The sequence below is a fragment of the Carya illinoinensis genome, chromosome 7, assembly GCF_018687715.1.
Source record: "Carya illinoinensis cultivar Pawnee chromosome 7, C.illinoinensisPawnee_v1, whole genome shotgun sequence".
Taxonomy (NCBI): Eukaryota; Viridiplantae; Streptophyta; class Magnoliopsida; order Fagales; family Juglandaceae; genus Carya; species Carya illinoinensis.
The window spans coordinates 10,641,236-10,785,414 of record NC_056758.1 but is presented as its reverse complement, the minus strand read 5'-3'; the positions used below and the strand labels follow the sequence as shown (position 1 = coordinate 10,785,414).

Below are 144,179 nucleotides of genomic sequence, written 5' to 3'. Positions count from 1 at the left end.
CATGTCTGTTTGGCTCAGGTCCGTTCGAATGAATATAAATTCCATTCGAATTAGAGTCAAGTCCATTCAAATTAAATTTAGGTTCATTCGAATGGAATATAATTTTATTCGAATGGAGTTATCTAAGGTCATTCGAATTAATTTTATGTTCATTCTAATGAATTTAAATTTCATTCGAATGAATATAATTTAATTCGAATGGAATTAAAGGCCATTCAAATAAGCAGTTGTCAAACATGACAACACAACATCATCATTCCTCTAATTCACTTTAATTAGATCACATATATATTTTATACATCAACAGTATACTAATGGCAAGCAGCAGCGGAAGAAAACGTTCTAGACCCCAGACAGTCGAAAGTACCTCCGCAGATCCTTCTCAGCCAGCCGTCGGGCCTATACTAGTTGAGCGGGAGATCATTCTAGGTGACTTCCTTGACCTCACTTAGGAGGGGCGAAGCATACATGACATCATCACTGATCGTGGATGGACCCCGATCTGTTGACAGAGGGGCACAACATATCCTGAGATGGTCGGTGAGTTTTACCGTGCCATGGGTGAGCAGTCTGATGATGCTCTATGCTATAACTTAGTAGTCCGAGGAGTGAGTATTATATTCTCTCCCCGCATTATTGCTGAGTTTCTAGATTTGCGGCGAGAGCTCGATGCCTATCCTGCAGCAGCAGCAGCGAGAGCAGCGACTGCACCATCTGGAAAGGACACAACAGTCGCATTCTCATTGCTAGCGCCGGATGTACAGACCACAGAGCTGGATGCTAGCTCGGATGATAGTGAGAGCGATGATGAGGTACCTAATGATGGTCTCACAGACGATCAGGTTCGTGACCTAGTGCGAGACCCTAAGGCTCCTCCATATGATGGCAGTAAAGTGATCCGACAGGCCGACTGTATAGCATTTTTTCAGAATGCTTAATTTGATTGTCGGGTATAACATTGATCCGAAAAAACATAAGACTGATTTCGAGATCGAGCGGGCCAGATTTTTGTTACGGTTAGCACAGGGGGAGCCGATTGATCTGGCATTATATTTCTTCCTCCGCATTCGCACAGAGTCACACTATTCGGGTGGAGGTAGTCTACCATTTGCGCTTTTGATATCTAACCTCTTACTCCATTCAGGGGTTACAGTAACTTTGACTGAGCGGAGGTCGCCACAGATAGGGCCCGTTAGCAAGATCACATTCAATAAGAGCAAGGGTCACTTGTTAAAGACTCGTGCAATCCTACAAGATCAGCCTCCGCCTACTGATCCAGCTTCTACTGCTGCTGCCCCTATTGAGAGACACCCTGCTGGGGCTACTCCAGATGAGGTACGAGCTATATTGGCAGAGCATCGCGATATTTTATTGAGAGACTTCATTCAGCCCATGATGGAGAAACTTAAGGACCTAGACGGACGCTTGCAAACTTTACAGGAGGATTTTGATTTATATAATAAATAAATATTGTTAGTAATTTTTTTACTTTTTTATGTTGTATAGAACGTCTAACTCATTTTGGAATGTAATTAATGCAGGATAGTTTTTATTTTTAGTATTTGCTAGCCTCTTTATTATTAATTATATTTTGTTCTCACTATACTTAGTGTTCACGATAATTGAAAAAATGACACTATCTTTAAATTAATATTTAGTTAACTAAAATATTTTTAAATTAATTACATAAAATTAATTTATGAATTTGTAAATATTTTAATTCATTGTAAATCATAATATATAATATATAAAACTTTTTATTTACTTTGGAAATGATAAAAAATTAATAGAAAAAATATGTATTCTTACAATTTTAACAATATATCTTTTGAATTAAATAATACCGTTCGAACATGTTAATACTCATTCGAACAAATAATATCGCATTCGTATTAATTAATTTTCTGTTCGAATTAAATTTAATTAGTTCGAACAGTATAGATTTTTGGAGACGACCTAATTCGTCTCAGAATCTCCAGTTCGAACTACTATGTTTTAGATCGAACGGATTTATAAGATTTTCCATGTTTTGAGATGAAATTAAAATTTTGTCTCAGAAAAGTACTTTTAGGGACGAAATTAATTTCGTCCCTAAGAAATTTCGTCCCTAAAAATTAAATTTCTTGTAGTGTGTGCAAGCTCAGCATACTCATGTTAAGAAAAGTAAATAAATTTATAATTCACATAAAAAAAAATTATTTTATTTTTAAATTATACATGCCTTACACACTCTAAAATTGTATTTATTATTATTCTTTTTAAATAGATTTAAAAGAATGCGATAATATACGAATTTTAATAAGTAATTAATGATGGGTTGACTCCAATAATATTAATGGTATTATTGATCAAAATCATGTCATTATTATGGGTTTAAAGGACAAGTAAAATAATTTGAAAAGTAAATAGTTAGAGCAGCATTCACAAAAAATAAAATAATATTAAGAAAAAAGGAAATAGCTAGGTAACTCTTTAACAAGAAATACAACATCCCCTTAGTTAAAAGTTGAATGCTCAAGTTCCAGGCCCAGTTGCATCACTTAAGAGTTTTACTATTCCCTTTCATTATTTTAAATTGGAATCTGCAGGACCGACCAATAGGGACAGCAAAGAATATCGAGTATCATCGATGCAGAAAATGCATTAGGAGATTATCCCAAAGCGAACATTTCGGCAAAACATCAAAACTTGTTATTCTTTATATTGTAATCAAAACTTGTCACTCTTTATATTGTAATCCCCTCTACGCTAGCTCGAAGTTTCCTGATAAGATTCTTCCTCTCCTTTTGTTGTGCCTCTGGTCTATCCAAAAATCACACAAGATGATAGAGAGACAATATTTAAGTAGTTCGACAACTTGCTTACGTCCACTGAAGCGGAATATCAATATTTTCAATATGTTTGTACAATTTTACAAACACCCATAAACAACTATCTATCTCTCTCAAATGGCCTTTGTTCTGGGTTTCTCCAGAACCTATTTTCGCCCTTAGCTCTGCCTTGATCACTCACTGCAGTGAGGATGATCTTAATCTTCAACAAATGACCTCTTTTTATAGGAGGAGCCATGGGGGACAAACTCCCACACTTCTTGACCAAGAGGGAGTCTCATTTCGGTGTAGAAATTAGTGACTTTGCTGCAGAGAAATTATAGGTGCCTAATACAACGAAAAATAAAATGGCGGGTGGGTGCAATTGGTGCCTAACAAAACAAAACACCGAACGATGCAATTGGCATTCACACTTGGGTTGATTTAACAATCACCCCCTCCACCCAAGTGTGCCATACTAGGATGCTACAAATGGTTGCGTCCTTCAAACGATTGCACTCCCTCATTGGAGCTTGTTAGCCATGAGAGATTTTCGCTATCACATGCATCTGCAGGTACGCCTTTAAATGAATGTCCAAATGCCTCTCCAAATGCATCTTCAAATGCATTCGCATCGTCTACATCCACGAAACTTGCAAGGAATTTTCTTCAGAGGAGATTTACAAGTGCTTAACTGTACAATCTCAACTCCTTAGGATTCTTCTTTCGCTCGAGTCCATAAGTCTGTACTTATGTGCATCTTGAGCAAACTGAGCTTCGCTCAAGCCACAACCGAGCGAACAATCTACCTAGTGCCTTGACAGCTTTCAAAACCAGGTTCCATAATCCTACAATCAAACCAATCTCCAACTTGGAGACTGGTTCTCAACATGCTAGCCTCTATCTCCAGCATGATCCCTTATCATTTATACAATTTTACAGCTCATGTTTTCAAGTTAGAAGATTAACTAAAGTGATACATAACTTTAGTTCATCACGTACGGGCAAGTTCATCACGTACAGTGCCCTTAATCAACACATCTATACAGGGCAACACATCTCCCACTGCACTGGGAATCAATGGTCTAGCACGGACCTTTACACATATCAGAGAACCTGTTGCTGAGGTCTCCATCTCTGACCTGGGTGACTAACTCTTCATCCTGCTGCTAACATATCCTGTCTTCAGTCGATGTGCCCATCTTGTGTGCAGTCTCTACTAACTTCGACTTGCATAATCTCCACTCTTGCAAGATTTTCTTCATATTGTAGTTCACTACCTTGATTCAGTAGGATATAGTTTAAGGTAGTAACCACCATGGAGGTCTGATTGTCTTGGCAGTCATGCGATCATCAACTTTAGGTGTAGATATCCCTGGAACATCTGACGTTTTGTTCCCATCTCCCACACCTGTACTTCATGTCGTGGTCTAGGGAGATTTCTTCAGGTTTAGATGAGGAAAAGTAAAACTGAGTTCCTTTTACTTCGTAATCTAATTCACACGACTATTACCACGAGCCAAGACCAATGAATTATTCCTGACCTTCTATGTCTTTTGAGAAAACACTACTGAATGACTGTTGTCTTCAAGTTGTCTTTAAAAGCATTGTGTACTGCAAGAAATACGACGACATATATTTCTTCAGTCACCATATTCACAACATCATTCTCAGTTTTCTCATGATTTTAACAATATATTGTGGACTGTCTTGCCACAATTCCTAGCAAGTCATCTGTTGTCTAGATCTTGACTTGCCTCTGGCCTTACTATCAACATTCAGGACCAACAACTTGAAATCTTGCCAGAATCTCTTCTGCGCACCTCCTCATCTAGGATAAGATCTCTTACATTGTGAAACTTCAACTTCGACTACTTTATAGAATTACTCATAGCCATTCTCATTACCTCCCAACTTTTTGACCACAACGTCAAATACTATTAGGCAACAATAGTACCTTCTACCTTTTCTGAAGTTGAACTGTTTCTTCATCTGTACTTTGTTATTTGCAATTGGCTTTTCAAAGAAAGCCACAATGAGATTCGTTGCGGTTCTCCTCTTAATAACATTATACTCCATGAGTTGTGTGACTACAAAAAACCTGTTGATATAACAAGTTAATCAGCATCATTCAATGATCTGAAATTTGCTCCTCAAACTTCACGATCCCAAGTGGCTTAAATCAAGCCCAAACGAACTGAGTCTGGCAACATTGGACTCTAACTGGCTGAGATCAAGTCCAAAACAAATGAGTATGGCACGACTCCAACTGGCTGCGATCAAACCCAAAACAAATGAGTCTGGCACGACTCCAACTGGCTACGATCAAGCCCAAAACAAATGAGTCTGTGACGACTCCAACTGGCTGCGATCAAGCCCTAAACAAATGAGTCCATCATGACTCCAACTGGCTGCAATCAAGCCCAAAACAAATGAGTTCGTCACAACTCCGACTGGCTACGATCAAGCTCATAACTGATCTGCAACTATGAACAGTTCAGATCAAAAGTACCGATGGCAAATCTCAACATTCCCACCGTATCGATGAGTCTGAAATGATCCAAATAGTTTGTCAGTACTATTTGATCATAGCAATGGAACTTCAACTGGCGTAGATCTAGCCGAAAATGATCTGCAACTAGTGGACGGTTCAGATCGAAAGTACCAATGGTGAATCTCAACATTCCCACCATACCGATGAGTCCGGAATGATCCAAATAGTTTGTCATCACTATTTGATCATCACAATGGAACTCTAACTGGCATAGATCTAGCCCAAAATGATCTGCAACTCGTGGACGGTTCAAATCGAAAGTACCAATGGTGAATCTCAACATTCCCACCGTATCGATGAGTCTGAAATCATCCAAATAGTTTTTCATCACTATTTGATCATCGCAATGGAACTCCAACTGATGTAGATCTAGCCCAAGATGATCTGCAACAGGTGGACGATTCAGATCGAATGTACCAATGGTGAATCTCAACATTCCCACCATACGGATGAGTCGGGAATGATCCAAATAGTTTGTCAGGACTATTTGATCATCACAATTGAACTCCAACTAGCGTAGATCTAGCCCAAAATGATCTGCAACACGTGGACAATTCAGATCGAATGTACCGATGGCAAATCTCAACATTCCCACCGTACCAATGAGTCCGAAATGATCCAAATAGTTTATCAGCACTATTTGATCATCACAATTGAACTCCAACTAGCGTAGATCTAGCCCAAATTGATCTGCAACTTGTGGACGATTCAGATCGAATGTACCGATGGAGAATCTCAACATTCCCACCGTACGGATGAGTCCAGAATGATCCAAATAGTTTGTCAGCTCTATTTGATCATCACAAGTGAACTCCAACTGGCGTAGATCTAGCCCAAATTGATTTGCAATTCGTGGACAGTTTAGATTGAATGTACCGATGGAGAATCTCAATATTCCCACTGTACGGATGAGTTCGGAATGATCCAAATAGTTAGAAAGCACTATTTGATCGTTGAAATCGGACTCCGAATGGCTTAGATCTAGCCTAAAATCGATCTGTGACTTTCAGACGGTTCAGATCAGCCTTTTGCTACAGTAGAGAATGCCTGAGCGTGGGGGCACGTGGGAGAGTGTATCCCACGCGTCTTCTTCCTCCAGACGCAAGTGGAGGCGCGTGGGCGCATGTTTCCCACTCGTCTTCTTCCTCTGACACGATTTAGGCGCCTCTGTGCACTCTCCAACTTCTAGAGGCGCGTACGGGCTCCTCCGACATCCATTTTTTATGCCGTTTGTGGCAACAGATTTATCTTGATGCGAGAAACATTACTGTATAGTCAAAAGTTGATTTTGATCAACTTGATTTTTCTAGACAGTACGAAACCAAAGCTCTGATACCAATTATTACACCTCCGGCCTGTCCAAAAATTACACAAGACAATAGAGAGACAATATTTAAGTGGTTCGGCAACTTGCCTACGTCCACTAAAGCGGAATATCAATATTTTCAATATGTTTGTACAATTTTACAAATACCCATAAACAACTATCTATCTCTCTCAAATGGCCTCTGTTCTGGGTTTCTCCAGAACCTATTTTCGCCCTTAACTCTGTCTTGATCACTCACCGCAGTGAGGATGATCTTAACTTTCAACAAATGACCTCCTTTTATAGGAGGAGCCATGGGGGACAAACTCCCACACTTCTTGACCAAGAGGGAGCCTCATTTCGATGCAGAAATTAGTGACTTTGCTGCAGAGAAATTGTAGGTGCCTAATACAACAAAAAACAAAATGGTGGGTGGGTGCAATTAGTGCCTAACAAAACAAAATACCGAATGGTGCAATTTGTATTCACACTTGGGTTGATTTAACACCTTTCTCTTTTTCCTAATCTTTAATGGATTATAACAATTCCTTGTTTATTAATGGTCTGCCTCTGGGACTACTTCCTGACCAGTCTTCTCCACCATGGAACAACAAAGGAGATAGTGCTTGGCAGGTCACAGCAGCAACTTTGGTGTGCTTGCAAAGCTTTCCTGGGCTGGTTATCCTTTATGGGGGTATGGTGAAGAAGAAATGGGCTGTGAATTCTGCATTCATGGTGCTTTATGCATTTGCTGCAGTTCTCCTCTGCTGGGTTTTGTGGGCACATCAAATGTCCTTTGGCACCAAGCTCTGCTCAATCGTGGGAGTGCCCGATTTCGCACTGGCACAGAACTTTCTCTTAATCCAATCTAAACATGGGCATATGCCAATGGCTATCTATGTCTATTATCAATTTGGTTTTGCTGTCATTACTGTCATATTGCTTGCTGGGTCTCTGCTAGGGAGGATGAACTTCTTCGCATGGATGATGTTTGTTCCTTTGTGGCTCACCTTGTGTTACACAATTGGAGCTTTCACTATTTGGGGTGATGGGTTTCTTGAATCATTCATCATTGACTATGCAGGCGATTTCGTTATTCATCTTTCTTCTGGGGTGGCTGGTTTCACTACTGCTTACTGGGTAATCGACATGAAAACCTAATCTTTTTTATACAATAATGCATGCTTTCAAATAGAAGAAACCTTTAGCGTTGAGAAAAATAAAAACAAAAAACATTACACTTCGACAATTTCATTGAAGAATATTTTATTTTAGAATCAAAAGAATCATGTGGCACAAATTTTGCTTTCTTGGCAATCAAGCTTACTTTCTTTAGCATGATAGTAAGCAGGACATTCAAAAATTTGTAAAGAGTCATAATCAGTAGCATGTGTACCTTTCCACATTTTAGTGGGTGTCTTCTCGTCATTGGCAGCTATGGGTAGTCGGTTGATGAGGTGGCAGGCATATGTCACACCTTCAGCACTAAATTGTTTACTGAATCCAACATCTAGTAACATACATCGCACTTTCTCTAGTAAAGTACGATTCATCCGTTCTGCCACACCGTTCTGTTGTGGTGTACCTTGTACCATGAAGTGTCTAACAATTCCATCTCTTCAGCATACTTCCATGAAGGAATCTGAAGTGTACTTACCTCCATTATCAAATTTAAGCCGCTTGATTTTTCTGCCGATTTGAGTCTCAATCATTTTCTTCTAATCAAGAAATATTTTCATCACTTCATCATTATTCTTTATCGTATACACCCATACACGACGAGAATAATCATCTACAAAAGTTACAAAACCAATACTTACCTCCCAAAGATGCATTTTGGGTAGGTCCCCAAACATTGGAGTGTACATAGTCAAGTATCTCCAGTGTATTGTGTACAGTGGTTCCAAACTTGATCCGCCATTACTTCCCCAATACACAGTGCTCACAGAAAGACAATTTTTCAGTCTTGGCACCTTTGAGTAAGCCTTGCCTCACTAGTGTCCCATACGCATATGCCAAAGACTGGGTGGTATTAGCATCAGTCTCATCTAGCTTTTCACAGTATGTGGAAGCTCTTTCATCAACAGTACTTCCTTGCAAGAAGTACAAGTTTTCTCATCTCAAACCCTTCATTGCCACCTGAACTCCCATTACTACTTTGAGAGTTCCATCTTTAATGGTGATTTTGAATCCCTTTGAATTCAGAGATCCCAGTGAGATGAGATTCTTTCACAAGTCTGAAATGTACCGAACTTCTATCAGAGTTTTGTCGCTGCCATCATGCAGCTTTAACCGATTGCTACCTATTTCCTAAGTCTTACAGGCACTGTCATTGCCCATAATTACTGCTCCACCCTTAATCTTTGTGAAGTCAGTAAACCAGTCCCGATTGGGACACATGTGATAAGTCATCCAGAATCCATAATCCATTCATCGGAATGAGAAATGGATGATGAACTTGTCAAGACAAAATCTGAATCATCATCTACATCCAAGACATTGGCTGTGTTGGGTTGATTCAGCTATTGTCCATTCAGCTTTGGACAATCCTTCTTCCAGTGTTCTTTGTTGCGACAAAAGGAACACTCGTCTCTTGTGAGTTTTCTTCCGACTGATGAACCGCATGACGTGGCCCGGGTTTTCGATTGAAAACCTTTCTTCTTTCCAGGATACCTCGACTATGGTTTCCCTCTTGCTGTTAACGTTTCACTTGATGTATCTAGTTGTACATGCTTATTTTTTCTAAAATACTCATTGCTAATTAAAGAACTATATACATCGTCAAAACTGATTTTTTCATTCCCATACAGTAAAGTAGTAATTAAATGCTCATATGTATCAGGCAAGTAATTTAACAAAAGTAAAGCCTTATCTTCATCTTAAATTTCAACATCCAACTTTAATAAATCAGTAAAAATTTGATTATAACTATTCAGATATTTAGACATAGAAATACCTTCATGAAATTAGAATTTAGAGAGCTTTTTCTCCAAGTGCAAATGGCTCTCAATGCTCTTCTTCATGAACTTATCCTCCAATTTCTGCCAAAGTTCCCTAGCATTTGTTTCTCTCATGAAAAAATATTTCTATTCTTTGGCAAGGCATAACCAGATTGTACTACAAGCTTGGGTGTTAAGCTTCCTCCAATCCTTTTCAGTCATATCATCTAGTCTTTCTTCCAAAGTAATATCCAACTCTTGTTGGATCAAAACGTCCATGACTTCACACTGCCACATGCCAAAGTTGCTAGTTCCATTGAACTTTTCAACTTCAAATTTGGCATTTAACACTGTGGACTGACGTCCAGAGTTACTGGCATTTCCAAAGTTTTTATCTCTTTTAGATCCTTCCATTTGAATTTAGAAGATTTGGATAGAAAATTTCAAAATTCTAATCATACGGATGAGTCCAGAATGATCCAAATAGTTGGAAAGCACTATTTGATCGTTGAAATCAGACTCCAAATGACTTAGATCATGCTTAAAATGGATCTAGAAAATTAACGGTCGTGATCGTCTGGCACGTGAGATGCATGCACTGTAGCAGTGCAACTGGGGGCACGTGGAGGACATGTATAGATACCTTCTAGGGCACATGGGGAGCATGGCTGTCACGCGTCTTCTACCTCCTGGCGCGTGGGAGAGTGTGGTGGCATGTGGGAGCGTGAAACTCCTTCGTCTTCAACCTCCAGCTATGAGTGAGGCACGTAGACTCACTCTCCTATTTCTCGGGGCACGTGTGAGCTCCTCCAACCTCTGTTTTCTATTCTGTTTGTGGCAATAGATTCATCTTGACGCGGAGAACACCCTGGAGTTTTCAAAAGTTGATTTCAATCAACTTGATTTCTAGACAATGCAAACCAAAACTCTAATACCAATTGTTACGCCTCTGGCCTGTCCAAAATCACACAACACAATATTTAAGTGGTTCAGCAAATTGCCTACATCTATTAGAGTCTCTTTTACTAGCAAATTGCCTACGTCTATTAGAGTCTCTTTTACTAGCAAATTGCCTACGTCTATTAGAGCCTCTTTTACTGAGTTTATATGAGATTATAACACTCAACAATTTCTCTCTCTCATGTCTTCTCTTCCTCTGATTTTTGCCCACAGATTTACACAACTGAGCTCTCCTTTTATAGGAGAGGGCACCTACAATTACTGATTAAAGAAAATTTGATGCATCAATTTATGGCCATAAATTGCTGCAGAAGACTTTGGGTTTCCTAATACAACTAATAACAAATGGTGCTGAGCAAACTAAATGGACTTGTTTCACACTTAGGGTGGTTTTCAACATATTTGTCCTTACTTGAATATGTATATATGCACTGTGAAAATTGTTGTATGATGGAAAGGAAATGAAATACAAAAGAGAAGGTTGAGAATCTGTTTTGCTTTCAGACTTTGTGTCGAGCACCTAGAGTGCATTTCTTCTTCATTTATTTTTCTTGTTTTATCAGACATATAATATATATCAAACACCAACACTTTATACAAGTTTAGACAGAAGCATAATACATGCCAAACACGTAAAAAAATGTTGAGGATAATTTGTAGTTTTGGGTTTCTAGCTTACATGGTGGAGGCACACCTACATACATACTGTGATGGGATAAAAATCAAAATGCAAGTAATGAAACACTTGAGAACATAAATGCATAGATATATGAGAAAATGAGCTAGGCATGTGGGAGATCACACTGTACAAAAAGTGAATTACTGATATTTTTAGTTGGGTCAAGTATTTACTTAAGTACTTGAATCTCACTCGTGTACCATCTCAAAGTAGAATGACTGTAACATAAACACCGGGTTCAACTTGTTCAATAACTTCTTTTTCTTCATTCCTCATTGTTAAAGAAAGCATGAATCTCACCCAAAATTAGCAACCATTTAAAGATAAAAAGACAAAGACCAACAAACACAAAGCCACAGATTCAAGAAACACAAAAACACATAATATACGGGATGGTGGGAAATGGAAATGAAATGGGGAGAAAAATAAAAACCCTTTCGTCAGAATAGACCAATGTTGACAGCCCCAAACAACGCCGTTCAGAAGATGAAAGCAACACCACGGCTTGTGTGATGAATCTGTACGAAAGAGAATGCTGGGGAGAGGGGGGACAATGGTGGGGAGGGAACCTGCGGGTGGTGGGACGCTAGGGGGTTGACATTGGTGGGAGGAGAGAGATGCTGGGGTAGGGGGACGCGGGGGGATGGGGAACAATGGGGGGAAATGTAAAAATTAAGAGAGTTTAAACCCACTTTTTGTTTTATTAAAAAAATAAAAAAAAAATAAACTCCATGTAGGCAGTGTGTGGCGGTTGCATGTGAAGGGGAGGTTGCATAGTAGGACTCTTTTTTTATTTTGTTTAGAAGTTTGAAAAAGTAATGATTATGTAATGACTAGATGAAAAAGTTGAAGATTTAAAATTGAAAAATATTTTGTGTTTAAGTGATTTTGTTTAGAGGAAAAGTAGTAGTATTATTGAGAAAAATCTCTATAAGAGATATTGAATACAATTGGGAGTTTCCTCCATGTCAATGATGACATCAGAAATATTTAGAGTACTATTGTCTAGAGCATGAACTACATTATTTCCATCCCTTTCAACATGGTTTATAGACCATTTAACAAATTTACAGTGCAAACTTTTAACATCTGCAATTATCATCCCTTTGTTGTCCCAACTTTGATCTGAATATTTGATGCCCTTGACAACAAGTAATGAATCACCTTCTAGAATGATCTATTGTAATTCTGACTCAATCCCAAAAATAATAGCCTGAAGTGCACCAAAGGATTCAACAAGCATAGGATCTAAAAATAATGGTCTGTTAATCCTCATAGTTGCTAGAACTTTTCCTTCTCAGTCTCTTGCAATTACACCAATACCTACTCTGCATAGTTTTTTGTTCATTGATGCATCCCAATTAATCTTAACAATATCCCTTGAAGGTACCACCCAAACACTACTAATTAGTGGAGAATTTGCACACTGAGAAAGATCTTTCTAGTTAATAAGTTTGAGGTCTTGCAATTTTTGAGATGTTTGTTTTAATCAGTGTATTAGGATGGGTGAAGACCTTATGAAAAATCAAGTTGTTTCTTCTTTTCCATATTCTCTATGCCACTACTGCAAGTCCTCCATCACCTCACTATCCATAGATGCTAAGATTGAAAGCATGGTATCTTTAAAACTCTGATGACCAAAATTGCTTTTCTAAAGTTTCCTAGAATATTGTCTCCAAACATCATTTGTTGAGTCACATGTCAAGAGTGCATGCCCAATGGTCTCTTGTTCTTGATCACATGTGGGGCACATTAGATTTTCCATTACTTTCTTTTTAAAAAGCTTAAATTTTGTATATACACCATCTTGGCAAGCTTTCCACAAGAAAAGTTTCTCAGTATTAGGAACTGACCACCCCCACACCTTATGACGTTTATCCTCTTGGTGTTGATTACTGGATGATTGGCCCTTGTTCCTCTCTCGTAAACATCATTGTAAGTGATAGGCACTTTTAACCCATATCAGTTTATCAGCACTGCCATAATGATAGAGAAGAATTTGGCTTATTATTTCAGATTCTTTACTCGAAAATATCTCATTGATTAGCTACATATTTCAATTTTCTAGAGTATTGGATTATTAGCATAGCCATTTTGTCCTTTGCTAGAGTTCTGTGGGAACCACTTTGTATCTTAAAGGATGTGAGCAGAGAGATCCATTTATTAGAGCTGATCTTGATGGATTCTCCATTGCCCACTATCCAAAATAATCCTTCTTCAAAGATTGATTTTGCTACCACGAAGCTACTTCAAATGAATGAAGGATTCCTGCCCATTTTTTCCTATTAAAAGTCCCCTGCTGGATAATATTTCTGATACATAACCTGAGCTACAAGTGAATGAGGTGTCTGTACTACCCTCCAGCATTATTTTGCTAGCATAACCAAATTGAAATTATCCAAGTCTCTGAATCTTAGCCCTCCAATAGATTTTGATTTCCTCATTTGGTTCCAATCGATCCAATGTATCCTTTTATCCTTATCTTTTTACCCCACCAGTGGCCTTGCATTATTCTATTAATCTCCCTTAATATTGATTTTGGAATCTTGAATACACCCATGCAGTAAGTGGGAATTACTTGAATCATAAACTTTAAAAAGAGGTTTCCTTTCTAGCTTGAGATAAGAATTTTGACTTCCAATTGTTGATTCTTACTCTAACTTTATTCATAATACTATTGAAAGATCCTACTCAAGATCTTTCAACTAAAGCTGGAAGTCCAAGATATTTCTCATAGGTTTGAGTAGATCTATTTCCTGCAATGCAAGTGATAATACTCTTTGTACGTTTATTAGTATTCCTATTGAAGAATATAGATGTCTTCTTGTTAAGCCTCTATCTTGATGCATTTTTATAGATCTCTAATAACCTTAGTAGTCTACTCCACTCTAATGAGTTTGCTTTACAGAAGAGGAGGCTATCATTTGCAAAAAAATATGTGATTAATATAGATCTGGCCACTAGCCAATGGCACACTAGTGATTTGTCCTTCAACTTCTGCTTTGTTTAGGAGTTGACTTAGGGCTTCAAAACAAAGTATGAAAATCTAAGTTGAGAGAGGATAATCTTGTCGAATGCCTCTTGAAGGTTTAAACTTTTTTTAATGGGGCTCCATTAATGAGCAAGGTGTATCAAACTATGGTAACACACCTCATTATGAGCCCTATCAATCAGCCAGAAAAAACCCAAATTCCTCATTACAACTTCCAAAAAATGCCATTCAATCTTGTCATATCCCTTGCTCATGTCCAACTTTAAATCCATAAATCCTTCCTTAACATGCAATTCGCACTTATAGTATGCATGGATTCAAAGGCTACCATGATATTGTCTATAATTAGTCTTCCAGGAACAAAAGCACTTTGTGTTTGAGAAATTAGAAAGGGAAGAATTGTTTTCAATTTGTTTCTAGTACCTTGGCTAGGATCTTGTACATCACATTGCAAAAGCTAATAGGCCTAAATTCAGTGACTTTGGCTGGTTTTGTAACCTTGGGGATTAGAGCTATAAATGTGTCATTAAGGTCATTGGCCCAAGAATTAGAGTTGAAAGCTATTGTAACTGCATTGCAAACTCCTTTGCCAACAATTTTCCAATGTCTTTGAAAGAAAGCATCTGGAAATCCATCTAATCCAAGGGAGCTAAGAGTATTCATCTAGATTTTGGCATCCTCAATCTTTGAAAATGAAATTTCTTAAAGCAATCTAGTGTTCATTTCCTTTGATACATTTGGCCTTAGAGATTGAGTACATTCGTCTATTCTTGTAGGATTGGAGGTATTAAACAGGCCATGAAAGAAAGCTTGGAAAATAGAGCAGATACCCTTATGTGTATTTGTTGTTTTTCCTTCTCAATCAGATATGCCTTTGATAAAATTGGAGTTACTTCTTTGGTTAGCACACATTTGAAATAATTTAGTGTTCATGTCACCATCCTTTAGCCATCTTTGCTTTGCTCTTTGCTTCCATTTTAAGTCCTCCTCTTCAAGGATTCCATCAACTTTCTTCTTTAGGTTACTAATATGTATTGAGAGATCTCTATCTTTTGCTTCCTTTAATACTTTGAGTTGAGAGAGCTTAGTGTTAATAACTGCTTTTTTGTTTCATGAAGGCTACTTTACTCCATTGCCTAAGAGCTTCCTTCCACCTTGTCAATCCTTTTGCGGTGCCTGTAATATTGATTAAAAGATAAAATTCATGATTTCAGGCTTTCCTGACAATGTCATTACACTCTTCCCTTCTTGCCCAATTAGCTTCATATCTGAAAGGACTTATTCTCCTTACTTTATTCTCCATAGTCCCTTATTCATGGAGTCATGGACATTGATATGAAGTTTGTGCAGCCAATGTGGCAACTTTGGTTTCAAAAATAAGTTGTGCCATTCAGAGTTTGAGAGAGCTTGATCTAGTCTTTTGTAAAATTCTTCCCTTCTCTATTATTGCTCCATGTAAACAAAGATCCTTGATAGCCAAGATCAATAAGGCCAAATTCTTCAGTCACTCCTCAAAATTCCTTCATTTTCTTATAGGGTCTTAGTGCCGCTCCAAAATTTTCATTTTGGTGGATAATTTCATTAAAGTCGGAGTTAAGACTGATGGTTTGGTGATTGACCCGTCGTACTCCCTTTAACTGCTCTTGAGAAATAGTGGAAACATTTTGTTATGGTGGAGAGAGGGGAGTGAAAACACCAATGTAGCAGGAGAGTCACCCAAAACCTTTCACTTAAAACAAGACCTGAGCGCCTGTCTTAATGAGTTATCAGTTCTTTCATGTTGTTGCTAAAAATAATGATAGAAGACACATGATCAACGATCTGAAGGGGGAGGGGGGGGAGGTGCATGATGAACACCTCCATAAGGAAATAAGAGCTCATCAAAGACCACATGACGGGACAAAAGGATTCTGCCTATTTGTGGATCAAATCAAGGCATTTGTAGTACCATGCAAGTCCAAGCCAAGTTCTCATTAGGTTTCAATTCTTTCAATAGCTTACAAGTGTTGGTCCTTTTTTATGTTGAAGGATTCCTATAAAAGCTTGTTAGGAGCCAAATGCTTCCTATGTCTAGTTGTGACATTTTGAGAGATATGTGCCTTTGAGTAAAAGATACTAACTCTACTTCCGAATGGTCTTTTGAGTAAAAACCTAGTCATTCACTCCATCCTAAGCTTTCCAAAATAAAGCTCCTATTAAAGCCCAATTGGTTTCTAGTTGTTTCTGCCTTCCATCTATTACACTTCATTTCAATACGGGAAACAAAGTGTGGGGACTTTGCATATTCACCAAGTGGTGAAGTCCTCGAACTGTATGAGCGTGACACCTCATATTTACGTATCTTTTAAGTAAATAAATTATTTTATTTATTAAGATTATGGCGTTTTTGTTTTAAATTTTATATTATTTTAGTGGTATTATTTTATTATTTCTAATTGTGGAATTTAATTCAAAGTGTTTTATTATTATTAATTATTTTTCATCATTTAAAATGCTCTTTCTTTTAAATTAGTTTATTGTTGAATTTTATTATTTTATTTTACTAAGTCACTGCATTTAAATTATTTTTTTTAAATTTGCCGTTTTGAAAGCCTTTTCGTTGGATCCGTTTTGATACCCAAGATGAAAGGATGGATCTCATTTCTTTCATTTCTTTTTTCTTTTTCCTTTTTTTCTTTTTCCCTTTTCTCTTTTTCTTCTTCTTTCATTTCTTCTTTCTTTTTCTCCTCCCCTGCTCCCTTCCCGTGCATGACCTCTCCCCTTCCTCTCATGTCGTGTGCTTCCTTCTCCCCCAACCTAAAGCCACCGCCCAACCCATCCTCTTCCCTACCGGCCAACGACCACTCCCTTCCAATCACAGCCCTTGCCTCGCTGCCACCTTTCCCCATGCCCACCTCAAAGCTACAGCCCCTTTTTACTTCAACGTCGTCATCTGCGATTTTTAGGCCACCGCACCACTGCTAACCATATACTCCCTTGTCGGTGACCCACCCCCATCAATCTCAGTGCTGACGCCACCCTCTACCTCCCTCATGCTGCTCAACCCGAGTGGGTTTCCACCCACTCCATTCCACCACCACCACCAGCTGCCACCATCGACTAACCAGACCACCCTCTTCCTCCCCCAGCTTCCCTACATCTTTCCCTTCCTCTCTATCCCAAATCTAGCCCCTCCCTCTCTCACATGATTCCGGCCCCTCCCCTAGCTTCCCTACATCTTTCCCTTCTTCTCTATCCCAAATCTAGCCCCTCCGCCGTGCACCACCACCTGCCTCTCAGCACCTCCCTTAGCTCCTCCATACCCCTGTATAGCCAGCCAAGCTCCCCCTTCGAAATTCTCAATTTTGAGACCCACAGCCACTCCTTGTAAAACACTACTTCACCACTGCTCTGCCTCTTTTGGCGCCACCTTGATCTTCCAAAGTTGACTTTCATCATTGTAAGTAATTTTTTTCAAGAACTTTTGAGATTTAAATATATTTTTGCTTTAACATATTTTCTACAATTTGGTTGGTTGGTTGTGCCGGACTTAGAGTCTTAGGAGCATAGGGATTAGGTTGGATTTGAGGATAGGTTTATTATTTGAGATGAATTATGCTTGCGTGTATTATGTTGTGTTTTGGTGTCATAATTTTTATTGCATTATAGCATGCATATTCATGTGTCTTAAATGAAAATTAGGTTTTCATGTGAAAGAGAAAAAATAGACTGTAGGGATGGTGGTAATCAGGGACAGTGATAGAGTCCCGCCCGTGATTCCCACCTACAGTGCGCTGTGTATGGAAAGGAACTATAGGGATAGTGGTAGTCCCACCTATAATTCCCGCCTACAAAGCACGCTGTAGGGTTGGTGGTAGAGTCTTGCCTGTGATTCCCGCCAACAGTGAGTTGATAATTGGTTAATGGGCCATTTTATGGGAAAATGGCAAGTAGTTATTTTAATAGATTTGTTTTTTGGCCAAATGAGATTTTGGCGTGCCTTGGAAAATAATCTTTTTCAAGGAGACAATGGTTTTGGGTCTCATACATGTTTCACCTGGTGCATGCATACATGTTGATTGCATGAATGTATTTTTATCTCTTAGGTTGTTTGGTTGATTACTTACTGAGAATTATAATCTCATGGTATTCGATATCATACGGTTCTGTTTTATGGGATCGTAGATTTTAATATAGAGGAAGATGTCAAGCCTAAGGGATCGGCTCCGTTGGAGGAGTGACATGTGGTCACTTGGGATCATGGGCTATGTCTCATTTTTTGACTATGTAAATATCGGTTTTTACTTTATTTTTGATGTATAACTTTCTATAATACTTTTATTTGGTAGTTTTGTATTTAAATTTCTAGTACTTAGATGACTTCTTTATTTATGTGCTGCGATTTTATTGTACATGTTTGAAGGTTGCATACATCTTGAGCACTTATCATTGGGGATGTGTGACCCATATTGTCATCATACCAACGTCACGATTTCCGCATTTTCATACATGAGAGTCAGGGCATCACAATGAGGGTTCCCAAGCTCTGTTAACCTAAAAAGGCATTTTTCTCCAACACTGAGTTATCCTGTCATCCATGATTTTGGGAAGCTAGTTTGATGTAGTACAATTGAAAATAGACCACATTCATCACATGTTTAGTGTAAATGATCAATCCCATCCATTTTACAGTGCAGACTTGACACATGCGAAAGGTTGCATAGGATCAAGAAGGAAGAAAATGAAGTTAATTAGATGAGATCAGGAAAAAATAAACACCTGTAATGTTTTTTCATTGAAACTAATTATCAATTGCTTTGCATTAAGAAGAAAATACAAACCACTACTCATATTGAACAATTACAAAACTTTCTATGCTGTGTTATTCTTTCAGATTTTACCACATCTTCCACCCACACCATTTTTAACCATTTTAGAGAAGTCAGCAATTCAAGATCATTTTGCTTTTGTTAAATGACCTTATAGCCTGATTAAATTTGGCCCTCTTCTCTCGTGAAGAATGTTTGAAGATGGAGAGATCCTATATTCTGAAACCCTTATCAAACCAAAATTTTCTTGTAATGTAAACAATTTACATCCATGCTTGTAGGAAAATAGACTATTTGACAGATAGGGAAACAAGAATAGGCAGCTTTTTTATTTTTTATTTTTTTTATTTTTTATTTCAATTTGGAATCATTAAGAGAATTTTATTTTTCCTTTCATAATGGGCAAGATAGCAATTGACATATTCAATAACAAATTTCCTTAAAAAAAATAAAAAAATAAAAAATAAAATCCCTATTTTCTATAACAGCCAGAGAACCAAACATACTGACTAAGAAAATGTGATCATAGTGTCCTCTCCAAGTGAGAAGATAGAGAACACGCACTTGTGCATCAACAATATTCATCAACCTTCTCATGGTGTGGAATTCAGCATCTGGACAGCATGGCAGACAATGAAGGAGACACAGCACAAATCGTGATACTTTCAATTTAACATAAATAATAAATATCCTGGGAACATGTCACGACAATTCTTCCTCAACAATCACGCATGAACAAGACGATGGGAGGTGATTATGTAGTTAGGGTGTCAGGAAGGGTAGTGGAATGAGATCCAAGCACTCGTCCACCTACATCAGGGAAATTCTCATATCCGGGTAGAGGGACAACCATCCCGTTAGCATCTACAAGCATAGGATACTGGAGAAGGTGGCCCTGCAATGGTTTGAATTCTGCAGCTGAAAATCTGCTCCAGTTATCTTCAGCAATTTCATTCACTGTCTTCACACATTGCAAACTCTCTGGCTCCTCAAAGCATGCATCCTTCATGGCAAGATGCTCAGACCACAGTGACAATCTGTATCCATAGACCTGCATGTGTGCATAGTCTTAAACCATATTCTGAATACAGGGACAATGGAGTTCTTGTTAATAGTTAGAGAACCTAAGCAACAAACCTAATATGAAAACACAAGTCAAATCTTAGAAAAGATTAATCACCATCATCACTCTTCCTCACTCTCACCAGCCCCAACAAATTGGCTGCTAGCCACCCAAACGAAGAAACACATCTAATGTGAAACACATAATTTAACTGTCTCATTGTTTCCAGTAACACCCTCCTCCAAGCCCCAAGAAAGAAGCTGAAATGAAAATGTTGGAATAAATTAATAAATGTCAAGCCAGACAAACTCAGACCTGACCACGTGGCTGCTTCTTCCTTCCAGCCCAAGTATGATGGGGTTGATATGCAGCCATAGCTAACTCAGTGTCCTTTGTACCAGCCATGGATCTCTGGTTAATATTGGCAGATCCCACTATTACGTATTCATCATCAACAATCATTCCCTTGGCATGTACATAAATCATAAACCGCTTGGACTTTTGTGATTCCGAGACCTGAGAAAAGTTTAATTATGGTCAAATAAAAATGATTTTCTTGCAAGATATAAAACAAAACAGTATTTCAATGACAAGTTAATAACACAACATATCAAGAAGCATAATAAAATTTTAAAATTTTGTGAACCCCCATTGTATCATAGAGAGAAAAAATAAACAAAATTTAAATAAAAAACATTTGAGGAAGAACAGTAAAATGGAAAATCACATGACAAACAATTCTGAATAGGATTTTTTATTACATGCAGTTTGCAGTATATGGCAAGTCGTCCTATTTAATAAAGAAAAGGGCACAATTCCTCTAGCTAAGAGAAGTCAAAATTATAGACCAACAAGATCATTCCATTGTCAAAATACTACCACAAATAACAAATAATTCTGAGATCATTTAGTCTTCTAGTAATAAAATAGAGCAAGCCCCATTCAAAAACTTGCAGAGACACGTTAAAAAGGCTAAGGTTCTTTGAGAAAGAATCAAAATAATTGCAGCACCCTACGCAACTAGGCAGGATTGGCTCAAGAATTTGTAGGGCTGGAGGCCTGGACAACCAGAAAACCCAAAGAGGTCCATTATTTCCTGTGCTTTTTAGACAAAAGAATTCAATAATTGATACATGTAAATAAAAAAACAAGCAAGGGAAGCTATTTGATGACTATTCCTTCGGACAACAGATTGAACATGTATGCTGGTATCATTCAGCTGAGAATAGAATTTCATATTCTGTTAATTTAAACAGGCACTGCTAGTATCCTTATAACTTTTTTTTATGGCATGGAATCCTGGAGACTGCAAATGCAACATGTCTTTTTACCCAATTGAACCCTAGATTTGTGTATTGCGTACCCCATCATAAAAATCAGGGAAATCATCTTTTCACAGATGAGAATGCCCCTAGAAATTGTTTGCACCCAAGGGTTTGAACCTTAGACTTGAGCCAATCACAAGGAATTACACCTTACTAACATAACAACAGCACAGTCTTCAATGATACTGGATTATCTCATAGATAGAAGTATTAAAATTCATCTTACTGGTGGGTTGATTTGAGCAAAAAAGCTCAAGTCTTTAAATTTTAGGGACACTATATTTGAGTGCATAATTAGTGTGAATTGTATCTGAAGGCAGCATACGTCAGAAATGAAATAATTTCTTGGCATTAGAAATTACAGACCAACTACTTCCAATAATCATGACAATTTAGAGCAAAAGAAAAATAGAATTCCTATGGACTATTACCTTAACACCATTATCACTTGACCTTTCCTCGGGAATGTGTTCCCGATTACCAAGGCAATAGAAATTGAGAAAATCTCGAGGATGCGATTCCACACGCCCCATGGCTTTCAGTTCCATTGCAACTATATTGTACATCATTTGCATTGTTTGGCTCTGCAAGAACAGTGTGCAAAAGCTAGGATGTAAATCTCATTGCTTCTCTTGTTATTATCTATATTAAATGCTTTTTGTACTTTCCATGTAACATCTTCATATAAAAAACTAAAACCAAGAAGAAAAATAAAGGATAACATGCAGCCTATCCAGATGAGTCTGACAAAACTTGGGGAATTGCAATCAGACAAAACCAGGTTACCAAGAATACAGCCTACTGATTGGCGGCAATGTAAGAGAAGACTACTCTTAAGGGCTAGAGAAACAGGTGAATAGTGCAAAAGAAAAAATATATTTAGTTTTTTTTTTTTTTTTATTGTCAGAATGTACCAACTATCCGTAGCTATCTTGTTTGTCTCAAAATATGTAGCAATATTCCCAGTATGTACAGTTTAGAAATTAGATAAAAAATTACCTGCCAAAAGAGAATTTCTTGCATGGTTAATGATTTTGGATCACCCTCAGGCCACATTGGTATGACAATATACACTGCGAATCTCTCATTTGCTCTAACTTTACTTGCAATCTTTAATGCCAACTCCATTGGGATTAGATTATCAGCTCCTGCTCACACGATGAGAGTCAAAAACTTGAGAAAATATTCTATTCAACAAATATGGAAGATATTTGGTGTTCAGGACATGATTTTTATCCAAATATATATATTTATATATACAAGAAATAAGAATCACAGAATGCAAAAGCCACAAATAATCTTAAGGCAGAATTGAGAGAACTAGCAAGTCTTTCCAGGCGTTGGTGAAAATTAAGTGCAAATGTAGCAATGACTAGTGTCAAACCTTGACAATCTTAATCAATTTTTGTGGATGAATTAGCATGTGGCAGCATTTAATACACATAGATAATGTGTAAACTAGTCCACTAGGAAAAAAGATAGAAAACATAAATATAGAAACTACTTCTCAACATAAACTGCTTGGATTCTGAGATCTCAAGAACATTAGTCTTATACTCCACTAAAAGAGAATTTTGATCCAAGGTTGGAAACAAGACTATATAGACAACTAAGTAAAACACCAAGGAGTAACAAAAGTTTATAATCCCGACCTGCATTTTTATATGATGGCCATGCATACGATGATCCAAGAAAATATTGATTTTCAATATATATGAAATGTTTAGCAGATCTGATCGCCTGGATGTATCCTGTTTGAATGCTTTTATCTATAACCAAATGTTTGGACCAAATAAGGTTCTGCAGTAGAAGAAGGTTAATCTGAAATTAGGGAAGTATAGAATAACGTACAACCAATATAATGGAAGTATAGGTCTAAGTCCCAACAAAGAGGTGATGAAAATCTTACCAATACAAATTGTATTTTTGGAATAAAGTGAACAATGTAGAAAAATATAAATAAGAAAGGGAATGAAAGGGGAAAAAGCAAGAAGAAGATCATACACCATCCCGTTCCTTGACAACATCATGGATTTTGGGAAATCCTTTCACTGATCCGGAATCAATGGACCGAAGAACCTGCAAAGTCAAAATAAATGCCCTGATATTGAATGGAATAATTGGATCGAGAAAGGAATTTTTCATCCTTTTGGCATAGCACCATTCCCACCCCCGGGGCGCGGGGGAGGGGCCAAAAAAGAGGTAACTTTTACTCGAAAGAAACTTGCAAATCAAACCTGAACATGCCAGCATTCAGGATCATATTCACTGGAAACCCACAAGTTAGGATCATCTTTCGGAACAGATGCAGTACCATTCTTTAAATTAGATACATCAGGACTTTGTATCCAAGAGATCCGTTCAATTTTTATTAAGGAGTCATCTTGCCATTGGGTGGCAACCTTTTTTAGTAGTCCAAACTCTTTCCATCTTGTTGCTTTCCTCCAACGCTGCTCAAAGTTTATAAGAACATCGTATGCAGCAGGCCCTTCAACTCTGCTGTGCAGGTCATGCCGTGGTTGCCTAGGAGCCTTAGTTCCAGGCTATTTGTAGAAAACATGGGGGGAAAGCACAAGGATATAAAAAAGAAACAATTGTTACAGCATTAGTGCTAGTTGAGCAAGTGACCCATATAAATACACGAGTAGACTGATCAAATCATTAAATCAAGGAAAATTCAATTTCACACTTGATAAATTTTAAAGAATGATAAGAAACAAAATTCTCAGTTGCATACTGGTATGTGGTACAAAGATAGTTGACAACAAATAATAGAGAAATAGCAGCACTGGAGCTAGAACGAACCTGAGTTAATAATTAATCTACATAAATTTATTCACCTAAAACTTGTACCCACAGAATCATAGCTACGATATATTTTTTTTTATAAGTTTATTAATAGAGATAGGCATACCCCGTGTACACAAGATGGTATAGAGTCACAGCTACGATATATATTGTTGAAATGCCACAGTGCTTTTAATTGGAAGAACAATATGAATATAACTTTTTAGTGCATTAGAGAAAATTGATAAATAGTGCCAAGTATTCTTCTCTTTTTCAGGATAAGACAAAATCCCATGAATAGAAATTTTACTTTTGTAGCATCTGTGTATAAATGATAATGGACGACACAAGGAAGCTAATTAATATCTTCATAATCCTACAGAAAAATACCTAGCCAGAAGCCTCAAATTCGAAAGAAGATGCTAAGTCCATCATATGATATTCTAGAAATTCCCCAGGCCTATGGTCATAGGACCATGAGGGAATCCCATAGCAACATGATTTCTACCCTGAATTAAGACGGACTCAAATGAAGCAATATGGTAGAATGCCCTAGCCAAAAATAAGAGGAAGTGCGCCCATGTGGAGGGAGGGGGATGAGAGAATATGGCTATGGTGCTTTGCCACAGAAGGCGGAGGCCTTACACCATGCAGTGGTCGAAGTCAAGTATGACAATATGCAGGGAGAGTGGTGCTTTGATATTAAGGAAACCCTTTCCAAAACTGATGACGGCAAACTCAAGTCAACAGATGACAGCCAGCTAGCCTCCATTCCATGATCTGAGGAATTTTTTTCATTCATGTCTTTCCTTGTATGTAAAGATTGTAATACGCTAGTCTCTCCTATAATTATGTCAATTCCTGTAATTACTCTAGGACACAAGTTTAGTAATTCTTTCAACATCTGTAAGCTGCTATATATATACAACTTCTCTCGACAACAAAGTTACGAGAGTCTTTCCCATTCTGTGAGTATTGTTTTATGGTATCAAGAGCCACACTGTGACCTCTGTTTTTTTTCCCTCCAAACTCGATCCCATGCCTTCTCCTACTAACCCTGCAAGCATCCATAGTCTCATCACAGTCAAGCTCACCAAAGACAACTATCTCCTTGGAAAACACAAATGGTCCCCTACTTGCGTGGCCAACGTTTGTTTGTATATGTCGATGGAACCGTAACTGCCCCAAAACCAACCATACCCAACCCCGCTATAGCTACCTCCAACTCTGCCCCCCCAGAAATTCCCAACGCCAAATTCCACTCCTGGTATGAACAAGACCAGGTTGTTCTTAGCGCCTTGGTCTCCTCTCTATCCGAGGGCATCTTGGCTCAGATGGTTGGTCTCTCAACTTCCAGAGAAGTATGGGTTTCCCTTGAGAAAATGTTCTATTCCATCTCTTTGGCTAGAGCAATTCAGACTCGCCAATTATTGGCTCTCACCAAGAAAGGAAATATGTCCATCTCTTATTATTTCCAGAAAATGAAATCATACTCAGACACTCTTGCTGCCATTGGACAGCCCCTACAAAGTCATGAGTTCACTGCATACCTTCTTGGAGGCCTCGACACATCCTATGATGCCATTGTGACTTCCATTTCAACTCAAGTTGACGAGATGACTTATGAAGAAATGTTCAACCACCTTCTCAGCTTTGAGTTGCGCCTAGAGCAACAACAATCTGCTCTTGACGCCACAGTCGGTTGGGTAAATGTGGCCACCCGGAATGATTCACGAAATCGTGGTGGAAAATCCCAACAAAACCACCGTTCATCATAGCCTCAACATTCTTCCAACAATCCCAACTCCAGAGGCCAAGGTCGTGGTGAACGTGGGAGAGGAAGCTCCCATTCGAGTTACTCCTCCAATCCGAGACCCTCTTGCCAAGTGTGTGGCAAAACTGGACACACTGCCATACAATGTTACCATCGATTCGATCATGCGTACCAAGGTGCCCCTCCAACCATGACAGCATATATGACCTCACCCTCATCAACTCCGGACACAAACTGGTATCCTGATACTGGCTCAACCAATCATCTCACCAATGAATTGCAGAACCTCAACTTAAACTTGGAACCATACAATAGAGGTGATCAAATCCACGTCAGCGATGCGGCAGGTTTGCCTATCAAGAATATTGGCTTTGCCACTATATCAACTCCAACTCACTCTTTCACTTTATCTCAATTACTACATGTTCCGCAGATTTAAAAAAAAAAAAAATCGATCTCTGTAAGTCAATTTACAAGTGAAAATAATGTATTTATTGAATTTCACCCATCTTTCTTTTTGGTGAAGGACAGAGCCACGAGGAGAATTCTAATGCGCGGCAAAACTAAAGACGAACTCTACTCTTTCCTTCAACCACCTACACCAACATCATCTCCTCAATCCTTCCTCTCCCAACGTGCTCCTCTTGACATCTGGCATTGTCGACTAGGCCATCCATCTTATCAAGTCGTTCGGCAACTCATCTCCAAGTTTTCTCTACCAGTCTCCCCAGATAAAATAGCAGGTGTGTGTTCCGCTTCTCAACAAGGAAAGAGTCATCGCCTTCCATTTTTTTATTCAAAGTCTATCTCTCATTCTCCTCTTGATTTAATTTTCTTTGATGTTTGGGGTCCATCACCTATTATGTCACCCAATGGAAATAAGTATTATGTCTCCTTTGTTGATCATCTTAGTAAATTCACATGGCTTTTTCCCATACCCAATAAGTCGGATGTGATGCAAATTTTTCACTCCTTCCAAAAGTTTGTTGAATGTCAATTTGAATGCAAAATAAAAGATGTACAAATGGATTGGAGAGGAGAATATCGCTCCCTCCACAAATAATTTGATAAAATTGGCATTTAATATCGTGTAACTTGTCCTCACACATCACAACAAAATGGGTCTGTGGAGAGGAAACACCATCGAAACGGGACTTTCTCTCCTCTTTCACGGTATTGTTCCCCATTTCTATTGGGATCATGCTTTTTTAATGGCAACGTACCTCATCAATCGTCTCTCGACGACCTCACTCAGTTTTTCACCATTTGAAAAACTCTATCACCATGCACCTCGATTTTTCACTCCTTAAAATTTTAGGGTGTGCTTGTTTTCCTTACTTGCGTCCCTTCAATCAATCTAAACTTGATTTTTGCTCTAAGCGATGTGTTTTCCTTGGTCTCAGTAACATGCATCGTGCATACAAGTGCTTAGATATTTCCAATGGTAAAATCTTCATCTCTCAGCACGTTATCTTCGATGAAACCATCTTTCCATTTGCCAACACCTCACCCACGTATCCAACAACCCAGCCAGTATACAACCCAACTAGACTCTCCCATTTCCTCTAAATATCAACAACACCCAACCTTCTCCTCATGAGTCCTCTCCTTATGCCAACGACATGTCCCCTCCTACCTCTCCTATTAATGCAACGGTGTCATCTCATTCCACTCCTAACAATCCAATATCGTCTCCCACTTCACGTACCTCCCCTATTTCTAGTTTGTCAACACCTTCCCCTGTCGTTCACCTTAACACGACCACCACCCAGCCGTCAATGGAGCTTGCCACTACTGCAGAACCCCCAGTACTCCATTCCCATCATGAAGCCGAAGACCTTCACTGATGGGACTGTTCGCTACTTGCTTCTGCAGTCTTTCTTTGTTGCAGGTGGTGTTCCTAACTCCCCCATGACGTATACAGAAGCCAACAAATTTAGTGAATGGCGAGCTATAATGGCTGAGGAATTTACAGCTCTTATGAAGAATGGCACGTGGTCTCTAGCGCCATCACAACCACGTGGTCTCTGGCGCCATTACAGCCATTTGTCGGCTCCAAATGGATTTTCAAATCCAAACACAAAGCCGATGGCACCCCCGAACACCATAAAGTACAGCTGGTTGCCAAGGGCTATCACCAAGCCGATATTGACTTCGACGACACTTTTAGTCCAGTGGTCAAGCCCATAATGTCCGACTTGTTCTCAGCATTGCAGTTCCCAACCTTTGGCCAATCTATCAAATTGACATACAAAATGCATTTCTTCATGGGAATCTTGTTGGGAGCTTTTCAGACACAGAGATGATTCTAAATAAAGGAGAGACGAAACTTAACGTGGTTTGGCAATTGCCTACGTCCACAGCTGCTGTAATTTCACTATGAAATAATTTTTACAAAAAACCTCTCTTGTAAACTCTCTCTGCTCACCCACTCTCTTTCTATCTTCTCTGCACAGCGCTACATGCAGCACACACTCTCTGTTTTCTCTCTACACTTGTCTGCACACACACCCCCTCACCTCATCACAACACTTATATTTATAATACTGATAGGGAGTCGTCGATGAGAAGGTGCAATTGAGAGAAGGTGCAGCCGCACCTTTTGAATTCGGAGCATTCGTGCCTTTCGGTGCATTAAACAAGCACATGCAATGCATGACCCACCACTCTTGTCTCCATTCGCAACAATCTCCCACTTAGAGACAAATGAGTCTACATATCTTCATAGCAACCATCACAGCAACTTCAAGTCATGCTTTTAAGTACGGAGGCCAACTGAAGCTACACACAGCTTCAGTTTGTCAGCAGTAACTACTTTTGTGAACACGTCTGCTAGGTTCTCTATTCCTTGAATCTTCTCAAGTATCAACTGTCCACTATCGAGAAGCGATCGGATAAAATGGTATCGCAATTGTATGTGTTTTGTTCTGGAATGAAAGGCTGGATTATTTGCAAGAAAAATAGCACTCTGACTATCACTGTGCAGAATACATTTTTCATTCTTCTTTCCCAATTCCTCCAAGAATGACTGCAACCAAACCATTTCCTTCCCTGCTTCAGTTATAGCAACGTATTCTGCTTCTATAGTTGAGAGAGCAACAAGCTTCTGTAACTTAGAAGCCCACGATATAGCTGTACCACCCAGCGTATACACAAATCCAGTAGTACTTTTTCTGCTGTCAACGTCACCTGCTAAATCAGCATCTACATATCCCTGTAGTTTTAAACCTGCTTTTGTAAAGTATAGTGATGTATCTGAAGAGCCTTGTAGATATCTTAAAATCCACTTGACTGCTTCCCAATGCTGCTTTCCTGGATTACTCATGTACCTACTCACAGCTCCCACTGCTTGTGCAATATCTGGACTTGTACAGACCATGGCGTACATAAGACTACTAATAGCAGATGCATAGGGTATTCTGTTCATGCATTCTTGCTCTTCCTCTGTCTTTGGCGACTGATCCTTAGTTAGTCGAAAGTGACTAGCTAAGGGTGTGCTCACTAGTTTCGCCTTGTCAATGTTAAACCTTCTGAGCACTTTCTTTACATACTCCTCCTGCGAGAGCTTGAGAGTATCATTAAACATGTCTCTAATAATTCTCATACCAAGGATTTGTTTTGCAGCACCCAAATCCTTCATCTCAAACCGCTTTGACAAATGCTTCTTCAGTTTATTGATCTCCTCGATGCTTGACCCTGCAACGAGCATATCATCCACATACAACAGTAGGATAATATAAGAGTTGTCAAAGTTCTTCATATAGCAACAATGGTCAGCCTGCAGTCTTGTAAATCCATTACTGCACATGAAGTTGCCAAACTTTCGGTACCATTGTCATGGAGCTTGTTTTAGGTCATACAAGCTCTTCTTCAGTTTGCAAACTAAATTCTCTTTTCCCTTCACTGAGAATCCTTGTGGCTGGTGCATATAGATGTCTTCCTCTAAATCACCATGGAGGAATACAGTCTTCACATCTAACTGCTCAAGATATAGATTCTCTGCAGCCACAATTGCCAACACTAGCCTGATCGTGGTCAATTTTACAACTGGGGAGAAAATGTCTGTGTAGTCGACACCTTCCTTTTGTTGAAACCCCTTCATGACCATTATGGCTTTGTAGCGCTTGCTACCATTGTGTTCTTCCTTAATTCTAGACACCCATTTATTGTGCAAAGCCTTCTTGCCTTTTAGAAGCTTAGTTAGCTCCCATGTCTAATTTGACATCAGTGACTCCATCTCATCTTGCATGACTTTCTCCCACTTGATCGAATCTTCAATTCGTAGAGTTTCATCATAACTTTCCGGTTCACCACTATCTGTTAGCAAGATGTAGTGTAGAGATGGTGAGAACTGCTGTGGTGGCCTAATTGTCCTTGAAGATCTTTGAATAACAGTGAGTGGTGTACGTTGTTCGATCTGTGTATCATCATTTTCTTTATCCTCGTTCTGATCAGTGTTGACTCGAGTAACATCAAAGTCAACAACCTCAGGTTTCTTTGGCTGCTCCTCAGGTTCAACTTGTGACTTAGTTTTGTACAGAATCTGCTCATTAAATATCACATTTCTACTTCTGATGATTTTGCGATTTTTATCATCTCAAAATCGATAGCCAAATTCTTCATCACCATAACCGATGAAAAAACATTTTCTAGATTTGGCTTCTAACTTGTTGCGATCAGTAGAATCTATGTGAACATATGATAAACAGCCAAAAACTTTCAAATGGGAAAGATTTACCTTCTTTCCGCTCCAGACTTCCTCTAGTAGATTGAATTTTAAGGAAACTGAAGGTCCCCGGTTAATCAAATAGGCTGCAGTGTTAACTGCATCAGCCCAAAAACATTCAGGCAATCCTGAATTCAGCCTCATGCTTCTGGCACGTTCGTTGAGAGTTCTGTTCATGCGTTTAGCTACGCCATTCTGCTGCGGTGTCCCGAGAATAGTATTCTGAAATCTAATCTCATTTGCAGCACAGAATTCTTTGAACCCTCCGTCGATGTACTCTCTTCCATTGTCTGACCTCAGACATTTTAACTTCAAGCCTGTTTCATTTTCAACCATGGCTCTCCACTTCTTGAAAGTATCAAATGTGTCAGATTTATTTTTCAAAAAATAAACCCATACTTTCCTGCTTGAGTCATCAATAAAGGAAACATAGTACCGCGATCCTCCAAGAGAAGCAACTGGAGATGGCCCCCACAAATCTGTGTGCACCAACTCCAACTTTGTAGATTTTGGAGTTCTACTATTTTTCAGGAAACTAACCTTTTTCTGTTTCCCAAAAATGCAACCTTCACACATGTCAAAATCAGTTGATTCCAACTTTGGTAACTTCCCCTTGGATAATAGTATTTTCATTCTTTTCTCACTCATATGACCAAGCCTTTGATGTCATAGGTTAGCATTTGCCTCAACAATTGCAACAGTATCTCTAATACTTGAAGTCATGTATAGAGTACCTATTTTTGTGCCTTGAGCTACTACCATAGCTCCTCTTGTTATCTTCCACGTGCCACCGGTAAATAGTACCGAATGCCCATCAGCATCAAGTTGTCCTACAGAAATTAGGTTCCTCATGAGCTTGGGAACATGTCGCACCTTCTGTAGCAACCATGCACTTCCATTGGGCAGATTGATTGGTACATCTCCCATGCCTTCGATTTCCAACGCTTCACCATCTGCTAAGTACACCTTCTCGAAATCACTAGTGACATAATTCTGCATGATTTCTCGGTGTGCTATACGGTGGAATGAGGCTCCTGAATCTAACACCCAAAATTCAATTTGGTTGTCGACTGAAAGGAGTAAGGCATCTTGGAGATCTTCTATTGTGGCATTAGCAGAGTCATGCTCATTCTTCTTCTTTGCTTCCTTGCAATTATTTTTGAAGTGGCCAATCTTGCCATAATTCCAGTATTGTACTTGTTTTCTGGACCTAGATTTACTTCTGCCTCTTCGGGACTTTGACCTGCCCCGATTTGAACTTCTACTAGCTCCTCTACCTCTCGTCTTGAGGTTTAAGGCAGAACTGGAAGTTGATGCTTCTCCTATATCTCTTCTGCGAACTTCCTCGCTAAGAATATAGTCCCGGATATCTTGATACTTCATCTTTGTTTTGCCATAAGAATTGCTAACAGTTGTTCTCATGGCCTCCTAACTTTTTGGCAATTGAGCCAGAGCAATCAGTGCACGTACTTTATCATCAAATTCAATCCCCACTAAAACTAATTGATTGATGATGGTGTTGAACTCATTCAGATGCTGAATAACTGGAGTTCCTTCTGCCATTCTCAAGTAGAATAGCTTGTACATCAAATGCACTTTGTTATTGGCTGATGGCTGCTCGTACATGTTTGATAGAGCTTTTATCAAATCCGCTATGGTCTTTTCCTTTCCCACGTTGTGTACAAATGATCTTGACAGTGTTAGTCGAATGACTCCTAACACTTGTCTATCAAGGAAACTCCAATTTTCATTGCTCATGTCATCTAGCTTTCTTCCTAGCAGTGGAAGATGTAGTTTCTTCCCATAGAGATAATCCTCTATCTGCATTCTCCAGTAGGCAAAGTCTGTACCGTCAAATTTCTCGATACCAACACCTTTAGCTTCTTCTCTAGCCATAACTTTACAAATGAGTTCAAATTTAAACAAACAAATATCACCGTTACGTCCGAAACACTCGAATTAGCTGGAAACGAGTCCGGAATGATCCAAATAGTTTGTCAGCACTATTTGATCATCGCGATGGAACTCCAACTGGCGTGATCTAGCCCAAAATGATCTGCAACACGTGGATGGTTCAGATCGAATGTACTAATGGAGAATCTCAAAATTTCCACCGTACGGATAAGTCCGGAATGATCCAAATAGTTGGAAAGCACTATTTGATCGTTAAAATCGGACTCCGAATGGCTTAGATCTAGCCCAAAAAAGATCTGAAAAATGGACGGTTCTGATCTGTCTGGCTCGTGGGATGCACGCGCCGAGTAGGGCATCTGGGCAGCACGTGGGCGCGTGTATCACATGCGCTATAATCTGTGTGCGCGTGAGGCGTGTGTATAACACGCGCTGACACACATCTTCCTCCTCTGGAGCGCATGGGGGTGTGTGGCCGCGTGTGGATCACTCGTCTTCAACCTCCGATGCGCATGGGGGCGCGTGGGTTGTAGCAGATGCACGCACCAATCTTCTAGGTGGGCGTGTGGGCTCGTCCGACCTCCGTTTTCGATTCCGTTTGTGGCAACGGATTCATCTCGACGTGAGGAACACCCTGGAGTTGTCAAAAATTGATTTTGAGCAACTTGAATTTTCGGATAGCTCGAACCAGAGCTCTGATACCAGTTGTTGGGAGCTTTTCAGACACAAAGATGATTCTAAATAAAGGAGAGATGAAATTTAACGTGGTTCGGCTATTGCCTACATCCACAGCTGCTGTAATTTCACTATGAAATAATTTTTACAAAAAACCTCTCTTGTAAACTCTTTCTGCTCACCCACTCTCTTTCTATCTTCTCTGCACAGCGCTACACGCAGCACACACTCTCTGTTTTCTGTCTACACTTGTCTGCACACACACCCCCTCACCTCATCACAACACTTATATTTATAATACTAATGGGGAGTCGTCGATGAGAAGGTGCAATTGAGAGAAGGTGCAGCCGCACCTTTTGAATTCGGTGCATTCGGTGCCTTTCGGTGTATTAAACAAGCACATGCAATGCATGACCCACCACTCTTGTCTCCATTCGCAACAAATCTATCGAAGGATGTATATATGCATCAACCTCTTGGATATGTTCATCCCAATTTTCCCAATCATGAATGTCGACTGCATAGAGCCCTCTACAGCTTGAAACAAGCCCCACGGGCTTGGTAACACCACTTGCATGAGCACCTTCTATCACTTGGCTTTGTCAACTCAAGCTCCAGTACATCACTCTTCATCTTTAGACAAGCTTCGGTTACACTCTATGTTGGTATACGTTGATGATATAATCATCACTTGCTCCAACTCACAAGCTATATCTAAATTGATCTCTGCTCTAGCCAGTGAATTTGCTGTCAAGGACCTAGGTGTTCTAAGTTTCTTCTTGGTTGTTGCTGCTCATCACATGAAAGAGGGGCTATTCTTGTCTCAAAGTCAATACATATATAATTTACTCAGTCGCACAAATATGCATGATGCCAAGCCTATCTCTTCACCCATGTCTTATTCCCAAAAGCTATCTCTGTTTTCAGGTGCTCCATATCCTAATCCTTCTACCTACCGAAGCATAGTCAGCGCCTTGCAGTACCTATCTTTGACACGGCCTGATATCTCCTTTGTTGTAAATAAGGTCTACTAATTCATGCACAAACCCACTGATGAACATTGGACAGCAGTGAAACGGATCCTACGTTACCTCAAGTTTTCCATTAATTTTGGATTACTCATACGGCCTAGCATGTCTACACAGCTCTCAATTTATTCTGATGCCAATTGGGCTGGCTACCCTGACGACCGGAAATCAACTTCAAGTTTTTGCATATTTTTTTGTGACAATTTAATCTCATGAAGTTCTAAACAGCAGCCGACGGTGGCTTGCTCAAGCACCAAAGCTGAGTACAGAGCAGTTGATCATGCCACGACTGATTCTATCTGGCTCCAATCTCTACTACGTGAGCTCGGCATTTTCTTTCTCAGTGCCCCGTCCAGTGGTGTCATAACATAGGGGCGACCTATTTGACGGCAAATCCAGTGTTCCATGCATGTACAAAACACATGGAAATCGACTACCACTTCATTCGTGAAAGAGTACAGTAGAAATCTCTGGAAGTTCGCTTTATATCAAGCAAGGACCAATTAGTTGATAGCCTAACAAAAGCCTTAGTCTCTACACGGTTTTCTCATCTTAGGTCCAAGCTCAACATACAGTCTTCCCCGATGAGCTTGTAGGGCCATATTAAGGAAACCCTTTCCAAAACTGATGAAAGCAAACTTAAGTCAACAGATGACAGCCAGCTAGCCTCCATTCCATGATCTGAGGAATTGTTTTCATTCATGTCTTTCCTTGTATGTAAAGATTGTAATACGCTAGTCTCACCTATAATTATATCAATTGCTGTAATTACTCTAGGACACAAGTTTAGTAATTCTTTTAACATCTATAAGCTGCTATATATATACAACTTCTCTCGACAGCAAAGGTACGAGAGTTTTTCCCATTCTGTGAGTATTGTTTTATCTGATGATAAAGGCAGATCTTATGGAGTTGGAGTGTGGAAAAACATAAGAAGAGGGTGAGATATTTTCTCTAACTTTATCATATCCTAGGTGGTGATAGGGCTATAATCAAATTCTACCATGATGTTTGGTGTTATGATCAGCCCTCGAAGGTAGTTTTTCTTGAGTTGTCCAAAACTTGTCGAGGAAAGTCTCCAAGGTAGATTCTAGGTTGTTATCCAACAACATTAGACAATTAAACTTCACTTTCATTCAATCAGCACGAGATTGGGAAGGGGAGTCGTTTTCTTCATTCTTTAACCACATGTACCCTATAAGGATGGGAGGAGGTGATGAGTAAAGATCTTGTGGGTTTCATCTAAAAAGAGGAAGTTCAAGGTCAAAAATTCTTTTTAAAATGATTTATTCTTACTCTTAAAAAAAATCTTTCAAATTGTGGTCAGCGGGTACTTATTTACCTTGGGCATTTGGTGGAAGAAAGCTCATTCGCTGGTGGTGTTCTTGGTGTGGACAACTACCTTAAGGAAGATTCTAACTACTGACAATTTGAGAAGAAGCCTAGTGATGAACTGGAGCTACATGTTCAAGAAGAATAGGGAGACAATTGATCACCTTCTGCTGCACTGTAATGTAGCTAGAAGAATATGGGGCCATAGTCTTCCATCCTTTTGGAGTTGAGTGGATGATGCCCCAAACAGAAGTAGTTGGGTTGCTAAAGAAGACAAAATGCATGTCAATGCAACATCCATATTGCATTGACATGCATTTTGAGGATTGTAAGAAGAAAGCAAATGAGCGCGAATGAGCTTAGATAAGTCAGATCCATATTGCTATAAACTCTTTTATATCTGGTGGTCATCTAATATGTTTTCTAGTTATCTAGATTTTATGTATTTTGTTTTCATTCCTCCCCTAGTCTTGTGTTCTCTTTTCTATACAACCCCGTGTTGTGCCACTTTGCACTTTTAATGAATCTGACTTGCTAATAGAAAACAAGGTCCAAAGACTAATAGATGCTACAATACCTTGATTACATTCAAATGATTTCGTGCTGCAAATATAGTAGTTAAAATGTTCTATAAACAGACTATTTTGCTAGAAACTTACAGCAAATGTAGGATTGTGGAAGTCATCACGAAATATAGTGTCAAGATCACGAAATAGTCGGTGCTCAGGTGTATCATAGCGACCATTACAAAGATCAATCCCTCCCAAAAATGCAATTATCTTACGATTAGTACCCTGCGCTGGTGTGTCAACAAGGACACATTTCTGATGATGAGTAAAAAGGGTTCCGACAACCTGTATAGAACCATCACATAGGCAACTTCAACAAGTTATTCTGATTAAAAGAAGGCAAATGGCATTATAAAGATGAAAGATACCAAAATATAGAGTATTAAAGAATTTTTATTAGTAAAAATGAGATACCAAAATGTTCACCTAAAGAAAGGAAAATGCCATGTACCATTCTTTCAGCTTAATCTAATCTCGCAATGCTGACATGATGACATCATATTGCCCATCAACCATTGAGTTTTTCTCTTTTTCTAAGAAAAGAAAGTTATGATGCGATGGCTGATGGGCAGTGCCACATAAGAACAATATTGGAATATGAGTAGTGGCACATAAGCATAATGGAATAGGAGAAGGGTGGATGTGTAGTATATATAGATTAACCGTACTTCCGAAAGAATGCATTCTATGCGAAGTTATTACATAAACAAGGATTCAAGAACCAATACAAATAAAATTATGACTAAGCCAGACAACGAGACTAGTAATATTAAATGTTGAAAATGGACAAATACCACAACAAATTAAATAATTTAAAAAAGAGAAAGTCACAATGAAAGAGAGGAAAAAAAATATAGACAATCTCCGAAAAATAATGGGAAAGTTTTTTTTTTTTTTTATTGTTTTTTGATAAGTAAGAAAAAATAACGGGAAAGTTTTACTAGATAATGAAATAAAGCTTGCCTGCTGCTTGATAATGCCCATCTTACTGCTGGCGTAGCGAGGCGACAGCACACACGAGACCGATGAATTCTTGAAGAACTTCTTGGTCTCTTCATCATGCGTCGCCATCACTCCTGGCTGCAATCAATGCCAATTTCACATTACAACTCAAGCATCTTCGAAATTTCTCAATGCAAAAAGATTGACGGTAACATCAATGGCCCTCGTGATCATCTTTAGGATTGATGTTTCAACCGCTCAATACAAATACGCAAATTGTACTAGTATCATCAAATACAGAAACCCATTAACCCATTACCATGAATTGGACAATTCATGGAACACTTCACTTTTCTGCTCATCCAGAGATGAGAAAAGAACAATATCTATCTGAACCATTAACAATAAGAACTAAGGCTTTCAGAACACTGCCTGAAAAATTATCCAAAAATTGGAGACGATGTGATCGTATCAGAGTCAAATTACGAAATGCACATCTTACGCACCGTTCGGATGAAGAGCTTGTCGTGGGAGGTCTTATCATCCCAAACCAACAACAAAACCCGCACGCCCTCTTCGGACTTGTACTTGAGCAGTTCACCGAGTGTTAAATCCCCACCACGCGGCAACGGGCGGGTCGGCTCCCGAATCAGCTTCACCTTGTGGTAAATGGACCAGCCAACGATGTAAATCAAATGGTGAGCCTCCACGATAGCATGGCAAATATCCTCCCAGCATGTCTCTTGCTTGAAAGGCTTCCCTTTCTCCAATTCTATCTCCGGCAACAAGTTTTCCGGCATGTGCGCGTCCTGGTACAATGTCACGTGGCATCCTTTCCTCAGCGGGAAGTATGTGTGCCTCACGCCCTTGTGTTCGGGATCGCCCGCGATGCCATGTTGGTACAACGGGTTTTTCTCGGACGGGGTGAACTTCAACTCGAGTTTGAGAGCAGTTGCCGGCTTAGGCGGCTCCCCGGAGGCACCCCTTATTGGGAACCAGCCGGAGATGAGCTCGCCGGACTGGATCTTCAGAGCGGGGATCTTGACGGTGCCGATGATCTCTGCACCGAACATATCGTCATCCTTGACCTGGAACTCTAGGTTGACTACTTGGTGCGCCAGTGGAATGTGGAAACGCTCGTTCCACTGGGGGTCCTGGGCGTTCTTGATGACCCGCGTGCGGGCCAAGGTGACTTGTGGAACCATCACCTTGACGTAAGGGTCGCTGGTAATGATCTTGCGGTGGTGGTGGATCTTGTCGCCGTCACCACCACTGCCATCGGGATTTTTGGCGGTCTTTTCAGGGATTTTAATAGTGTCACAGATGGTTAAGAAGCGGCGGAGATGCTGTACCACGACGTCCATGTTAGGCAAGCGCCGGGCCTCGATGATTGTCAGGTCGAGGTCACCGTGGAGCCACGTCATCAACTCCTGGTCTGAACGGCGCTCCGCCATGGAGATGCAGACGTAACAACAACGACGGCGATCACGGTACCAACTGCCGTACTTTATCCAACTGTTAAAGCATGAGAAACAGAGGGAAAGCTAAGCTAAGCCAAGCCAGGCAGGGAAGAGGGAAATTAAAGCTAAGGGGAAAGAATTACAAGGAAGGAATATAAAGAACACGGACAAAGGAAAAAGGATCTGGTCTCTTGCTTGCTGCAGAGAGTTCCGGTCTCGTGGGGATGCGGGGATCAGTTACAAAATTCAATCCTTAATTTAAAAAAATTAGTAAAAATGGAGGGTTTTAAAGCTGAAGAAGATTCTTCGGATTGGATATTGCATGTGTGGGGGAGAGGGGAGATTAATGGCGGGGAAAAGCTTCAAACGTCGGGGTGTCCCTCACTTGCACCATCCAGTGAAATTTCGACACGTAATAGTCTTATGAGAATTACCGTTGGTTCGAGTCCAGCCTCCCCTTTCCCATTCTCAGACCCCTCACTTCCTTGCTTTCTTCTTCTCCGAAAATCTCCACCTTCTCTCGTCTCTATTCGAACCTATAGTCTACGTCGAAAACCTGTCTCCGTCAAAAACCCATCCCATTCCTTCTCGGTTGAAAACCTCGTTGGAGCTCTGTCGAACCCATCTCATCTCCCTCTCCCCCCTCCATCGAACCCATTCCATCGCCACTCGTTGGTGCACTACGAACCCACTCCCCACTTGAACCCAATAAACCCCACCGAACCACTCGATCCATAAGATTTTTTCTATTTCATTCTTCGTATAGAGATTATTCCGTCATGAGAAATGCTAGTCTGCCGCTTCCATATGCCCGCTCCAACTGACCGCTTGACATGGTTGATGACGTGTAGCGCTTGATGTGGCATTGTGAAGACAAAAAAGAAATCAATTCTCGCGTGATCAACTTCTCCTCCGTGCAAGGAACCGAACCCTAGCCTCTCACATCCACCTGCCCCGCTCCCTCATGGCATCGACCACCATTCTCGACCCCATCTCCGACGAGTTTTTCATCTACATAGAAACTCCCCGCGATGTCCCCCGATTTGACTCCATAAACTCGACGCCCCCTGATTGGGATTCACCCCCTCGATTCGATTCCATTCCACAGTAGTTCATCCTCACCACCATTCAATGCCTCCACGAGTCACTCCACAACTAAGCTCCCTCACAAGTCACTCCCTGACAAGTCATCCCACACCGGACTCCCAAGGTAAAAATTATAGGTATTCTTGAAAAAAAAAAAAAATTCTTCATCTCTGCTAGGTAGTTGTTAATGAATTGGTGTTGAGCTTACCTTGTTAGTGAATTGGTTTTGAGCTTGCATGGACTCACCTCATCGACAGAATCTTTGTTGCTTGTGTCGTGTGTTTTGTAGCTTGGATCCAATCATTTTCAGCTCGAAGTTTGTTACAGTCAACTAGTAATTTGTAATGAAATTAATGGATTAGAAACTGAAATTGTATTGATTTATGAAATAAGCTCTCTTCAAGGGGAGCACCTCCAAGTTCAGATGAACAATACAATAGAATTTCTAGATGCTTCCCTCACGACGTACAGGGAGAATTTATGCTAAACAGGGAAAATAAAGAAATTACTAAACTGCCCTTATCTATGGGCCGAATTAACCAGAGTTTCTTTTATTCATTCAGCTACCAAAAGCCCATAAGGAGACTTGTCCAAGCCCCACTCCGTTACGGAGCTTCAAGCCCATCACAGTATGTATCTCTTCAGACTTAGGTTTCATTCTTTCTCTGCCGACAGCCTCGTACAGCTTTGTCACTTGAACTCTGCACTTTAGCCACTTCATACTTCTCCATCTACTTGCCTCCATAGATGTAATATAACAAATAGCCTCCCCTCTAAAACACCTTGCCCACAAGGTGAGGATATTCCGTACAGAGAGAATGGTAAGGCTCCCACGATGCATCCTCAGCTGGCTGTCCCTGCCAACGCACCAAAAGTTCAAACAGTGGTCGATTCTTCACGTTTCTCATCCGCCGGGTAAGTACCTCTTCAGGTTCCAGTTTAAAAATTCCCTTTTTGTCCACTGGTGGTTAGCGTGGGAGGGTTATTTGATGCTGACCCAATTTCGGTTTTAACTGTGAAACATGAAAAACATCATGAATCTAGGAAGAATCTGGTAACTTGATGCGGTAGGCCACTTCTCCCACTCGCTGCATGACTCGAAAAGGACCATAAAAACGTGGAGACAGCTTGAGGTTTTTACGGTGGCTCACGGAGGATTGTCGGTAGGGCTGTAAATCAGGTAAACCCACTCTCCCTCTGAAAAAATTTGCTCCTTGCATCCTTTATCTGCATATTTCTTCATCCTGTCCTGTGCTTTAATGAGGTTTTGTTTGAGTAGCACCCATAGTTGATCACAGTTTAGCAAAGTCTCCTCTACTTCTTGCACTTTTGCTGTACCCGTAGTGTAACTCAGCCACTTAGGAGGCTTGTACTCGTACAGGGCCTCAAAAGGTGTAACCTTTGTAGAGGCATGGACACTAGAATTATAACACCATTCAGCTAGAGCCACCCATTGCGACCATTCTTTTGGTCTGTCCCCCACGTAGCTGCGCAGGTAATTTTCCACCCATTTATTCACAGCCTCTGTTTGTCCATCCGTTTGAGGATGATAAGCAGTGCTAAAGGCTAGCTGCACCCATTGTAAGGTGAACAATTCTTTCCAAAATTTGCTGGTAAAGGTCGAGTCACGATCTGAGACAATTGTCTGGGGTAGGCCATGTAGCTTGAAGATATGTTTGACAAAGAGGTGGGCCACAATCTTAGTAGTGTATGAGTGCGATAAAGGGATGAAATTGGCATATTTAGTGAACCTGTCTACAACCACCCATATAGCATTAAACCCACCAGAAGTTGGTAGCCCATCAATGAAATCCATGATAATATCAAACCATGGTATAGAGGGTATGGGTAGAGGCTGAAGGAGGCCACTAGGTAACATATTATCGACCTTTATAGTCTGACAGATTTCACAGTTCTATAAAAATTCCTTGACATCGTTTTTCTGCCCTGGCCAATAGAAATCTCGTCTCAAGCAATGCATGGTTTTGTCAAATCCCATGTGCCCTCCCATTGGGCTGCTGTGTACCAGCTCTAAGAGCTTATGGAGGAGAGGCTTATGCGCAGGGATATAAACCCTGTTCTTGTAAAACCATGATCCATCTCGCACTGAATATGGTGCTGGTAACAAGCCATCTTGGTGCTTCTGTAAGAAGTGTTGGACTTGCTGGTTAGAAAAGTAATGAGATTTGATTTCATCCATCCAATCCCATGTTGGAAGAGACAACATAGAGACCGTAATCTCCTTTTCAACCCCTTGACGCGAAAGAGCATCAGCTACTAAGTTTTCCTTCCCTTTTTTGTATTCCACTATAAAGTCATAGCCCATTAGTTTAGAAACTCATTTCTGTTGCATCACGGTTCCCGCTCGCTGGTCTAGAAGGAATTTCAGACTTTGATGGTCGATTTTGACCTGGTTGCCCCATGAGGTAATGCGTCCAATTTTGCACGGATGAGACCAGTGCTAGTAACTCCTTATCATAAGTAGAGAGTGCTAAAGCCCTGCCTTTGAGTGCTTGGCTAAAGAAAGCCAAGGGCTTGCCCCCTTGCATTAAGACCGCTCCAATGGCAGCGCCTGAAGTGTCACATTCAATGACAAAATGGGACTAAAAATCTGGGAGAGCTAGTACAGGAGGTTCTGTCATGGCTCTTTTTAAGCTATCAATGGCTATTTGAGCTTCATCATCCCACTGAAAACTGTCTTTCTTCAGTAAACTGCTCAGTTTCTCAGCAATAGATCCATATCCTCGTATAAATCTTTTGTAATAGCCTGTGAGGCCTAGAAACCCTCTCAAGACCTTTAAATTTTTAGGGGCTGGCCAGTCAATCATGGCCTTTATCTTGGCTGGGTCTGCTCTCACCCCACTTCCTGAAATCAAGTGTCCCAATTAGGAAATTTCGATACAGCCAAAGCTACACTTGCTTAGCTTAGCAAATAATTGATTCTCCCATAGAATGTCAAAGGTCACTTGTAGATGCCTCACATGATCAACAATGTTTTTGCTGTAAATTAAAATGTCATCAAAGAAAACTAAAATAAATTTCCTGAGATGAGGTCTAAAAACCTGGTTCATGAGACTTTGGAAGGTTGATTGGGCATTGGTCAACCCAAATGGCATCACCAAAAATTCGTAGTGGCCTTCGTGTGTTCAGAAAGCCGTCTTGGTGCTGTCCTCAGAACGCACCCTGATTTGATGATACCCAGATCTGAGATCCAGTTTTGAAAAGACTTGAGCTCTATGTAACTCATCCATGAGTTCCTCCACCACTGGAATAGAGAATTTGTCCTTAATAGTAACGCTGTTCAAGGCCCTATAATCCACACACAAGCGCCAAGAGCCATCAGCTTTCCTCACCAGCAGCACAGGTGAGGAGTAGGGGCTTTGACTGGGTCGTATGACCCCTGTTTCCAGCAACTCTTTGACTATCTTCTCAATTTCATCCTTCTGAAAATATGGGTAACGGTATGGTCTGACTGAAATAGGATTGGTGTTTGGTTGAAGGTTGATGCTATGGTCATGTGATCTTGTTGGGGGTAGGCTAGTAGGGGTAGCAAATATGTCAGGATAGAGGTTGAGAAGTGATTGGATAGAGTCGGAATAGGGGTTTGTTGTGGAACTGAATGCTCTTCAATGAATTGTAAGAGCAATCCTTTTTGTTCTAAACTGTTAGCCTTAGGCAGCTTTCCTTCCTCAATTAAATTTGTACTACTGAGCCCTTTTAAAATTATTGATGCGAACTTGTGAGTGAACTGCATAGTAAGCTATTGAAAATTCCAAAGAATTGATCCAAGGCCTTGCAACCATTGGATGCCAAGAACAACATCACACCCAGCGAGTACTAAGACATACAAGTCCATGGTAAAAAAATGGCCTTGCATATTAACATTAACTCCCACTACCTTGCCTTCACTTTTGAGCTGATCACCATTAGCAACCTTCACATTCACTCTTTCTTCTTCATGGACAGTTAAGGGGACTCGGTTTAATATTGCTGGGTCAAGAAAATTATGCGTACTACCCGAGTCTATTAAAATAGTCACTGACTGATTACCAATTTTTCCTCAGATCCGCATAGTTCTAGGATTACGTGACCCCAAAATAGCATGTAATGAAATTTCTGGATATTTTCCTTTATCCAGAATTTCCACCACTTCCTCCTTTGATACTTGGCCAGTATCATGGTCTAAAGGAGGGTTATCCTCTTCCAATTCCTTAATCAAATATAGTTTGGGGCTGTTACATCGGTGGCCAGGATTCCATTTGGAATCACAGTGATAACAAAGGCCCTTCTCTCTCCGGTCTTTCATTTGATTTTAAGAAATTTTATGAACTGGAACGATGGCGTTGGGATAGGTGGTGTTTGAGGATTTGGGATGTATTTGGTTTAATGGCTGGGGTGTCTGGTAGGTAGGCCTGGATTTGATGGTAGCTGGGTCGGTGTATGTAGTGGTTACGGGTCGGGGGTTGGATTTCTTATAAAGTAAAACCTTCTCTTCCTGTATTTTAGCAAGCCCATAAGCAGCCATCAAACTAGTTGGCTTAAACATTCTCACAGTCAAGCGAATTTCATCCTTAAGACCATTAAGGAAGCAGCTCAATTTAAAGGGTTCAGAAACGCCTCTTAGCCTGTTTGATAACTCCTCAAAGTTTGATTTATATTCCTCCACCGTGCCTACTTGTCTCAACCTAGTGAGTTGTTCAACAGGATCATCATAACTACTAGGGCCAAATCTGAGTAATAAGGCCTTCACAAAGGCCTCCCAGCTGAACAAAACTCCAAATTCATCCAAATTTTGGAACCATACAAGAGCCTTGCCCTCCACATGGAATGAAACTAGCCTCAAACGATGTTGTGGCAAAGTGTTGTGGAAGGAAAAAAATTGATTGACCTTATAAAGCCAACCTAGGGGATTTTCTCCTGTAAAAAGAGGAAAATCCAACCGTATTGTGCGTGGAAAAATCTCACCAGCATGAGGTGTGCTTTGATGTGAATTGTTGTTTTCCCCACTGTGAGTTGCACCTGCTGATAAAAGCTTGTTCACATTGTGCAGGTCAGTGACAACTCCCAAAAATTGCTGCATCATAGAGTCCATCTGCCGTCGCATTGCCAACATTTCCACCTCAATGGTAGTAAATTGTGAATCTGCCTGTTGAATATAAGCTTCGGTGGTTTTCCAGAATGTCAAAAAACTTTCCTGCAGCTCCTTTGAACGAGTACCTTCAGCCATTTCTTGTGCAGAATTGGAGGCTCTGGATACCACTTTGTTACAGTCAACTAGTAATTTGTAATGAAATTAATGGATTAGAAACTGAAGTTGTATTGATTTATGAAATAAGCTCTCTTCGAGGGGAGCACCTCCAAGTTCAGATGAACAATACAATAGAAATTCTAGATGCTTCCCTCACGACATACAGGGAGAATTTATGCTAAACAGGGAAAATAAAGAAATTACTAAACTGCCCTTATCTATGGGCCGAATTAACCAGAGTTTCTTTTATTCATTCAGCTACCAAAAGCCCATAAGGAGACTTGTCCAAGCCCCACTCCGTTACGGCCCTTCAAGCCCATCACAGCATGTATCTCTTCAAACTTAGGTTTCATTCTTTCTCTGCCGACAGCCTCATACAGCTTTGTTACTTGAACTCTGCACTTCAGCCACTTCATACTTCTCCATCTACTTGCCTCCATAGATGTCGTATAACAAAGTTCTTCTTTGACCTAGCAGCGTCTCCCGTTGTGGTGTCCATAACATAAGGGACTTTTTCAAATATGATCTCTATCGAGTGTATTAGGTTCCGGCATGGTTTGCGCTGGACTATTATAGAAGCGACAAACTAGCATTTCTCTTGTTGCTTTTAATGAATTGATTTTAGTCATACAAGAGATGAAGACAGAATATTTGTGAGAATTTTAAGCTTATGTTTGCATTAATTTAATTTGATGCATTTATGTTTTGAACCCTTGTTGTTGACTCATTTAATTAAGTTGTAAAAAATAGTTATGTTTTGAGAAGTTTGCCGCTGGTGTGTCCATGGTCGCTAAATTGTCATTGGCTCTCTCGTACCCAATGCTAGAAGCTGCAGGACATATGGTCAAGAATGCCTACAAGAATGTAGCAAATTTTTAAATCCCATTTTTTTCTCTTACTCTTCAGTAGATTTTTAAATCCCATTTTTTCCTTGTAAAAGTAAATGTTTTGGTTATTAATGCAGGACCCAAGCAAATTTGCTTTTGTTGTTGCCCCTACTGCTGCTAATTTGAGAGCTGCCCCTGTTGCTGTTGCTGCCCCTGATTTAGGTGCTGCCCCTACTGCTGCTAAGGAGTAAGAGAATTTAATAAAGCCAACTGAAGAGTCCGATGATGACATGGGTTTTAGTTTGTTCGATTAAGTTCATGTAGGTTATGTTTTTACTATGGGACAGTGATCCTTGTGTTTACTTTCTTTTGGATTTTCACTGGAGTTCCTTGTTGTTGACTTATTTAATTATGTTGTAAAAAATAGTTATGTTTTGAACCCTTTCTGTTGACTCGTTTAATTTAAGTTGTATTTTTGTTCCTCTAGATGCCTGAGTTTATTCTTAATTCCTGGGATCTTGTGCACTGTTGCATCCCCTTTTAACCAAGTATAGCATAACTATCATATACATATCACTTTCTAGTAACGAGTCTTTTTGCTTATTAGTCCCCAGTTTTCATTTTTTGCCACTAGCCTAATAAACTCACCCTCTCTCAAAACTGTTGAGGGAGAGTTTTCATTCCAAATTGATGGAGCAGCAATATTCTAGCTTAGTGGCTGGTACCCAAATAAATAACGAGTTTTTAATACCTGGTGGCATCCATCTTTCATACAATCAAATTTCTAAAGTAAAAAAAGGTTAGTCTTTTTTCTCTTTTACTAAAAACAAACACTTAAAATACAAGTTTTGTATTCAAAGTCTCAACAAATACAAAGAGTTTCCACAAAATACAAAGACCTCCACATACATGAGAATATTCAAAGTCTCAACAAATACAAAGAGCTTCCACAAAATACAAAGAGATTCCACATGCAAATAGACTTTCCAAGTTGTTGACTTCTATTACAACAATGTTTGCATGAATCAATTACCTCAAACTCTGCTTCATCAACCTCTATAATCAAATGATTAATTGCAATGACCCTCACAGAAGTGCCCAATATGCATACGTACAATCACAAATGTGTTTCTCGATTTCCATTGCCTTTAAAAGGTGTCTTCCCATGTAACAACTCGTACAGGAAAATACCAAATGTCCACCAATCAGCAACACTACCATGACCATATCCTCTTATTATGTCAGGAGCTAAATACCCGTGTGTCCCAACAAATGACATAGAGTGGGAGTTTGTTAGTTCTGCAATTAGTACAGGAAGTGAATCTGCACTAACCATTTTTTCACTCCGAACCTTAGTTGTTTTGGAATTGAGACAATGAGGCCTAAAGCAAGACGGTTGCAAGCAAAAAGGCTCCATAAAAAGGGGTAATCTGCAGGCTAGATCAATGCACGATGGTTGAACACAGTGGGCAGATATCTGGCATGATGGCTCTATACTGGACTAAACAAGGGTGGGACTCACACAGTATATTAATGACACATCAAAATCAAAGAGCATGATGCGGCCATCCTCCCTCACCAATACATTTTCAAGCTTTAAGTCTCTGTACACCACTCCTATCATGTGTAGATACTCGAGCACAAGAAGCACAAGAAGCACTTCAGAAGCATAAAATCTGGAAAGCAAAACAAAAATTCAAACATCTTTTTAAGATAAGTAACAAAGAAGTCATCATAAATTTGATAATAGATAAACTAAAGTCCATTTGGATGGCCCAAAGGAGCTAACAAAAATGATATTAAAAAGTACAGTTCGTCAATCTAAGTTAATATTACAAGAGTGAACCAAAACCAAGACAAAACCAATCGCATCATCCTTACTAATATAAGCTGCAGAAGACCATAATGAGATGCAAACTAAAAGTGCAATAAAATAAAAAATAGAACAGATTCAGATTACAATACAATAAAAAAGACAAAACAGTGCTTGCATGAATCAATTGCCTCAAACTTTGTTGCATCTGCCTCTATAATCAAATGATTAATTGCAATGACCCTGACAGAAGCATTCAATATGCATACGTACAATCACAAAAGTCCATCCAGCTGCTAAGGATGTTATATTCAGCTAGCAACAATACCTCTCAATTACCTTAAAATTGGTCAGATGCTTGTCTTCCAATGTAGGGCCACATCTAAGGTAATTCCAATGATTCAAGGAATGAAGATTACTCTTATCAGTTGGAAAATCAAGACTTTTGAAAACTAATTCTATGATCTAAATGATTATCACATGAAACTGCAGGATTAAGTTTTCATGCAAATAAATTAACTCTTTTTGCTTGACCTTTAATAAAAGGATTATGCTATGCTAAGCTCAAAGCCATCCAACAAGAGGGAAAAAATAATCATGTTTACTATTTGAATCCAAAGAGACTAAAACAGATGAAAAAAATGATTTTGGGGAAAATGTGATTTATGATGGTAACCAAGGGAGAAGGGAACCAGGGAAAAAATTTGTGTTAGTGGCTATCACAGGCAACAAAATTAGTTTATAATTTCTTATTCAGGAAAGGATTTTGGTATGTTAGTTCTTTCAACCTCGGAAAACTTTCTTGCCAACCTTAAATCATCCAAGAGAATTTACCAAGCTTTTATAGATGTTAACCAGTGAGTGTAAATGGACAAGTGTAATGATGTTCACAGATCATTTTTTCTAACATTACTGAGGCTTTAAACCAAATGTTAAATTATGTATCCATGTAACACGCCATTGTCATATGGATCAAGTAAATTAAGACTTCTTACCAAACCTTCTGGAAGTGAAAATGAGCAATATCCCAGACCTCCAAAATTAGTTATATTGAGGAAAAAATAAAACAAAAAGTAGAAATCATATACTACAGATAATCAGCTTTGAAGAACAAAGATAATCAGCTTTGAAGAACAATGGCACCCATTGAAGCAACCCAAAGACCTAAAAAGGAAGTACATAGAAATCTCACACAAAATATTACAACTAACAGTCATTCGAGCTAATTCTAGACTAAAAAAGAGAGAACAAACCAAACCCCCTAAGAAGCAAGTCAAAAGCTTTGAGAGAAAAAACTTGCGGAAGATGCTAGAAGCTCCGTGCTACGAGATGGTTCTTGTAGAGGAGGGAGCCAATGTTCGGCGATGGAAGGACTCATGATGGTGTACAGTGACAGGATGGCAACGGGCATGATGAGGGATGACGGGGGAGGGGACGGCGACAGGGGGCAATGGGAGGGTGAAGATGAATTTTCTAAGGAAAAATCTAGTTGCAAGCACAATTGTGCACTAATATGTGCACCAATCTATTGTGATTGGTTAAAAAGTAGATTTTATTAAAAGCAGTGATAATTTAAATTTTGAATATGAAGGAATCAGTATTGATACGCAAATTAGTATGCAACTTTACTTGTACGTAGCAAAACTCATTTTCTAAATGCATTTGAAGTTTGAAATGGGATTTTAGCTCCTTTCGATCGTTGGTTATTTTTTAAAAAAAAAAATATGCCACGTGGTGGTGCCATGTCAGGCGAACATCTACAGCGGTAATAAGAAGCAGCACAGTAGCACAGCCCTTCCGTTATTTATCTTTTGAGTTGATTGTCTGATTAGTCTGTTATCTTGGAGAGTGAGTTGGTTCTGGTTGTGTCTTTTTTTTTTTTTTTTTAGTCTCTGTTGGTCGATCTTGCACAAATGGATCGAAATTATTTGCATTGGAATGAGATTTTTCCTCCCTAATAATTTATTATAAATTTACACTGGACTAAAATAAGAAAAAGAAAAACTCCATTGAAGGATGTCTGCAAGGGCCCGGAAAGGTGTTTAAATTTTGAATATGAAGGAATCAGTATTGATACGCAAATTAGTATGCAACTTTACTTGTACGTAGCAAAAATCATTTTCTAAATGCATTTGAAGTTTGAAATGGGATTTCAGCTCCTTTCGATCGTTGGTTATTTTTTAAAAAAAAAAATATGCCACGTGGTGGTGCCATGTCAGGCGAACATCTACAGCGGTAATAAGAAGTAGCACAGTAGCACAGCCCTTCCGTTATTTATCTTTTGAGTTGATTGTCTGATTAGTCTGTTATCTTGGAGAGTGAGTTGGTTTTGGTTGTGTCTTTTTTTTTTTTTTTTTTAGTCTCTGTTGGTCGATCTTGCACAAATGGATCGAAATTATTTGCATTGGAATGAGATTTTTCCTCCCTAATAATTTATTATAAATTTACACTGGACTAAAATAAGAAAAAGAAAAACTCCATTGAAGGATGTCTGCAAGGGCCCGGAAAGGTGTTTAAAAAGGAAAAAAAAAAGTGATAAATGAAGTAATATAAGCTAATAAAAAACAATACTTCTGGGTGAACCCTCTTTTCACTTTTATGGTGGAAGGATTATCAAAGTTAAAAATGAGATAAGATAAAATATTTTGTTAAAATTTAAATAAAATATTATCATAATATAATTTTTTAATATTAATTTTATTTTAAAGTTTGAAAATTTTGAATTATTTATTATATTTTGTGTAGGAATTTGTGAAATTTATAATGATTATATGAGATGGGATAGTTTGGATTAGGATATCCAAACTAATAAGTTGTTCCTTGGTTTTTAGTGATATTCTTCGTCCAACTTAAATGTTTATGTTTGTGCTTCTATATTTTTTTAAGATAGCTTCACTCTTTTGTTATCTTTGATTTTACGATATACAACAAATAGTATCTTAGTGAGATTGACGGTGGAGAGAGAGGCGAACATACTTTGATTTTTGGGAGGGGGGGAGATCAGTTTTTTTTTTGGGGCGGGGGGCACCGGGGGAGGGCATAGTGAATTAGGGTTATTTAGGGGGTGTTAAATATTTTAATATAAACATTAATGATTGGATCTTAGATTTTTTATGCTCTACAATAATATAATAACAACAATTAAATAACGTACATTTCTTCATCTCAGTTTGATGAAGAATTTGATCTGACTATGAGAGAATGATCACCCTAACAACTTTACATCTAAGTGTCTCACGATTGCTAGAGGCACAATAATGTTGTAGGTGAGAACTTTTTATCCCCTCAATGCTATTTATAGACTTCTAGTCATCATAAAATTTAGAGACTTTGTGTCTCATTGCAATTAGGTTTAAATGTACTCTAGTCCCACTATGACTCATTTAAAATAAGCAATAAGATTAAGCTTATCTAAACTCATTAGATATGGGTGTGAGGGACATAGAATTTAAATTAAATTCTTACGTTCTCTCATTTGGCTCATACGCCCATAAAATAACATTTTTTGTTCATGGGTTTATTATAGGAAATTAACCATACTGTGCAAATTAATTTTCAAAAACTTTCATAACTCAAAAATACATTACATGAGTTCCGTAATATCAATATCAAATCAGCTACCAATGCGAGTCATGAAGGTCTTCTATTATATAACTAACAAATTCCCTTCTATGTACCATAATATCATTAACTAATTTAACACGATCTTTAATTTTCATGTCTATTACAGACATTTTCTTGTCGTCAATGGCTATTCAACCAAATCGACCCGATTCAAAAATCATCATTCCAAGCTGGCCTGGAAAAGTGCTGGCTTCCGATTAGATTGTTCCGAACCGTATATATTACTGAATTTCAATTCCGCATATTATTCCATAAAAAAGGGGTTTTCCGATTCCAATTTTGGAAGTTATATTTGCACTCAAAAATCTCTCTCATTATAAATTTTAATCGCTGAAGCTTGTTTCTCTTTGCGTCTCTGGCCAGTCTCTGATGTCTGTCTGCCCCTCCGGCCAATCCCATCCGCCATTGCAAAATTTTGTAAGCGGTACTTCTTCCATGTATGCACATTTCTGAACTCATTTCTCCTCCAATTAACTTGCCTGGATACATTTTCTACAAGAATATCAGCAGTGATCTAATTACTTCACTTCAAGCATGGCTTCTATTAGCACATTGGTAAATGTGATATCTCCATTATTGCCTTGTAGTGGATTGTTGCCAAAAGAGAGAGTATCCCAAAAATAAAAATGAAACTGGTGACCAAGGTGTTGGTTTTTATATTATAAAAGAATTGATATCTTGTCAAATCTCCATACTCAGCAAGTAACTTTTATATATTTATATATATATATATATATATATCTATATATATATATTCATTTTACACATAATTATAATCACCGTAGGTACCACTCCGCAAAGAAAATGTGAGTAACTACTTAACTAAAATGGCCAACTGACTCAAACTAAGTAACTAAATAAGCCACTGCCAAGGAGCAATCTGCACATTTATAAGTTTTAGTTTCATCTCTATTTTTTTTTTTTTAACGTAATATGGCCTTCTGCCACCGAATACTGTAAGGGCGTGCTAGCTAGTAGCTATGGAGCCACTGCTTTTGAATTGATTCTGACAATCAAAAAAAAGAAAGACATGTCCACATGCTAACATGCATGCCTTGCTATTCCCATAAATACTTAAAATCCTCACCGTTTAACCACTTCTTCATTCTAATCCTACAGGTTGGAGCAAGACCCATAATTTATGTAAGATAAAAAGGTGATATACGGTATATATGTTTGGAGTAGCATATAAAGACATTCTTGAAACCAAAAACATTGCAGCTCTGAGCTGCTAGATCTGTCGGGAATAGAGCCTAGTTAAGGTCTATGACAATCCCTATTAAGATAGATTAGCAATAGCCGATGACCACGTGACAGCATTTCAAATAAATCCTGCTTAACCATGCCTCAGCACACCAAGCAGCACTGCTCCAGCTCAGCAGCACTGGCACACGAGGACATCAAGCCATTTCAGCTACAAGAACTTTTTGGAAATACATCCTTGTGATTCTGTTGGAATATTGTTTCTATTTTTGTATCGCAAGGCATCCTTTCCATTATTAGCACCATTGGACAGCTAGTTGTAGACAACCTGCACACCATTTGTTTGTTAAAAAACCAAACTACTGTAGACGTGCTCTTCTCTATAAATAGAGCACTGTGTAAACATTTTCAGCAATGAGAAATGAATATATCAATTCCTGTATCTTAACATGGTATCACAGCCGGTATAGAAAAACGTCTCCCATGGAGGAAAATATATCCCCACCGAAAAATCCAAATCCGAACCCACCCTCTCTCACCCTGTCTCCGTTAAGCTCACAAATGAAAATTTTCTGCTATGGCGAACTCAGATGGTTCCCTATATCAAAGGCCAAAGCTTGTTTCACTTCATCGATGGGTCAATCTCTCATTCTCAGTTTCTTCCAGGAACCACCACCCTCAACCCAAAATACCTCACCTGGACGCAAACAAATCAACTCATCTTAAGTGCCATAATTTCCCCCCTTTTATACAATCTTATTGCCCAAGTTGTTGGCTACCCCTGTGCCCGAGCCATCTGGTCTACCCTCGAAAAACTCTTTGCTTCTCAATCCCATGCTCGAGTCACCCAACTTCGTTACCAGCTTGCCACAGGTTCAAAAGGTTCCACTACCATCTCTGAATATTTTTGAAAAGTTAAGCATCTCTCAGCACCATGAGTGTAGCTGGCACTCCCCTAGACTCTGCCGAATTTGTATCCTATTTACTTACAGGTCTCAACAGTGATTATGATAATTTTTTCACCTCCGTTACCACTCGCATTGAACCTCTCTCCCCTAAAGAACTCTACAGCCTACTACTCAAACATGAAAGCAGGTTGTCTCATTCTAATCATCTTCCTACTTCTACAACTTCTCAACCAATTTTACTTCCAATTCTCCTTCCCGTGGCCATGGTTTCTATCGTGGCAATTACCATGGTAGTAATCATGGTCGAGGCAGAGGTCACACCAACTCCTTTTCTCCTCATCCTTCCTCCTATAATCCCTCACCTTAATCCTCTTCCCTTCCCCACTCCAAACCCACCTGTCAACTCTGTGGGAAAGTTGGTCATCTAGTCATAAGCTACTATCACAGATTCGACCATGCTTACCAAAAAGATCCACCTAAAAACCTTACAGCTAACTATACGACCTCTGCTTCATCTCCTAACCAATCTTGGTACCCTAACACCGCTGCCACAAACCATCTCACCTCTGATTTAGCCAACCTCAACATACACTCCTCCCCTTATGGTGGTAATGAACGGATACGGGTTGGCGATGGCTCTACACTACCGATCTCCAACATTGGTGACTCTGTCTTCTCATTCCTTCCTTCTTAAAAATCTGTTACATGTGCCTAATATTACAAAAATTTAGTCTCGGTTAAACAGTTTTTCCATAACAATTCTATGTTTTTTGATTTTCATAGTTCTCGTTTCGTTGTGAAGGATTCCAAGACAAGGACACCTCTTCTCCATGGTCCCATGCATGACGGCCTTTACACATTTCCAGCTCATCCTTCTTCTCCTCAAGAACTTGTTGGCGAGCGCACTACCTCAACTCAGTGGCACTCATGACTTGGGCATCCCTCTCTATAGCTAGTCCACAGAATCATTTCTCACAACTCTCTTCCTGCCTCTACTCATGACCCTCAATCACCTTGCTCAGCTTGCTATCAAGCCAAGAGTTCTCAACAGCCTTTTCAAGATTCTCATCAGCACTCTACAAAACTTTTGCAACTTATTTACACTGATGTATGGGGGTCCTGCCCCGGTTCTTTCAAGAGATGGTTTTCAATATTATGTTGCTTTCCTAGATGACTTTACTCGTTACACGTGGTGGTTTTCTTTAATACAAAAATCTGATGTTCTTCAAGTCTTTACTATTCCAAAAGCATGATGAATTATTTTTTAATTCAAAAATTTTGTCACTACAAAGTGATTGGGGTGGTGAATACCGATCACTTCACACTCTTCTTAAATTAAAAGGAATTTCACATTGACTATCATGTCCACATACACACAAAAAAAATGGTGTTGTGGAAAGGAAACACCGACAAATCATTGAAACCAGACTCGCACTCATGGCTCATGCATCTTTACCTTAACACTTCTAGGCTGATGCCTTTCACACTATCGTTCATCTAATAAATCGTCTCCCCACTCCAATTCTTCATCATCAATCACCCTTTCAAAAACTTTTTTCCAAACCACCTGATTACAAAGTGCTCAGAGTCTTTGGCAGTGTTTGTTGGTCTCATCTCAAGCCATATAATCATCACAAACTATACCTTCGCTCCACACAATGTTTATTCCTTGGATACAATGACTCCCACAAGGGCTATCACTGTCTTCATATTCCTTCTGGAAGACTATAAGTTTCTAGGGACGTCATCTTTGATGAAAATATTTTTCCACTTGCCAACAAATCCATTAATTCACAACATAATCCCATGCCTGTATTCACTCAACTCCCTTCTATTCTCGGACCACCCCCTAACCCACATTTAAAATCACTCAAGCTCCGTAACTCCATCCACCACACCAAGTAGGCCCATTTCAGCAAGCCCATCTACTTCATAAAACACAACCTCTACCTCATCTTCTTTAGTGCCTCAACCCATAACCTCACAAAGTTTACTTCCCTCTTCATCCTCTCCAGACTCATCCCCTGCTTCGTCGTCGTCCTCACAACCTCTGTTCTCAGACCAAGCACAAATTCCAGCATCCATTATCACTAGATCATGAACAAATTCTCTTCGTCCTCGCAGATTTACCGACAAAACAGTGCTATGGCCATCTCCTCCTAGCTATCTTACCATCACTAGCCCTATTCCCGAATCCCCCACTTCATATACAGAGGCGGCTAAATATCAACCATGGCGACAAGCCATGTCTAATGAATTTCAAGCTCTTTTGTAGACAAACACCTGGTCTCCATTTCCCTCATCCGAAATCACAAATCTAGTTGGCTGTAAGTGGATCTTTCGCACCAAAAGACACTCAGATGGCTCTCTCAAGCGACACAAGGCCCGATTGGTAGCAAAGGGATTTCATCAATAGGAAGGTATTGATTTCTTTGAAACTTTTAGTCCAGTTGTTAAACCCACTACCATTCAAACCATCCTCTCCATTGTTGTGTCTGAAAGGTGGTCCCTTTGGCAATTAGATATTAACAATGCTTTCCTTCATGGGGACCTCCAAGAACAAGTTCATATGTGTCAGCCAATTGGTTTCATCAACCCAGATTATCCCAATCATGTGTGTCGCTTGAATAAGGCCATCTATGGCTTGAAACAAGCACCACGAGCTTGGTTCTCAAAGTTGAGTACCCAACTCCTTGAACTTGGTTTTCCACCATCTCTTGCTGACCCCTCTTTGTTTATTTACAAACACGACTCTATTACAATTTTTGTTTCAGTGTGCGTAGACAATATCATCCTCACTAGCTCCAATTTGGATGCCATCTCATCTGTCCTCACATCTCTAAATATATCATTCCCAGTCAAAGACTTAGGCCCACTAAGATTCTTCCTTGGTCTTGAAATAAATTCATTGCCCACTTGCCTCCATTTATCTCATAAAAAATATATATGTGATCTTCTAAAGAAAACCAATATGGACTTGGCCAAACCCATAAAATCCCCAACGGCATCCTCTACTCATCTTTCCCTTACTGATGGTCCAGCCTTTTTCGACCCCACTCTCTATAGAAGCACTGTTGGCAGTTTCCAATACTTGTCCCTTACATGACCTGACGTTGCCTTCGTTGTAAGCAAAGTTTTTCAGTTCATGCATGCCCCAAAACTTCCTCACTGGCAGGCTGTGAAGAGAATATTGAGGTATCTCAAACACACAATCCATAATGGCTTGCACATTTGGCAATCTCCTTACCATCTACATGCATTTTTTGATGCAGATTGGGCTGGATTTCCAAATGACTGCCGCTCCACAGGGGGTTATTATGTCTTCTTTGGATCAAACCTCATCTCTTGGGGATCCAAGAAGCAACAAACAGTAGATCAAGTACTAAAGCCGAATACAAGGCCCTTGCCAATACCACTACTGATTTACTTTGGTTGCAGTCACTATTCAAAGAACTTGGATTGTTTCTCTCCAACCCCCCGACCCTTTGGTGTGACAACTTGGGGCCTACATACCTCTCAGCCAATCCAATTCTCCACTCAAGAACAAAACACATGGAAATCGGCTTCCATTTTGTACGTGTCCGAGTTGCATAAAAAACATTACATGTAGCTTTCATTTCTTCCCATGATTAGATTACTGATGTGTTCACAAAACCCCTACTCTCATCTTGGTTTCTCACACTAAGATCGAGCCTCACCATGGTTCCCATGATGCACTCACGGGAGGGTGATAGCATTTCAAATAAATCTTGCTCGGCCATGCCTTAGCACACCAAGCAGCAATGCTCCAACTCAGCAGCACACGAGGACATCAAGCCATTTCAGCTACAAGAATCTTCTGGAAATACATCCTTGTGATTCTATTAGAATATTATTTCTGTTTTTGTATCGCAAGGCATCCTTTTCGTTACCAACACAATTGGACAGCTGGCTGTAGGCAACCTGCACACCATTTATTTGTTAGAAAACCAAACTGCTATAGATGTGCTCCTCTACAAATAGAGCACTGTGTAAACATTTTCAGCAATGAGAAATGAATAGATCAATTCCTGTATCTTAACACCATGTGATTCGGGGAGTTGTGATGATGGAAGAATATCAGAAGACAACCATTTCACATCTTTTGCCCTCAAACTCTGCAACACTTCATCATTGTCCTCACATTCCAGTTTCCAACTCTAGTTTCCTTTTCTCCTTTTTGTTCTCTCTGGATAAAGCAAAACCCATTTCGGTTAACGTTTAAGAGATAATGGAGAAGAAGCTTTTGAGCAAATTTAAAGTAAAATCCATTTCAGTTTACGTTAAAATGAAATGGAGAAAAAGCTTTTGAGTGAGTTTTTTTGTCATCTATTGCTTGCTGCTATTGTAGCCGCTTATGAACCATGGTAATGTCGTCACATCATTTTCTTCTTCCCATTTGGTGAAACGATGTGGTTCATGGACATATATGTGGGTAAAATGATACAGCTTCTGACTCTGGTAAGACGATATAGTTGGGTCAAAAGATACAGTAGTTTGGGCAAACATTGGGTACCGATTTGAACCGATTAAATTCTGAACATTTTTGGAAATATCCGAATCCGAGCCGCACTTAAATAGGCTGGGTATTTTGATTTAGGTCGGGTCAAAAAATCGGTTCAAGCCGAGCGAGCGCCTTACATGTACAGCCCTAGTCATCATTCATCCACACCATTTAATATACATATAAAGTAGAAAGACAAGAAAACAAAAACAACCATAATAGATATCTTTCAATGTCCAGTAACTAAAAACTCGACATATCAATGATCTCTGTAACATGTTTACATTATGGGTATAAGCATAGAACCCATCTTTTCAATATGTTATTTAAAAATTATAATCATTAACACACTATCGATATGGACATATTTATTTATGTACTTTCTCCTTAACATTTAAATATTTAAAATTTTATTAAATACTCATCATTTGAAGAAAATTACTCTGAGGAATTTTTTCCATACATTCTTAGCGGCTTGGCTATAAGTAAATAATTTCAAGTCCTAAGATAAATTTCCTCAGTTAGATACCATACACTATGGCTTCAAAGCATACCACAAACTCAGTCCCTATTGCACATGAAGCAGTAAGAGATTTGCTTAACACTTTTCCACAAAATAACTCCACTAGATAGCTAAATACACAACCATAATTGTATTTTCCATCATTAGAGTAATCTCAAAAATTAGGGTCTGAATATCCAGTTATCTTAAGAGTATTAGGATTTCTTTAACAACCTAATCAATTTTAAGACATTATAAAATACTGAGCATATCACATTTTATTTTTAAAGTATCTATTGACCAATAACTTTTTATGCAAAATCTTTTAAAACTTTATACAACTATACTGAGACAATTCTAACAGTCATCGTCTTGGTATTAAATTCAATCCTAATTATGAATGATGCATCATTCATAAATTTCATTTTTAAAGTTCTTTAGAGACATAACTTTAATGTCATACTACTAACCATGAGTCATACTTGCCAAAAATTCATATATATGCATGACCATAAATACAAATATACTCCCACTAACCTACGGGTATATACATTAACAATAATTTTCTTTTTTTAATCCAAAACAATATTGATATTATCAAATTTCATATACTAATTTTCAAAAAATCAGTTACATTTTCTTAGTAACCATTTTATTCATTTCTTGTAGACTTTAGACTTTCACTCTACAATTATTTTCACACCCATTTAATGTAACTCTAGACCATAATGAGCTACTAATATCATGGTGATTCTTAATGAGTTCTTTCAGGTTAAATAAAAAACCTCTCCAATCAATGCTCATTTCTGAGTAAAACCCATGATTATAAATCTGACTTTATATCGTTCAACATTGCATTTAAAGTTAGGATTTTGTTTCCAAGACCCAATTACATTAAACATTTTATAATTTTTAGACAATTAGACAAAATTACAGATATTACATTTATTCATAGATTTCAATCACTCTTTTATGCATCGATTTTTTATAGAATCACTTATTTCTAAAACTTGTGAAAACATATGTGAACTTTTATTTGTTTCTATTTCAAATTCAAGTTTTGAAGATACACCATGTAATGTAGCCTAACCAAATAGCAAATCAATAAGATTATAGGAGGTTATCAGTTCTGATGTCTCCATGGCCAATTCTTCAGCAATGTTTCTTTGATGAGATATATGATCATTTGCTTGTTGTTCCACATTATCATTGAGATAATCATAAAAAGAAAGTAGAAGAATTTTTGAAGTAGAATGCACTTCACGATAATCACATCTCTAGTTTCTATGCTTCTACTAATTTTGCCAACCTTAAGGAATTTACATTTCAATTTCCTCAAAATTTAAACTATAAATAAAAACAATACAGTTTAAATCATTTGAATCTCCCAACTAACCAATAATGATAATGTACTCAATAACTATTATAGGACTCAAATTTCTTTTATTTGGGTTAAAGTATTGCTTTAACTTGACTATCCATACATGTATATGCCTTAAATCAATCAATAAGTCAAAAATAAGTCATTAAGACTATATTACTAAGAACACAATATAAGTTATAAACCATTATTTTTAACAGTTTTACTACATTTTTTCAAGAAATTAACAAAATGGGTCAGGATTATGTCTCATCTCTTAATATTTTTCATGACACTACTTCAATCCAATTCGATGATTTGCACATTTCTATCTAGTTGCATTTCCTCTCTGTAAGAAATACTTCAAGAAATACCAATGGCTTGAGACTTCTCATGTAGTAGACAAATCCATTCATACCGTGAAAATCATCTATGAAAGTAATAAAATATTTATATCCACCAAACATTATAGAGAAAAATGTTTACATGCGTTGATATGTATTATCTCAAGAAATTTTCTATTTCTTGTGGCATCTTTTATTGATATGTTTGATTTGCTTTTTTTTAATACAAATCAACTCACATTCTAAGATTAGAAAATCTAAAAGTGGAAAATATTTTATTTACTAATCTCTACAACTTTTCTTGGAGATATTCTCCAAACTTTCATATCACAAATTATGTTTCAAATTCTATGCCTTAAATTGTAAAAGTTTTTCATAAATCATTTTTTTTCCTTTAGTTCAAATACATACCTTATGAGTGAAAAAACATTTAACAAAAAAATTATTATGAAGGCATAACAAATAAAACTTTATTGGAAGGAAAAATGGAACCAAAATAAATGGCATTTTGGAACAAATTGAAATTTTGACATTTGTGCTCAAGTTCAACAACTAAAATAAGTATCAACATTTATAGAGTTTAATTTGAAACTTGTACATACAAAATAAATATGAACATTTGTACTCAAGTTTAATCTAAAAGGGGTTAATTGCATCGTGGACCCACTTACTTTCAAAACTTACCAATCTCCCCTTCCATCTACTAGTAGAATTAAATGTAATCGAAATGTCCTCCATGTGCTGCTAGCATGCATCTCCTTTACTGCACAGATAAAACCACCCATCACTTCATCGACTTCATGGCCTTTGTGCTCCTCATTGCAGTCAAAATTCCTCAAATTTACTACACTTTGCATCTGGGCATTTGAGATTCTAGGGCTTGTGTCTCGTGGAGAAGTAAAGCAGGGGCTTTGCATCCATTTGTTGTCTTGCTTGTTGGTATGGGAATAAAGGGTTTCTATGATTGGTCTCTTTACTCTATTGCAATTGCTGAGAAATAAAGGTGAAATTACCTTCTTCTTCTTTTGTTTACATTCAAACTGACTTGGTTCTTTATATCCAAATGATTAGTCTGCAGAAGTAATTTTTGTTGAAATTGAAATGAATTCATGCTTCTTGTTGTTGTAGCAGCCGCACATGCCCAAGAGCTACATACTGTGTTATATGTAAAATTGGAATATAGCATAAGTGATGCAAGTATTCCAATTGTGCCATGATATTATCTTAATGTTAATGTTATCATGATTTGACAATGTTTCAGTTTATTTGCCATGATATATTGCCTAAATCCAATTTTGCCATAACTTGGACTCATATACAGACTAGCACGTATATTTCAGCAAGTTGTGAAAGATTTTTACTTCTAGCACAAGATGGGTTGGTAAGAACCACCGAATGACCCATTTTTCCCTTGCAATCTGCAAGCACTTCTAAAAGTGACAACTACAAATGATAACTACAAAAAGAAGTTCTGGAGGTGCCCATATTGGACTCCTAGTTGTCAAAATGGGGGTGGAGACAGGTATTGTACATTTTTTTATTGAGTAGATGATGATTTTTACCCCACGTATGGAGGTGTCGTTGGCCAGAAATAAGATAGACTCCAAATACGAAGTCGTGAGTTAAAGATTGAGAAATCAAAATTAGAGGCTAACTTGGTGATGGAGAGGCAGCGCAGGGAGCATATCCAAGAGTTATTGTATAAGGAGAAGGAAAAATCTAAGGACTTGTGCAAGAAATACAATAACTGCATATAGTGTAGTGTCACTGTAATTGTTCTGGTTGTTGCTGTTATCTGCACAAAAATGTCCCATGATGGTGATGAAGGTCGCAAGAACTTGATGATAGCGTAGGATTGATTAATGTAATTTTTTGAATGTGTATTGACTGTGATTGTTTTGAATTTGATTGTTGTATTGGACATCACTTGTTGTGTTGACTTTGGTTGTTGTATATAATTTGGTTATGTATTGAATTTTGTGGCAACTTATTGTGTGCTATTGGTAACTATTTTATCAGACTATTACAAAGTATTTATTTCATATCTTTATCATATAGCATAAATATGACAAATTAAAAATCACACATAGCATGAGTAGGTTGTTGCCTATCCAAAAAATCTCAGAACATAGTAGTCAATTGGTAGTAATAATGATTAATAATAATGTCACCATACGTATCAAAATCCATCAATTGGAATGTCACCATAGCACCATAAAACTAAAAATGCACTAGTTTTGGACCATTGCAACAAAAGTTTTCTAATACCAGTAACACCATAAAACCCTAAGTACACCATTACAATAATAGTCAATATTGCCAATTTGGTTTCTTATGTTTCCCCTTTTAATTATGGTTCATCCTCTCCACACATGAAGATGACTCTACACCCTTCCATTTCTGCACTGATGCATTAGTCTTGGCAGGAGGCACTTAGGTGTTGGGTAGCAATTGACTAACTCTGATTTGCATGTCTCCCCTTCTAAGATTACCCCAAGAACATAGTCTTCCTTGTATTGGATTGCTTGTATCGACGTCTAAGTCCACAAACACAAGTGGCCATGTACTAGTTTGTGAGTGGGGGCCCTCAAGTCTTGCATACCACCTTCTGGGTGCTCGTTTGGCAATCAACTTTGGCACATGACCCACATTGGCTTGCGATTGATTAGTTTGGCCTACTGGACTTGTTTGAAATGCTGCTTACGAAGGCTCTGATAGGGGAGTCTGTGTTGGCTGTGAAGGCTTTGACAGTGGAGATTATGAAATGACCTAGTATCACATTTAAATGTAAATGAACATCCTTAACATATATGTAAATGAATACTGTATAGTAAATAAGGAATAATTAACCACTAATCAGTTCATTTGGAAATGAAGTAGCTTGAAATTCTGCTTCAGAAGTGAAGGAGGGTGTGTCTACATTCCTATGCAGACATTTTCTTCTGTTGTAACCAACTTGCTTACACCTGAAATAGGTCCTATACACACCAGTTTTCCTCAATTTTTTTGCTCCTTATTGATCATCCTCATTTCTTTTTTGATGTTTCATTGGCCTCCTGGATTGTTTCCTAACCTCAGGGGCATTGGGCTTCTCGTATGTGTTAGTGGGCCACTGATCCTCAATAGGGATAAGGTAAATTAAAGGCTCGTGTGCTGCTCTCCACATCTCTACACTATAGTAATGGTGCACATATTCCTTGGGGTCTTGGTCAGAATACACAATACATGTGTATGCATGAGGACATGGAATACCTGTCATGTCTCATCTCAAACAAGAGCAAGTCCTCTTGCCCAAATCAACCACATATTGCCTACTAGCATTATTAACCTCAAAATGATGACCTCTTGCATACGTTGAGCTGTTGGAGTAAAATAGATGGACAAGTCATGCATAAGTTGAAGCTTCACGACTATTCGAGGTGTTACTGTATTCTCCTATTTACCAATAATTTTCCTTTTCAACTAATACTGTCTTATCAATTTTTTCCATATAATCTCCACCATAGTCACAATTAGCTTATATCCTGCTTGTAAAACATATGCGTTGAAATATTCACTAAGATTATTTACTACTAGGCCAGACTTACAAAATGTGTTAAACCATGATCTAGACCATTGTGATGGGTCTATGACTTTTAGGTAATCATATGCAGGCTCACTGAGGGTTTTCAGTTCCTCCATAGTTCTCTCAAAGTCCCTCTTGGTGTATGTTGTGGCTACCTGTCACAATTTCTCCTTCAATGCCACATCTCAAAAATTGGCATATAAATGCCTCAAACAAATATAGCTATCATTATAAGGCACCAACACCTCCATTTCTGGCTTTAAACCCTTTTGTCTGTTACTGATAAATGTCCACCTGCCTTACAATAGGTTGACTTAATAGAATATATTGAAAGATTTATAAAATTACCTTTTGTCTGTCACCGATAAATGTCAACCTGCCTTCAGGTTATTGTCCAAGATATGATATAAGTGTTTTAATAAACCATCCCAACTATCCTTTAACTCTGCCTCCACAATGGCCATGGCAATAAGGTATATGTTATCATTTGCAGCCCTACTAACAATACATAGGAGCTGCCCCTTAAATGATCCTTTGAGGAAATAACCGTCCAAAGCAATCAATGGTTAACCAGCCTTAAAACCCGATCTACAGGCTGCCAATCCTACATACATCCTCTGAAAAGTAGGTGATAACTCAAGAGCTATTTGTTCCACCCTAACTAACAAACATCTACCTTGATTCCTTTGTTTCAGGGTCTCACAATAGTCTCATACCTTGGCATGTTGTTCTCTATGGCTGCCAAATATCTTAAATTGGGCCTTTGCTCGAGCACAATAGAACTTCATTTTAGGAGCTTCTACTCCCCACTTTCTCTTAATCTCATCAACAAGTGCATGAATAGGCACATTAGGTTGGCTCATAAACAGTGGCATCAGCTTATATCCAGGATGACGTGACAATGGAGTTCTTATAACTCCTTCTACACTCATGTCTTGGATTCATAGACTTTATCTGGAAAGTCTATTACCCACTAATCCAAGACCCATAAACTCAAGTAAGGGCATTTAGGGAAATTGTAGTCAATAGTAATCCTATCCCCATCATTATTTGCAAATTTTATAAACTTACCAATATTTAGGTTCAACCTACTTACTATCTCTCTTGATTGTATTGTAGATCCAAATTTCATTCCAACAAATATTTTTGGATTCTCAAAGTCAACATGTTGAAACTCAAGGTGTGACAGCCTGCTAAAAATTCAATAGTAAAATTTCTATAAGTTTTAGGAAACTACGAAAATCCCATAAGGTTTAGTCTGTCAACATAATCAGTGTTATCACTCACTATAGTGCCAAGAATGTGATTTTAATTATGTTCTACACCATTGGACTCGGTTGATTATTTAGGATTTTATGGCGCAATAACTCATTTTCATATTTTCGGACGAAACGTTTGTTCGAAATTGTGAAATTATTTTTAGGGGGACTTTAGGGTTAAATTTTGATAAACGATTTTCACTGTAGGTTAATATGGATATTTAGGATTTTTCAGCACTAAGTTTATTATGTACTTTTTCAAAATCAATAGTAACCTCGATAAATGCAATGTTTTCAAAATCACAGTGTGTAATGTCCAAATTAGGTTAGAAAAGTTTATTTGGATACTAGGCAAGATCTTAACCACACATGAGGAATAGTATTAAACACTTGACACCATGAGGAACATTGATGTATTTGAAAGAATCAATATGTTCATGCCACCTAAGCAAAAACCTTATTCCATCCGACCAATCATATTATGCCAAACCAAAGAGGATTTATGCCGTAGTAAAACCCTATATGATTGAAATACAACTAAGAACCCAAAAGCACAGATAAAACCGAAATCCTAAATGGTTTTTTGCAAATCCCAAAGTTGACCTTAAAATCCTAATTGAATTGGCTTCTAGCATTTTGTTTAATTGCTTGATTAAATTACTTCTACATGCTATTAATCCTTCAAATTTATGTTAGAACATTATTATCCAACCTTTTTAACCTTGGATATTTGATTAAACTAAGAGAAATTGGATTTGAACTTGATCGCAATCTGTGATAATCCGCTCCTTCTTCTTTCTTTAAGTATGAGTCTCATTTTATATGCTGAGTTTCGATCTACGTGCCATACTCGATAGCGTATTTTAAAAGATATCCAGTGGATTTTAAAATAAGATAGATATTTTAAAACTTACAAATATTTTAAATATTTTGGAAATAATTATATATGATATTTTCAGTATTATTAGATAAACTTGTTTTTAAAGTAATACAGTTATAATATTTTGATGAGCTCTAAAAATATTATAATTGTGGATAATTATTTAAATTAAATATTTTAAGTCATTTTAAAATATTAAGAGATTTAACTTTACGTTAAAAACTCTAAATTAATTTAAATAATTTTATTCTCTTTGAGTAATTAACGATACTTCATCATTTTAAATAATGATGAAGGAATATTATTTTATAAATTTTAGTTTATAAAATAATATTATATCTTAATTCCTTTCAATTTAAAATAAAACACTTACACGTTTTTAAATCAGTGTTTAAACTCATCGTTATATCGTTTTGAAAATCTCGAAACGAAAGACTTGGATTAAATACCCAAGCCCTCTCTTTTTCTCCTCACTTTTCTCTTTTCCCTCTCTCTCTCCTCTCTCTCTCTCTCTTCTAGCCAGATACACGTCCCTCTCTTCCTCACCGTGCAACTCCTTCCTCCTCCCAGACGCCGTGCCTCACCTCCACCACCAGTGTTTTCCTCTCTCACCAACGACCTGAAGCCCACAAGTGGTGAGTTACACCGACAGCTCTTTGTCTCCCTTTCTCCCTCCAATCGAATGGGTCTTAAAGCCTATTCCTTCTCCTAGCACCACCATACACGGCTGTGCACCACCAACGACTTCACCACATCATGGGCTTCCACCCTATGTTCTCCTTTTCCTCTACCTCTCACTTTCTCCGATGGGTCTCCACAACCACACACGTTCAATTGCACAATCGTGCACCTCCGTGCACGGCTGCCCACAGTGTCTCACCACCAACATCATGTTCCTCTCACCACCACAACCTTCCCCAACCATTTTCATGCCCAACCGAGCTACACACAGCCCTCACTCTTCCCCAATCTCTCACAACTCATCCTCCAGTTTGAGGCCCGATACGCAGCCTTGAGCCACCGCCTAGCCACCGCCTTGTCATCACAGCTCCACCACGCCTCCCTCTACCTCTCCCTAGCTTCCCACGAAGTTCCATAGCCTTCCTCCACCTCAAGCACCTTCACTTTCTCTAGGATGCATTGTTCACAGCGTGAAGTCGTTGTGCTTTGCCACCTTAGACCACCACAAGGCCACCTTGAGCCTTTCCAAGACCACACCTAGCTTTTCTCAAGCCCAAACCGCCACTTTATGTGGTGAACAGCCACCGTACGCAGTGTTAACCGCCATGTACAACTCCTCCAACGCCTTGGTCGTATTGGACAACGAGTGACGCACGGGTTATCCCGTCAATGGTATAACCCTCTATCTCTCGTTATTTATGTTTATATTAGTTGATTGGTTGGATGGTAGAATGTATAGTTAGTAATTGTAGAGTTCACTGTGTAGTTATGAAGTGTTGGGCTTGATTGTATAGTGTTGTAAATTGCGCTATGAAATATGGGCGTGAGGTGTATGCCGTAGTTGTGATGTGGCATACTATTGTGAAGGGAGTATGCGTGGAGTTGGGGTGTCAAATCATGTTAACGGGTCGTGTTTGTGTTGTGTCAAAACATGTATATTATATTATATAGGTCAACCCTAACCCGACCTATTAAGTTTATCGTGTCAAAATCTCAAATCCTAATACAACTGATTAACATAATGAGTCGTGTCGTGTCAACCTATTTTGACCCATTAGTAAATATTATGAAATAGGTTAATACAACACAATATGACCCATTTCAAACTGTTTATATAAATGAGTTGAATAGGCCTGAAATCAATTCGTTTGACTTGATTAAAGTTAGCAGAATTTTATATGAATATTAAAATCACAATATCTATAAAAAAAAATAAAACTAACTACAAGTCTAAAATTACAATCTAAATAATAAAAATATCGAAATTAAAATTCTAACAATTTTACTTTTAGGTATAAGGGTATAATTGTAACTTTAGCTTTCTTAACGTATCATAATGGGTCAAAATTGGTTGACCCGTTATCAATCCGTTAAGCAATCGTGTCTTAACGGGTTAACCTGTTTTGACCTGAACCCATTAAGACTAAACCCTAACCCGCTATTATCGTGTTGTGTTCGTGTTGAGTTAACTGGTCGTATAACATATTGCCACCACTAGCGTGGAGCGTACTCCATGTAGTGCAGCGACGTACTATGTGACGTGTACTGTAGTAACATGTGACGTAGAGTGAATAGAGTACATGTGTCATGTGCATTGTGTTGTATGGCGATGCGCCGTGTAATGTACGTCGTGATAATAAGTGATGTAGCAAAGGAAGTATGCATGGTGCGTACTCTATGTTGTGCAGAGATACACCATGAGGTGTGCATCGTAGTGATGTATGTTATAGTGTGGTTGGAGAAGAGTTCACGTGAGTGTACTCTATGCTATGTCGTGATACACCGGGCGGCGTGTCACGAAGGGCTAGATGACGTGGCTGAGAAGCATAAAGTGTGTGAGCAGTGTCGGGAACTATGTAATAGTGTCCCAAAATAGCTTAGACATGGCCTAAAGTTCGAGGTAACGGGTGTTGCCTTATGGTTGACTTATGGCTAAAAGTGTATGGAAGTGTTGAAAAAGTATCAGAGAGTGTAGCAGAAGCATGATGGGCGTCATGACGTGATTCAAGATTTGTCTCAAGTTACGTGAAGTGACAGAGTTGCATTTACGGATGCAGTCTTCTCATCAAGTGTCGGGATGAACTTGTACATGGTCAAGAAGTAGAAAGAGTCCTATCAACTGCGTCTGAGCAAGTTGGTATCAAAGTATGAAACTTGTTTGTACAAGCGGGCATTTATTAGACTATAAGTTGGTCTTAGGTGATAAAAGGGATAAGATACATATGCCTGTAGCGAGACACGTGTACCAGATAGGTTTACCATATATAATGGGTAATCTGTCCTTAGCATGGTTACATGGTTTTTTAGCCCCAGGGTTGGTTTGAAGTCATGTAGCCTGTCTGGATGGGAATGAGAATTGAGTATGTACTAGGATACGTGAAGATAGTAATGGGCAAGTTGTATAGGATTGGGATGAATGACTTAGTCAGTTTGAGTCATGCGTCGGAACGTAGAAATAGAAGAATGAGACAGAGGTCTTAGTGTCTTAACGCTAAGATGAATCACAGAGGTTCACTTTAAAGAATAAGACTCCAAAGGTTTTAGCATAGTAAATGGCACGTAAAAACTCAGGGATGGATAAAGAATGTTCCAAGTGAGGCATAGTTCTATTTTTAGTATAGTTGCTTATGCATTAGATACATGATGACGTAAGGTTATGTGTATGCATGTAGGTTCCCATCTGACACGCACACGAATGGACTGCATAGATTGAGTATAGCATGAAATCCAGGTAAGTGTTGCATTCATACACTTCTAAAGTATTTTTGTTAAAAGAACGAAGACGAAAATGGCAGCTTTTTCTCAAAAATACTTTACGAACTGACGCTTTTATCCACGAGACACATTTTATGAAAAAGAAAACAAAGTATAAGTTTTCAAGTATAACTATGTAACGGCCCTCCTTGGCAGCCCCTTTTCACGCACCAAAAGTACGTACGCGTATGCATATGGATAGATGCAATAAGTGCTACGTATTGTATGTATGTTCACAAAAGAAAAATGAAAAGAAGCTTTAAAAGATACAAGAACTCACGTTTTCAAACGAAAAGAAAGAAAATTGCTTTTAAAACGACTTTTATAAAAAGAAAGAAAACTATTTTTTTAAATGACTTTATGAATTGTAAGAACCGTAAAGAACTATAAGAAACGATTGTAAGAACTGTAAAGGACTAAAGGGCTGTAAAGGAAAGGAAATGACTGTAAAGGAATGAATGGACTGAATGGATGATGTATGAAAATATGTAACGGCCACATGAACTGAAAAGAAAAAAGTATCGAATGAATGGACTAGATAGATTGCAATATCGTGTAAGTAATACTGGTAGTGCATCCAATACTGCACCTTGATGGAAATGGATTCCCAACCCTTAAACATTGGCGGAATCTAGGTCCAAAAAACCGCTAACCCCAACACACAGGGCATAACAGTGTGTTACGGCCAATGAAAGTGATAAGAAAATAATGTATGCATATTAAGAAATAATGCATATATGTATGAAAAGACGTATGCATGAATGTAAGTAAGAAAGGATGAATGCATGAATGTATGTAAGAAAAGATATATGCATGAAAATACTCTTTAAGAAATAAAGGCAGCAAAGCGTGGGGAACGTTTTAAGAAAAGAAAGCACATTTTTAAAGAAAAACCCCACCTCGCAACATTTTTAAAATGAACTGCAAGTCCATGCATGATAAGTACGATATATATGTATGGAGTGATGAATGCATGACTGAAAACCTATGTTGTTATATTTTAACTGTATGAAGTAATGCTTACGAGTCATCGACTCATTTTAGTTTTTATGTGTGCCCTCCCAGGGACAAGATGACATCACAGGTCAGGATGGACATAGACCAAGGGAAAGAGCATAAAGGCCTAGGCAAGATATTTTGTACAAGAAACTTTAATTATAAAATTTAATGTTTTCCGCTGTAATCTTTTAATTAAGAAAATAAATTTTATTTATAATATGGAGTCTCTTGTATCCTGTGTGAAAGGAAAAGAAATTTTAAAAGGAACCGTAATTCCCATCGATTTTATTAAAATTATTTTGAAAAAGACTCACCACAAGGACTGGCGTTACACAACCCAAACCCTCTTAAAACCTCAAATTGAGACTCATTCGGTTTAGGCCCATTAAGGCCCACGAATTTGGTCGAATTAGCATTGCTTCTTGGCTAAGTTTGCACCCCCGCTTGGCTGACCAAATCTTTCAAAAAGGGGCATAGAAGGTTCTAGAATGGATAAGCTAAATGGGACACCTCACTATTTCAACTCAACACTCCACCATGAGAAAAAAATCTTGGGATATTCTCATCCATTTTTTTTATGGGTTGTCAAGAGCAACACTCAAGCTCACTCTCAGCCCTCTCTTCATCCCTCACTTATCCAAGAACTTGTCCAGTCTATTTCACAATCATCACACCTCTTTTTTCCACATTCCTTAGAAAGAAAACTAAAGACTCTCCCATATAGCTTTTCAGAGTTCTTTTGCAAGCTCATTTCGAATTTTTTTAAGTATTTTCTCACAACTTTTTCTTCATAAAAGTTGTTTCTTTTTTAGTATAGTTTATGGATATCTTATTTTTTCTATTTGAAGATCGTTTGATTAGTAAAATGCTATTTAAACGTAAGAGAGGTCATTCTGGGTGATAAACTGGAGGGTATGTTATATTTTGGAGTTTTTGACCAAGTTAATGGATAAGTCTTGGTCCAAAAGTTTTATAGAGTATTTTTAACATGTGTATATGATTATTGGTTGAGGATATGTTTCATGATTAAAGGTTTTGATGAAATATTTTCTTAGATCTAGAAACTAAGAAACTAAAAGACGAAAAACAGTTTCTATTTTAATAAAGTTTAAATCTTTTGTGATTTAAACATATTCCATTGGCTTTGATAATTTTATTGGAGGATTTTAAGCCTCTTATATACATTTTAGAATATTATTTTGAATATATTTGACGTTAGACTCAAAGATATAAATTTTTATGCAAGGAGATATTCACATAGGCAAAAGTATTGATGCTCTTGGTTAAATTTATGTTTTGGTTAATTTTTAATCATGTGATCTTGAAAGTTAAGTTTAGATCTATTTTAAGACACCTTTTTAAACCATGTGATATTTTAGTTTGAAGATCACATCTTTATAAGTCATTGATCAAAAGGTTGATCAAAACAAGTTAGGAACAAACATCTATTTTTGAAGTTAGAGAGAAACTAAAAAGTTCAAGTATGGTTTGAGTGATTTTGATAACTTTTGTTCATGATTTAAAACATGGTTTTTCTTAAAAATATTTTATGAATATTTTAGAAGTAAGAGTTGAATTTTTTGAAGTTCTTGGAGATGTTTTGAAATAGATCAAATCATTTGATTCAAGGGTTAGCATTTTTAGTTAAAAAGTTTAAATCATTTTTCTAAAATGTTTGGTGCTGATAATTAGCATATCTTTTAGTTGGTATTTTGAGTATGTTTTTAAATTTAGGAGAGGAAGATTTTTATTGCAAAAACTTGGTTTAATCATGAGTTTTAAAATTTGAAGAATTGTAACAAAAGCCAAGGAAGAAGCCCATGCAAGTTTCATCCTCTATAGAGTTTTTATGGTTGTGTTTAGTTTTAAATTTTTTTGATTTGATATTTGAGTTTAGGACAAAATTAGCATAAGGTATGTAAGTTTTTGTGATCTTTGGAGTTAGGATACAAAATCCTTAAGTTAGGGGGTCATTTTCCCACATGTAAATGGTAAAATTGTCATTTTTCTCTAAGTTAGTATTTTTACATATTTCCAATTGTTAACGATTAAGTTCTAACTTTTAGAAATAACTACTTTCAGTTTCTCGTGATCGCGCTTGAAATTGCTTAGAAAAAGTACAGACTGAGGTAAATTAGCTTTTGACTTACTACCAGTTTACTGTGTATGGGTGATAAGTAAAGAAACTACAGTGTATGTATGTATGTTATCATAAATGTCATGTCTTGCGAACTAATCATATATTTTTTTGTTATATTAAATTTATTCTGTCACGAGTTATTCATCTGTTACACAAGATATTCTATCACATATTACTATACATTGCAAATACATCACGTTAAGTATTTCATCTATTATATGTATGTCATGTCATGTTCATTGTTCCAAATATGTCATGTTAAGTATGTTGTCTGTTACATGTGATATCATGTTATGAAATATTGATGTTACATGTTTATGTCATGTTATGAAATTTTTCTATCTCAAGTTAGTCATGTATTTCAAGTTATTTTCAAGTCATGTTATATTATGTTAGTTTATTCATGCTGGAGTGTTTAAATATGTTTGAAATTCCTTAAGTTGACGAAATACTATCAATAGGTAACGAGTGGGAACCTAACTAGTTGGTCACTGGAGCACGCCATGCACTAACGCCAATGAGCCATATTTCATTTCAGCAATTCATACGGCCACAATAACTGTGAAGTTTGAAGTATGGGATCACAGCAATTATGGCGCATACACTATGAAAGACACAACAATTATGACACATAAAATACATAGGGCCACACTGACTGTGGAGTATATATTAACACACTCACAACTAGTCCAAATACCTGTGTTCTGATGCTGTAATCAGTAGGTATACATGGCTTTAGGGGGCCCATGTAGAACCCAAGAAGTTGAGTTTAAGCAATTAAAGAAATAAGATTCCAAATTCATGTTAAGTTTCAGATCAAGTTCATTTTAAGTCAAGTTTTAGATCAAGTTCATGTCAAGTCAACTCTAAGTTTAAGTCCAGTTCAGTTTAAGTCAAATTTAGTTCACATTTGAGTTTAAGTTATGTCAGTTATGTTATGTTGTATGTTAAGTTATGCTATGATTGCTTATGAATTCGATTATGCATTCATTTTTTTACTGTCATGCATGCATCATTAATCTGTATAAAAGTTTTTTGTTAACTTGCTAAAATTTGTAATCAAATCTCGCTATGGTAATCTCAACTACCATTTTCCCTGAATAATAGATCTTGTTACAAGACCCAAAGGAGAATCGAGATCTGACTAACTGGACATAATCGACTGAACAACGGTGCAACATCAATGTTAATATTGTAGTTAACTTAAATTACTACTTGTACTATAGAGTTGCATCTCCAATTAAACATTTGAGATATTTTCAGCTTGGTGCATAGTATTGTTAAAAAAAAAAAAGTATTCGCTGCAAATATTGCATAATGTTATATGCATATTAGGAATATTGTATCTTATATATTATGAACGAGGGCAGGTAATCTTGCATTGCATGTCTTGATGTTTTAAATATTCATTAAATTCCAAGCAGAATTTGGGAGTGTCACAACAAGAAACCTAAAATCACCATATCATTCATAGCCACTATGGACAAGAGATTGAAAGACATCACTTGGTACTATATCAGATAAGTTACTTGCTAATTGTGAAACCAAGAACTGTTTAGAAACTTTGGAAAAATGAACACTAAAATAATAAATAAGAAAATAAAAGAGTATTTTATATCATTGTCATCCTCCTCTGGCCACTTTGGACCACTTCCGTACTAGCTTGTTCTAGGTGGCAGATGACTCCTTTCATCCTTGTCATCCTCAGTATCTGAGGGAGATTGTGGCTCTTTATTATCAAGTGGCACTTGACCATCAACATAGTAAACACCATCGATGTTCCTACTGTGCTGACATCAATGTCATACAACTCATCCCCACTACTGAACACTGCTTCCCAAAATGGATCATTAAGTCTAAGGCGACATGCTTCTACTTCCTCCTCATTCTCACTCAAATCCTCCTCGATGTGATGATTATGCAAATAAAACTGGTGCACTGAAATTCAAGAATGAGATACAAGATACAAATTAACTACTTGTTGACACTAAATCGCAGTCACCATAGACAACACATCGTTGTTAGATGTAAGTAATTTAATACTATTGTGCATCTCAAGCCAGGCTGTCTATAGTAGACTAGGGCACCTGGATTGTAACTATACTTGATCGCAATCTTCTATATCTCAATCCATGACAACTGATCTTCATCATATGGTTCATGGTACACATCAATCCTAGCTCCAACATATTCCCCATTTTGCTGCCTATCAATTACCCCACCATGATGAACTTGAAATAGTAAATTTCTCGTAGCCATCCTACAAAATATTGTCAATTAAATTAGTCATGGACCATGGAGTCAATTAAAAGTAGTCAATTATTAGACCAAACATAAAGTAAACAAAAGTAAAACTATTGGACCAAACAAATAAATTTGTGCCTTTTCCTATACAAGGGACTACCTCTATCACAACCTAACAACAGAAAACACCTCCATGTTGTTGTGCTAGGACCACTAAAGCCACTAAGCAATACACTAGCGTCATATTAGGAAGTATACAAGATTGGACCCACCCACGTATAACATTGGACACAGACATCCTCAAAATCAAAACATTTGTCATGCCAAATTACTCATTTTCACACGAAGAACATACAAATTTGATGAAAACAGAGATGGACTCATTTCGAGATGGACTCACCTCTGTGACACCCACTGCACAAAGAAGACACAGTGTAACTTGATGAAGACAAATGAAAATGTTTGAAGCCACTGAGATTGGTGCTTTTATCACGAAACACCAATTAGTATAGCAATCGAGAGTCTAGTCTAGAGAAAGTCAATGGTTTTCGACTTAATGTTTTTGAATTTCTCCTTCAGTTTGGGGACAATGAAGTCAATGAAGTGAGAGGTGGTTTTGTCTTTGCAGTGAAGGAGATGCATATGAGCAGCATGTGGATGACGTTTCCGTTTAATTTAAAGTTCCTAGCAGATGGAAGAGGGGGGGATTGATAAGTTTTGAAAGTAAGCATGTCCACTTTGATGCAATTATTGGTTTTGGGGGCACATTGTGAATGGAGTGAAAGTTCAAGAGGGCAAAGTGTAATTAACCCATCTAAAAGGTATATATAAACATATATAAGATCTTATTCGAAACTTATACAGAAAAAAGTTTACATTTCCCTCCAAATCATGTCTTATGCTTAGGGCACTTAAACCTTCATGCGTCATTATTTCTTTCAAACTTTAATTGACACAATTTTTTATATTTTTGTCACAATCACCTTTCCCAAAAAATACAAATGATTTTTCATACAGATTAGCAAAATAAATTAGTATCTAGCTAATAACCATGCTACTAATTTGTCATATCTCATTACTTTAATAAAATAATAATGCCTCTAACGTAAACCAATATGTACAAAACTAAAAAATTCATATAGTTTAATATGTAATAATTAATTCAATCTTCTTAAGCATTGTACTTTTTTTACCCTTATTACTATTCTCAATAATAATTGATGTTAAACATAAAATGGATAAACCACGGTCTAGTAACTCTTAGTGTAAATTTGACATACTCATGTTCTCTATACTAGAGTCCATTCTATACATTAAACTTGTAATAATATTCATATACTTACTGCAAGAAAAGCATTTTGATCACATTTAATGTCTTGAGTTCAACAATTATAAAAAATAACAGAATTTAAATAATTATGAATGAACTAATAGTGTTATCAAGATCCTTCCTTTGGGAGTGAATCCCAACGCACTAAATATTTCATCCAGTTTTAAGTTTAAAATTTAAACCATGCATTATCAAAAATTTAAACAATTATGAATGAACTAATAGTATCATCGAGGTACCTCCTTTGGGAATAAACCCCAACAAACAAAATGTTCCCTCCAATTTTAAATTCTGTAGATGAACTAGTTGTATCATCATAGCTCTCCTTTGAGACTAAACTCTGACACACAAAGTGTTCCTTCCAATTTTAAATTCTATGGATGAACTAGCTGTATTATCATAATTCTCCTTTGGGAGTAAACTCTAACACATAAAGTGTTCCCTCTAACTTTATTTTGATAAATGAACTAATAGTGTCATCAAGATCCTTGAGTAGATCTTAATACACAAAGTGTTTTTACTAGTATTAAATTTTATTAATAAACTAACTGTATCATCAGAATTCTCCTTGTGAGTAAATCTGACATACAAATTGTTCCCTCCAATCTTTTTTTTTCTTTTTTATAGATAAACTAGTAATATCATCAAGACCCTTCTTTGGGAGTAGATATTGACACACAAGGTGTTCACTTTAACCTTAATTTGATGGATGAACTAGTAGTGTCATCAAGACCATCCTTTGGGAGTAGATCTTAACACATAAAATTATTTACTCCATCATATTCACCTTACTATGGAGTTTAATAATTTTTTACCAAAATTTAAGAAAATCTTATACCTTTGGGCAACCAAGTTTTTCTTTAATTATGATGTAAATCATTTGTCCATATTGGATACACAATTATATAATAGCAATAATTTAAATAAAAGCCAAAATAAATATCATATAAACAATACATGTATTTAACAGTAACAACATGCATATATTAAAAAATAAAATTTTAAGATTTTTTTAATAATTAAATAAATAATATTAAAAAAATAATAGAATATTATTATATATTCTGACCAGTCCGGTTCAATAACCCAGGCCGAAAACCCGGTTCAAAACATACAAAGATCGGGTCGGGCCTGAATAGGGATGGGTTATATCAAGCTGGCCACATCACTCTCGGGCTAGGCCAAAGCCCACTGCCTTAAGCTCTTTAACCTGTTAGAAGAAAGCCATATGGTTTTCTCTCTGGTTGGGCCAAAGCCCAAGGCCCGGTTCAAAGCCCAATCACTCAGTCACTTTACACATCAGAAGGAAGAAAACAAAACTTAGGCAAAATGGTTGCACTGGCCACAAGTGTTGTTCCTACGTACCGTCTCCAAAACCAAAGTTGCTGTCTTTCAATCCTTAACCATCTTTAAATATTAATAAAACGGCTCTTTGTCACACAGATCAGAAGGATTGTTTGGTTTCTCTTTCCTTTGTTGGGGGTGAGTTTTGATTTGGTGCACATCAAGAGTTACTATTTCGGTGCTCTCCGGTCGTACGCTAAACCGACGAGCTTGTATAGATGGCAATATTTTTTTTAATTTAATAATATATTTCATAAAAAAATAAAAATAAAAATAAAAAACACAATGCCAATATTAAGACATGATGTCTGGAAGTTGTAATCAGATTCAGCACATACATAGTTCTTCAATTTATCCATATCTCTAAGTTGCGGTTTGAATAATGAGACAAGATATGGTTTTAAATCAAAGTTAAAAGTTAAATAAAATATTATTTTTTAATATTATTATTATTTTAAAATTTAAAAAAGTTAAATTACTTATTATATTTAGTATAAGAATTTGAATATATTATAATGATAAGATGAAACACCTTCACTATCCAAACATCTCAAATCGAAAAGTTTACAGAAGACTTATCTATTCTAACTTCTAAATAATGTGTTGGATTCGGATTATATTGAGACAGAATAAGACATGAATGAGATGCTCGTAATCTAGCTTATTTAGTTGAAATTATCAAAACTCTCAACCACCTTATATTAATATTAATTTCACGTTGAGTTGAGGTGTCAAAAAAAATTGCCATATGCACATAAGTCGAGAAATAAAACAGAAAGTGGTTGAGCTAATAATGAGAGATATTTTGACTAAATGCTTTAATTGTATTACTATGTCAAAAATGTTTTATGTTTTAAGCATTGGATATATCTCAAGAAGACTACATTGAGATCTCTTTTTTTACTGTCCTTTAGCTTACTAGATTAAATGTGTTTTGAGTGATGTTTGGAAAGAAGACTATGAATCTCATCTCATCTGAGTACCTAAACATTAGCCTAAAACTGCATTTTTCTCTAACAATGAGTGATCCTGACATCCATGATTTAGGTAAGCCAATTTGATGTAGTACAGTTGAAAGTGGACCACATTCATCACATGTTTAGTGTGGAGGATGAGTCTCGTCCATTTTAGAGTGCAGACTAGACACATTCGAAGGATTACATAGTATCAAGAAGGAAGAAAATGAAGATAATTCGTTGAGATCAGGAAAAGACAAACACCTGTAATGTTTTAGCATTAAAACTAATTATCAATGGCTTTGCATTAAGAAGAAAAAACAAAAAAGACTACTCATATTGAACTACAAGTACAGAACTTCCCATGTTGTGTTATTCTTTCAGATTTTACAACATCTTCCACCCACACCATTTTCAACCATTTTAGAGCAGTCAGCAATTCAAGATCATTTTGCTTTTGTTAAATGACCTTGCAGCCTGGTTAAATTTGGCCCTCTTCTCTCGTGAAGAATGTTTGAAGATGGAGAAACCCTATATCTTGAATCCCTTATCAAACAAAAATATTCTTGTAATGTAAACAATTTACATCCATGCTTGTAGGAAAATAGAATATTTGACAGATAGGGAAACAAGAATAGGTAGTATTTCTTTTTTTCTTTTTTCTTTTTTTTCAATTTGAAATCATTAAGAGAATTTTACTTTTTCCATTAACAATGATAGCAATTGACATATTGAATAACAAATTTCATTAAGAAAAAAAATCCCTAATTTCTGTAACAGCCTGAGAATCGAACAAGCTAACTAACAAGTTATGATCGTGGTGTCCTCTCCAAGTGAGAAGATAGAGAACACGCACTTGTGCATCAACAAATATTCACAACATTTCAACCTTCTCGCGGTGGCATTCAGCATCTTGACAGCATGACAGACGGAAGGAGGCACAGAGAGCACAAATCATGATAATCTCAATTTAACATAAACAATAACCTTGTTTGATTACACAATTCAGATGAGATATTTTGTTGAAAATTGAATAAAATATTATTATAATATAATTTTTTAGTATTAATTTTATTTTGAGATTTGAAAAAGTTAAACTGTTTATTAAATTTTGTGTATGAATTTACGAAAGTTGTAATGATTATATGAGGTGATTACGTAGTTAGGGTGTCAGGAAGGGTACTAGAATGAGATCCAAGTACTCGTCCACCTACATCAGGGAAATTCTCAAATCCAGGCAGGGGGCCAACCGTCCCATCAGCATCTACAATTATAGGATACTGGAGAAGGTGGCCCTTCAATGGTGTGAATTCTGCAGTTGAAAATCTGCTCCAGTTATCTCCAGCAATCTCATTCACTATCTTCACACATTTCAAACTCTCTGGCTCCTCGAAGCATGTATCCTTCACGGCAAGATGCTCAGACCATAGTGACATTCTGTATCCATAGACCTGCATGTGTGCATAGTCTTAAAACATATTCTGAATACAGGGGCAGTGGAGTTCTTATTATTTGTTAGAGAACCTAAGCAACAAACCTAATGTGAAAACACAGGTCAAATCTTAGAAAAGATTAAGCACCATCATCACTCTTCCTCACTCTCACCAGCCCCACCAAATTGGATGCCAGCCACCCAAAGGAAGAAGAAACACATCTAACGTGAAACACATAATTTAACTGTCCCATTGTTTCCAGTAACACCCTCCCCTCCAAGCCCCAAGAAAGAAGCTGAAACGAAAACTTTGGAATAAATTATTAAATATCAAGCAAGACAAACTTTACAGACCTGACCTCGTGGCTGCTTCTTCCTTCCAGCCCAAGTGTGATGGGGTTGATATGCGGCCACAGCTAACTCTGTGTCCTTTGTACCAGCCATGGATCTCTGGTTAATATTGGCAGATCCCACCATTACGTATTCATCATCAACAATCATTCCCTTGGCATGTACATAAATCATAAACCGCTTGGACTTTTGTGCATCCGAGACCTGAGATATAAACGATTTTTTACATCGTATCATGGACAAATAAAAACGATTTTCTTGCAAGATATAAAACAAAACTATATTTCAATGACAAGTTAATAACACAACACATCAGGATGCATAAAATTTAAAATTCTGTGAACCCCCATTGTATCATAGAGAGAATAAATAAAAAAAATTTAAATAAAACACATGAGGAAAAACAGCAAAATGGAAAATCACATGACAAACAATTTTGAATAGAATTTTTTATTACAAGCAATTTGCAATATATGGCAAGATAAAGTGTCGTCCTGTTTAATAAAGAAAAGGTCACAATTCCTACAACTAAGAGAAGTCAAAATTATAGACCAAAAGGAATCAAGATCATTCCATTGTCAAAATACTACCAAAAATAACAAATAATTCTGAGATTATTTTAGTCTTCTAGTAATAAAATAGAGCAAGCCCCATTAAAATACTAGCAGAGACAAGTTAAAAGGGCGAAGGTTCTTCAAGAAAGAATCAAAATAACTGCAACACCCTACACAACCAGGCAAGATTGGCTCAAGAATTTGTAGGGCTGGAGGCCTGGACAACCAAAAAACCCAAAGACGTCCATTATTTCCTGTGCTTTTTAGACAAAAGAATTCCATAATTGATACATGTAAATAAAAAAACAAGCAAGGGAAGCTATTTGATAACTATTCCTTAGGATAACAGATTGAACATGTATGCTGGCATCATTCAGTTGAGAATAGAATTTCATATTCTGTTTCAGGCCTTAATTTAAACAGACATTGATGTTTCACAGGCACTGCTAGTATCCTTACAACTTCTTTTTTTTTTTTTTTTTATGACAAGGAATCCTGGAGACTGCAAATGCAACATGTCTTTTTACCCAATTGAACCCTGGATCTGTGCAGTGCGTCCCCATCATAAAAATCAGGGAAATCATCAGCTTTTCACAGATGAGAACGGCCCCTAAAAATTGTTTGCACCCAAGGGTTTGAACCATAGACTTGAGCCAATCACAAGGAGTTACACCTTACTAACATAATGACAGCACAGTCTTCAATGATACAAGATTATCTCATAGATGAAATTATTAAAATTCATCTTACTGCTGGGTTGATTTGAGCAAAAATGCTGAAGTCTTTAAATTTTAGGGGCACTATATTTGAGTGCATAATTACTGTGAATTGTATCTGAAGGCAGTGGATGTCAGAAATGAAATAATTTCTTAGCATTAGAAATTACAAACCAACTACTTCCAATAATCATGACAATTTAGAGCAACAGAAAAATAGAATTCCTATGGACTATTACCTCAACACCATTACCACTCGACCTTTCCTCGGGAATGTGTTCCCGATTACCAAGGCAATAGAAATTGAGAAAATCTCGAGGATGTGAGTCCACGTGCCCCGTGGCCTTCAGTTCCATTGCAACGACATTGTACATCATTTGCATTGTTTGGCTCTGCAAGAACAAGTGTGCAAAAGCTAGAACGTAAATTGCATTGCTTCTCTTGTTATTATCTATATATTAAATGCTTTTTGTACTTTCCATGTAACATCTTCATATCAAAAACTAAAACCAAGAAGAAAAATAAAGGATAACATGCACCCTATCCAGATGAGTCTAATAAAACTTGGGGAATTGAAATCAGACACAACCAGGTTGTCAAGAATACAGCCTATTGATTGGCGGCAATGTAAGAGAAGACTTCTTAAGGGCTAGAGAAACAGGTGGACAGTGCAAAAGAAAAAAATATCTAGTTTTTTTTTTTTTTTTTTTTTTTTGATTGTAAGAATGTACCAACTATCTGTAGATATCTAGTCTGTCTCAAAACATGTAGCAATATTTCCAGTGTGTACAGTTCAGAAATTAGATTAAAAAAAGTTACCTGCCAATAGAGAATTTCTTGCACGGCTGAAGATTTTGGATCACCCTCAGGCCACATTGGTATGACAATATACACTGCGAATCTCTCATTTGCTCTAATTTTACTTGCAATCTTTAATGCCAACTCCATTGGGATAAGATTATCAGCTCCTGTCACACAACCAAAGTCAAAAACTTGAGAAAATATTCTATTCAACAAATAAGGAAGATATTTGGTGTTCAGGACATGATTTTTATCCAAATAATCTTAAGGAAGAATTGAGAGAACGAGCAAGCATGTCCTTGCATTGGCGAAAATTAAGTGCAAATGTAGGAATGACTAGTATCGAACCTCGACAATCTTAATCAATTTTTGTGGATGAATTAGCATGTGGCAGCATTTAATACAGATAGATAATGTGTAACTAGTCCACTAAGAAAACAGATAGAAAACGTAAATATAGAAAAACTACTTCTCAACATACACTGCTTGGATTTTGAGATCTCAAGAGCATTAGTCTTATAGTAAATACTCACTAAAAAAGAATTTTGCTCCTAGGATGGAAACAAGACTGTATAGACAACTAGGTAAAACACCAAGGAGTAACAGAAGTTTTTAATCCTGACCTGCATTTTCATATGATGGCCATGCATATGATGATCCAATGAAATACTGATTTTCAATATATATGAAATGTTTAGCAGATCTGATCGCCTGGATGTATCCTGTTTGAATGCTTTTATCTATAACCAAATTTTTGGAGCAAATAAGGTTCTGCAATAGAAGAAGGTTAATCTGAAATTAGGGAAGTATAGAATAACTTACAACCAATATAATGGAAGAATAGGTCTCAGTCACAAAAAAGAGGTGATGAAAATCGTACCAGTACAAATTGTATTTTCGAAATAAAGCAAACAAGGTACAAAAATATAAAAAGAAAAGGAATCAAAGGGGAAGACAAAAGAAGAAGAAGATCATACACCATCCCATGCCTTGACAGCATCAATGGTTTTGGGAAGTCCTTTCACTGATCCTGAATCAATGGACCGAAGAATCTGCAAAGTCAAAATAAATGCACTGATATTGAATGTAATAATTGGATCAAAAAAGGAATTCCCCCCCCCCCCCCCCCCCCCCCCCCCCAGGGGCAAAAAAAAAGGGAACCTTTACTCAAAGAAACTTGCAAATCAAACCTGAACATGCCAACGTTCAGGATCATGTTCACTGAAAACCCACAAGCTAGGATCATCTTTTGGAATAGATGTAGGACCATTCTGTTTTTTTTTATAAGTCGATGTAGTACCATTCTTTAAAGCAGATACATCAGGACTTTGTATCCAAGAGATGCGTTCAATTTTTATTAAGGCGTCATCCTTCCATTGGGTGGCAACCTTTTTCAGTAGTCCAAACTCTTTCCATCTTGTTGCTTTCCTCCAACGCTGCTCAAAGTTTATAAGAACATCATATGCAGCAGGCCCTTCAACTCTGCTGTGCAGGTCATGCCATGGTTGCCTAGGAGCCTTAGTTCCAGGCTACTCGTAGAAAACATGGGGGGAAAGCACAAGGACATAAAAAAGAAACAATTGTTACCGGATTAGTGCTAGTTGAGCAAGTGATCCATATAAAATACACAAGTAGACTGTAGAATGCAGCCTAAGAAATCATTAAATCAAGGAAAATTCGATTTCACACTTGATAAACTTTAAAGAATATGATAAGAAACAAAATTCTCAATTGCATACTGGTGTGTAGTACAAAGATAGTTGACAACAGATAATAAAGAAATAGCAGCACTGGAGCTAGGACGGACCTGAGTTAAAAATTAATCTATATAAACTTTATTCACCTAAAACTTGTACCCACAGAATCACAGCTACAATATATATTGTTGAAATGTCACAGTGCCGTCAATTGGAAGAACAAAATGACTAACTTTTAAGTGCACTAGAGAAAATTGATAAATAGATTTTATGTATTTTGTTATCATTCCTCCCCTAGTGTCCTCTCTTCAAAACACCCCATGTTGAGCCACTTCGCGCTTTTAATCAAATTGACTTGCTAATAGAAAAGCAAGGTACAAAGACTAATAGATGCTACAAAACCTTGATTACATTCAAATGATATCGTGATGCAAATACAGTAGTTAGAACGTTCTATAAATAGACTGTTTTGCTAGAAACTTACAGCAAATGTAGGATTGTGGAAGTCATCATGAAATATAGTGTCAAGATCACGAAATAGTCTGTGCTCAGGTGTATCATAGCGACCATCACAAAGATCAATCCCTCCCAAAAATGCAGTTATCTTACGATTAGTACCGAGTGCTTGTGCGTCAACAAGGACACATTTCTGATGGTGTGTAAAAAGGGTTCCGACAACCTGTATATAACCATCACATAAGCAACTTCAACAAGTTATTCAGATTAAAAAAAGGCAAATGGCATTATAAAGATCAAAGGTACCCAAATATAGAGTATTAATGAATTTTTATTAGAAAAAATGAGATACCTCGAATACACAATTATAAAAAAAATGTTCACCTATAGAACGGAAAATGCTACATACTATACTTGCAGCTGAATCTAATCTCGCCATGCTGACATCATATTGCCCACCAACCATTGAGTTTTTTCCCTTTTCTTAAAAAAGAAAGTTATGATGCGATGGCTGATGAGCAGTGCCGCACAAGCACAATGGAATAGGAGTAGCGCCACATAAGCAGAATGGAATAGGAGTAGGGTGAATGTGTACTATATATAGATTAACTTCCTCAAGAATACATTCTATACGAAGTTATTACATAAACAAGGATTCAAGAACTTCTACGAAAAATAAAATCAGGAATAAGCCAGACAACGAGACTAGTAATACATGTTCAAAATGGACAAATACCACAACAAATTAAATAATTTAAAAAAAGACAAAGTCACAATAAAAGAGAGGACAAAAAAATAGACAATCTCCGAAAAATAACGGGAAAGTTTTTTTTTTTTTTTTTTTTTTGATAAGTAAGAAAAAATAACGGGAAAGTTTTACTAGATAATGATATAAAACTCGCCTGCTGCTTGATAATGCCCATCTTACTGCTGGCGTAGCGAGGTGACAGCACACACGTGACCGATGAATTCTTGAAGAACTTCTTGGTCTCTTCATCATGCGTCGTCATCACTCCTGGCTACAATCAATGCCAATTCCACATTACAACTCAAGAATCGCCTAGATTTCTCAATGCAAAAAGATTGACGGTAACATCAATGCCCCTCGTGATCATCTTTAGGATTGATGGTTCAACCGCTCAATACAAATACGCAAATTGTACTAATATCAGCAAATACAGAAACCCATTAACCCATTACCATGAATTGGACAATTTATGGAGCACTTCACTTGTCTGCTCATCCAGAGATGATAAAAGAACAATATATATCTGAACCAATAACACTAAGAACTAAGGTTTTCAAAACACTGCCTGAAAAATTATCCAAAAAATGGAGAGGATGGGATCGTATCAGAGTCAAATTACGAAATGCACGACATCATACGCACCGTTCGGATGACGAGCTTGTCGCGGGAGGTCTTATCGTCCCAAACCAACAACAAAACCCGCACGCCCTCTTCGGACTTGTACTTGAGCAGTTCACCGAGTGTTAAATCCCCACCGCGCGGCAACGGGCGGGTCGGTTCCCGAATCAGCTTCACCTTGTGGTAAATGGACCAGCCAACGATGTAAATCAAATGGTGAGCCTCCGTGATAGCATGGCAAATATCCTCCCAGCATGTCTCTTGCTTGAAAGGCTTCCCTTGCTCCAATTCTATCTTCGGCAACAAGTTTTCCGGCATGTGCGCGTCTTGGTACAATGTCACGTGGCATCCTTTCCTCAACGGGAAGTATGTGTGCCTCACGCCCTTGTGTTCGGGATCGCCCGCGATGCCATGTTGGTACAACGGGTTTTTCTCGGACGGGGTGAACTTCAACTCGAGTTTGAGAGCAGTTTCCGGCTTCGGCGGCTCCCCGGAGGCACCCCTTATTGGGAACCAGCCGGAGATGAGCTCGCCGGACTGGATCTTCAGAGCCGGGATCTTGACGGTGCCGATGATTTCCGCACCGAAGATATCGTCATCCTTGACCTGGAATTCCAGGTTGACTACTTGGTGCGCCAGTGGAATGTAGAAACGCTCGTTCCACTGGGGGTCCTGGGCGTTCTTGAGGACACGCGTGCGGGCCAAGGTGACTTGTGGAACCGTCACCTTGACGTAAGGGTCGCTGGCAATGATCTTGCGGTGGCGGTGGATCTTGTCGCCGTCACCACCACTGCCATCGGGATTTATGGCGGTCTCTTCAGGGATTTTAATAGTGTCACAGACGGTTAAGCAGCGGCGGAGATTCTGTACCACGACGTCCATGTTCGGCAAGCTCCGGGCCTCCATGATTGTCAGGTCGAGGTCACCGTGGAGCCACGTCATCAACTCCTGGTCTGAACGGCGCTCCGCCATGGAAATGCAGAGGTTAGAACAACGACGGCGATCACGGTACCATCTGCCGTACTTTATCCAACTGTTAAAGCATGAGAAACAGAGGGAAAGCTAAGCTAAGCCAAGCCAGGCAGAGTAGAGAGAAATTAAAGTGAAGGGGAAAGAATTCCAAGGAAGTAATAGTGTAATACAAAGTACACTGACAAAGGAAAAAGGATCTGATCTCTTGCTTGCTGGAGAGAGTTCCGGTCTCGTGGGGATGCGGGGATCAGTTACAAAATTCAAATATCCTTAATTAAAAAAAAGTAGTAAAATTGGACGGTTTTAAAGCTGAAGAAGATTCGGAATGGATGTTGTTTGTGTGGGGTAGAGAGGGGAGATTTAAGAAGTGAAAAGTGCGTGAAAACTCAAAGCAAACTTGAAAGGATCCCATGACCTTTCCATTCCACTCTGGTTTGTACCCGTTGGTGAACGGGGGAATGGGTGGTAGCTTGGATAATAATGATGCAGAAGCCCATAGCTTAGGTGTTGTTCTAACCGTCTTCAAAACCAAAGTTGCTGTCTTTCAATCCTTAACCTTATTTAAATAAATATAAATAAAACGGCTCTTTGTCACATCAATCAGAGGATCGTATGGTTTCTCTTTCCTTTTTGGGTTGTGAGTTTTGATTTGGTGTACGTTAAGAATTACCATTTCGGTACTCTCCAGTCCTGCCGAGACTTTAAAATAAAATATATTAAATAATTTAAATTTTAAAATAAAAATAATATTAAATTTTTATATTTTAATAATATTTTTTCAATTTTTTAATCTTCTTCTCATATCATATTATTTTATCTTAACTTAATATTTAAATATCTCCTAAATAATGTGTTAGGTTCAAAATATACCTCGTCAATAAAAATGTATGAGATACTTATAATCTTGCTTATTTAATATCTTTGAATAAATTCAATTTTTATTTTTAAATATACATCAAACAAATTGCTAATGATTAAAGGTGTAACTAATCTGGTCAGTTGGATTTTGAAAAAAATTTATAATCGAATCGTTACCTCTTGTTACACAACCATTATTGTCCTAATTTGGTATGGAAAAATATAATTGTAAGCATAATTGTGCACTAATCTGTATATCAATATGATGTGATTGGTCAAAAAGTAGATTTTATTGAAAACAGTATTGATTTAAATTTTAAGTATGAATAAATCAGTATTATTATACAGATTAGTGCACGACTGTGCTTGTATGTAACAAAACTCATTTGGTACTTCCGGTTTTACTAGTTTGAGATATGATTTTTTGATTTTAATTAAATATAAATTTATCATAAAAAATCTGTTTATAAATTTAAAAAAAAAAACTACTTTAAAAAAATCTATTTTATTAAAAATATGTTACTATTTATAAAAATCTTATTTATAAAAAAAATCTCTATGAAAGAATTTTACTATAAAAAATCTGCTTCATAAAAAAAATTTACTATGTAAAAGAAATTTTGCTATAAAAAAATTTTTACAAAACAAAATTATATAATATATTATTATAATTTATAATAAACACAACAATAATGGGTTGATAAGGAAAATATATATTAATAAATGACTTTTATCGTAGCACATGATAAGAGGTTTATCTCAAAGAGTCAAAATTTTCCTGTAGAAGATGCTTCAGTGTGTATCAAGATGGAGTAAAAATTTGATCTATACAGATTATGACATGCCTTAGTGGCATGTATAGAGTATTTAAAAATAACTGAGATTTTTTATATAACAAAGAGAAGATAAAAAATTAGAGGCATTGCACAATTGCTTAGATTCCCAACTAGAAAAACTGCGATAATGTAAAACAAAAATTTATTTATATTATTATATATAATATTAATTTATATTATTATATATAAAATTATATATAATATAAAAAATATTATATTTAATATTTAAAAAATTAATTTAAATATATAGTATAGGTCGAGTCTTAAAAATTATGGAATCGAAACCAGACTAGTTTTGACCCAGTTTTTTAGTTTTCTAGTTAAAATTTACACCCCTACTAATTATCTTGAAATATCAGCTTACATAAGAAAAAATTGATACTCAATTTTTTGTGAATGTAATACGTCACGTGATAAGCAGTGTCTTACACATCAAATTTTTAAATATCCTAATTAATTGGCTAGATGAAAACGGATAATTAATTTTAAGCAACAAAGATCCATTAAATTCTATCTAAAAATCCAAATACTACAATTAACCTTATAAAGCAAATAAGTTGAAGGGTGGTGGATAGTTTATTGTTTTGGTGTTACAATCACAAAGAAATTCTATAAAAATAAACCCATAAAAATTCATATGATACCTTATATTTATGGGTTAATTACATTTTGTCTCCTCGAACTTTCAGTCAATTCACAATGTGCATCCAAAACTAATAATTGCATCAAAACGAGCCTGCTTAATTTCAAAACTTCCCAATCCCCCCATTTCGTATACCATCAGCGTTAAATCGGATAGAAATTGAGCACGTATTGCTCACGTGCAGCTTCTTCCCCTACAAATACAAAAATACCTCTAAGAAAAAATTTCACTTTGCCCTCTCGAACTTTCACGCGATTCTTAATTTGGCCCAAATGTCGCATTAAATTAGATTTTTATAATAAATTAAATTAAAATTTTATAATAAATTTGAATTTATAAATCTGGAATAAAAGACTAGTAAAAAAATAAATCTTTGAACTTAGTAAAATACTAGGATATAATTTTCTGATTTTTTTTAATAGATCTGAATAACTCTATATAAATTACACTAAATATATATTTAACTAAATATGTAATATTAATAAAAATAAAGCTTTATTCCTCTACCTCATGAAGTTCTTCATCAATATGCAACTGGCAATCTGTTTAGCCATAGGGATCCTACTGCTTTGACCCTCTACAGAGTTTTGTGAATATTTTGGTGAACAAAGTTTTGTGAATATTTTGTTGGTTTGTTCACCCCCCCCCCCCCCCTTCTCCTTTTCTCTCTTATCACCAATTCCCATTAAGTTAAAAGTAGTAGCTCTCAACCATTGACCATATTGAGAAGGACTTGAATCCTTGTTCATCAGTCTATTTTTTTTTTCCACTAAGCATCCTTTATGAACATGATTTATAGCTCCACACTGAAAGCAAAATAAAGGAAGCCTCTCATACTTGAAATCAACCCAGGTTTGCTTACCATCCACTCGAATCAGCTTTCTTCTTGGAAAAGGTTGGGTTATGTTCATGTTTATACTAATACGAAAATATTTTCATCCTAATCCCTCCTCATCTACATCCACATCAAGAATTTCCCCTAGTGATTCTCCAATTCCCCCCCCCCCCCCCTCTCTTCTACTATCATAGTTGCATAAGGTAGTCCATATGATTATATCCAAAATGGAAAATGGTTCATGTGTAAACATATCTTAAACATAGTGAGGAGAGACTTCGATCACCGAATAAATGGAGATATCAAAAAAAAAAAAAAAATCAAACAATTTTCTCTTTTCTGTTGGAGTGAGATTTTTGGGTTTCTCAACACGGTGTCTGAAGTCTAGAAGGCTCAAGTATTTTAAATGAAAATAAATAAAGGGAAATAGATATCGGGTCAGAAAGCGTGTATATTGTCGGGGAGAGAGAAGGTACAGAGGGATGGGTTTCAACGGTTTCACCAGAGTGGGATGAGTCTCGGGAGAGAGGGAACAGGAATGGGTTTCAAGATTGAAATACGATGCAAAGAATAGGGATTTCAGCGCCAAAGTCTCCTCGGGAAGGCCTCTGTCATGGTGGGTAGGGATGGATATCGTGATGGGGAGGGCCTCCATCGATGGCTGTGTTAGGGGGTTGCTTGGGGTAGAGATGGCGTTGAACAGGGGAAATGTATGAATGAGCAAATTAGTTCAATGGTTTAGTGAACCGATCGACACCTCATGTGTGCAATGGATGCAGCCAAATAGTGGTTGCTGCCATGCTTTTTTCTTCATATATAGATATACAAATGGAAAGCCTTAGATTAAGGCAAAGGATCCTCAGCAAGATCCTCAACACACCCCCCCTCCCGGGAAAGCTGAGTGTCAGATTTGAACAGACATAGAGCTTGGATTGGAAGAATTCAAAAAGAGGTCTTGACACTCTTTTGGTGAAAATGTCGGTAACTTGCAAATGAGAAGGCACATACTGAGTGCGAAGCTGCCAGTGAGAACAAGTTCACGAAAGACGTGGTAGTCAAGCTCAACATGCTTTGCCTGCTTGTGAGAAACAGGATTGGAGCTCAAGAAGATTGCAATTTTGTTGTCACATAGTAGGAGAGGCCACTATGAAAGAGAAACTTTGATGTCACGAATGAGATGCATGAGCCAAAGGAGTTTGGTAGCAGTGAGAGCCAAGACACGAAACTCAGATTCACAACTGGAGCGAGAAACAATAGGTTGTTTCTTGGCACTCCAAGAAATCAAATTGTCACCAAGTTAAATAGAATAACCAGATGTAGAACGACGATGATCAAGGCATCCTGCCTAGTCTACATCCGAATAAGCAACTAAAGCACCAGCAGTGGCAAATGGGTGAAAAGTGAGACCAAAATACAATGTGCCCTTAACATAGCAAAGAATGCATTTGACAGCAAGAAAGTTGTCTTCAGTTGGGGAATATAAAAATTGACTGACAAAGTTAACAGCATGAGCAATATCAGAACGTGTGATAGTCAAATATTGGAGAGCACCTACGAGAGATCTGTAAAGAGTGGGATATGAAAATAAAGGACCATCAGCAGACAGGTGCTGGGAAACAACCATGGGGGTGTGGACTGGTTTGCTATCAAGTAACTAAGCTTGTGTGAGAATGTCTCGTGCATATTTCAACTGCCTAATACAAAGATCATCAGTGATAGATGTAGCTTCAAGACCAAGAAAGTAGCTGAGAGAATCTCAATCCTTAGTAACAAACTCAGAATTGAGCTTGCAAGTAAAGCTGTCAAAAAGAGAGGAGTTGTTGCCTATAATAATGATGTCATCAACATAGAGAAGCAAATAAATCATGTTAGAATGCTTATGAAAAACAAAGAGTGATGTGTCTGCACGACTACAATAAAAGCCAAGTTGAATGAGGAAAGAGCTGAAACGCTGAAACCAGGCGTGAGGATCTTGCTTTAGGCCATAGAGATCTTTCTTTAACTGACAAACATGATTGGGAAAGCAAGGGTAAATATACCCAGGGGCTGTTCCATATAAACATGTTGAGTGAGATAACTGTTAAGGAACATATTTTTTACATCAAGTTGGCGAAGAGGCCACTTGTTGGTCACAATAAGAGAGAGTACAACACGGATAGTGGTAGCCTTAATGACAGGACTAAAGGTGTCAGCTTAGTCAATACCAGGTACTTGTGTGTAGCCCTTGGCAACAAGACGGGTTTTGAGGCGCTTGATAAATCCATCGGACAAATATTTGGTGCGAAACACTCATTTGGAACCCACAATGTTGGTGTTGACACATCAAGGAACCAAAATCCAGGTACGATTATTTTGCAGGACTTGAACTTTTTCATCCATGGCAGCAAGTCAAGCAGAATTCTTAACAGCAGATTTGAATCTTTTAGGCTTAGTGGATGCAAGAAGAGCAGAAAGAAGTCCAGAGGATCCCACAAGGCTGAGATGCGTCGGGTGGTAAGTTTTGAAAATACCGGCTTTGGCTCATGTGAGCATAGGGTGGGCCAACAGAGCAATTGAAATAGGAGTTCAAGAAATGATAGGCAACTTAGTGATGGGATCATGAGAAGCTGGGCTGGGTTCTAAGCGTGGTAGAGAGAGACCTACATGAGAGTTAGTTGTCTGCAAAGCCTCATCCATTGGATTAGTACAAATAATACACAGGGTGGATCCAGATTGAGGAATGTATTGAGAATGTGGTGCAGGAGAAGGTAGGGACATGTTTGTATGGAGAAGACTAGGTTCCAGAAAATTTGACATTTTGAGGAAGGATATGGGTTGGGCCTGGGAAGTATGTTGGAAAGGAAAGTGGTTCTCATCAAATTGAGCATGGTGGGTGATATAAAGTCTAGAGGTGGTGGGGTCAAGAAAATGAAAACCTTTATAAGAGGAATTATAATCCATAAAAATGCAAGAAATACTACGAGGGAAAAATTTGTTAGTCATGTAATCACATAAACAAAGATAAGCACGACAATCAAAAAGATGAAAATTTTCATAATTTGGAGATGAACCATACAAAAGCTCAAGATGAGTCTTACCTCAGAGAAGCGGTGTGGGCAAACGGTTGATGATGTAAACTGCAGTGCTAAAAGAGTCAACTCAAAAGTGAGTAGGAATGTGAGAATGAAAGAGGAGTGCCAAACCGCACTCAGTCACTTGACAGTGTTTCCTTTCGATGCAATCATTTTGGGCTGGTGTATATAGATAAGAGAGTTGATGATGAATGCCAGAGGTACAAAGATGTGCTTTAAAGCAGTTGCTAGTGAATTCTGTCCCACCGTCTGAAAAAAATTTATACGAGCAAAATGTTGATTTTCCACAAATTTTTGAAATTGAATAAAAGTATTATAGAATTTAGATTTCAATTTCAATGGGTAAAGCCAAGTGAAACGGGAATAGTCGCCAAAAATAAAACATAGTATGCAAAATTTGAATTTGACTTGACATGTGAGGGGCCTCACATATCGCAATGAATAAGATCTAACACCTTTGACGATCAATGTTCATTACGAGTATAAGGCAAATGGCGATTATTCGCAATTTGACATGTACTACATAACACAGGAGATGGCAATAAAGAGGTAAGATGAAGTTGTCCTTGTTTATTCAAAAAAGAGATAATAGAATTATTCACACATCCAAGGCGAGCATGCCATAAATCATACGAAGCATGAAGATATTTATTTTTGAGAACAAAAACAAAAGCAAAATTTCTGCATTCTAGCACATATAAGCAGTCATCTCGTTTATCGGTTGCTACCGCCTTTCCCTCTTGGCAATTCTGAACAGTGAAAAAATTATTAGTAAATATAACGGATAACAAAAAATCATTCGTTAATTTACCAATGAACAAAAGAATTTTAGTGATGTGAGGGACAACCAAAACATCTAATAGTTGAAAACCAAGGGAAGGTGAAATTGTACCAATGTGAGTAATGGGTAGGGACGCACTATTCCCGACAATAACACAATCTTTAACCATATAAGAAGTGGGCTGGTCCAAGTTGGATAGGGCTGAAGTCATGTGGGCCGAAGCTCCTATGTCTAAATACCAATCCGAGGCCTCATGGCCAAATATGGAACACGATGAGGTGAGGGTTTCAGCAAGTTGAGCTTTAGGGGCATGACCATGATGATCATACCTTTACCTGCATCAATCCGCATAGTGACCCTCCACTCAGCATATCCGGCAACGTGGGGGGCGTCTTCTAAAGGAGCAGCCCTGTCCTCTTCCAGGCCACCAGTTTGGTCTTGATGATTATGAGAGGAATGGTTCCTCTAGTTCGGCTTCGTGGAGTTGCAATTAACAATAGTGAATGCCGCTGCGGATGGGACAGCAGGCTCCAACAACTTTTGAAAGAGTTCAAAGCTCTTTACTTTAGGCACCAAATCTACAAAATAGGGTAAAGGGGTGAGGGCCATTTGTGCTGTGGTGAAGCTAGAGAATTCCAAACCGAGACCATGGAGGAACCGGTGCACCTTGTCGGTGCCATCAACAGGCTGTCCAATAGTATCTAGTTGATCATAGAGGGCCTTGAAGGCTCGAGCATACTCTGAAACAGACTTGGTGTCGCGTTTCATTAGCTGCAAATCATCCTTGAGACGAATTTCACAGGCCTTAGAGCATTGGTTGAAGATGTTCTCTAAGGCAACCCAAACCTCGCATGAGGTGGAGAATCCCACGACTTCAGCCATGGACTCCTCGGTGAGGGAGAACAACAGAAGGCTAAGGAGATGTTGGTCTGTATTTTTCCATTCCATATGTTTGATGTTTAGTGTCTGAGAATCCGTAGGGTTAAAACGGGGTGGGGGCTCAAGAGTTCCATCCACATGACCGATTCGGGCTTGGCTCTCTAAGAGGGGAAGCAATTGGATCTTCCATAGGAGATAGTTGGAAGAGGAAAGTTTGATTGTAACCATGTGGATGAGAGTATTGAAAGGGAGAAGAGTGGAGGAGGGTTAGGCAAACCTGGGAAGGGAGGTGGGATTGTGGGAGGTTAATCCACAAGGGCTCTTGATACCATAAGAGTGTTTGGAAAGCACCACACAATTGAGTGGTGAGTCAATTTCATATATAGACATAATTACATATTCATATATGGCAATTGCATGTATGGAAGGATTACAATGAATAGAAAGAATTAAGTTACTACAATTATGAGTCAATAGATATACAAATGGAAAGCCTTAGATTAAGGCAGAGGATCCTCAACATGATCCTCAACATATATTACCTTCTAAATTCCATACCTTAGTCATGGTTGCTTTGAAAGCCTCTGTATTGAGGTTCTTTTCCATTAGGATGAATATCAGTAGACATTTGAGAGTTTTCATGTCTGCTCTTTTAGTTTCCTCCGCTGCAAAAGCTACCTCATCTTTCTTAGTCTCTGTTAGATTGAAGTTTGCCCACAAGCTCGCTAACTCTTTTGCCATGTTTGCTAGGCTGTTGGTTCATAATCAAATCTGATATCAGCCTTAATTCAGCTCCACCACCTTACCCTTCAACAGGGAAGGACACGCACCTTACCCATTAGGGAAAGGACTCCTAGTGGGAGCTACCATTAGTATAGAAGTGTGTACTATATTTTTTTAACTTTTTTATATATATTTTTTTTCTAATACTTTTAAATATATATATATATATATTTAAAATCACAACATTATTTTAAAATATTTCTTTAATCACGAAATTTAAAAAAGAAAATTAAAAAATTAGTAACTGTAGCTCCCAGCGGAGCGGTGTGCTTTATGAATAGGAGTGGGACAAATCACTCAAGTGGGAATTCGGGTAACAGTTGCAGAAGAAGACAGAGATTATAGACATTCACTATGCATTAATGAATAAGTGAAAAGTGCGTGAAAAGCAAACTTTGAAAGGATGCCATGACCTTCCCTTTCGACTCTAGTTTGGACCCGTTGGTGAAGGGGAGTGGGTGGTAGCTTGGATAATAATATGCAGAAGCCCATAGCCATAGGTGTTGTTTCTATGTCTCCAAAACCAAAGTTGCTGTCTTTCAATCCTTAACCTTATCTAATTAACTATAAATGAAATGGCTCTTTGTCACACCAATCAGAGGGGTTGTTTGGTTTCTCTTTCCCTTTTTTGTTTGTGAGTTTTGATTTGGTGCACGTCAAGAGTTACCATTTCGGTTCTCTCCGGTCCTACCCAAACGACGTGCATGGCAATATTCTTTTTTCTTTTCTTTTTTTTAATCAAATAAAATATTTCCTAAAAAAACACAATGCCAATATTATGGCATGATGTTTGAAAGCTGTAATCAGATTCAGCACATGCATGGTTCTTCAATTTATCGATATCTCTTAATCTCAATTCAAGAATTTTAGAGAAAATTTGTCTGTTCTATGGTAGGTTTGGATACAAAAAATCTCTTTGACTAGTATCATTTCATTTTATTATTATAATTTTATTAAATTTCAAAATAAAATATAATAAAAAATTCAATTTTTTTAAATATCAAAATAAAAATAATATTAAAAATTTATATTTTAATAATATTTTATTCAACTTTCAATTTTCATTACATATGATATCATATTTTCTTAACTTAATATCCAAACCTCTCCTTAATAATGTGTTAGGTTCGGAATATATCGAGTCAGTGAAAATGTATGAGATGCTCATAATCTAGCTTATTTAGTTGAAAGTATCAAAACTCACAACCACCTTGTGTTAATATTAATTTCACGTTGAATTGAGGTGGTAAAAAAATTTATGTCATATGCAAATAAGTCAATGACGAAAAGAAAAAAAAAAAAAAAAAAGTGGTTGATCTAATAATGAGAGATATTTTGACTAAATGCTTTAATTGTATTACTATGTCAAAAATGTTTTATGTTTTAAGTTTTGTAATAGTTGTGAGTGTGCTAAAAATATGTTTGGATCAATTAACTTTGTGAATTAAGAATTTATAGAAGCACTCGACATATCTCAAGAGTATGTTTGAGTATATTCAAAAAGAAAAAGTTCTATTTGAATTTGTTTTTTTTTTTTTTTTTTTGAATATACACCAAGCAAATTGCTAATGATCTTGAAATATCAGATTACATAAGAAAACATCGATATTCATTTTTTGTGAATGTACTGAGTCACACAATAAGCAGTGTCTTACGCATCAAACTTTTAAATATCATAATTAATTGGCGAGATGAAAATGGATAATTAATTTTAAGCTACAAAGATCCATTAAATTCTATCAAAAAACCCAAAGGAGTTGAAGGGTGGTGGATCGTATAATGATTTGGTATTACAATCACAAAAAGATTCCATAAAAGTAGACTCACAAAATTTCATATGATACCTTATATTTATTTTATAATAAAAGTAGATTTACAATCTAACGTACTACATCAGTTTATGTTTTCACTCATTTGAGATCTCTTTTTTTACTGTCCTCTAGCTTACTCAGATTAAGTGAGTGTTTGATTATGTTTGGAAAGAAAACTATGAATCTCATCTCATCTAAGTGTGCAAACATTAGCCTAAAGAGGCATTTTTCTCCAACGAGTTATCCTAACATCCATGATTTAGGGAAGCCAGTTTGATGTAGTACAGTTGAAAGTGGACCACATTCATCACATGTTCAGTGTAGAGGATGAGTCTCATCGATTTTACAGTGCAGGCTTGACACATTCAAAGAATTACGTAGGATCAAGAAGGAAGAAAATGAATATAAGTCGATGAGATCAGGAAAATATAAACACCTGTAATGTTTTAACATTGAAACTAATTATCAATGGCTTTGCATTAAGAAGAAAAAACTAAAAGACCACTCATATTGAACTACAAGTACAGAACTTTCTATGCTGTGTTATTCTTTCAGATTTTACCAAATCTTCCACCCACAAACCATTTTCAATCATTTTAGAGAAGCCAGCAATTCGAGATCATTTTGCTTTGTTAAATGACCTTGCAGCCTGATTAAATTTGGCTCCCTTCCCTCGTGAGGAATGTTTGAAGATGGAGAAACCCTATAAATCCTTTTATCAAACAAAAAAATTCCTGTAATGTAAACAATTTACATCCATGCTTGTAGGAAAATAGAATATTTGACAGATAGGGAAACAAGAATAGGGGGCATTTTTTTTTTTTTCAATTTATAATCAGTAAGAGAATTTTATTTTTCCATTCATAACAAATTTCATTAAAAAAAAAAAAAAATCCCTATCTTCTGTAACAGCCAGAGAACCATACATGCTGACTAGTGAGAAGATACAGAACACGCCCTTGTGCATCAACAAATATTCACAACATTTCAACCTTCTCGCGATACTTTAATTTAACAAAAACAATAAATATCCTAGGAACATGTCACGCCAATTCTTCCTTAACAATCACACGCATGAACATGGCGATGGGAGGTGATTATGTGGTTAGAGTGTCAGGAAGGGTATTGGAATGAGATCCAAGCACTTGTCCACCCACATCAGGGAAATTCTCATATCCGGGCAGAGGGCCAACCGTCCCATCAGCATCTACATGCAAAGGATACTGGAGAAGGTGGCCCTTCAATGGTGTGAATTCTGCAGTTGAAAATCTGCTCCAGTTATCTTTAGCAATCTCATTCACTGTCTTCACACATTTCAAACTCTCTGGCTCCTCGAAGCATGCATCTTTCACGGCAAGATGCTCAGACCACAATGACATTCTGTATCCATAAACCTGCATGTGTGCATAGGCTTAAACCATATTCTGAATACAGGGACAGTGGAGTTCTTGTTACTTGTTAGAGAACCTAAGCAAAAAAAACCTAAAGTGAAAGCACAAATCTTAGAAAAGATTTAGCACCATCATCACTCTTTCTCACTCTCACCAGCCCCACCAAATTGGATGCCAGCCACCCAAAGGAAGAAGAAACACATCTAATGTGAAACACATAATTTAACTGTCCCATTGTTTCCAGTAACACCCTCCTCCAAGCCCCAAGAAAGACGCTGAAATGAAAACTTTGGAATAAATTAATAAATGTCAAGCAAGACAAACTTTACAGACCTGACCGCGTGGCTGCTTCTTCCTTCCAGCCCAAGTGTGATGGGGTTGATATGCAGCCACAGCTAACTCTGTGTCCTTTGTACCAGCCATGGATCTCTGGTTAATATTGGCAGATCCCACTATTACGTATTCATCATCAACAATCATTCCCTTGGCATGTACATAAATCATAAACCGCTTGGACTTTTGTGCATCCGAGACCTGAGAAAAGTTTAATTATGGACAAATAAAAACGATTTTCTTGCAAGATATAAAACAAAACTATATTTCAATGACAAGTTAATAACACAACAGGATGCATAAAATTTTAAAATTCTGTGAAACCCCATTGTATCATAGAGAGAGAAAAATAAACAAAATTTAAATAGAACACACCTGAGGAAAAACAGGAAAATGGAAAATCACATGACGGACAATTTTGAATATGATTTTTTATTACATGCAATTTGCAATATATATGGCAAGATAAAGTGTTGTCCTATTTAATAAAGAAAAGGGCACAATTCCTATAGCTAAGATAAGTCAAAATTAGAGACCAACAAGATCATTCCATTGTCAAAATACTACAAAAAATAACAGATAATTCTGAGATTATTTATTCTTCTAGTAATAAAATAGAGCAAGCCCCATTAAAAAACTAGCAGAGACACGTTAAAAGGGCTAAGGTTCTTCAAGAAAAAATCAAAATAACTGCAGCAACCTACGCAACTAGGCAGGATTGGCTCAAGAATTTGTAGAGCTGGAGGCCTGGACAACCAGAAAACCCAATGAGTTCCATTCTTTCCTGTGCTTTTTAGACAAAAGAATTCAATAATTGATACATGTAAATGAAAAAACAAGCAAGGCAAGCCATTTGATAACTATTCCTTAGGACAACAGATTGAACATGTATGCTGGCATCATTCAGCTGAGAATAGAATTTCATATTCTGTTTCAGGCCTTAATTTAAATAGACATTGATGTTTTGCAGGCACTGCTAATATCCTTATAACCTTTTTTTTATGGCATGGAATCCCAGAGACTGCGAATGCAACATGTCTTTTTACCCAGTTGAGCCCTGGATCTGTGTGGTGCGTCCCCATCATAAAAATCAGGTAACTCATCAGCTTTTCACAGATGAAAATGGCCCCCAGAAATTGTTTGCACACAAGGGTTCAAACCTTAGACTTGAGCCAATCACAAGGAGTTACACCTTACTAACATAAAGACAGCGGTCTTCAATGATACTGGATTATCTCATAGATGAAAATATTAAAATTCATCTTACTGGTGGGTTGATTTGAGCAAAAAAGCTCGAGACTTAAAATTTTAGGGACAGTATATTTGAGTGCATAATTACTGTGAATTGCATCTGAAGGCAGTGGATGTTAGAAATGAAATAATTTCTTAGCATTAGAAAATACAGACCAACTACTTCCAATAATCATGACAGTTTAGAGCAACAGAAAAATAGAATTCCTATGGACTATTACCTTAACACCATTATCACTCGACTTTTCCTCAGGAATGTTTTCCCGATTACCAAGGCAATAGAAATTGAGAAAATCTTGAGGATGCGAGTCCACGCGCCCTGTGGCTTTCAGTTCCGTTGCAACTACATTGTACATCATTTGCATTGTTTGGCTCTGCAAGAACAAGTGTGTAAAAGCTTGGACGTAAATTGCATTGCTTCTCCTGTTATTATCTATATTAAATGCTTTTTGTACTTTCCATGTGATATCTTCGTATCAAAAACTAAAACCAAGAAGAAAAATAAAGGATAACATGCAGCCTATCCAGGTGAGTCTAATAAAACTTGGGGAATTGCAATCAGACACAACCAGGTTGCCAAGAATACAGCCAATAGATTGGTGGCAATGTAAGGGAAGACTACTCTTAAGGGCTAGCGAAACAGGTGAACGGTGCAAAAGAAAAAAAAAATTATTTAGTTTTTTTTTTTCCGGTTTTTATTGTCAGAATGTACCAACTATTTGTAGCTATTTTGTCTGTCTCAAAACATGTATCAATACTTCCAGTGTGTACAGTTCAGAAATTAGATAAAAAATTACCTGCCAAAAGAGAATTTCTTGCACGGTTAAAGATTTTGGATCACCCTCGGGCCACATTGGTATGACAATATACACTGCGAATCTCTCGTTTGCTCTAATTTTACTTGCAATCTTTAATGCCAACTCCATTGGTATTAGATTATCAGCTCCTGCTCACACAATGAAAGTAAAATACTTGAGAATATTCTATTCAACAAATAAGGAGGATAATTGGTGTTCAGGACATGATTTTTATCCAAATATATATATATATACAGGAAATAAGAATCACAGAATGCAAAAGCCACAAATAATCTGAGGGAAGAATAGAGAGAACGAGCAAACCTGTCCTTGCGTTGGTGAAAATTAAGTGCAATAGTAGCAATGACTAGTGTCAAACCTTGACAATCTTAATCAATTTTTGTGGATGAATTAGCATGTGGCAGCATTTAATACACATAGATAATGTGTAAACTAGTCCACTAGGAAAACAGATAGAAAACATAAATATAGAAACTACTTCTCAACATAAACTGCTTGGATTCTGAGATCTCAAGAACATTAGTCTTATACTCCACTAAAAGAGAATTTTGATCCAAGGTTTGAAACAAGACTGTATGGACAACTAAGTAAAACACCAAGGAGTAACAGAAGTTTATAATCCCGACCTGCATTTTTATATGATGGCCATGCATACGATGATCCAAGAAAATACTGATTTTCAATATATATGAAATGTTTAGCAGATCTGATCGCCTGGATGTATCCTGTTTGAATGCTTTTATCTATAACCAAATTTTTGGAGTAAATAAGGTTCTGCAGTAAAAGAAGGTTAATCTGAAATTAGGGAAGTATAGAATAATGTACAACCAATATAATGGAAGTAAAGAGTCACAACAAAGAGGTGATGAAAATCTTACCAATACAAATTGTATTTTCGAAATAAATTGAACAAGGTAGAAAATATAAATAATAAAGGGAATGAAAGGGGAGAAAACAAGAAAAGAAGATCATACACCATCCCGTGCCTTGACAGCATCAACGATTTTGGGAAATCCTTTCACTGATCCTGAATCAATGGACCGAAGAATCTGCAAAAGTCAAAATAAAGGCCCTGATATTGAATGGAATAATTGGATCAAAAAAGGAATTTTTCATCCTTCTGCCATAGCACCATTCCACCCCCCCCCCCCCCCCCCCCCCCCCAAAAAAAAACAGCCCGGGGGAAGGGGCCAAAAAAGAAAGGAACTTTTACTCGAAAGAAACTCGCAAATCAAACCTGAACATGCCAGCATTCAGGATCATCTTCACTGGAAACCCACAAGCTAGGATCATCTTTCGGAGCAGATGCAGTACCATTCTTTAAATCAGATATGTCAGGACTTTGTATCCAAGAGATGCGTTCAATTTTTATTAAGGAGTCATCTTGCCATTGGGTGGCAACCTTTTTTAGTAGTCCAAACTCTTTCCATCTCGTTGCTTTCCTCCAACGCTGCTCAAAGTTTATAAGAACATCGTATGCAGCAGGCCCTTCAACTCTGCTGTGCAGGTCATGCCATGGTTGCCTAGGAGCCTTAGTTCCAGGCTATTCATAGAAAACATGGGGGCAAAGCACAAGGACATAAAAAAGAAACAATTGTTACAGCATTAGTGCTAGTTGAGCAAGTGATCCATATAAAATACACAAGTAGACTGTAGAATGCAGACTAAGAAATCATTAAATCAAGGAAAATTCAATTTCACAATTGATAAAATTTAAAGAATATAATAAGAAACAAAATTCTCAGTTGTACATTGGTATGTAGTACAAAGATAGTTGACAACAGACAATAGAGAAATAGCAGCACTGGAGCTAGAACAGACCTGAGTTAATAATTAATCTACATAAACTTTATTCACCTAAAACTTGTACCCACAGAATCACAGCTATGATATATATTGTTCAAACGTCACTGTCCTGTCAATTGGAAGAACATTCTGAATATAACTTTTAAGCACACTAGAGAAAATTGATAAATAGTGCCAAGTATTCTCTTTTTTCAGATAAGACAAACTCATGAATAGAAATTCTGCTCTTATAGCATCTCTGTATAAATGATAATGGACAACACAAGGAAGCTAATTAATACCTTCCTAATCCTGCAGAAAGCTACCTAGCCAGAAGCCTAAAATTCCAAAGAAGATGCTAAGTCCATCATATTATATTCCAGGAATTCCCCAGGCCTATGGTTATAGGACCACGAGGGAATCCCATAGCAACATTATTTCTACCCTGAATTAAGACAAGTGAAGCAAAATGGTAGAATGCCTACCCCCCGGGCCGCGCCGGGGGGGGGGGGGGGGGGGGGGGGGGGGTGGTGGTGTGAGAACGTTATATGTCAACAACTGTCACAAAGAAACTATAGACGCCTTCTCTTGCCTGAAAGAAATGATGAAAAGGAAAATATACAATCTTATTAGAAGGTACACAAGATTCTGCAGGATCTCTTGTGGAACTGAATCAGATATGAGTTTAAGCTTTATCTAGTCAGCTGGCCAAAGATCTGTACTCCAGTTTCCTCGAGAGGATTGTGAGTTAAACTTGATGGCATTCAACTGGACCATGCTAGGAAAATGGCCATGGTGCTTTGCCACAGAAGGCAGATGCCTTACACCAGTCAGTGGTCGAAGTCAAGCATGAGAATATATAGGGAGGGTGGTGCTCTGACAATAAAGGCAGATCTTATGGAGTTGGAGTGTGGAAAAACATAAGAAAAGGGTGAGATATTTTCTCTAACTTTATCATATCCGAGGTGGTCCAAAATCAAATTATAGTATGATGTTTGGTGTTATGATCAGCCCTCGAAAGTAGGTTTTTTTGAGTTGTCCAAAACTTGTTGGGGAAAACATCACTTTCATTCAATCAGCATGAGATGAGATGAGAAAGTTTGGTTTTGTGTAACCAAACCAGCCCTTATTCTTACTCTTCCAAAAAAAAAAAAAAAATCTTTGAAATTGTGGCCAGCGGGTACTCCTTTTCCTTGGGCATTTGGTGGAAGAAAGCTCCTTTGCAGGTGGTGTTCTTGGTGTGGACAACTACCTTAAGAAAGATTCTAACTACTGACAATTTGAGAAGAAGCCTAGTGATGAACTGGAGCTACATGTGCAAGAAGAATAGGGAGACAATTGATCAGCTTCTGCTGCACTGTAATGTAGCTAGAAGAATATGGGGGCTTACTCTTCCATCTTTTTGGTGTTGAGTGGATGATGCCCCAAACAGAAGTAGTTGTTGGGTTGCTAAAGAAGACAAAATGCATGTCAATGCAACATTGAGTTTTCGCGGTTGGTTCCTTTAGGTGCAATGTGGTGCGTGTGGAAGGAGCGCAATGCCCGGACTTTGAGGATTGTAAGAAGAAAGCGGATGAGCGCAGATGAGCTTAGATGAATATTGCTAAAAACTATTTATATCTGGTGGTCATCTAATATGTTTTCTAGTTATCTAGATTTTATGTATTTTGTTTTCATTCCTCCCCTAGTTGAGTGTCCTCACTTCTATACACCCCGTGTTGTGCCACTTTGCGCTTTGAAATTGAATTGCTAATAGAAAAACAAGGTACAAAGGCTAATAGATTCTACGAAACCATGATTACATTCAAATGATATCGTGGTGCATATAAAGTAGTTAGAATGTTCTATAAACAGACTGTTTTGCAAGAAACTTACAGCAAATGTAGGATTGTGGAAGTCATCTTGAAATATGGTGTCAAGATCGCGAAATAGTCGGTGCTCAGGTGTATCATAGCGACCATCACAAAGATCAATCCCTCCCAAAAATGCAGTTATCTTACGATTATTACCCTGTGCTTGTGTGTCAACAAGGACACATTTCTGATGGTGAGTAAAAAGGGTTCCGACAACCTGTATAGAACCATCACATAAGCAACTTCAACAAGTTATTCAGATTAAAAGAAGGCAAATGGCATTATAACGATGAAAGATACCAAAATATAGAGTATTAATGAATTTTTATTAGTAAAAATGAGATACCTCGATTGTTTGAGACCTGCATGGGCCAGACCAAAATTGATATTTATTTTTTCCAGAAACATGCAAGATTGGGAAGTGGAGGAGTTAGTAGGTTTTTACAGTTTTCTTTACTCCACGAAGATAGGAGGGCATGGGAGAGATAGAATGCTGTGGAAACAATCAGGGAACAAAAAAAAAAAAAAAATCTGTCAAATCATTTTATAAGGTGTTGCAAGACCAGCCCATGAGTTCCCTTGCAAGACCACCAGAATTGTTCCCTTGGAAGATTATATGGAGGGTTCTGGTGCCATCGAAAGTTGCATTTTTTGCTTGGACTGCAGCTTTGGGTAAGATTTTGACCGCTGACAATTTAAGGAAAACGGGGATGATTGTGTTGGAATGGTGCTACCTGTGCAAGAAGAATGGCGAAACAACTGATCATATTTTTTTGCATTGCAAAGTGGCGAGGGTGCTTTGGGATGGCATCATATGTAGGGCTGGGTTGAAGTGGTTCATGCCCATGAGGGTGGTGGATCTCTTAGCTTGTTGAAAAAGGCACCATCAAAGTTCACAGCTGGCTGCGATGTGGAGGATGATCCCTTTGTGTTTACTGTGGTGCCTATGGATGGAAAGAAATGAGAGATGCTTCAACAACAAGGAGAGAACAGTGGGGGAAATCTGGAATTTTTTTGTGTTTTTTTTGGTCCAATGGTTTTCGGCTATTGTACTAAAGGAGGGGATGTTCATGAGTTTTTTATTTACTTTCAGCTTGCTAGAGTGTAATTAGGCGTCTCTTTTGTATACCTCTTGTGTACATGGGCTTTGCCTAGTTGCATTCGATCAATAAAGTTTATTACTTAACAAACAAATAAAAAATAATGAGATACCTTGAATACACAAGTAAAAAAAAAATGTTCACCTAAAGATTGGAAAATGTTACATACTATACTTGCAGCTTAATCTAATCCGCCATGCTGACATCATATTGCCCATCAACCATTGAGTTTTTTCCTTTTTCTTAAAAAAGAAAGTTATGATGCGATGGCTGATGAGCAGTGCCACATAAGCACAATGGAATAGGAGTAGTGCCACATAAGCAGAATGGAATAGGAGTAGGGTGAATGTGTGGTATATATAGATTAACTTCCTAAGGAATACATTCTATGCGAAGTTAGTACATAAACAAGGATTCAAGAACCAATACAAATAAAATTATGACTAAACCAGACAACGGGACTAGTAATAAATGTTGAAAATGGACAAATACTACAAGAAATTAAATCATTTAAAAAAGACAAAGTCACTATCCCAAATTTATTAAAATAATGAAATAAAGCTCGCCTGCTGCTTGATAATGCCCATCTTACTGCTAGCGTAGCGAGGTGACAGCACACACGAGACGGATGAATGTTTGAAGAACTTCTTGGTCTCTTCATCATGCGTCGCCATCACTCCTTGCTGCAATCAATGCTAATTTCACATTACAACTCAAGAATCGCCTAGATTTCTCAATGCAAAAAGATTGACGGTAACATCAATGGTCCTCGTGATCATCTTTAGGATTGATTGTTCAATACAAATACGCAAATTGTACTAATATCATCCAATACAGAAACCCATTAACCCATTACCATGAATTGGACAATTTATGGAGCACTTCACTTGTCTGCTCATCCAGAGATGATGCCAGAGATGATAAAAGAAAAATATCTATCTGAACCAATAACGCAAATTGTACTAATATCATCCAATACAGAAACCCATTACCATGAATTGGACAATTTATGGAGCACTTCACTTGTCTGCTCATCCAGAGATGATACCAGAGATGATAAAAGAAAAATATCTATCTGAACCAACAACACTAAGAACTAAGGTTTTCAAAACACTGCCTGAAAAATTATCCAAAAAATGGAGAGGATGGGATCGTATCAGAGTCAAATTACGAAATGCACGACATCATACGCACCGTTCGGATGACGAGCTTGTCGTGGGAGGACTTATCGTCCCAAACCAACAACAAAACCCGCACGCCCTCTTCGGACTTGTACTTCAGCAGTTCACCGAGTGTTAAATCCCCACCGCGCGGCAACTTGCGGGTTCCCTCCCGAATCAGCTTCACCTTGTGGTAAATGGACCAGCCAACGATGTAAATCAAATGGTGAGCCTCCGTGATAGCATGGCAAATATCCTCCCAGCATGTCTCTTGCTTGAAAGCCTTCCCTTTCTCCAATTCTATCTCCGGCAACAAGTTTTCCGGTATGTGCGCGTCTTGGTACAACGTCACGTGGCATCCTTTCCTCAGCGGGAAGTATGTGTGCCTCACGCCCTTGTGTTCAGGATCGCCCGCGATGCCATGTTGGTACAACGGGTTTTTCTCGGACGGGGTGAACTTCAACTCGAGTTTGAGAGCAGTTTCCGGCTTCGGTGGCGCCCCGGAGGCACCCAGTATTGGGAACCAGCCGGAGATGAGCTCGCCGGACTGGATCTTCTGAGCCGGGATCTTGACGGTGCCGATGATCTCCGCACCGAACATATCATCATCCTTGACCTGGAACTCCAGGTTGACTACTTGGTGCGCCAGTGGAATGTAGAAACGCTCGTTCCACAGGGGGTCCTGAGCGTTCTTGAGGACACGGGTGCGGGCCAAGGTGACTTGTGGAACCGTCACCTTGACGTAAGGGTCGCTGGTAATGATCTTGCGGCGGCGGTGGATCTTGTCGCCGTCACCACCACTGCCATCGGGATTTTTGGCGGTCTCTTCAGTGGTTTTAATTGTGTCACAGACGGTTACGCAGCGGCGGAGATGCTGTACCACGACGTCCATGTTCGGCAAGCGCCGGGCCTCGATGATTGTCAGGTCGAGGTCACCGTGGAGCCACGTCATCAACTCAAGGTCTGAACGGCGCTCCGCCATGGAGATGCAGAGGTAAGAACAACAGCGGCGATCACAGTACCAACTGCCGTACTTTATCCAACTGGTAAAGCATGAGAAACAAATAACACTGACAAAGGAAAAAGGATCTAGTCTCTTGCTTGCTACAGAGAGTCCAGCCTCGTGTGGATGCGGGGATCAGTTACAAAATTCAATCCTTAATTAAAAAAAAGTAGTAAAAATGGATGGTTTTAAAGCAGAATAAGATTCGGAATGGATGTTGTTTGTGTGGGGGAGAGGGGGAGTTTAATGGCGATATCAAGATAAAGGAGTGGGACAAATCACTAAAGAGGGGTTACGGGTAACAGTTGCAGAAGACGATAAAGATTATAGACACTCACTGCACGTTACGAAGTGAAAAGTGCGTGTGAAAAGCAAACTTTGAAAGGACCACATGACCTTTTCTTTCCGCTCTGGTTTGGTCCCGTTGGTGAAGGGGAGTGGGTGGCAGCTTGGATAATAACGATGCAGAAGTGGCAGCTTGGATAATAACGATGCAGAAGCACGTAGCCATAGGTGTAGTTCTACCATCTCCAAAACGGAAGTTGCCGTCTTTCAATCCTTAGCCATCTTTAAATATATGGCTCTTTGTCACACTAATCAGAGGGGTTGTTTGGTTTTTCTTTCCTCTTGTGGTTGTAAATCTCTTCACACAGTCGGTGGGTGCAGTCGAGTCACAATAGTCTGACACAGTGGCCCCTACTTCCTCTCGGCATTCACTTTCTTTCTCCCTCTCTCCCTTCTTTTGTTTTTTCAACAGATGGCCCTCTGGTTCTGAAACCGTATACCAAACCCCTATCTCTCTCTCTCTTACGGCCTGCATTTGGATTTAAGTTTGAATCCTGATATAAGAAATCTGAAAATATCCGTTGGAAAAGTATTGTTGTAAGAATAATTATGTATTAATTTATATATTAATATGGTGTAATTGATTAAAAAGTAGATTTTATTGATAATAATATTAATTTAAATTTTAAATATGAATAAATCAGTATTTATATACAAATTAATACGTAACTGCGTTTATTTATAACAAAACTCATATCCGTTTTATGTCTGTGTACTGGATTTTCCATGTTACTATTTCGGTGCTCTCCGGTCCTACCCTCGACGTGCTTGTACAGATGGCAATATATATTTTTTTAATTTAATAAAATATTTCCGAAAAAGACAATGCCAATATTATGGTATGTTGTTTGAAAACTGTAATTAGATTCAGCAAATACATGGTTCTTCAATGTATCCATTTCTTTTAAGGATAGTTTGGATAGTGGAAAAAATATTATTTTTTAATATTATTATTATTTTAGATAAAAGTTAAATAAAATTTTGTTAAAATATTATTTTTTAATATTATTATTATTTTAAAATTTAAAAATTTTAAATTATTTATTATATTTTATATAAAAATTTTAAAAAATTATAATAACAAGATGAGGTAAGATCAAACCACTTCTATATCCAAAATAAGCATAATCTCAATTTAAGTATTTTAGAGAAAATTTGTCTGTTTTATGGTAGGTTTGGATACAAAAAACTTTTTTATTCATTTCATCTCATCTCATCTCATCATTGTAAATTTTTTAAATTTTAAAATAAAATATAATAAATAATTTAATTTTTTAAAATTTTAAAACAAAAATAATATTAAAAATTTATATTTTAATAATATTTTATTCAATTTTTAATTTTTATTTTATATCATTTTATTTCATCTCAACTTAATATCCCAATCTCTCCTAAATAATACGTCGGGTTTGGAATATATCGAGTTAATAAAAACGTACGAGATGCTTGTAATCTAGTTTATTTAGTTGAAAAACTCTCAACCACCTTTTGTTAATAGTAATTTCACGTTGAATTGAGGTGTCAAAAAATTTATGTCATATGCAAATAAGTCAAGGAGAAAAAGGGAAAAAAGTCGTTGAGCTAATAATGAGATATTTATAGAGCTAATAATGAGATATTTATAGAAGCACTAGACGCATCTCTGAGTATATCTTAATGAAAATATCTATTCATCATTTTAATTCTCGTCATTTTTTTATTATTTTATAATATAATATTAAATAATAGATTTATAAATAAAATATAATAAATAATCTTTAATCATCTAATATCATATCATATGATGATAGGAAGATAATGAAAATTATGATAATGGCTAACATTACTCAACCTTTAAATATCATAATTAGTCTAAAAATTCAAATTAAACAATAAACCTTATAAAGCAAAGAAGCCTAAGGACGGTGATAGTTTTAATCACCGGGTGCTATAATTATAAAAAGATTTTAAAAAAAATAATTCACAAAACTCATATGATACTTTATATATATTTTATAATAAAAATAATTTTATAATCTAACTTATCATATCAATTTATTATATATTTGTTTTTTTGAAATAGCAACATAGTTTATTTGGACATTTTAATATAAAAAAATCTAGTGATAAGCATAACTGTATATTATTATTGTATAAATTTAATATGATTGGTTAAAAAGTAAATTTTATTAAAAATAATACTAATTTAATTTTTATATTTGAAAGAATCAATATTAATATATAGATTAATATGCGACTCTATTTATATAGTAAAACTCTTTTAACATATGGTGGATTGGGATCTAGCTGTGAATGCATGGTTGCTTATAATTAACGCCAATTGTAGAAGATGCCCTCTTTTGACAAAACTCACGTGGAAATATAGATGAAACGGCACCATCACAATTGATTGCAACGAGCTAATTGGAGCTAATTGGGGTTCACTTTTTATGCTCTATTTTAACCAAACGCCAGTGGAAATTGGGTGAAATGGCAACAACGCAATACATTGAAACGAACTGGTGGGGCTCACTTTTATGGTCCAATTGCCCTAGTTAATGTGTGATGCTTTCTGGTGTCTTTTCTTCGAATTTTCCTTTTTTTGGTTTTTAAAGAAGTATATAATATTTTTTTTTAAATGTATTTTGCCGACATAGTCTACCGACATAATTTGTCATGATTTACAACAATACTGTCAGCGCAGCCCAACCTCCAAGACAATTAAACCAGTGAATTAGTTTGTGGTCCCAGCCCGATCCATACTCAAACATCAATAGACTATGAATAGAAATAATAAATAAAGATTGCTCCTGAAAATTAAATAAATAAATAATTCACATAATATTGTGAATCAATCAAAATAGAGAGAGAGTTTTAAACATAAAGAGAGAATGAGAGAGAATTTAGAAAGAACTTCTGTTATTGATTCATGTTAAATGAACTTAGATACACCCATATATATAGGGTTACAAAAGTCTTAATTGACGACTATGACTTGGTCAATTACGACGGCTAAATGTGGTCATACAATACAAGATGGTTTATAACACTTCCCCTTTGGATGACCATATTTAAAGAATATGCCTCGTTAAAACCTTGCCAAGGAAAAATCCTGTGGGAAAAAACCAATGGCGAAGGAAAAAGAGTACATTATTCATATGTATCGCCGAGTGCTTTAGGATTGCCTCATTAAAACCTTGCAAATGAAAACCCAGTGGGATAAAACCTTAGCGAAGGAAAAAGAGTACAATCAGCACAAGTCTTCAAGACATTACTTCCCCTGAAAAGTGCATGATAACAGGTCTTCCAACCTCCGCATTCCAATGTTCTGCATAATCTTCTTAAATGTTGCAGTTGGTAATGCTTTAGTGAATAAATCTGTCAGATTTTTTTACTTGACCGTACCTTCTTGATATCAATTTCAACTTTCTTCTCATGAATTGCAATGATCTTCTTGTGTGTATCTGAAAGATAACTCGCATTTGTACATCCAACTAACTGTGGACTTGATCTATGTTGATAAAATAATCACAACTGGATCTTTCTGCTGATCACTACTCTTCTGGAGTTGTACTCTTCTGGAGTTGTACTCTTCTGGAGTTCTTGTAAATAACACAGTTAGTGGAGAATTCATCAACATTAAACCGCTAACCTCATTTTTAATAAAAACGGTGGCCAGCCTTTTGAGATCAGACAAGCACCGCAGATTTTCAACTCCTCTGTAGGTGTCAGGCGTGCTGTTAGGTGCTGCAGCTGTCAGCCGTGCTGTCAGGCGTGCTGTCGGGCGCCGCAGAGCTATGAAGCTATATTTCGTCTCTTTTCTCTTGCTTCACGATAGATGTTGTATCATAATTTTCTCTATAAAAGATATATTCAGCTCATCTTCATTCACATCTCATCTTCTTCACTTTTCTGTAATTATACTGCATTTTTACTCTGCAATCTCTTTCTGCATTTTTACTCTGCAATGGCTCAGCGATCTTCTCATGGCCAATATATGAGGTACTCTGCACCTCGTTCATCAGCTGTTCCTGCTTCTACCACAGGTGCTATCAAGCAATATAATGATCTGACTCGTAGGGCAGATAATGAAGCTATCTATGAGCTTGTAAGTCTCGGTTCCCGATACTCATCATCCATTGTCGCATTTTCTCAGCGACTGCAATCCAGAACTTGTAGAGTTGACGATCTCCACGAGAATATTGCTATACTTCAGCGACTTCTTCTGGAGTCCAACATGAAGATAGAATCAATAAAGCAAGAGAATAGGAATTTAAAATCCTTGCTTAAATCTTCTTTTCGATTGCCCACCGCTTTAGATAGGGATGTCATGCAGATTCTTGAAGAACAAGAGCATTTGAAGAATGAGGCAAAGTGCCTTAAATTTCTGTAATTCTTGTTTCAAGATAATAAAATAATATTTCACAAATATTCATATTTGTGTTTCTATCTTTTGGTAAATGTTCTGTGTGCTCCCTTTTATTTCTTCTTTAATAATGCACACTTCATATCAAACCCATAATATGAATCTGAAATACTAATTGTATTAAAAGATGGTATTTCGTGACTAATAACATCATCCATCTTCCCCTTGAAGCCGCAAGGGTTTCAGATTTATATTTCAAATATGTGCAGTTTTTATGAGCTCTTCTGGAGCCTCAATGACATTTAAATCATATATATAAACTGTAATAATAGTTTGTTTTCATTTGCGTTTGGATTGCTTTAGATTATATAAGGATCTTTGAAACTTGATAGAATACATATTTCCAGATGTATTCATATTAGAAGCTTCAGACATTTTCTATCTTTCAGGGATTTTCATATATATATCATGATCCAATGATCCATATAAATATGCAGTTAATCATTCATATCCAAACTTTCGATAACTTTCAAGCTAATAAAAATCTTAATATGATTTCAACCACTTTAAAATCATATTATCACATTTTCATATTAAAAGCTTCAGGCTTTTTATATCATGTATATAAATATCTACTGATATTTAACAAAAATCACATCTTTAAGTGTTTGGACTTCAAGTCCATATTTATCACATTTTACTTAGTGATATCAATTCTGCAGGAATTGAGAAACTGACTCGTGATTTATATATCACATTTTTATTTCCTTTCCATAAATACCCACTGACATTCAACAAGCATCACCTCTTTAGGTGTTTGGACTATAAGTCCCGATGCATCATATTTTACTAGTGAATCAATTCTGCAGGAATTGTTTCTTTCAAATATTGGCCAATATTTTACGTCGGTATTCTTCGACGGTTCTTGATTCACTTTCTCCATTACTTCTGGTAATGTCAATTGCCATCTCATATGGAAATACGTTGTCGACAACGATTTTATTTCTATCCATAATTTCTCCATTATTCATGAAATGTAACGAGATCTCGTTATTTTCAAGTACCTGTCCCTCTTCAAGGGAAGACATTTTCATGAAAAACCTCTTCAGGAGGCACTCTTCAAGAGTTTATATAGGAAAATTTTATACAAAGAATTTAGATGGACTTTATTGCTTGTTTTGTGGGTATGGCCTCTTCAGGAGCACCAAATTATTTGTACCTTTCTCTTTTGAGATACTCTATCTTTTGTATCGATAAGTCTCACATGCCTTTATACATATTTTTAGACTGCTGAATTTCTTAATTGTCCTACAGGGACTTCAATCCTCGCTGGGATTTTAGCAGCTAGAATATGAGACATTTTTATCTTATTGCATCCAAAATTTAATTATCATCTGAACTTCTGGTTCACATATGATAATCAAGATAACGTTGAATAATTTCATCTTATTTGCTTCAAGCAAATTTTTCTTTTCACTTCTGGTGGTAAGACTTTATAGTAAAAGAATCTTCTGGTTCTTTTATGGACGTCCATATGAAAATCATTCGACTTATCGTAATTGATTTTGGATGATCAAGATAACCATGAAAAGATATAAATATTTTGAATCATATCACCTTTTGATGCATCATAATATTTGATTCAATAATTTGTATAATATCATCTCAAAGAGAAAGCTTACAGCTTTTCCAATACGAGCTTCTGGCCCGAAAAGATATTCATTATCACGTCCAATCTCTTAGTTTCTTTGAATGAAACGCATTATTCTTTTCACTTCAGGGAATAGAATGATATAAATTCATTATTATTCACTTCAGGGAATGATGTAGATCTAGTAAGACGTGAATAATGATTCTTATTAAAAGCTCATTATTTTGTTCAGTCACTGAAAGACCTGATACAAATTTATAATATATTGTGAACGTTTACATTTTATATTATTACTTCAGGAGCACATTCGAGACGTTCATTCAAATATATATTCTTTCCACAATTTCAATTATGCAACTTCAGGTGCATAAATCATAATGAGCTTTTGGTACAAGTATCACTCATATGAGATACTCAATAAAATTATTGATTTAGGGCGATCCTTCAGGGATGCTCTATTTCCATTCTCAGATAAATCATATCATCAATAATTTATAACAAGTATAAATAAATAAAACTTTTATTACTACAAAACATTGTAGAATATAAAAATTTTTTATAATAAGATAAAGGAAATACATTAATTAAAAAGGAACACTTTCATGATCAACTCTACCACTAGAATCCTCAAAGAAATCAGAAACATCAAGACTTGTAATATCTTCTCCATTTATAGAATCTAAAGCATATGATGGTTCAGTAAAATTTGTTTCAAATTTCTTTGTTTTTTTCTTTTATAGAAGATTGATATAAGTCAACCAAGTGCTTATCTGTACGACAGATACGAGCCCAATGTCCAATCATACCACATCTATGGCATCCATCTTCATCTTTCTTTAAAAATTTGTTTTGGAGACTTTTGCCATTCTCTGAGTTGAACCACTTCTGGTGGTACGGTGTATATCTATTATTGTCCCTTTTAGTGTGGTCACTTCTAGGACCTCTACTTCCATAGTTTTTCCTACCACGTCCATGCCCTCGTTTTCTTTGAAAAGATGCACCATTCGCTTCTGGGAATGATGTAAATCTAGTACCATTCACTTCAGGAAATGATATAGAACCAATAGGACGTGACTGGTGATTTCTTAACAAAAGCTCATTATTTTGCTCAGCTAATAGAAGATAAGATATAAGTTCAGAATATTTTTTGAACTTTCACTCTCGATACTGCTGCTGCAGGAGCACATTCGAGGCATGAAAAGTAGTATATGTCTTCTCTAACAAGTCATCATTAGTGACTTTTTCACCACATAATTTCAATAGCGAGCTAATTTTAAAGAGTGCAGAGTTATACTCACTAACACTCTTGAAGTCTTGCAACCTCAGGTGCATCCAATCATGACGAGCTTTTGGGAGGATTACAGTTTTCTGGTGTTCATATCTCTCCCTTAAATCATTCCACAAAATAAGTGGATCTTTCACCGTTAGATATTCAGTTTTTAATTCTTCATGAAGATGGTGCCGAAGGAAAATCATTGCTTTAGCACGGTCCTGCAGGGACCCTTTATTTCCTTCTTTAATTGTATCTCCTAGGTTCATCGCATCCAGATGGATCTCAGCATCAAGGATCCAAGATAAATAATTTTTCCCAGAAAAGTCAAGAGCAACGAATTCCAATTTTGTAAGATTTGACATTTTTTACATATATAAATCAAGAATATAAAAATATATTGAAAAACTTACTTGAAATAGAGGACTATTAGCTTCAAGATCATCAGAACTTTCGTGCTGATAACGTGTTGTGAATCAATCAAAATAGAGAGAGAGTTTCAAACATAGAGAGAGAATGAGAGAGAACTTAGAGAGAACTTCTGTTATTGATTCATGTTAAATGAACTTAGATACACCCATATATATAGGGTTACAAAAGTCTTAATTGACGATTATGACTTGGTCAATTACAACGGCTAAATGTGGTCATACAATACAAGATGGTTTATAACACATAAAAATTAATTTTTTAACTGTTGACATTGGATTTTACTTTTTTTTTTTTTTTAAAAGTAAGAACAGGCACGAGATCTAATTCACACACAGCACAAATCATGATATTTTGAATGTGATGACTCATTTTTGCATATATTTTTACTGAAAAGTTATTTTTAATTTAATTAATATATTAGTTTATTTATTTTAAATTAATATATTTTAATTAGTTTTTAATTTCTTTGATATTGTGTTTAATTTATTTAGTCATTTTATAGTTTTTAAAATCGTTTTCGACAGATCTGTTTTAGTTTTCGGAATGAGGACTAGACCTCATTTCTTTTCCCTTATTTTTTCTTTTCTTTTCTCTTTTTTCTTTTTCTTTTTTCTTTTTTATTTCTTTTTCCTTCTTTTTCTTCCTTTTCTTCTTTCTTCTTCCTCCTCTCCCACGTACACACAGCAGCCCCTTTTCTCTCCTTCCTTCCCTGCCTATTTGTCAGCCCGGTGCGCCGCCGTCCGGCTGCTGTGTAGTGCACCACCCCTACCATTCTCTTCCCCTCCCACCAGAGATCATCCCCACCAATTTTCAGAGCCATCGGACCAGCCGTTAGCCGCCACGAGTCCCTGGAAGTCACGGCACCTGCTCTGTTTTTTCCTTGTCGCCGGTTGCTTTCGCAGCCCAGAACCGCCGCTCGCAGGCGGAGTGGCCTACACCACCCACCCAGTTTTCTTCCACTCTCACTGGTGAACATCCCCACCAAGTTTCACCTCCATTTGAGCCACCGTTAGCCACCACGAGCTCCTCCAAGCCACACAATTTTTCACCGATTCCGACGCCATCGCACCACCTCCGGCCACCATCTCTTTACAGGTTCTTTCCCCACCTCTTGCCGACCTAAACCACCCATTTTCGACCTAGATCCGTTGTCGGAGCAGCTCCCACGAGCTCAACTCCGATTTGAGCTTTTTCCGCTTCCTCCGCCTTTTCTACCACCACCCACGTTCAAAACTCGTTTCCTTTAGTTTCATAAATATCTCAAGACCATTCCCTATCAATTTCGGGTCTTAATTTGTCCCCGTTTGAAAGTGGGTAATTTATTACCTACAGCAACAGTGTAAATTACACTGTTACGTTGCTTTTCTTCCGCCGTTTGCAACGCTGCGAGCTTTCGAAAAATACCATATAGCGCTGTAAGTATTTTTCAAACTCTACTTTTAGATTTAAATATATTTTGCTCTTACAATATTTATTTGACTGCTGGTTGGTTGATTCTGGACTGAGTCCGAGAAGTTCGGGGGTCGGATGAATTGAGGACGGAGTTGTTTGGTTGATGTTGTTATTTGTTTAAGATATTTATGTCTTGATGTTTGTTTTGTATAGTGCACACATGTTCATGTTTAAAAAGGAAAAATCGGATTTTTCATGTAGCATGCATGCACATGTGTTTGAAAAATGAAAGCTGTGCTGGTAAGCGAGAAATGATTTTATGGTATATGTGAACGGTTGGACTGACTGGTTTGAGTTAGAGGCACGCGTAGGGATAGTGGTAATTAGGGACCGTGGTAGAATCCCGCCTCTGATTCCTACCTACGGTGCTCGCGTAAGGACGGTGGTGAGCAGGGATGGTGGTAGAGTCCCGCATGTGATTTTCGCCTACAGTGCTCTGACGGTCTGGTTTTTGGGCCATTATTGGGGATAATGGTGAGATTATGTTTAAAGGATATGTTTTAGGCTAAATGAGACTTTTGGCATGAGTTGGTGAGGAATACGTTTTTTAGGCCAAATGGGATTTTGGCATGCATGAAAAAAAAAATGTGATTTTATGAGATGTGAGCATTTACATTCTTTTATGCATATTATGGAGTTTGTTATATTTTTATTTAATGGTGTTTAGATTTTACTTACCTGCGACACCATTTTTGGTACCGTAGATTTTGGTACAGGGATCGAAGAGGAGAAGAAGACTGCGCCCGAGGATGCGGCTCCGCCGGAAGTCTGAGTTAAAGTTAATATCTTGTTGTTACTTTGAATAATATTTGTATTTTGTAATATTTTAATATATAAGTTTTGATCAGTTTTGTATTAAACAAGAAAAATTCTAGTACTTAATTATGACTTTCGTTATCCGCTGCATATTTCTTCGTGCAGATTTGTTACTTATACACACTTGGCATTCGTCGATAGGATGGTGACCCGTGATGTTATCACCCAGACGTCTCGATTTCTCCATATCCATGCGTGAGGATTTAGGACGTCACATTCAATTTAACAGAAATAATAAATATTCTAGAAACATGTCACGGCAATTCTTCATTAACAATAATCACGCATGAACATGACGATGGGAGGTGATTACGTAGTTAGGGTGTCAGGAAGGATAAGGTAATGAGTTCCAAGTACTCTTCCACCTACATCAGGGAAATTCTCATGTCCGGGCAGGGGGCCAACCGTCCCATCAGCATCTACATGCATAGGATACTGGAGGAGGTGGCTCTTCAATGGTGTGAATTCTGCAGTTGAAAATCTGTTCCAGTTATCTTCAGCAATCTCATTCACTGTCTTCACACATTTCAAACTCTCTGGCTCCTCGAAGCATGGATACTTCACGGCAAGATGCTCAGACCACAGTGACATTCTGTACCCATATACCTGCACGTGTGCATAGTCGTAAACCATTTTCTGAATACAGTGACAGCGGAGTTCTTGTTATTTGTTAGAGAACCTAAGCAACAAACCTAACGTGAAAACACAGGTCAAATCTTAGAAAAAATTAATCACCATCATCACTCTTCCTCTCTCACCAGCCACACCAAATTGGCTGCCACTGGACAGCCACCCAAAGGAAGAAAAATATCTATGTGAAACACATTATTTAAGTGTCTCATTGTTTCCAGGAACATCCTCCAAGCCCAAGAAAGAAGTTGAAATGAAAACTTTGGAATAAATTAATAAAGGTCAAGCAAGACAAACTTTACAGACCTGACCGTGTGGTTGCTTCTTTCTTCCAGCCCAAGTGTGATGGGGTTGATATGCAGCCACAGCTAACTCTGTGTCCTTTGAACCAGCCATGGATCTCTGGTTAATATTGGCAGATCCCACTATTACGTATTCATCATCAACAATCATTCCCTTGGCATGTACATAAATCATAAACCGCTTGGACTTTTGTGATTCCGAGACCTGAGAAAACTTTAATTATGGACAAATAAAAACGATTTTCTTGCAAGATATAAAACAAAATTGTATTTCAATGACAAGTTAATAACACAACATATCAGGATGCATAAAATTTTAAAATTTTGTGAAACCCCATTGTATCATAGAGAGAAAAAATAAACAAAGTTTAAATAGAACACATCTGAGGAAAAACAGTAAAATGGAAAATGACATGACAAACAATTTTGAATATGATTTTTTATTACATGCAATTTGCAATATATACGGCAAGATAAAGTGTTGTCCTGTTTAATAAAGAAACGGGCACAATTCCTATAGCTAAGAATTAGAGACCAACAAGATCATTCCATTGTCCAAATACATCCAAGAATAACAAAAAATTCTGAGATTATTTAGTATTCTAGTAATAAAATAGAGCAAGCCCCATTCAGAAACTAGCAGACACGTTAAAAGGGCAAAGGTACTTTGAGAAAGAATCAAAATAACTGCAGCACCCACGCAACTAGGCAGGATTGGCTCAAGAATAAGTAGGGCTAAAGGCAAACCCAAAGAGGTCCATTCTTTCCTGTGCCTTTTAGACAAAAGAATTCCATAATTGATACATGTAAATAAATAAACAAGCAAGGGAAGCTATTTGTTAACTATTCCTTAGGACAACAGATTGAACATGTATGCTGGCATCATTCAGCTAAGAATAGAATTTCATATTCTGTTTCAGGCACTAATAGAGATTGATGTTTCACAGGCACTGCTAATATCCATGTAACTTTTATTTTAATGCAAGGAATCCCGGAGACTGCAAATGCAACATATCTTTTTACCCAATTGAACCCTGGATCTGTGCAGCGCATCCCCATCATTAAAATCAGGTAAATCATCGCTTTTCACATATGAGAATGGCCCCTAGAAATTGTTTGCATCCAAGGATTTGAAACTTAGACTTGGGCCAATCACAAGGAGTTACACCATACTAACATAACGACAGCACGGTCTTCAAAGATACTAGATTATCTCATAAATTAAAGTATAAAAATTCATCTTACAGGTGGATTGGTTTGAGAAAAAAAGTTGAGGCTTTAAATTTTAGGGACACTATATTTTAGTGTATAATTACTGTGAATTGCATCTGAAGGCAGCAGATATCAGAAATGAAATAATTTCATAGCATTAGAAATTACAGACCAACTAATTCCAATAATCATGACAATTTAGAGCAACAGAAAAATAGAATTCCTATGGACTATTACCTCAACACCATTATCACTCGACGTTTCCTCGGGAATGTTTTCCCGATTACCAAGGCAATAGAAATTGAGAAAATCTCGAGGATGCGAGTCCACGCGTCCCGTGGCTTTCAGTTCTGTTGCAACTATATTATACATCATTTGCATTGTTTGGCTCTGCAAGAATAAGTGTGCAAAAGCTAGGACGTAAATTGCATTGCTTCTCTTGTTATTATCTATATTAAATGCTTTTTGTACTTTCCATGTAACACCTTCATATAAAAAACTAAAACCAAGAAGAAAAATAAAGGATAACATGCAGCCTATCTGGGTGAGTCTAATAACTTGGTGAATTGCAATCAGACAGAACCAGGTTGCCAAGAATACAGCCTATTGGTCGGCGGCAAAGTAAGGGGAGACTACTCTTAAGGGCTAGAGAAACATGTGAACGGTGCAAAAGCTAGGACGTAAATCGCATTGCTTCTCTTGTTATTATCTATATTAAATGCTTTTTGTACTTTCCATGTAACATCTTCATATAAAAAACTAAAACCAAGAAGAAAAATAAAGGATAACATGCAGCCTATCCAGGTGAGTCTAAGAACCTGGCGAATGGCAATCAGACAGAACCAGGTTGCCAAGAATACAGCCTATTGATCGGCAGCAATGTAAGGGGAGACTATTCTAAGGGCTAGAGAAACAGGTGAACGGTGCAAAAGAAAAAAATACTTAGTTAGTTTTTTTTTTTTTGGTTTTTATTGTCAGAATGTACCAACTATCTATAGCTATCTTGTTAGTCTCAAAACATGTAGCAATATTTCCAGTGTGAATAGTTCAGAAATTAGATAAAGAATTACCTGCCAAAAGAGAATTTCTTGCATGGTTCTAGATTTTGGATCACCCTCAGGCCACATTGGTATGACAATATACACAGCGAATCTCTCATTTGCTCTAATTTTACTTGCAATCTTTAATGCCAACTCCATTGGGATTAGATTATCGACTCCTGCTCACACAATGAAAGTCGAAGACTTGAGAAAATATTCTATTGAAAAAATAAGGAAGATATTTGGTGTTCAGAACATGATTTTTATCCAAATATATATATATATACAGGAAATAAGAATCACAGAATGCAAAGGCCACAAATAATCTTAAGGAAGAATTGAGAAACAAGCAAGCCTGTCCATGCATTGGTGAAAATTAAGTGCAAATGTAGCAATGACTAGTGTCAAACCTTGACAATCTTAATCAATTTTTGTGGATAAATTAGCATGTGGCAGCATTAAATACAGATATTAATGTGTAAGCTAGTCCACTAGGAAAACAGATAGAAAACATAAATATAGAATCTATTTCTCAACATAAACTGCTTGGATTCTGAGATCTCAAGAACAATAGTCTTATAGTAAATACTCGACTAAAAGAGAATTTTAGTCCAAGGATGGAAACAGGATTGTATAGACAACTAAGTAAAACAGCAAGGAGTAACAGAGGTTTATAATTCTGACCTGCATTTTTATATGATGGCCATGCATACGATGATCCAAGAAAATACTGATTTTCAATATATATGAAATGTTTAGCAGATCTGATCGCCTGGATGTATCCTGTTTGGATGCTTTTATCTATAACCAAATTTTTGGAGCAAATAAGGTTCTGCAGTAGAAAAAGGTTAATATGAAATTAGGGAAGTATAGAATAACGTACAACCAATATAATGGAAGTATAGGTCTCAGTCACAACAAAGAGATGATGAAAATCTTACCAATACAAATTGTATTTTCAAAATAAAGTTAACAATGTAGAAAAATATAAATAAAAAACGGAATGAAAGGGGAAAAAACAAGAAGATGAATATCATACACCATCCTGTGCCTTGATAGCATCATCTGCTTTGGGAAATCCTTTCACTGATCCTGAATCAATGGATCGAAGAATCTGCAAAGTCAAAATAAATGCACTGATATTGAATGGAATAATTGGATCAAAAAAGGAATTTCTCATCCTTTTGCCAAAAACGAGTGAACTTTTACTCAAAAGAAACTAGCAAATCAAACCTGAACATGCCAGCGTTCAGGATCATGTTCACTGGAAACCCACAAGCTAGGATCATCTTTCGGAACAGATGTAGTACCATTCTTTAAGTCAGATACATCAGGACTTTGTATCCAAGAGATGCGTTCAATTTTTATTAAGGCGTCATCTTTCCAATGGGTGGCAACCTTTTTTAGTATTCCAAACTCTTTCCATCTCGTTGCTTTCCTCCAACGCTGCTCAAAGTTTATAAGAACATCATATGCAGCAGGCCCTTCAACTTTGCTATGCAGGTCATGCCATGGTTGCCTAGGAGCCTTAGTTCCACGCTATTTGCAGAAAACAAGGACATAAAAAAGAAACAATTGTTACAGCATTAGTGCTAGTTGAGCAAGTGATCAATATGAAATACACAAGGAGACTGTAGAATGCAGCCTAAGAAATCATTAAATCAAGGTAAATTCAATTTCACACTTCATAACTTTAAAGAATGATAAGAAACAAAATTCTCAGTTGCATACTGGTATGTAGTACAAAGATAGTTGACAACAGATAATAGAGAAATAGCAGCACTGGAGCTAGAAAGGACCCGAGTTAATAATTAATCTACATAAACTTTATTCACCTAAAACTTATACCCACAGAATCACAGCTACGATATCTATTGTTGAAATGTCACAGTTCTGTCAGTTGGAGGAACAATATGAATATAACTTTTAATTGCACCAGAGAAAATTGATAAATAGTGCCAAGTATTGTTCTCTTTTTCCAGATAAGACAAAATCTCATGAATAGAAATTCTGCTTTTGTAGCATCTTTGTATAAATGATAATGGACAACATAAGAAAGCTAATTAATACCTTCATAATCCTGGAGAAAAATACCTAGCCAGAAGCCTCAAATTCCAAAGAAGATGCTAATTCCATCGTATTATATTCTAGGAATTCCCCTGGCCTATGGTCAAAGGACCATGAGGGAATCCAACAGCAACATGATTTCTACCCTGAATCAAGACGGACTCAAGTGAAGCAATATGGTAGAACGCCCAGCCAAAAATAAGAGGAAGCGAAGCGCCCCGGGGGGGGGGGGGGGGGGGGGGGGGTGGTTTGGGTTTTGGGGTTGAGAGAACGTTATATGTCAAGAACTGTAACAAAGAAACTATAGATGCCTTCTCTTGCCTGAAAGAAATGATGAAAAGGAAATATACAATCATATTAGAAGGTACACAAGATTCAGCAGGATCTCTTCTGGACTGAATCAGATATGAGTTTAGGTAGCAGCTACAGGCCAGTCGGGTGAGATTCTTATTTTTACACCCATTAATGAACATTTGACACGTAGAAGCTTCACCAAGATGAAGAATAGAACCGCACGTAGTGTATCCAATTTGCCCCTCTTCCCCACTCCCAATTTGTTTGCCTCTCCAGGCTTTCCTCCATCGCAACATGGCTTAGGAAATAATACAGCAAGAAAGAAGCATGACCTGCCTTGGCCAACCTCTCCCTAGCATGAGAGCTACAAAAATTTTTCATCACTTTCGAATTATACAGATTGCTTGGGGGCTCTCTTAACATCACTTGTAGGCAAGATGCCACAACAAGATTTGCCGTCTCCTACCATAAATCCTCTATTTTCCTCTACAATATTCCCTTCAGAAATCCCACAGTACCCCATAGCTAGAAACCTTCCCACCCACTTGAAACCAAAATTCTTCTACTACGTAGCAGAACTACTACCTCACAGACCACCGTAGCTTTCCTCTCAGCAATCCCCACGTTGAAAACAAAAAACCCATAGTAATTTCTCCTCATACCGGACCACCACCTCGCCGGAAACCACCACAAAAGACACTGCCTATAAGTCTTCCCTCCACCCATGCGTGCATCGACCCATCTCTCCCTATCTTTTCTCTCTCCACTGCTAATAAACAACCCGTGTGTTTTGCCCAGCCACCATCGACCTCAGAGGACATCGAAGCACCACCCACGCTACCAGAAACTGCAAGCCAGTCACACCCTGTCAAACTCGCACCTTCCCAGTAAGCCTACTACCGTTCGCCACCCTCCTCTCCCTCTATTGCTTCGGTGGATAGTTTCTCTCTCTCTAAAATTACTCTCGCTCTCTCTCTCTCTCTCTCTCTCTCTCTCTCTCTCCAGCTTGTGCCGCTAGTCACTCTGTCAACCTGATCCACTACTGCCGCACCTTCTTCTCTCTCGAAGAGTCCATCGCGGTTTTCCCCTTCTCTCAAGCCCTCTATGTCGTAGCCATGTGCTTTCTAAAGAGCTTCCACTTCTTTTAATAAAAAATGGGCCTTGGGCCTTAAGCCCATTCGGCCAGGTGCTTTGTATTCTTAAGAGTCCTGAATTCCCCACATGGGCTTATTATAAACTGGAGTTGTAGTGTGGAAATACATAAGAAAAGGGTGAGATATTTTCTCTTAACTTTATCATGTTCGAGGTGGTGAAAGGGCTAAAATCAAATTCTAGCATGATGTTTGGTGTTATGATCCGCCCTCGAAGGAGGTTTTTCTTGAGTTGTCCAAAACTTGTCGGAGAAAGAGCTCTCCACGGTAGATTATGGGCTGCTATACAACATTAGACAATGAAACATCACTTTCATTCAGCATGAGACTAGGAAGTGGAGTTGTTTTCTTCATTCTTCAACCATTTGTACCCTATAAGGATGGAAGGAGGTGATGAGTAAAGATCTTGTGGGTTTCATCTAAAGAGAGGAAGTTTGAGATCAGAAATTTTCTTTGAAATGATTTATTCTTGCTCTTAAAAATAAAATAAAAAACTTTGAAATTGTGGCATTTGCAGGAAGAAAGCTCCTTCGCAAGTGGTGTTTTTGGTGTGGACAACTATTGTTGGGGGGATTTTCCCGAAAGCCCCAAGCCCACGACAACTGACCCAAACCAGACATAAAGAGGATTCCCTAGAGGGCCTGTGAAACCTTTCCCAGGCCCGCAGGGTCTCTCAACAACCTGAATGGGACCCGCAACCCATGAAGGTCTGGCATGCCTATCCGGGTCAGGATAGGACGTTACACAAAGCGTGAGAAGCCAAACCAAATGAAAAGGAAGGAAGCACGCCAAAGAGAAAGAACAAGACTCCAAAGTAGCACAAGGAGATCACGCCACATTAATGACTGGTGTCAGAAGGCCACACCGCATTAAAGATGGTATGGCGGATGGAGCTCCGAGAGGACTTCCCTTCTCCCCAAGTCGCAAGGCATGGCCTTCTAGCCTCAGACGCTGGGTATATAAGGTCCCCCGACCTTCAAGTAAAGGGATCAACTTTTCTTTCTAGTCTTATTCTCCCTACCAAGCATTCTTATTTACTAAATCTTCTACTTCCCGAAACACTAAAGGATTATCGATAACTTAGGCATCGGAGGGGTCCCAGGACATCCCAAGGCCTCCCTTTTCTACTCTCTCTCTCCTTGTTGTCGTAGGTCCAAGAAACTGAAGACCCGAACCGTTAAGAATCCAGCTCAAAGGCATACGAAACACGTCGTCAATAGCGGCGCAATCTATAGGATCCGATAATCTCTAAAAAATGTATCCTTCGTATACCTGTGAGAACCCTTTCTCAGTTGGTGTAGGACCAGGAAGAACAAGCCTCAGTCAATACAGAAGCTAGGCTAGTAGCCATGTAACAACTTGTTGAACAACTCACCAACGAGATGAACGTTCTCCACGAGAAAAACCAAGCCCTCAAGGACAACAATCAAGACTCAGTACACCATGGAAATCCAAGTGCCAGCGAGCACCAGGAATCTCAAAGGGAAGAGGAATGTGACAATGACCAAGAGAAAAGGAAGTGTATGCAAGACAAGCTGCGCAATCTCAAAGGAAAGTGCGAGGAAATGATGAGAAATGTGGGGAGCTCATCTACGGGGGAGAGCGGGTCTAGCCCTGAGGTTAACTGAACATTAACTCGTCCCGCCATGAAGAAGAGTGGGCGCAGCACCAGCCTAGCCCTCACTCCTCTTTCCTGCGACATCAACGGATGGGAGCGGGTTCAATCACAAACTGCCTGAACAAACTACCTCCATGTGAGGGTCAATAAGCGGGACTAGCTCTAGGCTAGCCCAACCTCCCCCATGGGGGAGACTGAGTCTAGCCTTGAGGCTGCCTAAACATTACCTCATCCCATCATGGTAAACTGATGATTACCTCCCCAAGGGGAATGAATAGGGAGAGAACAATTTGAGTCACCCCTAACCCTCTCTCGGTGGAGTGCGAGATAGTCCCAAGACTACCCGACACAACCTCAGAGACCACCTACCTCAGACAAACAAAGACTTCGAATTTCCCCACGTCAACGAGGCAAGATAGGTTGGTAATTGTCAAATGAAAGTCTATATCTTGATTCCAATTTTGCAGTGCATATGAAAGGATTTCTGGGCGAGTTTAGGCTTACATGTCGTTCGACCCCTCTCGCCAAGCCCAAGGGTCGACAAGGCTCGCTCAGTCTTACATATCGTGCGACCTTCGCAAAGGATTTATGCAAAGTCTTCTGGGCGAGTTCAAGCTAGCATGCCATTCGGCCCCTCTCGCCAAGTGCCAGGGTCAATGAGGCATGCCCAGTCATACATACAGCACGACCTCTGCCAAATTATTTAGGTCAGTTCAGGCTTACGTGCCGCTTGATTCTTTGCAAAGGATTTATGCAAAGTCTTTTGGACAAGTTCATGCTTACATGTCACTCAACCTCTTTTAAGAAGCGCGAGGGTCAACAAGGCATGTCTGGTCTTACATACCGTGCGACCTCCACAAAGGACTTAGGAGAGTTCAGACTTACGCGCCGCTCAACCCCTCTCGCCAAGCGCAAAGGTAAATGAGGAGCACCTGATTTTATATCTCGTGCAACCTCCACAGAGGATTCCTAGGAGAGCCCGATCTGACATAACGCGCAACCTCCTCGAAGAATTTATGTGATGCCTTTGGGTAAGTTCTAGCTTACATGCATGCTACACGACCCCCATTAGAAGTTATAAATGAACTCGACATCACATGCCGCGCCATGCCCAAAGAGGGATGCGGGCAAGCTCGGCTTAAGCTCGTAAAGGGTTTCGGACCAAACATTACCAGATGACAAGCGAGTAAAGAGGCCATTATACTCTGCGGGGTGCTACCCAACATGTGGAATTGCTCTGATGGCACGAAAAGTTATTTGTTCGCCAAGTTAAAAGAAAACATCAAGTTTAAACAAGCAACCAACATATTACCACTCGCAAGGAGTATGTGCAGAGTATGAACAAGCAAAGTGAGAAGAAATGACAAAGATTAAAGCCATAAATAAAATAATATTTTATTCATCAATTATCAAAATCCTTACAAAGGGAGGGTTACAAAATATCTACAAAGAAACCATGTAGAGAGAAAAAAGCCAAAAACAATCCTTGAGCAGGGTCAACCTCAGCGAGGAGCCCTACGGTACCATCGGCAGACAAAGACGGTGTCGATGGGGTTGCCAGAGGGGCACAATCCCATAAGTACAGGGGAGCTGAAGGGTAGGAATTACCTCGAAGACGAGCTCAATAAGCAAAAGGGAGAGAAACAGGCTCGGTCAACTCAAACTCCCGAACCACGCAACCATTGAGGACAATTAAAATGGGGAAACCAGTCTAAGTTAAAGCTGCTCCCACACAAGCCTAGGGCCTATATGGAAGAAACAAATAGAGGTTGCACCCCATGGTCACTGCCCAAATCAAGGACTGCAGGGTAACGAAGAGATTTAGTTGAAGGAAGCCCTCCCCCCAAGCTCAGGGCCCCCTCTCTCTCCTCCCTTAGCCAGCGAGGAAATGCCTAAACCAGGGCGGGCTCAAGAAGTCAGAAATCTCCTTCGCCTGTAGGCCTGAGGGATAAGCCTAGCTCCATCTCGAGTATGAGAATGACTTGAGATGTAATGACGGAACATGAACTACACGAGGAGTTCTAAGATAGGAAAATCCATTGAACGGCACACTTGCAAGGCTGGATGCGCACCATCTTTGCAAAGCACCTCATAATGACGAAGGGTGACATGGTTTTCAGAAAGACATCTTTCGAAAGCCTCAAAAGACTACCACACACCTGCCTTCACAAAACCCCACTGCAGGATACAGTACCAAAAGGCCGGCCTAAGGCCAGAAGACCCATCGGAGCCAAAAATAGCCAATAGCAGCTCAGTGCAAGGGAAAAGAAAGCTTTGAAGTGCTTGAAAAGCAGGAAGGGAGAGTTGATAGCAAATGATGAAGGCAAATGGGACTATTTATAGGCAATGGATGACGGTTTGTTCCCTAAGATTCGGGAAAGCATGCGTATCCTAGAGCCTCATCAAATCTGACGTGAATCTCGTGAAGAGCCCAGCATGAATCTCAGAGCATACACGACTGGAGTTATCCGAAGCCATAAACACAGGGAGACTAACGGATACACATTACTTGCCAATTGCCCAAGATTCTCAAACGAAACATCGAATAATGAACCAGTCTCATTGGAAAACTAAAGGTCATCGTACAATGAGGAATTTGAAAGAACGAAATACAAAGCATCCCCCTCAAAAAAGGAAGTCTTCACGACAGGCAGATGAACAAACCGTATAAGGAAAAGTAAAAAACACAGAAGGGCAATCATGACATAAAGGAGATGTATTAACACAAAAAATATACATACAGGGGTAAAGAGATGTGTGGCATCCATGATCTCTATAGACAGAAAACAAAGACAAAGAGTTACATCACAGCCTACGAGAAAGGAAAGAAATGGATAGACACGACAACAACGCCAAGCTGGGTCAATCGTGGAAAGCCCTTGAGTCCCCCTCGGGGTCAGTGGGGCCCGCCTCGAGAGAACCATGATCCTGTCTAGGCTAGGTGGGGTCAGCCCCAAAGCCGCCTCCTACTAAGCCGGCACCGGCATCACCCCCAGGAAGAAGGTCAGTAGGATCATCGTCCTCCAGGAGGAATACATCCGGAATTATCGCTCGCCCGATCTTGTCAGCATGATTAAGGGCGATCGGATTAGGCTCGAGATCTTTGAATTCTACAGCTTGCAAGTGCGCCTCCAACTCTTTAGGACTCTCTTGAGGGTTCAGGATGACATAGTCATGCATCCTTTCAAGACCCTCCAGGTACCTATAAGACCAAGCTTCATCCTGAATGTGGAGGACCCTTCCCAACTGTTCGCTTGACTGGGTGGCAACCTCTTGCACCTGTGATAAGTCATTCCGCAGATCTCAGATGACTACGTGTGGGTCAACTATCCTTTTATGGGTTGCTCCCAACTCGGCCAACACCTCATCCTCTCAAATTCTGGCCATGAACAACAAAGCTCTTTGGTCTTTTGCGATGGTCGACAAAGTGGAGCGCTTCTTCTCCAGCATTTTGACCTGTTGGGCATCAAAATCTCTAAGGCCCCTCAACTCTTAATTCTTTGCTTGGAGTGATTCATGTGACTCCTGAAACTTGCTCAATGACTCATGGGCTTTCACGGTCCACTCTCTGGCCATAGCCAACTTCGCCTCCAAACAGCTTCTCTTCTCATTCATTCTGCTGACATAGTGGAGCGTCATCATCACCAAGGACCGAAGACCCAGGTTCTCCCTCTCAATAGCCTCTCAGCCAGTCACTATATGTTCGGCCAACCTTTTGACCCCCTATGGATTTTGAAGTTAGAAGAGAAGGCTAATGAGGAATAGAAAGGAAGAAAGCATAGCTGAAGAAAAGAGAAAATCTTCCGTAGCAACTCAGACTCACACTCTAGAGCCTCCTCCCACGAAGTTCTACCCTTAAGATGGGGAGAGGCTAGGACAACTTTATCTGCAGCTTCCAAAAAGTAAGAGTCTACCCCACCTCCCGTAGGTTTGCCCAGGACCACCTTTTATGGCATACGGCTAGAAGAAGCAAGAGCACTTGCAGTTGCCTACAAAGGGGCAAATACGAGAGATGGCAACCCTTCCTCGCCCCTAAGAATACACCGGCTTCCCTCATTGGAATCCCTCGGTGCCACCACGGCCTTCCTTGGGCTTAGTAGGGTAAGTGCGGGAGGTTTGATCATCGCGGCCTTCCTTGGGCTCGGTGGGGTAAGGTGGGAGGTTCAATTGCCGCGACCTTCCTAGGACTTGGCAAGGTAGGGAACACATGCTCGGCCACCAACTGGTCATCTTTTGTAGTGCTGACGCTAGTGTCCACTGGTGGCCCAGCAGCAGCAATAGCAACAGACGAAGCGTCGTCCGTAGTGACTCCATCGCGAAGTGATCTTTAGGCAAAATTGCCCTTTTCGACAAACTCCAAGTCCACCACAAGATGGCTTGAGACCTCTTCGGACTCAAAAGCCTCGGCCAGGGATCAAGCGATAGATGACAATGAAGGAAACAGCTCCACGTTCAGCTCCGGGGGCGGTTTCACCACCCAAGTTTGACAATGTGTCTTGTCCAGAAGAGCGCCCAAAAAGTGCATGTTAACCAAGTTTGCCTTTCAGGAAGCATCCTGTGATCCTGCAAGAACACTTGGATGCCTCAGGCCAAGCTCCACAACTAGGGCCATAGGAGAAAGGGGCATGTTGGATGTGCCCAGATTCACAGACTCTCATTACCCATGACGCCAGATTGCCATCAGAGAAGATGAAGAAGGAGCAAAGGGTCCTGCAGAAGCCCGAAAGCCAGGATGCCTAGCACTGCCTTTGGGAATGACGGATCATCCCCACTAGGCTCCAAGCGGGCTCTCTTCCCCTTGCCTTCAGAAGGAAGGTCCAAGGCTCGTTTCCTTGAATCGGGTGATGAGTGAATGACGATACCGCGAGTAGAAGGGACGACATGGCCTATCAAGGGGAGGAAAGCGGCAAGATCATCCTCCCTAAGAAGAACCTTCGAGTGAACAAGGAAGGGGTGCTGGGTCGCCTAGTCCTGAATGATCTCAATGCGATGCAGCTCGTCCAGCGTAGCAGTTGGGCGCACAACCTTGCCGCTTGGCATGACATCCCAGGAAGCCTTGATTGGGAACTCGGCGTGGCCAACCTAACCGACCATGAACTACCATTTACAAAGAAAAGAGGACATCTGACAATCACCATTATGGAAAAGACAGAACGACCGACCGCCATCGAATATCGGGATTAAGTCCCTGAGAATAACAACGGAAGAGCCAACAGATCCATATTGCTAAAAACTCTTTATATTTTTTTTTTATAAGTAAAAATTTTATTCCACGAATGAAATAGACGAAACCCATGTACACAGGAAGTATACAAAAGAAACACCTAAGAACATTCAAGAACTAAAACAGCAAAAACAAAAACTCATGGATTGTCCCACCATTAAGAGCAATGGCTGAAAACCAAGAAAACAAGGAAAACATAAAAACTTTCCAGGGAAAACAATGGCTAAAAACTCTTTATAACTAGTGGTCATCTAATATGTTTTCTAGTTATCTAGATTTTATGTATTTTGTTTTCATTCCTCCCCTAGTCAAGTGTCCTCTCCATATGTTGTGTCACTTCGCTTTTAATGAAATTGACTTGCTAATAGAAAAACAAGGTACAAAGACTAATAGATGCTACAAAACCTTGATTACATTCAAATGATATCGTGATGCAAATATAGTAGTTAGAATGTTCTATAAATAGACTATTTTGCTAGAAACTTACACCAAATGTTATATTGTGGAAGTCATCATGAAATATGGTGTCAAGATCACGGAATAGTCGGTGCTCAGGTGTATCATAGCGACCATCACAAAGATCAATCCCTCCCAAAAATGCAGTTATCTTACGATTATTACCCGTTGCTTGTGTGTCAACAAGGACACATTTCTGATGATGAGTAAAAAGGTTTCCGACAACCTGTATAAAACCATCACATAAGCAACTTCTGCAAGTTATTCATATTAGAATAAGGTAAATAGCATTATAATGATAAAAGAATACCAAAATATAGAGTATTAATGAATTTTTATTAGTAAAAATGAGATACTTCGAATACACAAGTATAAAAATAAATGTTCACCTAAAGAATGGAAAATGCTGCATACTATACTTGCAGCTTAATCTAATCTCGTCATGCCGACGTCATATTGCCCATCAACCATTGAGTTTTTTCCTTTTTCTTAAAAAGGAAAGTTATGATTAGGGGTGTCAAATCGTGTTAACGGGTCGTATTCGTGTCGTGTCGAAACATGTGTATTACAGCTAATGGGTCAACCCGAACACAACCCGTTAAGGGTTTCGTGTCAAAATTCTAAACCCTAACACGACCCATTAAGATAACGGGTTGACACGACACGACCCGTTATGACCCGTTAATGGATTTTAAGAAAAGGTAAATACGACACGACACGACACGACACGTTATGACTCGTTTAACCCAGATAGACACGAACACGACCCATTAACCTGTTTAACCTGATTAATTTTATATAAATATTAAAATCACAATGTCTCTAAAAAAATATAAAACTAACTACAACTACAAATTACAATCTAAATAATAAATATATCAAAATTAAAGTCCCAACAAAATAACAAACTAATAGTGCTGCAGTGCATAATTAGAACACCTATGGTCCTATACAAGTCCAACTATTCTTGTTACATTACAATTGAATTAAATTTAAAGTTGAAAACTTGAAAAAGGCAAAAAAAAAATCAATTTAAACTTAACGGGTCAAATGGGTTGACCCGTTAAGCAATCGTGTCTTAACGGGTCAACCCTTTTTGACCCGAACCCGATAAGACTAAATCCGTTTTATCGTGTCGTGTTCGTGTTGGGTTAACGGGTCGTGTCACAAATTGCCACTCCTAATTATAATGCGATGGCTGATGAGTGGTGCCACATAAACACAATGGAATAGGAGTAGGGTGAATGTGTAGTATATATAGATCAACTTCCTAAAGAATACATTCTATGCGAAGTTATTACATAAACAAGGATTCAAGAACCGATACAAATAAAATTATGACTAAGCCAGACAACGAGACTAGTAATAAATGTTGAAAATGGACAAATACCACACCAAATTAAATAATTTAAAAAAGACAAAGTCAAAGTGAAAGAGAGGAAAAAAATTGACAATCTCCGGGAAAGGTTTTTTTATTTTTTGATAAGTAAGAAAAAATAACGGGAAAGTTTTACTAGATAATGAAATAAAGCTCGCCTGCTGCTTGATAATGCCCATCTTACTGCTGGCGTAGCGAGGTGACAGCACACACGAGACCGATGAATTCTTGAAGAATTTCTTGGTCTCTTCATCATGCGTCGTCATCACTCCTGGCTGCAATCAATGCGAATTTCACATTACAACTCAAGAACCGCCTAGTTTTCTCAATGCAAAAAGATTGACGGTAACATCAATTGCCCTCGTGATCATCTTTAGGACTGATGGTTCAATACAAATACGAAAATCGTACTAATATCATCATATACAGAAACAGGACCGGCTCTTCCTAGGAAAATTAGGAAAATTATTTCAAATATTTTTCTTTTAAGAATGCACTTCTTTTTTATCATTAGTTTAATATATAATGTAAAAATTATAAGTAGCAAAATTTATGAGTTGGACAATTCATGGAACACTTCACTTGTCTGCTCATCCAGAGATGATAGAAGAACAATATCTATCTGAACCATTAACAGTAAGAACTATGGTTTTCAAAACACTGCCTGAAAAATTATCCAAAAAATGGAGGAGAGGAAGGGATCGTATCAGAGTCAAATTACGAAATGCACGGCATCATACGCACCGTTTGGATGAAGAGCAAGTCGCGGGAGGTTTTATCGTTCCAAACCAACAACAAAACCCGCACGCCTTCTTCGGACTTGTACTTTAGCAGGTCACCGAGTGTTAAATCCCCACCGCGCGGCAACGAGCGGGTCGGCTCCCGAATCAGCTTCACCTTGTGGTAAATGGACCAGCCAACGATGTAAATCAAATGGTGAGCCTCCGCGATAGCATGGCAAATATCCTCCCAGCATGTCTCTTGCTTGAAAGTCTTCCCTTTCTCCAATTCTATCTCCGGCAACATGTTTTCCGGCATGTGCGCGTCTTGGTACAACGTCAAGTGGCATCCTTTCCTCAGCGGGAAGTATGTGTGCCTCACGCCCTTGTGTTCGGGATCTCCCGCGATGCCATGCTGGTACAGCAGGTTTTTCTCGGAGGGGGTGAACTTCAACTCGAGTTTGAGAGCAGTTTCCAGCTTCGGCGGCTTCCCGGAGGCACCTATTATTGGGAACCAGCCGGAGATGAGCTCGCCGGACTGGATCTTCTGAGCCGAGATCTTGACTGTGCCGATGATCTCCGCGCCGAAGATATCGTCATCCTTGACCTCGAACTCCAGGTTGACTACTTGGTGCGCCAGTGGAATGTGGAAATGCTCGTTCCACTGGGGGTCCTGGGTGTTCTTGAGGACACGCGTGCGGGCCAAGGTGACTTGTGGAACCGTCAACTTGACGTAAGGGTCGCTGGTAATGATCTTGCGGTGGTGGTGGATCTTGTGGCCGTCACCACCACTGTCGTCGGGATTTTTGGCGGTCTTTTCGGGGACTTTAATAGTGTCACAGACGGTTAAGCAGCGGCGGAGATGCTGTACCACGAGGTCCATGTTCGGCAAACGCCGGGCCTCGATGATTGTCAGTTCGAGGTCACCGTAGAGCCACGTCATCAACTCCTCGTCTGAACGGTGCTCCGCCATGGAGATGCAGAGGTAAGAACAACGACGGCGATCACAGTACCAACTGCCGTACTTTTTCCAACTAGTAAAGCATGAGAAACAAAGAACACTGACAATGGAAAAAGGATCTGGTCTCTTGCTTGCTACAGAGAGTTCCGGTGTCGTGGGGATGCGGGGATCAGTTACAAAATTCAACCCTTAATTAAAAAAAAAAAAAGTAGTAAAAATGGATGGTTTTAAAGCTGAAGAAGATTCTTCGGAATGGATGTTGTTTGTGTGGGGGGAGAGGGGAGATTAATGGCGATATGAAGATAAGGAGGAGTGGGACAAATCACTTAACGTTTCGAAGAGGGGTTACGGCCGGGTAACAGTTGCATAAGAGGATATAGATTATAGAGACTCGCTGAACGTTTCGAAGTGAAAAGTGCGCGAAAAGAAAACTTGAAAGGACCCCCACGCCCCATGACCTTTCCTTTCTACTCTGGTTTGAACTTTGGACCCGTTGGTGAAAGGGAGTGGGTGGCAGCTTGGATAAAAATGATACAGAAACCCATAGCCACAGGTGTTGTTCCTACGCACTGTCTCCGAAACCAAACTTTCTGTCTTTCAATCCTTAACCATCTTTAAATATAAAATAAAAAGGCTCTTCGTTACACCAATAGAAGGTTGGTGATAGTTTTAATGATCGGAGCTATAAATATAGAGAGATTCTATACGAGTAATTCATAAAACTCATGATACTTTAAATAGCCGGTTAGTTTATTAGGATGTTTTAAACTAAGATTGATTGGGATGCAGCGGTAAAGGATGCCTATAACTAACCATTATAGCCCCATTGTGGAAGATGTCCTTTTTAGAACTTACGTTGAAATATAGATGAAAAGGCAACATCACAATCGATTGCAACGAGCTCATTGGAGCTAAATGGGGTTCACTTTTTGTGCTCTATTTGACAAGACTCTAGTGGAAATAGGTGAAATGGCAATTAACATCACAATCCATTGAGACGAAGTGGTGGGGTTCACTTTTATGGTCCTATTGTTCCATATAATCGATTATGCTTTTTGGTGTCTTTTCTTCAAATTTTCCATTTTTTTTCTAAGAAGTCTATAACATTTAAAAAAAAAAATTATTAAGCCAACAAAATTACGTATTCTACTACATGAGTTGTCATGATTTGATTTGAGATAATAGCTTAAAATTCAATTGTTTCACAAATTAAATCTGATTATTAGGATGCAATGGTTCCGATTTTGTATAAATCTTAAAATCAAATTGGTATATACCGCTTTTATATTTTTAAAAACCGATCCCGAACTGATTATCCTCTTAAATTGGTACTTTTGATTTTACCGGTTCAGTCTAATTTTTCAGTTTTAATCAAGTGTCAATGTAATTATGTAAATTATAAATAAAAACTATATATATAAGATTAAAATTTTATGTTATAAATTATAATATAAAATTATTTCATATATAATTATATAATATATATAAAAATTTCATATATAATTATATATAAAATATTTTATATGATATTAAAAATTAATTATATATATATATATTATAAAGTTATCCAATCTGGTGCCGAAAAGCCAAGAACCAATTTCAGACTGGATTTAATTGGTTTTTAAAATGTAGAAACTAATTTTGGACTGAACCGATTCAAAATCGAGCCAACCAATTTGGTTTCAACCTATTCTCCGATTTTTTTAGTTTAAACTTTCACCCCTATTGATTATATCATTAATATAAATTGTGTCCTTCCCATCTACTTAAAGATGAGATTTATTCAAAGAATATATAGGCCGAAAAGGTTATAAAGTGGAACCAAATTAACCGGGTTTAGAACAGTACTGTCAGCCCAACCGAATCCACGCTTAAAACATCAATGGACCATGAATACAAACATTAAATTGATTGCTCTTGAAAAATAAATAAATAAAAATAAGAATCACATGAAAATTAATTTTTTAACTGTAGACATTGGTTTTTACTTTATTTATTTTTGTAAGAACAAACACGAGATTTAAATATGCTAAAATTATATTTAATATTATTTTTTTAATACGTAATATTATTATAATATATATAACATTTAACAAAAAAAGATATCAAAATCGTTTTGAAGCGGTCGAGCTGGTCCTTTGGCTTTAACAGCCTTCAATGATAATTTGTCACATCAGTAATTCTACCTAAAGCAGAATGAACCTATCAGACCAGATCTTTCATGAATTGGAGACCCCTTTTAATTTCTCACCTGATCGACATCAAGCTTCAGTAGTCCTCTATTGTTCAAGCCTTCATCACCGTCGCAGGAGTTCACTTCAGCACCGTCGTCCTTAGCCACTTTCATGGTAAGCTTCGTATTTAGATCTTTTCCTATGGGTCCTTTTTTTTTTATTTATATTTTTTTTTATGGGTCTAGATTTATCTTCCACAGATGGTGTATCGGGCTTATTGAGCCACTTTTCATGGCTGATCTTAGACACCTCATTCCCATCAGCCACTCCTCATCAATAAGAGTTTTTTCTCACAACATTGTCCGAGTGAAGGTTGAGAAATTAAATTTAGAGATAACCTGAATTTTTCCCCGTCTGTTTGATTCTTTTTTAAGTTTTTATCATGTAATTATGCATGATGATAGCAGCAGCTAGCGACAGTAGTTGTTCACGTTCATTTTGTAGACTTCTTGGCTTTGTAGTTTTCTTCCAAAAGCTATATATTGCAACAAGTAAATGCTGCAGGTAATCCTCTCCAAGAATTTTCCACTACAAGTCATTGGCCATACACTGCAAAAGCATGTAAAGAAAAGTCTGAGCAAGGAGGCTACGACTAGGAGCACGCAGCATAATTTTCATCAAAAATTTTATATGCAGTTACTTTTACGTACTTTTTTATGTATTCAAATAATATGATTAGTTGTGTATTAAAAAAATTAATCTAGTCAATCATATCAGTAAAGTGCATAAAAAATATGCAAAAGTAACTGTATGTAATATTACTCAATTTTTATTGATTACAACGGCAAAAGCATGCAGCCTCATTTTTTTATTTTTTTTTGTAAGTAATTATACATTTTTGTCCTACTGGCAGCTGTACATTTTTATTCCGTTTGTCTCTAGTTTTTTTTTTTTTTTGAAGAAAATACCTCAAATTTCATTCATATCAATCAACTGTTACAATATTTCTCTATCTGCAGTATATGTAGTATCTCTATCGGTCCCTCTTCAATCCAGACCCTTTCTATTGTATAATTGAAAGCATTTTTTGCAAGTAAATGGGCAACATTATTTGCCTCTCTGTGTAAAAACTGTACCTTCCAAGATTCCCTAATGTTCAATAATCCCCTTACCTCTTCCATTACATTCCCATAAGCCGTGTATAGCTCTTCCCTGCTGTTGGCAGCTTTCACTATGACTTGTGCATCCCTCAAGAATAACCTTGGAGAAGCTGAGCTCATCACAAAGCTGCACTGCTCTTTTCAGTGCCAACGCTTCTCCTACCGAAGAATCATGCAGGTAGTCCACGACCTTACAGAGAGAAGCCAAAACCTCCCCATCTTCATCCCTTATAACCACCCCGATGCCTACTTTCTTCAGATCACTCCTCACCGACGCATCCCAGTTGACTTTTACTCATTGAACCTCAGGTTTAGTCCACCTCCCTTCCCTGTTACAACTATCAATCTGCCGAAACATGCACCCCCTTTGTTCTTGGGCTGCTATATACTCCTTATATCCATCCATTGCAGTCCTCATGACACATCTGGGCTCCCTTAATTTGTTTTCAAAAATCCAATAGTTTCTCCTAAACCATATCCTTCGCATTATACAAGCCATCAAGTCAACTTCCTCACTTTTTAGTCTCGTAACTATTTTCCTCCATAACTCTAAAAAGTTGACCTCACTATTGTTCCATTTCTGCACTGGACTCCCAGCCTCAACCCAAACATCAGAGGCAGTTGGGTATACCCATAATACATGAACAATAGATTCTATATTCCTAAGACAGATAGGGCATAGATTAGAATTAACCACCTTTTTTTTTCCACAAGTTTTCTCTGGTAGGAAGAATATCAAGGCAGACTTTCCAGATAAATTGCTTAACACAAGGCTGTACATTTAGACCCCATATTCTCTCCCAAAACTTTTCATCCTCTTCCCCCTTTGAAGTCTCCCCCCTCTTCCTTTTACCACGCAAATATTCCAGGTGGTATGCATTCTTAATCGAGAAAAGGCCATCAGAGGAGAAACCCCATACTCACTTATCTATTTGAAGAGGATCACCTAGCTGAATACTTCTAATTTGTTCCACTTCATGGACTGAAAATAATTCATAGAATAAGTCCATATTCCAGGTCTTCTTCTCTTGAAGAATCATAAAACACACTTTGGCATCCCTACTCAGCTTGTTTGTTGAGGACAAGATGCTGGAAAAGGCATTCTTATTAGGTAACCATTTATCTTCCCAAATACTTATCCTTTTGCCATCCCCCACTCTCCAAGCTACCCCTTCTCTAATTAAATCCAGTGATGACCAAAGGCTTCTCCATACATAAGATGGTCCCCTCCCTAGTTTTGCTTGTAGCAGCTCCCCATTCTTGAAATACTTTTGCCTCATCACCGTGGCTACTAGAGATGAAGGGTTTTGCAGAAAACCCCAACACTGCTGTGCAAGCATTGCAGTGTTAAAAAACTCTAGGTCCTGAAAGCCCAATCCCCCACCTTTCTTACTCTCACCAATTTTCAATCAGCTTCTCCAATGAATCTTACTACCATTCTGTTGATGACCCACCAAAACTTGGCTAAAAGGGAGTTAATGTCAGCACACAACCTCTTAGGAAGTCTAAATACACTCATGGCAAAAGTGGGGATTGCTTGAGCTACAGCCTTCAAAAGGATTTCCTTACCTGCCTATGAAAGAAAAGAGTTCTTCCAATTATGGATCTTAGCCCACACCCTTTCCTTTAAGACCTTGAAAGTATTGAACTTGGATCTCCCAACCATGGCTGGTAGACCAAGTTACTTTTCGTAATTACCACAAATAGAAACCCCAACCTCATTCTTTATAAGCAATCTAGTAGACCTACTTGTATTGGAGCTGAAAAACATTGTAGTCTTCTCAAGATTCAGGCACTGCCCAGAAGCCTCTTCATACTCTTTTAACAGCCCTTGTATACACTTCCATTCTGTTAGCTTTGCTCTCCCAAAGAACAAACAATCATCTGCAAACAACAGATGATTGACTCTAACTCCCCCTCTTGCCACAACTACACCCATCAGAGAACCATTGGCCTCAACCCCATTAAGAAGAGAAGAGAGACCCTCAGCACATAGGATAAAAAGGTAGGGGGAGATAGGATCCCCTTGCCTAAGACCCCTACTAGGTGTGAGCCATTTGCCAGTAACCCCATTAACCAAAACAGAATAGGACACAGAAGTTACACACTTCATTATCCAGCCTGTCCATTTCTATCCAAAACCCATCCTCTTCATGATCTCCTTCAAATACACCCACTCAATTCTATCGTATGCTTTGGACATATCCAACTTCAAGGCCATACTCCCCTTCTTGCCTTTCATCCTTGTTTTCATCATGTGTAGGGTCTCATAAGCCACCATCACATTATCCGTGATAAGTCTCCCAAAAATGAAGGCACTTTGATTACCCGAATAATGTGAGGCAACACCCTTTTAAGCCTACTTGCAAGTACTTTCGAAACCAGCTTATAGAGTACGTTACACAAACTAATAGGCCTAAACTCATTTGCCACGGAGGGATTAGCAACCTTTGGAATCAGGGCAATGTAAGTCTTATTAACCCCACTATCCAGCTCAGATTCACATTTAAGAAAGTTCAGAACAGCATTAGTGACATCCCCACCCACCATGTTCCAATAAGCCTTATAGAAGCAGGCCTTATACCCATCAGGGCCAGGGGATTTTAATGGTGCCATTTGACTCAAGGCCAACTCCACTTCCTCTCTCAGGACCACTTTCTCTAGTTCTTTATTCATCTCATCACTTACACATGGATTTAGGTATCTCAAACATACCTCAATAGCCCAAGACGATGGGTTACAACTGCTGAACAAGTTATCAAAATATTCAAAGAACACCTCAGCAATATCCTCCTGGTTCTCCACCTTATTTCCCCTTGGATCAAGTAGCTCAACTATCATATTTTTCTTCCTCTTCTAGTTTGCACAAGAGTGGAAAAACTTGGTATTTTTGTCACCCAAGTTGTACCAGTTTTTTTTTGCTCTTTGTCTCCATTTCAAGTCTTCTTGCTCAAGGATAAGATCCACTTTAGCCTATAACAGATTGATGTCTTCCACATTGTTGCATCCTTCCTTTCCCTGCTCATCTTCAAGCTGTCTCAAGTGTTGCCTTAATACCTTCTCATCTTCGACATTTTGTTTTCTGACCCAGCTCTTTATTCCCCTCTCACACCTCCTGAGTTTTTCTTAGATACCTTTCAAGTGTCCTTCATTACTTCCACCTCTTCCCCAAGCCCTCTCCACAACAGAAAGCCCCTCCTCGTTCAAAACCCAACTGGCCTCAAATCTGAACAATCTTTTCTGTACACTTCTTCTATAGGTCCTCTCAGCTATATCCAACAATAAGGCTTTATGATCTAACTAGGTAGCATTCACCACTGCAATAGATCTCTCCTTGAATAACTGAGTCCATCCCCCATTGGCAACCACCCTATCTAACCTTTCTTTTGTGAATGTACTGTCTTGGTGCTTATTGCTCCAAGTAAACTTACATCCACTCCACCCCATATCAGCAAGAGAGTTGGAAACTAGAGCCTGTCGAAAATCATCCATTTGAGACTCACTTCTTTGCCTACCTCCATCTTTCTCGGTTTGAGACACCACTTCATTGAAGTCCCCTATCACACACCAGGGCATATTTTCAGGGTTTAGTAAAGACAAAAGCCTCCACAACTCCCTTCTCATACTCACCTCTGGATGCCCATAGAATCCAGAAAATAACCATGGGGACTTTTTCTCCATAGAACACAGCCTTGCATTTATATGATAAAAGAAGAAATTCACAATTTCCAGGGCCACATCATTGCTCCATAAAAGAGCCAAACCACCATTCCTACCCCTACAATCAACAGCAAAACAGTTTCTCATTCCTAACTTCCATTTTATTCTATCTAACATTTCACTTTGCAGCTTAGTTTCCATCAAAAAGATCACCATGGGCTTCTTTTCCTTCACTAAGAAGTGAAGGCTCTGAACTGTCCGAGGGTTCCCAAGCCCTCGGCAATTCCAACTCAGGAGTTTCATGATACTTGGCGGGCTGTCCAGCAGCCTCCGCCATATTTTCATTAATTTTCACCTCAGCATTTACTACCCCCCTCTTCCATTTTTTTGACAACCTCTTTCAGGGACTCCCCCTTCCGTATCTTTTCTTTTTCTAGCAAGCATAGTATCCTCTATAGATATCACCTTCCTTTCTCTTGCCCTTCTCTTTCACCTTTTAAAACCCAATGTTTCACTTAGCAATAGCCCCTCATCAGTCACACTCAGGTTGTACTGTTGTTCCCCCTCACCTACCCCCCTCTCCATAGATTCAGCAACAACCACCTCAACCAACTGTTCCACCTCAACCAATTGTTTCACCTCAACTAAACTTTCTTTTCTCACACTGAACTCTAAAGCTAGATTTTCAGGCCCCAAATCTCCCTCACTATTTTTTGCTCCACCCTCCCCCACACTAACCCCCTCCTCTGATTCCTCTCTCATTTTATTTTCTTTTCTCTCTATCAAAGCTCCCCCTAACCTCACTGCCGGGCAACTCCTTGAGGCAGCATCCCAACTATCCTTCTCACTACTCCCTCCATCACCACCTCTCTCATGATTAAAACCATATGAGCCCTTCCTCGCCTCTCCCCTTCTTCCCCTAGGACTAATCTGAGCCCTTAACCAACTCTCATATTGTAGCTTACTCCCCTCCACCTCTACCCTCTGACAACCTCCAATATCATGCTTAATTCTATCACAATCAAAACACAGTTTGGGTAATTTCTCATAGGTCACTGGAACCCAAATGCGACTACCTAGGAGATTTGCAGTCCTTCCCCTCGCCATAGCCTTCCTAAGATCCATAATCACACGGATCCTAAGGTAACTTCCGCATGCAATCCCATCCCCTCCTGTTTCCACCTCCACTACAATGCCCAAAGATTCCCCAATTTTCATCCCAATCTCCCTAGTCATACACGCCAACGGTAGGTTATGTAACCTAACCCAAAACAGCTCAAAATCAAACTCCATTTTCTACGGTGGAGTTAGGCCATCAAAAGGCCGCAATGCTAGGAGATGGTTGTCGAACAACCATGGTCTTCCATCTAGAATTTTCTCCTTATCATCAAGACATTCAAAAGAAATAACAAACAAATTAGAGCAGATTTCAAAGAAATCGAAAGACCCCTGAAGCTTCCAAATCTTTGCAAGCATGGATCTAACGATTTCCTTACTCACCTTTCTGTCCGACAGCAGCTTCCCAACCAGGCATTTGTCTCCTTTCACAGTGACCTTGGAGAGCTATTCAGCGCCGATCACAATATCGGCATTTTCATCCTCTGTAAGCTTCAAGTATTCCCATCGTTCCTTTAGGTCTTCCATACCCCCGTCCCGAGTCCCACCCACTGAATCTCCTCTACCGATTCTCCCACCTCGCCACCGGACCAGTCCAGACAGCCCCACTCGACAATGCACACCACTGCAAAAACCCTCAAAATCTGTTGTAACCGCCCCACCATGATAACGTGCCTCAAGCACACTCTCTCACCTCCTTTTCCAGAGAAAAGAGGGACTCCCGCCGTACTTTATTAATTAGTTGTAGATGGGTGCATCCCATTTGTCTCTAGTTAGCAGTTGGTTTTGTAGTGAGTGCTTATAAAAGCAAAGAGGTCTGTACAGAAACTTTAACATTCTGAATTTATTACATTTTCAAACTCTGCAAAGTAGAGCAATTTCCCTCATGTTTCTTTTTCTCACACTATAACAATCTAGATAAGTAGCCACCTTCTTCCAAT

General features: G+C 38.1%; 6 protein-coding genes across 9 annotated transcripts; 1 reads left to right on the top strand and 5 right to left on the bottom strand.

Annotated features, from left to right (window-relative positions):
* Window positions 1-533: 533 nt before the first annotated feature.
* LOC122316156 (ammonium transporter 2 member 3-like) lies at window positions 534-7,831 on the top strand. Its single transcript, XM_043132693.1, has 3 exons — window positions 534-540; window positions 652-842; window positions 7,262-7,831. The coding sequence occupies exons 1-3, from the start codon at window positions 534-536 to the stop codon at window positions 7,829-7,831; spliced, it is 768 nt and encodes a 255-aa protein (XP_042988627.1).
* Window positions 7,832-19,687: 11,856 nt separating this feature from the next.
* Window positions 19,688-38,823, bottom strand: LOC122316547 (phospholipase D delta-like). The gene is made up of 10 exons (XM_043133157.1): window positions 37,687-38,823; window positions 37,202-37,318; window positions 36,329-36,523; window positions 23,674-23,979; window positions 23,441-23,515; window positions 23,089-23,236; window positions 22,436-22,584; window positions 21,868-22,020; window positions 20,427-20,627; window positions 19,688-20,099 (listed from the first exon to the last, which is right to left on the bottom strand). Exons 1-10 carry the CDS (start codon window positions 38,632-38,634, stop codon window positions 19,803-19,805), a joined length of 2,589 nt encoding a protein of 862 aa, XP_042989091.1. The 5' UTR covers window positions 38,635-38,823; the 3' UTR covers window positions 19,688-19,802.
* An 8,095-nt stretch (window positions 38,824-46,918) lies between these two features.
* LOC122316155 (serine/threonine-protein kinase RHS3-like) lies at window positions 46,919-55,434 on the bottom strand. Its single transcript, XM_043132692.1, has 6 exons — window positions 55,330-55,434; window positions 54,363-54,425; window positions 47,943-48,079; window positions 47,762-47,857; window positions 47,340-47,477; window positions 46,919-47,183 (listed from the first exon to the last, which is right to left on the bottom strand). Exons 1-6 carry the CDS (start codon window positions 55,432-55,434, stop codon window positions 46,919-46,921), a joined length of 804 nt encoding a protein of 267 aa, XP_042988626.1.
* Window positions 55,435-79,172: 23,738 nt separating this feature from the next.
* On the bottom strand, window positions 79,173-87,117 carry LOC122316545 (phospholipase D delta-like). Of its 2 annotated transcripts, XM_043133155.1 has the most exons (11): window positions 86,758-87,117; window positions 85,627-86,635; window positions 85,139-85,255; window positions 84,265-84,459; window positions 83,274-83,612; window positions 83,061-83,135; window positions 82,707-82,854; window positions 82,102-82,250; window positions 81,522-81,674; window positions 80,016-80,216; window positions 79,173-79,680 (listed from the first exon to the last, which is right to left on the bottom strand). In XM_043133155.1, exons 2-11 carry the CDS (start codon window positions 86,572-86,574, stop codon window positions 79,384-79,386), a joined length of 2,622 nt encoding a protein of 873 aa, XP_042989089.1. In that variant the 5' UTR covers window positions 86,575-86,635; window positions 86,758-87,117; the 3' UTR covers window positions 79,173-79,383. The 2 variants fall into 2 exon arrangements, with proteins under 2 accessions (XP_042989089.1, XP_042989090.1); XM_043133156.1 differs by lacking the exon at window positions 86,758-87,117 and having other exon boundaries at window positions 79,504-79,680; window positions 80,021-80,216; window positions 85,627-86,751.
* A 10,749-nt stretch (window positions 87,118-97,866) lies between these two features.
* On the bottom strand, window positions 97,867-108,372 carry LOC122317572 (phospholipase D delta-like). 2 transcript variants are annotated; one of them, XM_043134722.1, is made up of 10 exons: window positions 106,797-108,362; window positions 106,169-106,285; window positions 104,525-104,719; window positions 102,102-102,407; window positions 101,839-101,913; window positions 101,491-101,638; window positions 100,844-100,992; window positions 100,268-100,420; window positions 98,796-98,996; window positions 97,867-98,465 (listed from the first exon to the last, which is right to left on the bottom strand). In XM_043134722.1, exons 1-10 carry the CDS (start codon window positions 107,742-107,744, stop codon window positions 98,169-98,171), a joined length of 2,589 nt encoding a protein of 862 aa, XP_042990656.1. In that variant the 5' UTR covers window positions 107,745-108,362; the 3' UTR covers window positions 97,867-98,168. The 2 variants fall into 2 exon arrangements, with proteins under 2 accessions (XP_042990656.1, XP_042990657.1); XM_043134723.1 differs by lacking the exons at window positions 97,867-98,465; window positions 98,796-98,996 and adding an exon at window positions 99,347-99,542 and having other exon boundaries at window positions 106,797-108,372.
* Window positions 108,373-118,278: 9,906 nt separating this feature from the next.
* Window positions 118,279-135,706, bottom strand: LOC122315659 (phospholipase D delta-like). 2 transcript variants are annotated; one of them, XM_043131717.1, is made up of 10 exons: window positions 134,193-135,706; window positions 133,607-133,723; window positions 132,102-132,296; window positions 122,494-122,799; window positions 122,300-122,374; window positions 121,945-122,092; window positions 121,291-121,439; window positions 120,458-120,610; window positions 119,013-119,222; window positions 118,279-118,682 (listed from the first exon to the last, which is right to left on the bottom strand). In XM_043131717.1, the coding sequence occupies exons 1-10, from the start codon at window positions 135,138-135,140 to the stop codon at window positions 118,386-118,388; spliced, it is 2,598 nt and encodes an 865-aa protein (XP_042987651.1). In that variant the 5' UTR covers window positions 135,141-135,706; the 3' UTR covers window positions 118,279-118,385. The 2 variants fall into 2 exon arrangements, with proteins under 2 accessions (XP_042987651.1, XP_042987653.1); XM_043131719.1 differs by having other exon boundaries at window positions 119,013-119,213; window positions 134,193-135,701.
* Window positions 135,707-144,179: the final 8,473 nt, after the last annotated feature.

Coding starts and splice junctions, on each gene's coding strand:
- LOC122316156 (XM_043132693.1), top strand. Junction 843..7,261: donor ATGGTCTCACAGACGATCAG/GTTCGTGACCTA, acceptor CTTCCTGACCAG/TCTTCTCCACCATGGAACAA.
- LOC122316547 (XM_043133157.1), bottom strand. CDS start 38,634: ATGGCGGAGCGCCGTTCAGACCAGGAGTTGATGACGTGGCTCCACGGT. Junction 37,319..37,686: donor ACAAGCTCTTCATCCGAACG/GTGCGTAAGATG, acceptor CATTGATTGCAG/CCAGGAGTGATGGCGACGCA. Junction 23,237..23,440: donor TTGTCAAGGAACGGGATGGT/GTATGATCTTCT, acceptor CTTCTACTGCAG/AACCTTATTTGGTCCAAACA.
- LOC122316155 (XM_043132692.1), bottom strand. CDS start 55,434: ATGGATGCTGGAATTTGTGCTTGGTCTGAGAACAGAGGTTGTGAGGAC. Junction 54,426..55,329: donor AGGGAAGTAAACTTTGTGAG/GTTATGGGTTGA, acceptor AAAGTTTTGTAG/AGTGCTGATGAGAATCTTGA. Junction 47,478..47,761: donor TTTGTCTTTTTTATTGTATT/GTAATCTGAATC, acceptor TTTGCTTTCCAG/ATTTTATGCTTCTGAAGTGC.
- LOC122316545 (XM_043133155.1), bottom strand. CDS start 86,574: ATGGCGGAGCGCCGTTCAGACCAGGAGTTGATGACGTGGCTCCACGGT. Junction 83,613..84,264: donor TCCACAATCCTACATTTGCT/GTAAGTTTCTAG, acceptor TTCTACGAGTAG/CCTGGAACTAAGGCTCCTAG. Junction 83,136..83,273: donor CTGAACGTTGGCATGTTCAG/GTTTGATTTGCA, acceptor TTGACTTTGCAG/ATTCTTCGGTCCATTGATTC.
- LOC122317572 (XM_043134722.1), bottom strand. CDS start 107,744: ATGGCGGAGCGCCGTTCAGACCTTGAGTTGATGACGTGGCTCCACGGT. Junction 104,720..106,168: donor TGGGCATTATCAAGCAGCAG/GCGAGCTTTATT, acceptor GGTTCTATACAG/GTTGTCGGAACCCTTTTTAC. Junction 100,993..101,490: donor GCCATCATATAAAAATGCAG/GTCGGGATTATA, acceptor TTGTGTGAGCAG/GAGCTGATAATCTAATACCA.
- LOC122315659 (XM_043131717.1), bottom strand. CDS start 135,140: ATGGCGGAGCACCGTTCAGACGAGGAGTTGATGACGTGGCTCTACGGT. Junction 132,297..133,606: donor TGGGCATTATCAAGCAGCAG/GCGAGCTTTATT, acceptor GGTTTTATACAG/GTTGTCGGAAACCTTTTTAC. Junction 122,093..122,299: donor CTATCAAGGCACAGGATGGT/GTATGATATTCA, acceptor TTTCTACTGCAG/AACCTTATTTGCTCCAAAAA.